This window comes from Leiobunum rupestre, chromosome 8, assembly GCF_980474605.1.
Source record: "Leiobunum rupestre chromosome 8, qqLeiRupe1.1.hap1, whole genome shotgun sequence".
Taxonomy (NCBI): Eukaryota; Metazoa; Arthropoda; class Arachnida; order Opiliones; family Sclerosomatidae; genus Leiobunum; species Leiobunum rupestre.
This window is the reverse complement of record NC_143391.1, coordinates 17913137-18017859: the sequence shown is the minus strand read 5'-3', so window position 1 is coordinate 18017859 and position 104723 is coordinate 17913137. Positions and strand designations below refer to the sequence as shown.

The 104723-nt window shown below is 39.6% G+C and overlaps 7 protein-coding genes across 32 annotated transcripts; 4 read left to right on the top strand and 3 right to left on the bottom strand.

Annotated features, from left to right (window-relative positions):
- Nucleotides 1-4773: 4773 nt before the first annotated feature.
- Nucleotides 4774-5489, bottom strand: ATPsynG (ATP synthase, subunit G). Its single transcript, XM_090155837.1, has 3 exons — nucleotides 5333-5489; nucleotides 5041-5201; nucleotides 4774-4981 (listed from the first exon to the last, which is right to left on the bottom strand). Exons 1-3 carry the CDS (start codon nucleotides 5382-5384, stop codon nucleotides 4883-4885), a joined length of 312 nt encoding a protein of 103 aa, XP_090011963.1. The 5' UTR covers nucleotides 5385-5489; the 3' UTR covers nucleotides 4774-4882.
- Nucleotides 5490-5722: 233 nt separating this feature from the next.
- Nucleotides 5723-12070, top strand: Tbc1d8-9 (TBC1 domain family member 8/9). Its single transcript, XM_090155388.1, has 18 exons — nucleotides 5723-6043; nucleotides 6131-6242; nucleotides 6304-6355; nucleotides 6427-6504; nucleotides 6573-6755; nucleotides 6823-6956; nucleotides 7021-7086; nucleotides 7146-7481; nucleotides 7546-7751; nucleotides 7810-7968; nucleotides 8037-8145; nucleotides 8208-8544; nucleotides 8606-8961; nucleotides 9027-9134; nucleotides 9209-9511; nucleotides 9581-10037; nucleotides 10621-10800; nucleotides 10869-12070. Exons 1-18 carry the CDS (start codon nucleotides 6000-6002, stop codon nucleotides 11240-11242), a joined length of 3594 nt encoding a protein of 1197 aa, XP_090011514.1. The 5' UTR covers nucleotides 5723-5999; the 3' UTR covers nucleotides 11243-12070.
- A 4494-nt stretch (nucleotides 12071-16564) lies between these two features.
- On the top strand, nucleotides 16565-49005 carry Mhc (myosin heavy chain). 25 transcript variants are annotated; one of them, XM_090155129.1, is made up of 33 exons: nucleotides 16565-16589; nucleotides 17611-17926; nucleotides 18286-18426; nucleotides 19993-20149; nucleotides 21648-21675; nucleotides 23239-23350; nucleotides 23830-23922; nucleotides 23999-24062; nucleotides 24140-24238; nucleotides 27282-27385; nucleotides 27760-28017; nucleotides 28095-28244; nucleotides 28629-28799; nucleotides 30040-30382; nucleotides 30476-30525; nucleotides 32129-32216; nucleotides 34002-34119; nucleotides 34677-34797; nucleotides 37302-37438; nucleotides 37537-37618; nucleotides 39340-39594; nucleotides 40299-40427; nucleotides 40510-40719; nucleotides 40809-41045; nucleotides 43576-43886; nucleotides 45120-45198; nucleotides 45452-45697; nucleotides 45764-45960; nucleotides 46041-46631; nucleotides 46716-47037; nucleotides 47128-47700; nucleotides 47777-47932; nucleotides 48467-49005. In XM_090155129.1, the coding sequence occupies exons 2-33, from the start codon at nucleotides 17720-17722 to the stop codon at nucleotides 48566-48568; spliced, it is 5931 nt and encodes a 1976-aa protein (XP_090011255.1). In that variant the 5' UTR covers nucleotides 16565-16589; nucleotides 17611-17719; the 3' UTR covers nucleotides 48569-49005. The 25 variants fall into 25 exon arrangements, with proteins under 25 accessions (XP_090011255.1, XP_090011257.1, XP_090011254.1 ...); XM_090155131.1 differs by lacking the exons at nucleotides 27282-27385; nucleotides 32129-32216 and adding exons at nucleotides 25609-25712; nucleotides 31334-31421 and having other exon boundaries at nucleotides 16566-16589; XM_090155128.1 differs by lacking the exon at nucleotides 27282-27385 and adding an exon at nucleotides 25609-25712 and having other exon boundaries at nucleotides 16570-16589.
- Nucleotides 49006-68223: 19218 nt separating this feature from the next.
- Nucleotides 68224-69930, top strand: LOC149932547 (histidine protein methyltransferase 1 homolog). The gene is made up of 7 exons (XM_090155141.1): nucleotides 68224-68593; nucleotides 68707-68958; nucleotides 69069-69140; nucleotides 69216-69364; nucleotides 69437-69535; nucleotides 69602-69717; nucleotides 69784-69930. Exons 1-7 carry the CDS (start codon nucleotides 68453-68455, stop codon nucleotides 69819-69821), a joined length of 867 nt encoding a protein of 288 aa, XP_090011267.1. The 5' UTR covers nucleotides 68224-68452; the 3' UTR covers nucleotides 69822-69930.
- LOC149932546 (integrin alpha-8-like) lies at nucleotides 69852-75075 on the bottom strand. Its single transcript, XM_090155138.1, has 26 exons — nucleotides 74882-75075; nucleotides 74696-74817; nucleotides 74160-74237; nucleotides 74072-74106; nucleotides 73880-74006; nucleotides 73738-73814; nucleotides 73626-73674; nucleotides 73457-73552; nucleotides 73276-73364; nucleotides 72987-73208; nucleotides 72825-72927; nucleotides 72659-72750; nucleotides 72497-72587; nucleotides 72393-72438; nucleotides 72165-72328; nucleotides 71938-72104; nucleotides 71742-71876; nucleotides 71601-71680; nucleotides 71313-71535; nucleotides 71082-71242; nucleotides 70844-71018; nucleotides 70671-70790; nucleotides 70483-70608; nucleotides 70331-70423; nucleotides 70083-70205; nucleotides 69852-70020 (listed from the first exon to the last, which is right to left on the bottom strand). Exons 1-26 carry the CDS (start codon nucleotides 75040-75042, stop codon nucleotides 69925-69927), a joined length of 3051 nt encoding a protein of 1016 aa, XP_090011264.1. The 5' UTR covers nucleotides 75043-75075; the 3' UTR covers nucleotides 69852-69924.
- Nucleotides 75076-75402: 327 nt separating this feature from the next.
- Nucleotides 75403-77310, top strand: Rcd-1 (Required for cell differentiation 1). Of its 2 annotated transcripts, none has more exons than XM_090155139.1 (7): nucleotides 75403-75733; nucleotides 75804-75922; nucleotides 76005-76125; nucleotides 76193-76280; nucleotides 76343-76449; nucleotides 76517-76809; nucleotides 76871-77310. In XM_090155139.1, exons 1-7 carry the CDS (start codon nucleotides 75710-75712, stop codon nucleotides 77040-77042), a joined length of 924 nt encoding a protein of 307 aa, XP_090011265.1. In that variant the 5' UTR covers nucleotides 75403-75709; the 3' UTR covers nucleotides 77043-77310. The 2 variants fall into 2 exon arrangements, with proteins under 2 accessions (XP_090011265.1, XP_090011266.1); XM_090155140.1 differs by having other exon boundaries at nucleotides 75410-75733; nucleotides 76517-76803; nucleotides 76871-77308.
- A 1759-nt stretch (nucleotides 77311-79069) lies between these two features.
- LOC149932544 (uncharacterized) lies at nucleotides 79070-81938 on the bottom strand. The gene is made up of 3 exons (XM_090155619.1): nucleotides 81899-81938; nucleotides 81761-81818; nucleotides 79070-81692 (listed from the first exon to the last, which is right to left on the bottom strand). Exons 1-3 carry the CDS (start codon nucleotides 81930-81932, stop codon nucleotides 79130-79132), a joined length of 2655 nt encoding a protein of 884 aa, XP_090011745.1. The 5' UTR covers nucleotides 81933-81938; the 3' UTR covers nucleotides 79070-79129.
- Nucleotides 81939-104723: the final 22785 nt, after the last annotated feature.

Genomic DNA, 104723 nt, shown 5'->3' with positions numbered 1-104723 from the left:
TTTACTTTCACCACTTGGGGTCCTGTTCAAAACCAAAAGAGGAGCAAAGCTCGACAAGTAACACCAAAAGTATAGAATATCTCGCTTATGAAATAAGTATTCATCTACCTATCTTGTTAATGTTATTCGCTTAAAAAACTTACCTACACAGTCTCCCGTTAATTTTGCAAAACACGTTTGGGAAGAAAAATAGACCACCATCTTTTTAGAATAGTTTTGGTCTGGTACGAGAAGCTTACAGAGCGGGGGGGGGGTATTCAGGACCGTATATGGGTGGGGGCGCCAGGGGATGCTCAGCACCCCCAAATGAATACTTGAGCATCCCCAACCCGACCAACCCGAAGAAAATTCAACAATAAAGCTAATTTCGGTATATTTACTAATTTCAGGAGTGGGAGTTAAAAATTACGATTTTTAGTATCAAGGCATTGGCGCCCCCCAAAACAATTTGAGCACCCCCGAGTTTTGGCGGCTGGTTACGGACCTGGGGCTATTTTACAGGAGTCTGTTCGTAGAGACGAAATAATTGCACACATTTAGGTCTAGGGTCGGATCCAAAAAAACATCTTTTGCATGGTAGAAAAGCTTTGCTAAGCAAAACCCTGTATATTAACTTCACCTTGTACACCGGAACATAGATTCCTCCCTGTTATAAAAGGGACTTTTGTAAAAGAAGCAAATAAATATTCATTCATTCAAATATTCATTCATTCACTCTTCTCCAGCTCGGCATTCCCCTGAAATTTGTTGACCACCTACGGGCCATTTACGCATTTACATCTTACCGGTATTGGTTCGGTCCCATTTCAACTTCCTGGAAGTGGGTTTCCAGTTCTTTTTGCTCTGTATTTCGAGCCACTAGATCGTGCCCTTTCCGAGTCAAATCTAGGCTTCCGGATCCAGCACCCGACCTCGATATATCGCACGTAATTCCTGGCCAATTCTTTGCCGACGACTTCGACGCGATTTCGGAGGTTCTCGATGACCTCCAATGCCTTTTGGAAATCTGCGGAAAATTTGCTTCGGACTATGTACTCGAATTTGGCAGCGATAAATGCAAAATACAGCCATTCTCAGGCGGTAATAGATCTAACGTTGAACCGCTGAGTCTCCCAGGTTCGCCGATTGGTTTCGCCTCTGAGATTGTTTACCTCAGGGTTTCATTTAGTAGTATGGTAGAAAATTATCTCGAGCCACACGAAGCCAATCTTCGATCTAAATCTGGACGTCAAGCATAAAGGTTGTCACTCGTCCAACGCCTACACAGTCACTCGGTCAATTTGGAAGGCCATCGCTTCCAAGACAGCACCGTAACCAGGATTGGATTTCAGGGTGGGCACGCAATGGAAAAAAAAAAAATAAAAGAAAAAATTGTACATACAACCATACGGTTCAGGGTGGGCACGGCCCGACCGCCTCCCCCCCCTGGTTACGGCCCTGTTCAAAGAACCTACCACCCGGAAGCTCGAGCTAACGCAATTTTCAGTTGGAAAGGCAGCGGTCGGTGGAAATTTCTTAACTGCAAAAGCGGCGATAAAGGGTGAGCTGGCTTAGTCAACCTTTGACGAACGTGAGGCTCGTAGTAAGCTGGTCTACTTGGGCCGGTTGATCCACATGAACCCGGTTCGCTCAGCAGCGAAAGTATACCGATTACCCAAAGAATATAAAGCCCCAGGAATTGAAGGTGTAGCTCCGTCTAGTGGAACTTTTGCGCCTCTCGTTTTTAAAGAGAGACCGGGTTGCGTTAACCGTTTCCAGTTACTTTGATTTGCTTTTCCGAAAGTTTCTAACGCAACCAAAACACGCGGCCAATAATATCAATCCTTCCATTCCTGGGGCTTTATATTCTTTGGATTACCGATACCTGAGAGCCATGGGCCTCTTCCGTAACTTGGTTTAAAAGTTTTTTCCCAGCCCATTGAAATTAATGTAAAGCTGGCGATAATTAAACGTTAATTAACCTACCAAATTACATAAGAAATATTTCACTGACAATTTTTCCCATTTATATGAACTTAAATGTAATATAAAATCGTCTTGAAAAATCGTTTATCGCTTTTTAACATTCAAAAATGATATTTTTATCCCGCGCCATGTAGATAATAGAACAGCTGCTCGTCTAGGTAAAGTTTACGTTGTCAACGCGCGCGTAATAGAAAGCCAATGAGATTTTAGAAAGTAGGTTGTAATTCGGAACGATATTAATACTTTTCGCGAAATTAGTCATCAGTGAATTATATATAACACTTGAAATAAGTTTCTAGGTTTATTTTAAAGCTAGTTTTATAACTTTTCATCCATTGATACATTGGTTCGTTCACAATGTATCTTTAAAGTAGACGAAAATTTTAAGGCGGTGAATCTTGCCCAGCTTTAAGCCCCATTGTTAATCCATGGCCCCATTTACCGCGTATTTTGAAACGGAAAAACCTGAGTACTATCGTTAAATCATGGCAAACGCTAATTGTAATACGAAACAAATAACGAAATACGTGGTTTTTTGGCGTTAAATGGACTTAGAACCTATTTTAGAGAATCTACGAATAGAAAAGGTCAAGCTCTTTTGATAGGCAATCGTATATTTAACGTTAAGGAAACAGTTAAAGAAGACAGCTCAGTCCAAGGGCAATGTTTACGAGAGACGTCGGTGACTAAAAAGGTCTACGATATAATTAATGTAAGTTATTTAATTTTAATTGTCATATAATTTCTATAAAATACCGCTCTCTCCCTAGATGTCTATCTAGGAATACGCATGAACTTTGAGCCCGCCAATTTCGAAAATAAAACGATAAAATATATCTTGAAAGCTTTTTTTAGGTTTATTTTACACTCAGTTAATATGGATACGTGGGGACAGGGGTGGGGAGACCCGTGGCAGAAGTATTCCGACCACCTGTTGGGGGATTGGTGGTCGTCTTCACACGGCCATCCACAAATTCTGCCTCCCAGACGCTTGGGATTACAGGAGTACGCCACTACTCCCGCTAAACAGAACGTTGTCAAAAAAGCTACCTGGTTAAAAGGGAATGCCATGGGGAACGCTTGTTGCTGCCGTCTAGGAGCAACAAACACAGCACCCCACACAAGGAGAACGCAACCTTTCAAAAGTCGTGGATTTTCTTGTGTACAATTTTCATTGGTTAGACGCTTTAGTGCCTGATGCCGCCGGAAGGGGAAAATTTGGAAATTGTCTTTCCCCCTCCCGTAAAACGTTCGGCGTAAAGGTTCGTCCAATGAATTTTGTACACAACACTGCGTTAGCGTGTTTAAAGGCTAGCTACATTCTCATTGTGTTTGTTGCTCCTAGCTGCCGTAAAGGTGAAAAATTTCCATTATTTTAACAAGCACTAAACAATGACTTGCAGGTGCTGGCTCTCGGAAATATTACTTCTTGACGATTTCCTGGGAGGATGATTTATTGAAGCATCTATTTACTTTAAATCATCGCTACATTTTACATTAGCGTCAACGGGAATTTTAGTTTATTATAAACCAAGTTACGCGCGAGATCGCCCCTAGAGGCGCTGCGCGTCAATCGGTCGAATTCTATTAGCGCGTTCCACTGGTAAGACCTCAGAGCACTCTCTGACGTCATAGATCTGCCTCCGATTTTGATATTTTTTCCAGTGGAACCAGAGAGAATTTCTCTGGTGGAACACGCGTGGAAATTTTAATCAACCTTCCTGTGAAGTTCTCCTTGTGTTTGTTGCTTCTAGGTTACATCTAGAAGCAACAAACACAGCACCCCACACAAGGAGAACGCAACCCTGTAAAAAGTCGTGCATTTTCTTGTGTACATTTTTCATTGGTTAGACGCTTCAGCGCTTGCTGCCGTCGGAAGGGGAAAATTCAGAAATTGTCTTCCCCCTTTCCGTAAAACGTTCAGCGTAAAGGCTAGTCCAATGAAATTTGTACACAACACTGCGTGTTTGAGACTAGCTGCTTTCTCCTTATGTGGGTTGCTGTGTTTGTTGCTCCTAGGTTACATTGAGAAGATGACCATAGTTGATTTTATAAAATAAGAAGTAGTCTTGCACAACTTGTTAAAATGTTGCTCTTAGTTCACAAGACCCAGCTTTATTAGGGTATTCTTTGCATTAGCGATTTGGATGTGCGCTAGAAAAAGCTATTCTCCTCCTGACTGTAGCGCGCGCTCATAGACTGTGGCCAAAGGCGTCTCCATACAAAAAACCTGTTAACACTTTCGAAACAGGGGAGAAGCCTTTGACCAGCCGTTAGAGGCGCTACTAGTAGCACTGCTGAAGCGCGGGGGAAATTTTGACCAGCGTCTGCTATCGTATACAAGTTGAGCCATTGAACACGCCAGTCTATTTAGGGAAGCGTATATATAGTCTTTGGACTGTGGCGTAAGAGAAACATTAAAACAAGAAGGGCATGTTACTTTATAAAAAGAACTGGAGATTCTTTCGCCTATGGATTAGACCAGACCCTTGCATCCAGCAGTCAACACCCCTTCGACTCTTCTGGGACAGATAGGAATATCACAAATTTATTCCACCTGCCAAATAATGTAGTGTTTAAACCCGGACAACATGGATACAGTAAATGAAACTTTTTAAAGCTGCCAATTGATAAACCCTCCTAGCTATGGGTAACATAAATCACAGATCCCCTTCCCTTCCTGTGATAGAAGAGAATAATGATCCAAAAACATGAAAAAATACAAAAACCTTAAGTGTCCTCAAACCTTAAACTATACATATAGAGAAACAAACAAACTTCCAAATATATATATTAGATGTACACTGATCACATTGGAGTCACATTTATTTTAAATAAATTTTACAGATACTAATTTGTTAACAGTTTTGATGGCATTATTTATTTAACAATATACTAAAGACTGATATTTAAACTGTTAAACTTGATAGCCAATTACGCTTCTCTTGCCAATGCACTCTCCAATAAAAAACCACATGGCAACTTCAACTCCAACCAAAGTACTTAGTGTAGCTTCCTGTATTAAAACTATCATTAATATTTTAATACCAGGACAAGATATTGCGTGTATTATACTTTGACTGTCATTTTCTTCCATGCTCCGGTTCTGGCTGAATGCATAAGTTTACCAAACCCTTGCATAATTTGGGGAATTTCAGCGGGTGTTGGGGGTGCCAATTCTACTTTGGCATATTTAATAAAAGTGGCTAGCTTTGGTCTTGCATTTTCAATGGTACCTGTTAAGTAATGAAATGAGACATTTACTTTAGGAAGAAATTACTACCAAGGCTTAAGCTTAAAAGCTTAATGCATAGAAAAGACATACAGTCTAAAGATTAAGGTAAATGAAGAACAAATTCATAATTACTGTTAATTAGTAAAGGGATTTTAGTTCCAAGGGAAGCGACAGCTTTGGCCATTTTTAAACTGTTCTAAAACGATGCTCCAAAACGTTTAAAGGTTATTTCGCTATTGGAAGGTCGAAAATGTATTCGCGAATTTCAGGGTTGCCCGACTGATAAAAATTTCGGAGTGCTTGAAACTCTCAAGAAAAATAACCAACTATAATATTTCCCCTTTTCAAACTATTGGTACTTATCCAGTTGATTTAATTTAATACTAAAACAATTTTGGTGTGTATTAAAAATTAAGAAAAATAAAACCAAAACCGTAATTAATTCCAACTGGCAGCCCTTTTAAAAATATGAACTTCAACCTTGTAAAAATAGAATATTTTATCTTTGACCACAATCTCCGAACATAGTGACCCGTCAAATCACTGTTTGCTTGCATTGTTATTTTTGATAAAATATTTGATTAACTAAGTGATTAGATATTTGTCAACTTGGTGCGTTTATTCACAAAGGCGCTATCTATAGTATTGAAATGCTCAAGGTTTGAAAACAAAGGTTGAAAGCTTTCAAATTTGGTTTTTCCCTGTCTGCTTAAGAAAGAATAAACATTTGTTGAAACTTGAATTGACGAATTTTTTGTATAATGAAAACTAAGTATTCTGTGAGACATTGACATTCACAATGTGGGTGAAACCTCAAGAGGTTCTTCTGGCCAATGCCTTGTGGTGAGTTTTATTTCTTAATTAATAAGTAACTTAAAATCTGATTGTTAAACTTGAGGTTTGAAATCCACTTTTTGTTTGATGACTTAGGATAACTGAGAGAGCAAATCCCTATTTTGTGGTGCAAAAAAGAAAAGGTCATGGCACAAAAGGCTTGTCCTCTTTGCTTGTCGGAACACTAGACACAGTTTTTGATAGCAAGGTAGCTTTGAAGGGATTGATATTGTTGTGTTCATTTTCATTATTGTTGTTGTATATTTTAGCCACCACCATTTCGAATTCTACATCAAACTCCAAATTCTGAAGTTAGCTATGGTATGGAAAAAAATGGAAATTGTTTTAATTACTTGTATTATAGACTATCTTAAGAATTTTCTTTATCCCAGTTATTGCTTGTGGAATGTTACGACCTGAGATTTTGGAGCACTGGGATTGGCTAGAACAGAATGTTCTTAGCACTCTAAGTAATTTTTTTTTTAATTGGGTGTATTGGCAATATGAACTTGATGACTTATTATTGTTTTGTAAATAGGCTCTTTCGATTGCTCCGAAGAAATCACTGCTTTTGTCTTTTGTAAAATTGAAAGCCTGCTGGCCCAAAATAGTTCTGATTTTGTTCAAGGTGCAATGGATGATGATTCGAAGGATTATAAAGTAGCAGTTGCCAAATTCAATAAAATATTTGGAATGCCAGAAGTAGAAAGACTAGTAAATTGTATGGTTTTCGATTCACTTAAGTGGTTTAATTTTGGTGTTTTTAATTTCATATTAAAAATTTTCAGATTATTCGTGCAGTTACTGGAAAAACCGTTTGCCTCGGCAGGGTTGGCTTTATTTGAGTGTGAATCATCTCTGTTTCTATTCCTACCTTTTTGGCAAAGAAATAAAAATTTTTATTCGATGGGTTGATGTTATGGTAAAAAAAAAAATACAACTTTGTGTCTGAAGATTTTAATATTGAATATAACTTTTATTCTTAGCATTTGGAAAAGAGTAACAATGTTTTGTTTCCCGAAAGCATTTGTATTTCAACGAGAGAAAAAGATGTATGAAATATATATTCTATATTTATTTTTGCATTACTAATGAATTTTATATTTTTCAGTATTATTTTGCTATGTTTTTAAAAATAAATGAAACGCTTACATTAATTCAACAATTAGCAAATTTAGCTATGAGACAATTAATTTGTGAGGAGCCTTTTGAGGCTGATAAAAACTTGGCCATCAAATCGAGCAAAAATGTTCCAAAAAAACCCTCCTATTTAAAACGTGATTTGGATGCAAGGGCTCATAGTGAAGCTTATCGAAATACTTTTCGTCTGCCGGCGGATGAAAAATTAGATGGAAGTACCGAATGCTCCCTTTGGACTCCGTACAACAAGCAACATGTCTGGGGAAAACTATATATTTCTAATAACTATGTCTGTTTTGAGTCTCGGGTAAGACGCAAATTTATTCCAAGCCATATTGCTTTTAAGGTTTCTAATTTTATTGACATTTCAGGTTAAAGAGCTGGTTTCTCTCGTTATTCCTTTGAGAGATGTATCTTTAGTAGAGAAAGTAGAGAATGCCAACAGTCTAGTTACTGAAGCGTCTATGGTTATAACTACCAAGAGTAAAGTTAATTTCTTGTTCAGCCAACTTAGTGACAGGGAATTTATATTGTGCAAAATATCTGAACTCTTGGCCAAAGTTCCAGAACTTCATAAGTACGTTCTTATCATTCACCATTTCTAACAATCTAAGAAACTTAATTTATTTTTGTAGTGAGTGGGAAAATTCACTGGAAGAAAATTTTCCACTAGTTCAACAATTTCAACCTGCCTTAATGAATCTCTTTCAAACGAATCAAATTTCTGAAGATATTGCAAGCCGCGAAATGACCAAAATTAGTCTCTGGAATATTCATTTTGCAGAATATGGAAAGTAAGAAATTCATAATTTATTAATTTTCTATGCTTTGAATCAAAGTGAGTTTACACATTTTATTCCAGGGGTATTCCTACGTACCGTACATCCAAAACCAGGGAATTAGTTCTAAAAGGAATCCCTGACAAATTGAGAGGGGAACTTTGGATGCTCTATTCGGGAGCATGCAATGAAGTAAAATACTTTCAACGCGTCAGTTTAAAAAATGTTAGTACAAAAATTTATCTTTGATCTAGATGGAAACAAAGAAAGGTTATTACGTCCACGCTGTTGCCAAAAGTTTAAGTCTTCCTTCTATAGCCGCTGATGAAATTGAACGCGATCTTCATCGTTCTTTGCCCGAACATCCTGCCTTTCAGTCTGAACTGGGAATTGGAGCTTTGAGAAGGGTTCTCAGAGCCTATGCCTTCCGTAATCCCAGTATTGGTTATTGCCAAGCCATGAACATAGTTTCATCTGTGTTACTATTATACGCCAATGAAGAAGAAGCATTTTGGCTCTTAGTTGCTCTCTGCGAAAGACTACTTCCTGATTACTACAATACTAAAGTAGTGGGAGCCTTGATTGATCAAGGTATAAGCTTTAAATGCACTTTCTTTATGTTAATTTTTACGCAACTTTTCCACAATTTCAGGCGTTCTTGAAGAACTAGCCAAGGAATACCTTCCAGATTTGTACAATAAGTTAGAAGAGCTTGGTGTCCTGACCATGATCTCTCTGTCGTGGTTTCTGACTATATTTTTGAGTGTCATGCCTTATGAATCGGCAGTCAATATTGTGGACTGCTTCTTTTATGAGGGAGCCAAAGTGGTCTTTCAAGTTGCGCTTGGGGTGCTCGAAGCGAATAGAGAAGCTCTAATGCTTTGTAAAGATGATGGGGAGGCCATGACAGTTTTGTCGTTCTATTTGGAGCACGTCTGTAATAAAGATGCTACTTTGCCACATATGATGCACACTGTTAGCAACACTCAACATCACAGCTCACCTACAGTAAGTTTTGCTCAATACCTTAGAGTTGATTTTCTTATTCAAAGATACATTTTATCCATTTTTAGAGAGTTGAGGTTGCCGACTTATTATACGATGCTTATGTCAAGTACGGTTTCATATCGTCAGCAACCATTGAAAAACTAAGATTGAAACATCGAATGAAAGTTGTACAAGTATGTTATTACGCTAAGTTTGGGGAAGAATTGTTTAGTTCAGTTATTTTATATTCATATTTACATATTTTCAGACTTTGGAAGATGTGAATATGAAAAATGTGATCCGTAGTGTTTCTTACGACCCTCTCGTGAGCAAATGTTTTGCTCCTAAAGATTTACAGGAAATGTTTATGATATTGAAAGAAGAGCAATTGAGTCTCAATTATTGGGGGAAAGTTGTTTGCAATAGTAACAATCATGATAAATATGACTTTTCCCTTCCATTCTACGAATTGTACCGGGTAGATTATGACTTATTCCGCATTTTATTTGCATTCCTTTCACCCTGGGGCCAAGGAGCTGAAAGCCACAAGATGGCGTTCAGAATATTTACGGTAAAATTTGTCTCTTTGTTTGTTACACTTACTTCCAGTACAGAATAATAATCGTAAAACCATTTCTAGTTGTTTGACTCTAACTGTGATGGTACGCTAAATTTCAAAGAATTTCTCCAAGCTATTGCATTAACAACCAGAGCTACGTTGGAAGATAAGCTCAAATTCTTCTACGTTCTGCACTTAATGAATGTACCTAAAGATGTAGTTGATAGTTTTAAAAATCATTCCGAAGATGAGACTGAAGTAGCCGCAGAAGCTGAGGAGTACTTCAGTTCATTTGACGAGGACGCTGCTCCTCCACCGCCTAAATTCTGTAATAAAGAGCTCTTAGAGCTGGTTCTCTGTCCGTTTGTCCAAGTTTCCATATTTGAATCTCTACTGGTCCAAAACACTACCTCTCAACCCTCAACTGCATTATCCAAGAGCAATGGCGGGGATTCTGATTCCTGTTCAACTCCTCCCGTTATAGTATCCCATTCTGATTGCGGAGAACTACATAGTCTTAGTAGCAGTAATAGCAATGGTAAGACTCAAAACATTTTTCACTGACGAGGAGACTACCCGAGGTGATAATCACCGATTTTGTTGAAACTAGGTGGGTATGTAGACCTTATGGTAACATGAAATTTCACCAAGGGAAAAATTGCAATGGGCATTAGTTTTGCCATGGCAACCTAAAATGTTTTTGACAACACAGTATGTATATTTTCTCATTGCAAATAACATGGGAATCTGAGCACTTCTAAGGGTCCCCCCTGTGAAACATTTAAAAAAAAATTCAAATTTCAAAACCAAAGAAAAATAGATAAAAATTGACAAATGAAATTAATTTTATGATATTTTGATGAATTTTGGTCAATTTGATCAAAATATGTAAAAATTGATCAATTGTTATTTTCAATGGGACAATATACAGACTGTGTTGTCAAAAACATTTTCGGTTGCCATGGCAAAACTAATGCCCATTGCAACTTTTCCCTTGGTGAAATTGCATGTTACCATAAGGTCTACATACCCACCTAGTTAAAACAAAATCTGTGATTATCACCTCGGGTAGTCTCCTCGTGAGTTATCCTAAATTTTGTTATTTTGCTTTTATTTTACAGAAGATAATAATAAATCTGAAGCCAAACTACCCGAGAAGGGTAATAATAAAGATGTTAAGGTTCGCAGAACCATCCCAAAGATGAACCAGGCGCAGTTTATAGCCATGTGGAAAAGCCTTTATGATGTTTTTGTGAATCAGAACGGCGAACAGGAAGCCTACCATTCAGTCGCCGCTATTGGTAAGGTTTCTTAACTCAGTTTAATTTTCTACATTTTTATATTTAATTTGGTTTTTTTATCAAAAAAGGCACAATGCTTTTGCAATTAGGTGAAATTGGGAGAAGCTATACTCCCAAGAAACTGCTTTCCAAGGAAAAAACTAAAGAGACCGATAGCATGTTATCCTTTGAATTTGTACCCACATCAGACGGAGACTGTCCCGGACCAGCTTTTGATGATGAGAGCTCTGCTCAGGGTGGAGATGAAACTCAAGAATATGATCCCAATGCGGAGTGGTTGATATCCTTTGAACAGTTTCAAGGTTGTATTTATACAGGATCAGCTTTGGTAGCATTTTTTGAAAAACAATGGAACCATATTGAAGCTATTAATGGCATGAGGAACCGGAGATTGGAACGATCTTCCAGTCTTTCTTCTAACGTTTCCACAATCACTGTTTAGTGAAAGTGGAAAATTTGAATTAGATGTACTTTCTAGTCGAGGAAATTTTGAACTTTTCATACTTATTTAGCAGAAGGCTAGTGGTTTTTTTATTTTTTTTTGAATCAAGAAGGCTAAAATGGGCAGTTTTCTCAACGCTTTTGAGCAATATTGTATTTAAGAAATACTTTAAAGTATGTGAAATTTTTATTTTTTACAGTTTTATTATATTTAATATCTATGAAGTATATATATATGGTTTGGTGGATAATATTTAATCTTCGTAATGGTTTAAGTTACTCTCTCATGTCAAATTTTGTTCCGTATTAGGTTTTGCAAATTTCTTGGCCACTTTCAAAATGTTATAAAAAAATTAATTAAACATTTTATATAACATATTTGGTATTAATTTTGCAAGATATAATTTAAAAAGAAATAATTTCCGTCTGTTTTATCTGAAGAAATTCTTAATTTAGCATCTCCCTTAAAGAATTTTCCATTTTTCAATGGTTGTACAAATTATAAAACAATGCACTTTTGAGATTCTTTTAAATTTCTAGAAATTATTTTACTGTACATATTATAGCCACTTTCCTGTATATTAACGTTCCAGTGTTAAATATAGCGTTTTAAATGGTTATCAAAGCTCTTAGATTTTTTTTGAAACTTTTGTTGTTCATTTGAATTTTCTTGGATTGTAGGTGTTCACCCTGTTATAGAAAGGGTTTAGAAAATTTAAAAAGTAATTGTTAGGGATCAAGGAACCCCTTTTTGTAAAGATATATTTGACAAAACTATACTGTTAAAATAATATAACTCTGTTTTTAAAGTATGTGTTAATAAAAAGTATTGGACTAAATAGTTTTTGCATTTTTGCAGTTTGAATTTCGCACTTATTCTTTTCTCTGCTGCTGTCATTGGGTGCAAAGAAAACCAATTTTGACAAACCTTGGAAATTTGGGTTAATGTAAGGAAAAGTAAACAAATCCAGAAAAGCTACCATTTGTGATAAAACCATAGACAAAAGATTTGCGCAATTAAACGAACTGTGGAAAGGCTGGTTCCCGAGTCATTTTAACACTGATAATGGAAATACTAAAGGTTATATTAACTTTAATTAGCTGGAAATTGTAATATTTAATAAAAGTATACCGTATTTATTAAAGAAACTTGGGGGAATAACAAAGCACGTTGCACAAAGGCGCGGTTCTAGAAAATTATTCTTAGGTGGCCCATACTTCAGGAAATAATAGGGGGGGGGGGAGGAAATCGAATTGAAGTTTATATAAATCATAAATTTTTGGGTGGGCACAGGCCCGTTGGGCCACCCCTTAGAACCGCGCCTGGCTGCACACGAGGATGTGTACCAAATTTATTTTATTTCGCGTTGGTTGAATAACCTCTGTTATTAAGTTTTAGGTATGGCGGGAGGTCAATTTCTTTTTACAGGAAATATAACTTCCAACGCGATCTTTAAGGAAGACCCCAGCAATTTTAGGGATGATCTTTTCAACAAACATCGAAAATGCCAACCACATAGGAGAGAGCGGCCTACATCAGAACCCTTTGGGGCGACAGAACTAATAGGGGTTTTATTCCCTTTAAGCATATGAAATTTTGATATGAATAACTTTGTTGGACTATCTCAACAGTGGTGTAGACAAGGGGGGGGGGGGTTTCCGGGTCCAGACCCCCCCTTGGACCTACCTTTGACTGTACTAAATTTCCACCCCCTTCTCGGCCCCCTCTTAACATTCACATACTTCGACCCCCCCTTGACGAATTTCTGGCTACGCCACTGTATCTCAACAACAATTTGGAGAAAGAAACGACCGTGGTATGTGGTTAAAGAGGAGTAGGAATTTTAGGGTTCCAGGAGATCTCGACGTAACTGGATTAATTGGTGCACCCAGTAGCGTGGCATGGGGGGTGGGGGATATTAAATTAATTATTAGGATCCCGGCCCTAACTTGACATTTGTGAAGCTTTTTTTCTTGTAACGAGTTTCCGTAACGGTGAATAGGTCAAACTTATGGGACATTTCCAAATATCACTAGCAGCCTTCTACTTGATTTCTTGTGACACTAGGGTTCTGTCAATCTTAAACCGAAAGATTTCCGAAATAGCAAGCGATAAAATCATGTTTTCGACGTTTCAACGCGAAAATTGAAACGGCCCATAGGCGAAAAGTGAAACGGCCCATAGGCCAAAATAGAAAGCGAAATTTTTTGGCACCTCGTAATAATTATTGCGCTCTTAGTCACATCCTGCAGCGAATGAAGGAAGAGAGCTACGACACACCCAACGTGAAAAAAATATTAATATTCAATCGTAAATAATATCATTCAGAACCCGCGAAATACAACATTTTTCTTCCGTTTGACGTCATACGGAAAAATAGAACGCTCGAGGAGGGAAGGAGATCAGGAGATCTATTCGAATTGTAGAGTGTCGGCTGAGGCCATCCATACTCGAGGGAAGGGGTGGTTTTTATCCGCCGCTACTTGCCTCAAACAAAGCGATCTAAATAAAACAGCGGAGAGGCGAGGTATATTGCCAGGCGGATAGAAGTCGAATATAAAATCTCGCTGGTACCAATTCCCTTCCACTAAAATAGGTGACCCATTTGGAATGCACACTTTTGTCTCGTAGAACGCTGCGTCGAGTGTTCGGGGGAGAATTAAGGTATAGAACAAACTATTTTAGGCGAAGAGCCAGTGCTAGTGGAGAGAGAGAGAGTATCGCGCAATATTCTCGAAGGAAAAGAGTCAAGCCGGATTGTCGAGAATGCGCTTGTTGGCTTCGAAACAAAGGTCGTTGGGCGCCAATCCCTTTTCCCTTTCTTCTCTCCACTTCACTGATTGCCCCATCCATCCTGTATTCTTTCAGTTTTTCAATAACGTCCCGAACGCTTCGCTCCAAATAGTCCTTTTGGACAAAAAGTTAATTAAAATCTATTGTCTACTAGTATACGCTTGGAAGGCGTTTGTTCGGGACATTTGCCATATCTAAAAGACATCAAATTAACTGTCTGTCTTGTTTTCTTTTCTCTGTGTTGGCTAGCTAGTGAGTACTGGTTAGAAAGGGTTGTAAATATTTTGGCTCTAAATTTACGTAGTAATTCGCGTCAAACTGGCAATTTCCAGGCCCGATTTTGAAAATGTCTTTCGCTTTGATAAGCGATCAACACGTTCTCGGGGTGACCTAAAGAGGTCGCTTCTTCGCTTATTATTTTCATTTTTCGTCATAGCGAAGCCGGTTTCTTTTCAGTCAGTCAAAGAAGGGCCCTGTTCGAAACGGAAAGGTTAAAATTTAACACGTAGCGAGAGAGTTTCGGGGGTAGCCGAGTTCTCCACGCCTGGCCGCTCTCCGCCGCCGCCGTCGATGCGCCACCGCCAACGTATTAATTCCTCTTATCATTCCGTTTCGTCTTAAGTAATAACTGCAACGAAGAGAGACGATTTTTATAAATAACCGACGCTACCTCCGCGCGCATTGGCGAAAAATTTCGAAAAGTCAAATCTCCTAATTGCCGACGCAACACGTTTTTATGGATGGGGAAAAGGCGGCTTCTAGAGAACGCGAAAGAACCCTCCCCCACCCTTTCTTATTTTTCTCCGAAATTGAAATATTTCGGAGAGCTGGCGCGAAACTTGTCGGTGGCCCTTTTTTATCTGGCACCCGCGAACGCCCGTCTTCCGCGGCGAAAACGCGTCCGACTTTGACTCGTTCTTCAACCCGCGTAATTCGTACCAACGAGCGAATCCTTTTACTTTCTGATCAGACGTCGAGAGAGAGGGGCCCACTTCAATTTGGGATAATCTAAATTTAAGTCATCTTTGCCGTAATAACCTTTACAGCTATCTTTCGCCACTAACTAAACTCTCTCTCTCTCTCTGCAGAGTTGAGGATGGGGGTTCTCGGGACCCCATCGTATACGTGAGCGACGCTGAGAGCGGAACTCGGCGCTTGTAATAATATATAGCTAGCCCGAGACTCGGCGGTATCTCCGAGAGAAGCGGAAGATGCGGGATTTATTTTTAGTTCTCTAGCTCTCTCCTTTTCGCTGGTCCCTTATCGTCTTAAACAGGGCTAAAAGCAAACTCACGCGACTTCTCGCGACGCAAAAACTCCCTTCTTCTAGCGTCTAAAAAGACTCTTGGTTCCACACCCCCTCCCGGACGCTACCCACCCCGGGCTGGCGCTTTTTCGCGACTGGCAAAGGCTTTTGATTTCATTCCCTCAGACCATATATTCAAATTAAAACCGAAAAGAAGACCCTTTTTCTCTTTCCAAAAGAGATAGAAAGATTCGAAGAAGTTCAAGAGATGAGACGCTCGGAAAAAAGATTTTTTCGATCCCCCTCGTTTGCCGGAAACCGCTGATGGCACAGATTACCTAAACGCTCGTTCGCTCACTTCTTTAGACTATTTTTAAAATTGTTTATGAGCGAGAGCGAATTAACGCGTCGGAATGAATTCGAAATATGTTGTTGAGAGAAAACCGCTGCCCGCGAGATCAAATATTCGAAAACACGTCAGGCCTATTCGTTAGATTTTTTTGTTCACTTTGTCATTTGGGTTGTTTCAGTAAAATTGGAACCGTACCGCTCCTCAGCCGGATAAAATACAAATGACACCATTCCGGATTAAAGAGACTGATACTTTAGTACAGCGGTGTAGTTGTTACGCAACGCTTGTGGAGTGAAGTCTCCCCTTATTTCACCCCAGGGACAAGTCCCTTTTTAGCGTGACTATAGGTAGGCCTATCCGAGAAAATCAGGTTGCGTACGTCGGATAAACGTACGAGTTTTATCTTAAATGGAATGGGAGGTCGGGTGAAGTTGTATTCCCGTTTCTTTCTCCAAAGAACGCGAAGAGATTCTTGAGCTTCCTACTTCTCCTCTCCCGCGGGGATCCTGTACAGGGAGCTTGAAGAGGAGGGGGTTGGTAGTCCCATTTTGACCCGAAAATGGCATCTCCTTTTCCCCGTTCAGCAACCGCCCCCCCCCTCCGTCTCTGTTTCGTCTTCTCGCCTTTCTTCCCCGCTGTCAAGACTTTTCGGTGTTCCTCGGACTTTAAACCTTGGAGAGTGAAAACATATCCACCGGGCGCGCGCGCTACCTCTGTCTCTGACTTTGTATGGCCTATCCGGAAAATGCGAAAAGCTTCGGGATGATTTCGTCCCTCGTCGTTTCCCCCGTTCCGTCTTCGCATCCGACCAATGAGAGCGCTCCCGAGCTTCCCTCCTCTCCAATGGTATCGCCTCTTACGTTTCGCGAATGGTAGGGAAGGCGACGTATCCGATTGCAGGGGGTTTATAAGCAAAGGGAGCCCTACTTTCTGCCTACATTGAACAGCTTTCGAACGTAAGTCAAGTCCACGCATTTCTTCCTGTCCTCTCTCTCTCTCTTCTCTGTTCTCTATCTTAAATAACCCTTTGTGTGTGTGTGCCGGAGGATCTCGCGGTGGTGTGCGTCAAGTTGTTACCGGAATTCGACGCTGCTTTACCGAGAGTGGTTTGATTGTTAACCGTAGGCACCCTTTCTTTTACCGAAAAAAAGAACAATACCGCACCGGCTTTTGGATTATCAACCGAGCTTTTCGCGTTTTCACTGGTTGGATTATCTCGCTCGCTTTATTCAAACAATATCGCGCTGGTTCGAGGATAAACGGTATCTTTAAACGATGACCTCATTCGCCGCTTTGACCTTCAAGCCCTCGCTCAAGCTTCCAAAAGGCGCTGGACGATAAGATTTAACATTTTTCCATCTCTTTCTTAATTATTTTTAACTTTTTAATTTTCCATTGATTAAATGTTTTAAATACCTTCTAATCTTAGTTGAATCGCTTAACGAACGAAACAATTCAAGTTTTCCCCGCTCTAAATCGAACTTTTTAGTGAACGCGATGAGATAGAAGCTTCAGGGGATGGAACTTTCTCGGAATGTGGGCTTATCCGCGGTACACGCGAGAATGCTGCTCGGATGCTTTTACAGGCGCTTAGCCTACTTTAGATATCCTACGGTTTCAGGCACGCCTTTTGTTAATTGAAAATAATGTAATTGGTTTTAATTAGTTTTTCTAATGTTTTATCTTAATTTAATCTATTTTTTAAACATTGTATCTAATTGATAACTTGGTATTTGTTGTTTAATGGAACTCGTGAAAGTCTCGCGATCCGTCTGGGGTATTTAAAAATATGATAAAAGTAGAGCAATCGGGAAATCCAAAAGCTGGATGGCTGCGGTCGGTCTCTTTCTATAATTAGTACGCGTTAGTAACCAATAGAGAATTTTTAAAAGACGGGATTGAAGTTGGAAAAATGCCTAGATTTTTTTTCCTTATTTTTCAATTTTATCTCTCTCTTTTTGTGGCGGTGTCGAACAGGAAAGCTCCAGGGCTGTTCCAACCTCCGCACCTCTTGCGTCGGAGAATCAGAAGGTAGAAAGGCGCGCAGAAAGGTCGACTAGTTCCCCGAAACTTCTCAAGAACAACCATGCCGAGAGTAGTGAAACAAGTGGGTGACGATCCCGATCCAACCCAGTACTTGTTCATCTCTTTGGAACAAAAGAGGAAGGATCAGACCAAGCCTTACGATGGCAAGAAGATGGTCTGGATTCCCGACGACAAAGAGGGTTTCCTCTTGGGTAACATCGTCAGCACCAAGGGTGACATGGTCACCGTCGACTTGCCCGACGGAGAGGTAATGTCTCCAAAGCCCGCTTTTAATTCGCTTAGATCCTACGACTAATAGCGCTTTCGCTCGCCAAAGTACTAGCTACCCGGCTAATAACTATACTATTCTGGCTTAAGGTTATTTAGGTACATTTCTGAATAGGCCACGAAGTTCATATTTGATACAGGCTCATATAGACTATTGTATTTACTGACGAATAGTTTGTTTTAAGTCGTTTTTATAGTATAGTAACGTAACCTCTCAGTTAGTAACGTAAATTTGAACTCTCTTTGAAATATATTAGGGGCTTTAAATGGCTTTTGGCTCGAATAACTAGTCTGTATTAGAATTAAGAACACGCGGAGACGCTCTTCTCAATTTTGCAGAGAGTAGTTAAGAAAGACCAGTTGTCTCAAGTGAACCCTCCGAAATACGAGAAATGCGAAGACATGTCGTCGCTCACTTACCTGAATGACGCCAGTGTCTTGTACAATCTTAAAGAGCGATACTATTCCAGTCTTATCTACGTAAGTCCGCCATTACCGAACGACACTAACCGTTCTTTCTCTCTCTTTTTTTCTTTCTCTCCCCTCTTATTGTTTTCCCCTCATCATTTTTTCAAAAATTTTACCACCCCCGAATTTTTTTGAAAAAAAAAAAACCGGTCACCGTTTCGGCACCTTATTGTCCAATCACAACTACACCACAAACCCCCTTCCGTCCTCTTTACGTATGGAAAACTACCCAACACAAAAACCACCCAAATCAATCGATTTCTATCGACGTCCTTACTTTGAACTCCTCTTTTGGTAAACTGGCCCAATCCTATCGTTCCTCCCTCTCGAACCGCCCCTGCTATCGACGATGCGTCCCGACAATAGAATCGTACAGTTAAGAAGGAATTGGCCACCCAAGTTAATCCTCCCAAATACGAGAAATGCGAGGATATGTCCAACTTGACTTACTTGAACGATGCCGCCGTTTTGTACAATTTGAAAGAACGTTACTACAATGAGCTTATCTACGTAAGTACGCTCCCCATCCCAAAGAACCAGACACCGTGCACTGATTGAAGATGACCTTTCGAACCACCTCTTTAACCCCCTCGACCCCGCGAGTGCTTTCAATCGTAGTCAACTCCTAATCTGAATTTAACAACGTGAGATATTCTAATCACCTTACTAATCCGCCATTATTAGCGTTTGGTTACTAACTTAACATTTTTTAAAGCAACGATTGGATTTTGGCTTCCGTTTTAAATTTTTTAAGCGAATTATATTTTGGCTTATATTATAATTTTTAAAGCGATTTAATTTTGGCTTCCACTTTAAATTTATTAAGCGAATAAATTTTGGCTTTCAATTCAAATTTTCAAACGATTAAATTTTTGGATTCAGTTTTAAATTATCATGCGATATTTTTGGCTTCATTTTAAATTTTTAATAACGCGTATTTTTACTTTTTTTTTAATTGCTTAAAATAGCTTATAATAGCTTTTTTTTAAAAAAGAAATACACTTTGATTTAACTGGCTAATGTTATAAACTTGCACACTTCAGAGCTTTTTTTTGACCCTTCAGCTTAGCTTTGTAAGTAAATCGAGTTGACAGTTCGAACCCGATTTCGATACAACCCATTAAAGAATAATATCAATAGATCAAGCTCCGAATCATCCCCGAGGACGGACAGGTGTCAAAATCGACCGTTGAATAAGTCCCCTTCATTTTTACCCGTTTAAGATTTTCTTAAAAATTATTTTTGAGTGTTTTTAAGCATGAATTTTTTCATACCTTTTTTAAATTTTGTTTTTTTCATTCTCACTGAAACGTTTTAACTTAGAAGTCATTGAAATTGTATTTAAATTTCCAACATTGGCAATTTTAGGGAATATAACAGCGGGTATTTGGTGTGGAACACCAACTCTTCCAATATTGGCCGCTTTAGATATTTCTCGCGCAAATGGTTCGATGTTACGTTCCCTTTAAACACGAACGTGACCATTATAGTGACTATAGTCAAAACGTTTCCGTAATCGTATCACGTGGCATATTTGAATCTTCTTTTAATACGTACTTTACGACGCGACCCTTTTAGACCTACTCTGGTCTCTTCTGCGTGGCCATCAACCCTTACAAGAGGTTTCCCATCTACACCGCCCGTGTCGTCAATATCTACAAGGGCAGGAGGAGGAATGAAGTCCCACCTCACATTTTCGCCATCTCTGACGGAGCTTACATGAACATGTTGCAAAGTGAGTCACTTAGTACCTACGCGACTGGATAGGCCTAAAATAGGTTTAGAAAGTCGCCGAGTAGAACTATCTGGAATATATCGCAGGCAGTCTTCGCGTCCGGCCCTTAAAGCCGGCCGTTTTCTGGAAGGAGACCAAGATGTAAATACTATATCTTCTTGGCGGCGAGTCGGTAGGCTAAACATCAACCCAACCTAACCGAGCATACTCATTCGGGAATTTTGGAAGACCCCCTAACATTTCTCACTCGCCGACTTCCATTTTGAGGACCCCCTCTCTTTTATCTCGCTAACTTACTATAGTTATTTGGCTCTTAAAGTTGAGGTGTATGAGGGAGATGAAGCCCGGGAGGTTTGAGTGAAAGATAGGAAAAGGAGGTTTGTTTCCCGGTTCGGTACGATGCCAAAACGTCTGTCTCCGGCGGTGGGCTGATTATTGTACGCCTGGCAACCTAAAAAACAAACAACTTCGCCGACGTGGTTGAAACTATTTGGTGTAGGAATGTTCTCTTCGGACGACCTTATATGGGAAGGCGCCTTGCCAACTTTTCACGTTCCTCTCTCTCTCTCCGGCTCATCTTGAGCCTCTCGGAGCACGCGCCGCCGTTCCGAAGAAGGAGGAGTCTATTTTTAGAAGGTCCTCCTTTTTCTCTCCCCCCTATTTCGTTATAGCTAAACTATTTCTCTGGCGTTTCTCCCAGAGACGATCATCCTGCATTTATTTCGTCATTCTTTCTACTACTACGACTGGCTGGTGTTATTGTAGAAAATTTATTTTTCATTTATAAACTGTAAATTGATGTTGGTACGAACATTCGTTCCCCTCCCCCCACGGAAGCCGCGCCCGAATTGAAATCCAGACCAAAAGTTAAATAAACCCGATAACAAGCCGCCTAAGACCCTATCTCAAATACCCGCAACGACACCTCGAAATATTCCAGATGTTGTTCTCTGTCGAGCCTCTCTCGTCTATAAATAAAATCATAGTTCGCCTTACGTTTTATACGCGAAACAGTTTCATTTCCCTGAGCTCCGCTTGCCCTAAAAATATACACCTATAAAGGGGTTACGATTAATATACACGTATTAGATATTTAAACTAGACCTACGAGAACTTGTTGAGTTTAACGATAATAGTTAGTGTAAAGGGAGCTGTTGGCTCGCGTGGCACAAAGGGCTTGTCACCACCCTCCTACGCGTTGTAACCCGGCCACCTGAATTAATGGTTTTAAAAGTCGCTTGACGACTTAGGCGGTGCCTTGGGTGTTAGCCTGGCTGATTATTATTATTACCTTGTGGTAATATTGAAAGTTCAGCCTTGCCTTCTAGCTGCGCTTTTGGCGTGGCCAATTTAAAGTTTACCTATTGCTTGTATTATAGATTGATATAATTCCAATATATATTAGGATTACCGCTGGAAATTTACTTAAAATAAAACCTATTAACTTATACACGTATCCTTGCACGTTAGACTTATTATTTTATATTTCATATTTCAGATCGTGAGAATCAATCTATGTTGATTACGTAAGTTTAGAGTTCAGTTTTTCTCCGTTTAATTTATATAGGGTTGCTAGTTAGGTAATTATTTAGTTGTAAATTTAAAATTGATTTATTATAAATTAATTACTTTAAAACTCAGTGACGTTTCATCGTTTGGTCTAAAACCCAATTCGCACGAGTGAATATTTTGCCAAAACGTTAAAAGTTACTAAAAATTTTAAAATAAATAATTTTTATACACATCCTTTTGATTTAGCAAAACTTAATTATAACATTAATCTAAAATACTTTTATTAATGTAAATGTTCATATTTAGTTAAAATTTATCCGCTGGGTAAATTGCGCTTACCAACAAAGTTGGACAAATTATTGGTTCGTGCGAATAAAGGACCGAATGGTCCCACATTTTACCCCATTTCTGGCATATCTGTATTTTTGTATAATTCTATTCACCTCCTTAAATAAATTTCTGGTTACGCCACTGTTAAAATTGATAAAAAAAATTACCATATCGTTTATAGTAGGTTAGATAGAAATTCGTGTCAATTCCTTTTAAGATTTCAATAAGAAAAGAGCCCCCGAACCCGGCGTCTTTGTTGTCGTAATAACGTGAACCCCGGCCGAGTGAGCCGTGACCCTTTGACATTAATCGTCTCTCTCCTTCTCCTCCTCCGCCCGACACCACTTCGACCATTCTGTTCCTGTTGAAACTGCCGCTTATTTACCGACTCTCGAGCAGAGGCGAATCTGGAGCGGGTAAAACGGAAAACACCAAGAAAGTAATTCTGTACTTTGCTCTCGTGGCTGCGGGACCCAGAAGGAAAATGTCTAGTGGCGTAAGTCATTTGGTGGAAAGATGCGCTGCTGATGCTAAAGTCGCCGCTGCGCCAGTAAAACTTAAAAAATCTCTTCTTTGTTTTCGAGCTGCTTACCTATACCAACCTCGAAGCTTTGATTCTAAATTTATTTTTAGATTTAACTCGACGCTTTTTGGGCTTGTAACTCGCCTATGAAATAGAGTACTAGCGTAGGGCTAGGATACAATTAGTTCGTACTCGTTCGAAACGATTACGACGTTAACTACGGAATGATTAGAAACAAATCCGCTATTTAACCGTTTAACAAGAACCAAAAAAAGTAGCGCGTCTCGTCTATACAGTTTTTGCGCCAAATATTTCTAGCTTTTTTACCGCCTTTCTCTGTTCGTTTTTTGTGTTGTGCCGCTTAACGTTTATTCTCTAACGTTATTTTCTAGATCTTGTCAGGCTAAATTTCGCGAAAAAAATCAAACTAAATTGTCCAAAATCAACGCGGTTATTTCCAACGCCGTAGGTACGAAAATCGCGTTCTTTTCCCGTACAAACGCGTTTCGTCCAGATTCAGCAGTCTTCGACAATCTTCCTTTTTCCAACCGCCGATGCCAATCAACCCCGGCCCCGCCCCCATGTCTCTCTCTCTTTTCCACCGTTATAACGTCCGTCCCATATTCTCACTCGTACGTAGTCTTTAGACCCGTGTCCGAAATCTCCGTCCCCCTGCCTGTCCAAATTGCGTGCAAAAGTTTAAAACTAATCGTATCAACTATAGCGGTGAGTCTGGTGCCGGTAAAACTGAGAACACGAAGAAGGTATTGGCTTACTTCGCCCAGCTCGGTGCCTCCACCAAGAAGGAAGTCCTTAAGGAAGGAGAAACCAAGAAGGTATAAAACCAAGGCCAACCCCCGCATCTCCCCCTACTTTCCATCAATCGCAAATGGAACAAAAGAAAACAGGGTTCCTTTCCTTCCTTTAATCGAGTCCCGATGGACGTAATCCTCCTTGTCATCTCGTGGTAAACAGAAATTAGCCTCGATTCCTCGCCTTCTCCCTCCGAACAAAATCGGTGAAGCAATCTTTCTCCCTCTTTCATAAATAATAATGAGCCCCGTCATTGAAGCCGTAATCATCCCAGTAGAAACCTAGGTTAACTCTTTGTTCTTGTACTTACGCGCGTGGCTGTATCTTTTCTCACTGTTTGCCTCTCAATGTAGTCAATGTTAACCATCTCAAAAACGAGGGAAACCCGTTTCAACGGCTCTCGAAGACGCGATACGAGCGTCTCGAAGAGCGAAAACGGCGGTTTCCTCGTCGTCAATTCTTATCGAACATTTCTCTAATCTCGTTTTTCCGTTGGGCGTAGGCTAACTTGGAGGATCAGGTCGTACAAACTAACCCTATTCTCGAGTCCTTCGGTAACGCAAAGACAGTGCGTAATGACAACTCTTCCCGTTTCGTAAGTATTCCTCGATTCGTACAACTTGAAAGGGTAAATTTTGGATTTCTAATCGTTCGATTTCCTTCTCGTCCAGGGTAAATTCATCCGTATTCATTTCGGCCCCATGGGAAAATTGGCTGGTGCTGATATTGAGACCTGTAAGTTTCAATATTGTCGACTAATCAGAGACTCTTAACGAGGCGTGAACTAAATCTTTTTATCTCGAATCGGGCAGATCTGTTGGAGAAAGCTCGTGTCATCTCCCAACAATCTCTGGAGCGTTCTTACCATATCTTTTACCAACTGATGTCCGGAAAGATCCCTACCATGAAGGGTAAGCTTGACTAGTCTGTTTTCACGAAGTAATTCGACGTGGCAACGTCTTATAGGGCAGGCCAATTTTCTTATTCTACGCTTTTCGCACTTTTTATTTTACTTTTTTTATTAAACCACGACAGGCCTACTCTTTCATTTGGCTCTTTTTGCTATTTTGAGCCACGCCTCGATTTTGTTTTGGAGTAAAATTTTGAGCTTTTTGCTTTAGAGTCACTCGTAGCGCAGCAGCTTACATTTTTTAGCAGCTATAGCCAAACTACATACTTTATACACAGAATTTAACTATTTAATGGCATACACGTGACCTATATTACCCCAAAACTCTCCTTTAGTTTAAAGAACGGCTCCGAAAACAACTGTAGGTAGGGGCATCGTCCTTAATTCGCGTTTGATAAACTTAAAATATAAAGTAAATTTAACCGTATACACTGTTCCCGAACGTTTTAATGTTTAATATATAAACTTCGCGAAAGCGTCAACTTAAACTCTACGACTCCGGTACTAACTCGGACTCTGACGTCGCGAAAGCAGAATCTCAGAAATCGATTCGCTCCGTCCACTTCTCCGAAAGTGATCCAATTTTTTCGATTCTTTTGGGGATCGTGATTATCCTTTCTCCTTGTGCGTTGCCTTCCGTTTTGCTTTGACCCCCTCTTTCGAATTGGACGACAATTACAGAAATGTTGCTGTTGTCCGACGACATCCACGATTACTACTACGTGTCTCAGGGTAAAACCGAGATTGCCGGTATGGATGACGCTGAAGAAATGGATTTGACCGACGTGAGTAATTAAGCTGGGCGTCTCACGAACGACGAAATCCCGCCAAAAACGAAACCCACCCTTTCCCACCAGATTTTGTAATACATTCCCGCTCGTTGTACATTTGAGCGGGTGGAGAAGACGGAAGAAAGTGACATTCTATAATGGAGTTTACTTCTAAGCCACTTCCATTTTCTCCGCCCTATTCATGATTTTATTCTTAATTCCAATAGATCTAATTTCAATTTTATTTTGCTCGTAGTAAAACCTTTCGAAAATGTAGTATCTTTTATACCCTGTTTAACACTAAAACAGAAAATGTGGGTAATTCTTGTTTCTTTCTTCAAAATACTTACGGCGTCGGGTTCCGAAATCCCATCGCGGTCAATCGCGAAACGCGTTTGACGAACCGAAACGTCATTCGGTGCCCCGCGACAAATGGAGCTTACGATGTTCTTCCTCGGGTTACTCTCCCTTTGACCTCTTGAAAGTAAACACTTATCTTGGTATTGATATTTTCTTTGGTTCTTTCTTGATCCCTTTTGGTCGTTGCCCCTCTCTGGTCATTGAACCCCCCTTTCGAATTTGACCCACGACCAATTTTTAGAAATGTTGCTGTTGTCCGACGACATCCACGATTACTACTACGTGTCTCAGGGTAAAACCGAGATTCCCGGTATGGATGACGCTGAAGAAATGGATTTGACCGACGTGAGTAAATAGAAGGCCCGACAACCCTTTTGAAAGGCCAGTGCCCCCTCAACCCTTTCGAAATACCAGTGCCCCCCACAACCCTTTCAAAAGGCCAGTGCCCCCTCAACCCTTTCGAAATGCCAGTTGCCCCACAACCCTTTCGAAATGCCAGTGCCCCCACAACCCTTTCGAAAGGCCAGTGCCCCCTCAACCCCTTCGAAAGGCCAGTGCCCCCCCACAAAACCCTTTCGAAATGCCAGTGCCCCCCACAACCCTTTCGAAATGCCAGTGCCCTCGAGACAATTCCTGCCCGATATCCCCCTGCCCGGTTTGGCAAACCCTCGTGGAAATCAAACATCGGCATTCCTGGCGCTGTTTTGAGAAGTCCTCGATTTGCAAAGTACTACTGGCGGTACGACCCCAACTCCCCTTTCTTTTCGTTCACTGCGAATAAGCGTCGCCTCGTATAGTATCGTACTTTGTACTCCCCGCGATAGTGATCCGAAGCAGTCTTTAAAAAAAACGAACCCATACCGAGCTGAACCAATCCCTATAGGAATCATTTAACCCTTAAAAGCCGAACAATACCAACCGTAAAGGGAATGACCAATACCTAATCCCCCGATATCAAAAAATGACGAGTATTACCTTCGGGAACCGAAATTTTGACCAGACACCGCATGTTCCTTAGTGTAAGATCTGTCTAGAACTCAAATATCGCCGCATTCCAGCAATTCTTCGAAACAGGAACCATCACTCTAGAATGTCAGACCCACCAACCGAGACTTTTTCGGAACTGGAATGTTGATGATCCCGCTCTTCCCCATCTTCCCGCCCCTCTAATAGCAATGCTCCTTCTCGACGGATCGGTAATTACCGACTACTACTACGTGTCCCAAGGTAAAACCGAAATCCCAATGTTAATGACGGTGAAGAGATGGAGTTGACCGGCGTGAGTCCCTTTCTACGGAACAGAAACCGCAATAGTCAAAGCACCAATAACTCTCTCTTCGTTATAATCAACCTTTCAAACTCTGGATAATACTTTAACTTCAAAGTCACCAATATATCCCAACTATCATTTCCCGTAGTTTTCTTTTAGTGGTGGTAGAGTTAGTCTTTTTGGAATAACCCTCTTCTAGTAATTCCAAGGCCGGTTATTTTAGAAACTCTCGTCGAAAGTCGTTGATATCCTCAGAGCGAAAGACGATCACGGAATCGTAACGTAATCACTTCGATCAAACCAATTACCAAGTCCCTCCAACCCTACCGTTAACCGTTTCGTAGAGTAGAATCGCAAACCACCTCAGCAGCCCTGGGTCGACATTCACCCTAATCACCAAAAGGCGAAGGTCAACTTATATTAATCTTAATACATTTATTTCTTACACAATATATCAATCTAACCAAAATGCTAATCAAGCGTTAAGCTTTCTAAGTACGCCGCTCTCTCTTTTAACCAACCATCAAATCCCGACGCTCCGATAAATTGGACTAACTTTCGATTCCCCGCGACCACCTCAATCGAACCCCAGTGAGTCCTCTGATGACATTTCCTCCTTCCTTTTTCTCGAATCCGATGATCAGAAACGCTGCTGCTCGGTAACGACATCACGAAATACCACTATGTGTCTCAGGGTAAGACCAAAATCGAAGGCTTAGATGACGGAGAAGAGATGTTGAACACAGACGTAAGTTCGATGTCTGTAAAATGACTTCGGCTTTGGAATTCTCGCTAACGCTTCGTAGACTATACTGTCCGGAACAAATTATCCGTTTTTGCGTGTACAGTTTTTGTCTTTTTCGTATAACGCTTTATGTTTTAAACGTCACGCGGATCGAACCGAACTAACAATCTAAAATCCCTATTCGCGAATCGACTAACGATGTCTCTTTTTACTAAACGTTCGTCGTTGCTTTGGTCATTTTGAAAACGGCGTAAATGATTTGTACATGATGAGAAGTACCGTTTCTGGGTGTGAAAGTGCGAAAATGTTAAAGGGTCGCGTGGTGCTCAATTTTACGTTTCTAATTGTCGTCCGAAATTCGCGTTCCTCCAAATCAGAACGCTTTCGACGTCTTGGGTTTCAACGAGGAAGACAAGAACAATTGCTACAAGATCACCGCCGCCGTCATGCACATGGGTGGAATGAAGTTCAAGCAGAGGCCCCGAGAAGAGCAGGCCGAGCCCGATGGTACCGAAGCCGGTGAGAAGATCTCTCACTTGTTGGGTCTCAACGCCGCCGACCTTTACAAGAATTTCGTTAAGCCGAGGATCAAGGTCGGTAATGAATTCGTCACCCAAGGCAGGAGCATGGTGCAAGTACGTACTCTCTATTTTTGCGTTTCTCGTCCTTTACGTTCCGTACTTAACGATGTGGCGTTTCTTCCCGAAAACAGTGTCAGTACTCTATGGGTGCTTTGGCTAAGGCCATGTTTGACAGAGTTTTCAAGTGGCTCGTCAAACGTTTGAACGTCACCCTCGACACCCAACAGAAACGTCAGCATTTCATTGGTGTACTGGATATCGCTGGTTTTGAGATTTTCGACGTGAGTCCGATTCCATTACTTAACTCACTTTTTAGCTTAACGATTGCGGGTTTATCTTAAGCGCGGCATTGCCATAGATGAAGCGCGTCTTACCTATAGCGCTGGCGAATAAACGCGTTTTAGTGGAATCTTAAAAGATCTACGTTGGAAACGTCGCTACCCTTCAGCACTTCAAGCCGTTTAAGCCTAAGAAACACTTTCCACTCTCCAATTTCCCACAGCATGTTCTATCCTCCCAATTGAGACCTATACACTTTCAAACCTAATTTATTCCGCCCGTTCCGAGGACATTTATCTTTCCAAATATATTCTTTGGACTTTGCCCAAACGCTTTCCCTCCGAATTTAAACCTTTTTTTGCCTTTGACCATTCTTTTCCGAATAGTTCAATAGTTTTGAGCAACTTTGTATTAACTTCACGAACGAGAAACTGCAACAATTCTTCAACCATCACATGTTTGTACTGGAGCAAGAGGAGTACAAACGCGAAGGTATCGATTGGGAGTTTATCGATTTCGGCCTTGATCTGCAAGCTTGTATCGAGTTGATCGAGAAGGTAGGATAACTCACTCCGCGCGCGTACATGGTCGCTAACGAGTGCCATACTAAAACAGGCCTAGATAGTGAACCGGTGCACGAGCCAAGTAATAAGCGACTAACATTCTAAGCGACAGACGGCAGGATTTTCTATTACGTTAGTGACTTACATTTTACTAACTCTAAATCGTAATACGGCTTAACATTTTGGTTTTCACTTTTTTTTCTCTACCTAATTCTTCTGCCTCTCCTTTATTTGACAAATATTTCATTGAACCGATTCCTCCTACAATATACGTACCGATCAAAAAATGAACCCGCACACACGCAATCGAACCCTCCGATCGAAACCACGACATCCCTCGTACAATATTGAACTCTTGGCCCTCAATCCATGTTGAATGACTCTTACCAATATCCGCTTGAAATCCACCCAAATATCAACGATTTTGGGCCCCTGACCCAATCCGCACAAACAATGACCGTTTCCGAATCTCTCGGCCACCCTTTTTTCAAATACCGTTTGGCCATATTAAACGAATGCGCCCCATAAAAAAAAAACAAACAAATCCAATTGTGAAACCCCCAAAAATATCCAAAATGTCGCCCATCCGTGCGACTCAAAATCGCGCTGTCTCTCTCTTCTATCCGCCTTGTACGCTATCTCGAATGGCGAAACCACGCACCAAATTCCATATTTATACCCGCCTCTGGTACCTACCGAATTTGCCGATATACAGTTCAACGGTTTCGAGCAACTGTGTATCAACTTCACCAACGAGAAGTTGCAACAATTCTTTAACCATCACATGTTCGTCTTGGAGCAAGAGGAATACAAGAAGGAAGGCATTCACTGGGAGTTTATCGATTTCGGCATGGACTTGCAGGCCTGTATCGAACTGATCGAGAAGGTAAAACAACCACTCCCCCTTACGCGAAGTACCCGAACGCGTATTTTGGAATGAAAAACGCCATTTCTCCTACTCGGACCCTCAAATCCCGCGGCATTTCTCGAACCTTTTTGGGATCAATGGGGTTATATAAAGGACAACCTACCAAAGGGAGGAATCGAATTTTGAAAATTTATAATTTTAATTACGTAGAAAATTAGGAAAGCTTGATGACTACTAACAAACCAAACATTCTAATATCATTATAGTTTTATAATGTATCCGTCGGCGGAAGGTTTATATCTACGGATCCTTTCTGATGATTTTTTTTCTTTTGCGTTTCCTTTTTCCTTTCATAAACGCGCTTAGCCTATGGGTATCCTCTCCATTCTTGAGGAAGAGAGTATGTTCCCCAAGGCTACCGACAAGACCTTCGAAGAGAAGTTGAAGAATAACCACTTGGGCAAGTCCCCCAACTTCGAGAAGCCCAAACCACCGAAGCCCAACCAGCAAGCCGCTCACTTCTCCATCCGCCATTACGCCGGTACCGTCCCTTACAATCTAACTGGATGGCTCGAGAAGAACAAGGATCCCTTGAACGATTGCGTCGTCGATCAATTCAAGCACGGATCCAACAAGTTGTTGGTAGAGATCTTTGAAGACCATCCTGGTCTCGGCACTGAAGACAAGGGAGCCGCTGGTGGCAAGGGAGGTAAGATGATCACTCTCGATACCAACGTCTACCATCGCGCTGCTATTTATATTTATTTATTAAATATTACTTTTCTATTTTTTCTAATCCCAGGTGGAAGGAAGAAGGGTTCCGGTTTCCAGACCGTATCCGGTTTGTACAAGGTAAAGACTTTGTTTTTCAATTCGCGTCGCGAAATATTTCGCTTCGACACGCGATTATAAAATATTAACTCTACTCAGCACCGTAACCAGGATTTGATTTCAGGGTGGGCACGCAATGGAAACAAATAAAAAAATAAAAAAATGTACATACAACCATACGGTCCAGGGTGGGCACGGCCCGACCGCCCCCCCCCCCCTGGTTACGGCCCTGACTCTACTATAGAATAGTAATCTTAATCTTTAGGTAATTTAAAGCAGTCGTATGCCGCGTAAACGATTACTTAAGCTTAGTTGTATTTTATATCGAGTTACGAAGCGGGCTTTGATTTTTCGCCTTTGTAGGAGCAACTACAGAAGTTAATGACGACTCTGAGAATGACCCAACCTCATTTCGTTCGTTGTATCATTCCTAACGAATCCAAAACCCCAGGTATTCCACACCCGAATTCCTTTCCTCACTTGATCCTATCTCCAAAAGACACGAAACCGCATTCCCGAACACCTAATACCCGTAGAAACCTTTAGTCGAAATACCTTTTTAATAGTCAACGACACTCGAACGAATACGAACGATAAACCAATAAAACCAAAATCGATCGTAATAGCGTATGGTTTGGCTGCGTAGTTGTTAGCCACTAGCGTCGTGATCGAAATGATTCTTGGAACGAATCGTTTCGATACTCGACTATTTGATTGTATATTCGTTAACGCTTGCGAAGGATACGGAGACACGAATTTGGTTCTGTATTAACACCAACTTTCTGTTTCTTACTACCACCTATCCTTTTCCCGTCGCACTAAAACGTAGGAGCAATTGCACAAGTTGATGGCCACTCTCCACTCCACCCAACCACATTTTGTCCGATGTATCATCCCCAACGAGAGTAAAACTCCAGGTACTACCATCCCTGTCAAACCAGCTCCGACTCTTCCATAGAATTCCATACCCATTAAATCCCAACCTCGAACATTACACTATACACACCAATAGTTGAATTTCTACTCTGTCCCTGAGAATTGACCCCACCCCTTGGCACACTCCCACCAAATCCGAGCCTCGATTAGAAAGTATCTTACAAACGAATCTTTACCCTTCTCTTCCCTTCGACGATTCAATTTGAACGGAGACAAGTATAGGGAAGCTCGGCGTCTTGAAAATATGACTAGCTTCACTGGTTTATATTATAACTCTCTTTACAATTTTCTTCCTTTGGTCCTTTTCTCTCTTGCCCGAATAAACCCGACTTCGTAGGAGCAATTGAACAAGTTGATGTTCACTCTGCACTCCACCCAACCACATTTCGTTCGATGCATCATCCCCAACGAGAGTAAAACTCCAGGTACTCCACCGTTTCGAAAAACCACCCTTGTTTTTTTTAATCTCCCGAACACCTCATTACGTACACATCAACCCGACAACGCTAGGTCAATCTCGATATCCCCGACATTCTCACGACTTCGAAGAGTCACGTCAAATTAAGCCTAAATCTTTCAAGAGCGGTTTCGGATCCGTTAGTGGTCCGACCGTCGTACGCGTCGTCGGACCGCTGTTCCAACCGTTTATTAAATCTACTCCTTTTTTTGCGTCCCACCAACTTTATAGGAGCAATTGAACAAGTTGATGACCACTCTGCATTCGACTCAACCTCATTTCATTCGTTGTATTATCCCCAACGAAACTAAGACCCCAGGTAAAGAAACACGGACCCCCTTTGGCCCCTGGCTCTCCGAGAAAACCCCTCTCTCTTTGAATCTCTCTCTAGGCACGCCCGTGCTCAAAATCCTCGTGATCACGCATCGGCACCCATTCCGGAGTCTTTCTGTGAAAGATCTTCGCTCTTACTCTCCCATGACTTGGACCCCCCGAATTTCCCCGATTGGAACGCCACTATCTCTTACCACCAATTTAGAAACGAATTAATCTTTCCACGAGTCTTTCTTAAGCACCGACCACCCGCAGACCAGAATGATACCAACCCGTACTCGGTCAAATCTCGACCCAAGTGCATATTCCTCGAGGTATTGCTGTCGGAACGACAACCCCGCGGAGAAATGCCACGTTTTTAATACCTAGCCTGTTTGCGATACTAGTTTAAGAAGTAGTCGTTCAATTTTGCACCGTTCATCGAGTAGTTTTAGAAATTGTCTAACTCGCTTGCCGTTTTCTTTTTCTCTCTTTTCTATTCCTTCGCTCTGTTTTTTTTTGTTTTGTCTCTTCCCTGTATATCATTTTTTGGTGCGCGTTTTTGCGTTATTTTTAAAATTTTTCGACGACTGACCATTTTGTCGGTCGGCCCGGCAAAATTCCACGAAGGAGCAACTGGGAAAGCTGATGACCACTTTGAAAAACACCGCTCCTCATTTCATCCGTTGCATCATTCCAAACGAAAGTAAAACGCCAGGTAATCTTAAATAGTCGTCTAAAGATTATTGGAACGTAAGAAGACGGTTTAACGAAAAACGCACCAAAAAGTTTCACTTTCTTTTGTTTTTTTTTATCTGTGACGTCACCCTAAACTTAAAAGGTTTTGTTTTGCGATTTTTTAAGTGTTTGCATCGTGCAATCGTCAACACCATACCACACCAAACCACACCAAATTCCACCTTGTTCAATTTTCTCTCTCCTTTAGAACATCGTGAGCCACACCACCACTATACCCGACACTTTTTCTCCTTAAGTTTGTTTTTTACCCTTTGACCCATACGCCAACCAACCAATTTAAATCACAACTGAGAATAGATCCTATAGATCCTAAACCGAACCCCAAATTAGTTTCTATGTCTTGATAAATTCGCATCGTGTGCCCAATAAGTTTTTTAGCTCCATTTTTGTGTTGAATTTTTGAGCCCATATCTCCAATGTTTTGATAGATTCCCAGTATACATCGTTTAATTCCTTTGTTAAAATTTACATTTTTGCATTTTGTGAATTTTTTTGTGAATATCTTTCTTCATCCCGGCAGAAATCGCGTTGGAACGAGGCACAAAATCCCATTTAATCCGCAACGATCCAAAAACAAAGCCCACGCGATGAAAATCCACCAATGCACACATTTTTCCACTGTTCAAAATGACCGTGCACTTTTCCACATCAAACCATTATTTTTTCGAAACCATAGTTACCCTATAAACACTCCAATGGTTCCAAACTTTTCAAAATAAACTGACCCAACATTTTCCGAACAATGAAAAACCAAACCATTATCTCATATTATCCATCCGAAAAAAAGCACACTTTATCCATATAAACACCAAATTTCACTCTCTTTTTTTGAGAAAATGCACAAACAATATCCAATTCCCATCCTTTTTTCTTATCATTTATTCTTTTATTTTTCTAAAAGGATGTCGTAACGCTTTCGAAAGCAAAGATTTCAGACTGAAATTGCGTTGAAAGTCGTTTACGTATTCCTCGAGATTTTTTATAAGTACTTTTATTAACTTTTTCTTTTGTAATTCGCGGCGGCGTTCTCCAGGTCTCATTGACTCTCACTTGGTCATGCACCAGCTTACTTGCAACGGTGTACTTGAGGGTATCCGTATTTGCCGTAAAGGTTTCCCCAACAGGATGCAATACCCCGACTTCAAGCAGCGGTAAGTTTCACACCCTCTTTTTTATCATCATCTATTCGCTTTTCTAAAAACAGATTTATCTTTTAAAACGAGGCGCTCCTAACATTTTTAGGCCTTAACCAAACTTTAGCTTTCGCTCTATACTACGGGTTCTTACTCTTTTTTTAATCATTTAGCCTATTAATTGAAAAACGAATCGATTTAACTTTTTGGCTTTAGCTTTAATTAATAATGTACTTGGCGACAATATTCTTAATCGCTTTGCCGTTTTTTTTTGGCGAAATAATATTTAATTGGGGGACTTTAATTAAAACTTTTGGGAATTATTAAACTTTCTCGGCTAAATACAAACTCGCTGGACGTAACAATTATTTTAAAGTTGGTTTAAATTTGAATTTATTTCGAATGGATTAACGTCTCTATATGGGTTTCGCCTCGAAAATCAGCGTGTCAAACAGGCGCTCAACGGTAGTTTATTTTCTCCCTGAACACGGACGCCATGTCTCATAGGCTGACCATTCAGATTCGAGTAGATTTTATGGCACAAATCTGAAACGTCTATAACCATTCGCGAACAGATACACTATCCTCGCTCCAACTGCCATTCCCCCGGGCTTCTGCGAAGCTAAAACCATCGCCGAAAAGGTCACCGAAGCCATTCAGTTGGACCCCAATGACTACAGATTAGGTCACACCAAGGCACGTATCTTAGGCGTCCAGCTTACCCCTTCAAGTCACCTCCAAACATTACCACCTCGAGCCGCCCCACCACCCCCCAACTACCCCCTTGACATTCTCAAGATCCCCGTTTTACCCTCAGGATACCAAAATCAAACTAGACCCAGTCTTTTTGTTTTCAAATCGCCCAGAGAAAATCTTTTCCAATCGAATCTTCCTCCCGTTAGTCGCTGAGATAACTTTTTGTCGATCATTTTGAGTATGGTAAGTCCGTAAACTGTTTTTTTTTAACCCCGTACGTTTTTTCCGAATACCCTCGAATACCCACCAATCCACGTGTTACGAAATACATTTTAATCGATCTCTCCAAAACACTGAAACAAATTCCCTCATTTTTTGCATTTGGTTTGAATCCTCCCTGAAATGGTTTATAGCGTTTGCGACGATGGAGGGATAGCTCGATAGTCCGCGTTTCAATTGTCTGATGGATATTTAGATATGGTATCCTGGCAGCCATAGACGTGAACCAAGAGGGCGTGGACGATAGAACCGCCACGGACTTAGCGATAAAGGCGGCTAACCTCGACCAAATCGAGTTTCGGTTCGGTAGATCAAAGGTACGTTCCAACTCCGCGACAGTTAGAGCTAAAATATTCGTTTGATGTCGTATACGGTGACGTTTCCTCGTGTAGATCACGCTCGATTGTCTACGTCCGATGGTACACTTTTGTCTACGTTTATTTCGGAGAAATGTCGCGAATCGCGCGGGAGACGGGAATTATTGGGGTAGCCTTTTCTTCTATATTTTTCTCCGCTTTGGTTTGCTGCCTTTTTAATCATTTTCTATTTTGCGACTTTGGTTTTCATTTTGACATAAATGATTTTCCGTACCTTCGTATTTTATATTTAATATTTTGTAACACATGATCTTGGGCGGTTGAAAATTTTTGTTTTCCACACTTTTTGTAAAATGGCGTATATAGCTACGCTATTCTGGCACCAACCTGTCTACCCAAAGGCTTTATCGAGGCCAAACCAGCCACCGAAAAGTTGATGGATGCCATCAAGTTGGATGCCGGAGATTTCCGTTTAGGAAATACGAAGGTAATAAAAGGAGGAACGATAGAACCGACAGCCTCTGATAGAATTAGGGAGCAAACCCCTCGAAGTAGATTAGAATAATGGTCGACACGTTGGGCGAGAAGCTACGACTTAGAACGGGCTTTTTAAGCTTTCGCTGGAAACGATTTTGGTGACTTTCTTAAAATACGCATGTCATTTATTTTTAATTCACTCGGAAGCATGATTAACTCGAACGGGTTTAATTTAAAGGGACGGAAAACTCGCTTCGAAAAGTCTTCGCTTAAGGCGGGCTTTCGTTAATGGGTTTGAAGGGATTTTACCGTTCCTTTAAAATAAGTATGTTTATTCCATATTGTCCGTGAAGCATGCCGCTTTCTTTTTCGTGTATCCTAGCAGTTGAAACTCGATCGAGCTTAGCGCTTTTCGAATAAAAAAAACCGCGGCGTAACGTCAGGATAGTACTCTAAATCGTAACGATCTCGGTCGAGATTGTAACGATTTAGCTGGGAGTGTGGGTAGGAGCTTCCATTCTGGCCAGAGTTTCGACTGTACCTTTGTTTGGCGTGTGTTTCTCTTCCCTCTATATAGATACGCTGTTCTCAGTCCGTCGTTGAATAGTGAGTTTTTGGGAGGTCGGGCAGCCAGTGAGAGAATCGTGGCTGCGGCTGCGCTCGACCCCAAAGACTATCGGTTTGGGGAAAATAAGGTAATTTCGAAACAGGATATATCAAAAATCTAATTGGCTATCTTTGTCTTTAATCGATTATTTCGCTACCGTTATTTTCAATTTTTATTTTTCTCTACAAATTTTGGGGTGGTTTTGATCAGAATAGGGAAAAAAATAATTTCACTCGCTGCCCAACTCTTTTTGTCAAACTTTTTGTTTTTGGCGCTTCTAAATTTTTGGCTGCTGTTTTTTACACGCTGCTTTTTAATTTTAAATCGTAGGTGACGTTATGACGCTATTATTTTGTACCCCTCTTTAGATAAACATGCATTTTGTTTTGTTTTCGTGTCTTTTTCTCTACCCCTTTGCACTACTAGTTTTTTTAGTCTTAGAAATTTTAAAGCAAAATTATATGATAAAAAGCTCAGCTGCTAACGCTCTCGCCCCAAAAGATCACGATGAAAAAGGTACGTTATTAAAGACAAAAAACCTCTATCCAAAACCACCCCTACTCTTACCAAGATGCCCTCCCAGAATTTTTATATTTTGATTTTAAAATTTTTTTAAATATTTTTCCGTAATTTTTCTTGCACCAAAACTGTGGCGCGTTTGACTTTTGAAAAACCATTTTACATTTAAACGTTAGAAATTTTCAAATTTGGTGCAAGTGAAATGAAATACTTTTATAAATACATTTCTAATTAGACGTAATGTTTTTGGGTTTCCGTTTCGTCGTTGTTTCCTATCCTTCGTTCTTTGGGTTCGATTCGAATAGATTTTCTTCCGCGCTGGTGTCTTGGGTCGTCTTGAAGAGTTGCGTGACGAGCGTTTGAGCAAGATCATCACCTGGTTGCAATCCTGGATTCGTCTTTACCAATCCAAGAAGAATTTCCAGAAGTTGAAGGAACAAAGGTAAGGGATCTTCGACATTTTTTACCTTTGAAACTAATCTAGATGGTCGTTATCGTAATCGCTAACGGCGAAATCGCATTTTTTTAATCTTTCGCTAGAGTTGCCCTCATCGTTATCCAACGCAACTTGCGCAAGTTCTTGCAGCTCCGCAACTGGATGTGGTGGAAATTGTACTCCAAGGTAAAACAAATCTCGCCGAGCTTTCAACCCCATTTCGGCTCGAGCGCTTTCGGAGTTTTCGTTTTCTTTGGACGAAGAATTAATGAATCGCTCCAATTTGGCACCGTGTCAAGAAGAAAGAGTACGAAGGGTATAGCTTTCTCGGTTCCGCGTTACTTTTCAACTCATCCGAGGAGTCATTTCGATGATGAGAAAGAAACGCTGTTCCAATTTTTATTTCGTCCTAATGCTCTTTTAATAACCTATCCGACGCGTAGAACCACTTGACACGATTTGTCACTCCGCGAATACTGAACTCTGAGTAGGCCAACTTTAAATCGCGCTTTTGTCGTCGGCCAACTCTCAGCTAGAGGCCTATTTAGGGCAGCTACCGTCATTTCGAGTCGAAAGTAACCTCGCAAAAAGTGAACTATCGTCGAGCGATCTATATTCGTCAAGGATCGCGGTTCCTCTTATCCATCTTTCGCCCCTTTTTTTAAACGCGTTTTGAAAGATAAAGAATTGGACAGAGTCGGTAGAACCTTGGGTTTTGCGCTTATTTTTATAAAGCCTGATGTAGGTTTAACGAGAGCGGAATGATGGCGGCAGACGCCCGGGTACGAGACATTTTTTCGCGTCGCGTCTTTGAAACTCATATTTTTTCGAGCCAACCATTCCGAGTGCCAGTTATAAAGGGGTTTCTCGTTTCACTTTGGAAGCGGTTCCAAATTTAAGTAGCCCGGTTCTCTTTCTCCGAAGGCAGGTAGAGAGGAGAGAGTTTCCCAAAAGGGATAGTAGATAGACGAGGGGAGGAACTGAGGTACCCGTATTGCCAAAAAGGAGATGAGAGAGAGAGAGGCCTACCTTGGAAAGCGTCTAATAGCGTGGGTGGTGAAGCTAGAAAACGTAACAAGACGACTTTTGATGATAAAGTGACGAGGGATCCCCCCCACCCTTTCCCCCTGACATCTCTGGGATGGCGAAGAGGGAGATTATTTCGGTAGGCAGGGGGACCCGGAGGAGAGGGAGCAGCTGGGGGTTCCCTTCTTCGCGATTGGTTCTAGTTACGGGGTCCGACGTCACCTTCTCTTTCGAGATTTTTATGACAACCCTAGCTCCCGGAATGATTCTCGATCACTTTGACGAATTTAGAGGCGCGAGTTCTACACGGTAGAGTGGCCTGCGTCTGCTGAGTGGCGGCCCGGCCGACCCGAGCTTCTCGAAATCGGAATATTAAGTCTCTCGCACGCTCTTCTTCTTTTCATCGTCGTCTTTCAATCTTTTATTTTTGGGAAGAAGCCGATAGTATTTTTCAAACGAATATTTTTTTTATCCGCGAGCGATTTCTTTTTTCGATATAAGAATATAGAAAGTTATTTTTGATATTTTTGTACGCGTTTTGCGAAAATCAACGACATTTTAACGACGTCGGTTTCGCTTTTGACGAGAAGTAACTTATACAAGAAGGAGAAGACGCGTTCGTGTCATTAGGAGCCACGAGAGAGAGGAATATTCCGATATCAGTTTCATAACGCGCTTTCGAATCCGAAAAAGCGAAGTTTTCGTCCGCGATCGCGTCGAGTCCGAAGTAGTTCGTCCAAAGCCTCACCATAGCTACCGAAAGCGCTCCCCGCAAAAGCAAGAAGAAGATGGCGGAAGCGGTGGCCGAATCGGCCGCTATGATGGTCAACGACATCGATTACGGAACGACTTACGAAAACGGTTCTTCCGATAATTCGCAGGTCAAGCCTTTGCTCACCATGGCCAAGGTTGAGGACGAGCTCAAGGCTCTCGAAGAGAAGGTCAAGGCGGAGCACGAGGCTTTCTTGAAGGAGGAGAAGCTCAGGAAGGAGTTGGAGGCTCAGAACCTTAAGTTGATCCAGGAGAAGAACGAGATGTTTGGCAGGCTGGAGAGCGAGAGGTCTGGATCCGGCGATCTCGAGGAGAAACTCCAAAGGGTCATCACCCAGAAAACCGATCTCGAAGGACAGCTTTCGGTAAGGCGACTTATTTTTATTTCACTCGTTTTATCGCGACGGGTAAGCCTAAGAATCTCGCTGAAAAAGTAACCCAAAATATCGATAACGAAAGTCGGATAGTTTTAACCCCGTCACTTTTCCAATTGGAATCCAAAATTAAATTCCTTTGCCGTTTTAGGAAGCCGAAGAGAGGACAGAGTTTAGTCGTTCGCTTAATTTAGTCGCGAGGGAGAGGAATGTCCGGGAAACTGTCATCTTTGTGAACAGGTGTGGTTTGCCATATGTCAGGCACGTCTCGCGACATAACGACGCAAATAGCGCGACAGTCATTCGCGAGTGCAATCGTTCTGCCAAGAATATGTTATTCCCGCAAGTACGCGCGTCTTGGAGAAAAAATACCGTGAAAAGGTCCTTTCTTCGATTAAAAATTTTCAAAAAAAGGGGAATATAATTTGGGAGCGATCCAATTCTCCTGGATCTAAAAATCGACGTGTTTGAAAAGAGGATTTTAATCCGAAGGCGCTTAAAAATAGAAATTAATTTTTATAGTTGATATCCCTTTAACTAGCTCATCTCTTAAACGAGACAGATGCCCTTCTAAGCCCAGACTATCGCTATCGTTTCGATCAAATCATTAACTCTCAATAGCGAAATTAGAATCACGATTAGCTAAAAATCATTAGCTCTTTAGTAATGGACCGTATCAACGTACTTTAAATTAGGATTTGCAAGACAGACTTTCCCACCAAGAGGATGCTGGTCAATCCTTGAACCAGAACAAAAAGAAGTTGGAAGGAGAAGTCTCTGGCCTGAAGAAGGACATTGAGGACTTGGAACTCACCATTCAAAAGGTAGGCGGTCGCCAACGCGTTTCATTCGACACGCTAGGCTATAGCGGCTTACCAAAGCGCTTTTTCAAATCTTCTTCCGTAGGCTGAGCAAGATAAGGCCACCAAAGACCACCAAATCCGCAACTTGAACGACGAGATCGCCCACCAAGATGAGCTGATCAACAAGTTGAACAAGGAGAAGAAGCATTTGCAAGAGATCGGACAAAAGACCTCCGAAGATCTCCAGGCCTCCGAGGACAAAGTTAACCACCTCAACAAAGTTAAGGCCAAGTTGGAAACCACTCTCGATGAGGTAAGGTTGACCCTAAAATTTGGAGTAGAAATATTATTAGTGTTAAGTCGTTCTAACTCGATGGAAATGGTTTTCGCTAATGCCCGCAGCTCGAGGACCAATTGGAGCGCGAGAAGAAATTGCGCGCTGACATCGAGAAGACCAAGAGGAAAGTTGAGGGTGACGCCAAATTGGCTCAAGAGGCCGTCGCTGATCTCGAGAAGAACAAGAAGGAACTCGAGCAGACCATCCAAAGGAAGGACAAGGAAGTAGCCGCTTTGGCTGCCAAGCTCGAGGATGAGCAATCTTTGGTTGCTAAGCTCCAGAAACAGATCAAGGAGTTGCAGGTCAGTCATTCTTTCCCATTTTTCGAAGTGTTCTCGGATTCTCAAGCTTAGAAAACGACCTAAGACCGGCGTGATTTGGGTACTGTTTATTCGAGGCAGATTAAATCATTCCTAACCCAATAAACCAAACCATCAGTGTAAAATTGAATAAATGCAACAGTGTTTCTCAACTTTCGGGGTAAAAAAAGGATTTGTCGAAAAGTATAGCGGTATACGAAGGGGAGTGGAAGACAATTTTAGCCCAGTCGAGTTTACTAAAGATGAAGAGAAGCCGCCGCGACTGAAATACGTTTTCGATGAGACCGGGGGATGATATCCAAGCCATTTTGGATGACGTCCTAAAACCACAGCGCACCCGAAGGCGAAGGAGTAATTGCTCCATAGAGAGAGGCGAACCAAACTAGAAAGGCTAAATTTAGACGAATCTAGGTTTTTTGGGGGGGGATGTTTGTCGACATGGAGTGCAAAAAACGTGTTTCGGAGATTATACTCGAAAGTAGGGGCGAAAAACAAAATCGCTATCTTTTGAGTCAGTAAGCCTCAAAAATTGACATTTTGGCTCCGAGCTTAAACTAAAAGGCGTCTTCGTCTGTCCTCAAGAATAATAATTTTTAGACCTTTACTTTACCGAGTGACAACTGTGGAAATTAACGCGAGCTCTCCCGCCGGAAAAAGTAGAATTCTTGGGCCTTGTCGTCACTTTGATAGAGAAGGTAGATTTTATCATTTAGAAGTGAAGCATTCGCGACTTATTTTAGGCGAACGCGTCGAAGATGTATCTAATTGCTAGGGAATTCTTTCCCCATCATTCCCGAAGTCTAATTTGTTAGTGTCTATGTCGAAAGGCACATTGTTCCGCGTCTTGGCAGAAAAGCGAGATTGGAGATCTCACTCTTAAACGATCGCAATCTGCGTCTCTGTTTTGGTTCGCCCCCGCAGTTGATTAGTTAAGTTTGCTTTCTTTGGGACGTTTTTGACTTGGCCATCGCGCTCGACTCCAAACAGCTGAAAAGAACGGTTAAAAAAAAAGAGAAGGTTTTTATAGGATCTGGGGAAATATTCGAAATAAATTCCACGAGAAAAAGCAAACAGTCTCGCAAAAAAGGTTTATCCTATCTCGAGGGAAAACTCGTAGCTACCATAAACGGAGAGGCTGGGGTTCGCCATAGCCAGAGAGAGAGAGAGAGAGAGAGAGAGAGAGAGAGAGAGAGAGATGGATCTTGACATAGATTCTCTCCGCACGCGCGCTGTGGAAAAATGAATTCCTAAAAGCGCGAGTCCTCCACCCCCGCCATCCCGGCTCGGTTTCGTGATTCACCCCGAAGCAGCTGCCTGCCTTAAGTCTATTAAAAGTATCCGAGAGGGGGGAAGGCAGTCGACTAAGTCGTCACCTTTGAGAGATGGAAGGATAAAAAAGACTCGCTTTCGCGTCGTTGGCTGCGGAGTCATCTCTTTTGGAACTTTGGCCAAGTAAAGCAAACAGTCTTCGCGCTTCGTCTCGGAGCCGCTGGTCTCTTCGACTCTGAATCTGTTGGCCGGATCAGTTCTGCCAGCCGCGAGCTCCTCTCCTCATCGCGCCGAACCCGAACGAATGATTTGACAGTCGCTCTGATTGAGATACGAATTAGCTCTACGATAGCCCTTCGCCGATAGCGGCTCTTTTCCGCTTTCATTCGCAGTCGCGTTGCATTCCTAGTTTGAAAACTCTGTGATACCTTCCGATCGAACATGTCCGCCGAAAACTTAGTGATGAACGGAGTGGATGCTCCCACCGGCGTCGAGGCCGACCTCGTCGCCGAGGTCGTGCCGTCCGTTCGCAGCGAGCTGGCTTACAAGAGGGCTTCCTTGAAGGATAGAATCAACGAGGTTTTGTCCGAGCCATCCGAAGCCTCCAAGATCCGAGAGTCGCGTTTGAAAAGCGTCGGCGACATCCCCAAAAAAAGAAACGTTTCTCCGCCGGGTTCCGGGATCATTTTGCGCAAGACCGTCGGCGAAAACCTTTTGGACAGTACTTTCTATCCGTTGCTGAAGGGCCCTTACATGTCGCCTAGCTCCAGGCTCACCGCCACTAGCAAAAAAGTCATGCGTTTGGCCCAAGAACCGGTTTTCACCTCTTGTCCCAAAACCGTGCATTTCTTATACGAAGTAGGCCTTGTTCAAAATAATTCGGCTTTGCTTTGCAACTCGCTGACGATCAAAAGCTTCGGCATGAGAAAACGGTATGGTAAAATGCTTTTTAATACTACTTCACGCGGGTAAAAATGATTGCGGAATCTTAAATGTAAGAATTTTGCCACTAGGTACGAAACTCACTAGGTTAGTAACGGGCCTCGAAATAATCTAACGACTAACGTTCGGCTAGTTCGTAGCTCGAGAAATTTTAACTTGACTTTAATACGCCAGATCGAAAGCTTCAATTAACTTAGATTCGTTTTAAAAGCTTGTGAATTTCGCGAAACGCTACGGGTTCCGTTAAGGGGTCTAGTCACTGTGACTAATAATGTTGGACTGTTGGCTAATTCCGTAACAGGGCCGCATTGAAGAGCTCGAAGAAGAACTCGAAGCCGAGAGGCAAGCCAGAGCTAAGGCTGAGAAGCAACGCGCCGATCTTGCCCGCGAAATCGAGGAGTTGAGCGAGAGGCTCGAGGAAGCTGGAGGTGCCACTTCCGCCCAGGTTGACCTCAACAAGAGGCGAGAGGCCGAGATGGCCAAGTTGAGGCGCGACTTGGAGGAATCCAACTTGCAGCACGAAGGCGTCGTCTCCAACCTCAGGAAGAAGCACAACGACTCCGTGGCTGAGCTCACCGAACAAGTCGATGTCCTCAACAAACACAAGGCTAGGTAATGTCGAAAGCCTACGATTTCTACGCAGATTTATCTACTTTTAATTGGGGTCTTTTATTTAATTCTTAATTTTCACTAATGATTAATATTATCGTGGCTAATTTTGAGATAGAACTTGGGTTTATTCTAGAACGTAGGCCTAAATTTTTTATTTAACTCTTCATCGTAACACATTTAGCGATTAATAGCTTTCTAAATTTCGCCGTAGAATATTTTTTCCGCTTTAAATTGTAACAGCAATTACAAATTTAACCAAAATTACTAAAAGTTAATATCAGAAGTAAATGAACTCCATTTACTTCCGCTAATTTCATAACTATAATGTTTCGAAGATAGACGACGCTTTCGCAGCAATTTTTTGGTTTTTCTTTATTTTTATTTTATTTTTCAAACGCGGCTCTTTTTGAACAATTTTTTTTGACTTTGGGAAAATATTTTTGTCGCTTTTTGTTGTCGGCTTAAAATTATTTTGGCAGAATATTTTTAACTCGGCGATCTCTCTTTTTCTTATCTTTTTCTTCGCCATTTGCTCACTAACTATCTCTTCACTGCCGCTTCTTCGCTTTACATTTTATCGCTCTCAGACTCGAGAAAGAGAAATCTCAACTCAAGGGCGAACTCGATGATGTTCGCGCCAGCGTGGACCACGTTAACAAAGATAAGGTAAACGGAAGCTGGCGCCCGCAAAACCCTTTTTTGCATTACAAAAGCGAGGCTTTTTCATCCCGGGAAACTGAAAACCGAATGTACTGACTCGTACGTTGGCTAATTTCCAACTACGTGAGACACGGTTGGTTCGGTTTCCCCGCTGAAGAGAGTCTCGCTTGGTTCGATGTTCTGGCGCCTGCTTTGAGCTCGACGTACGTTCCGTCTACCTCGTATCTATTCATTCACTGTTGATGCAGTGCGTCTCTTTTTGTCACGATCTTTGCGTCTATTTCATTTTTATTTTTGCTCTATCCATTTTTTTGCTCGTCATGGCGCGTCTCTATCTTTTATTTTTTGGCATGTCCTCCTTTCTCGCCCAAGGCTGTACTGACAAACCGTAAACCACCACACCATCTCTCTTAGCTTCAGGAATACAATTAGAAATGTTTTAAGGGTACAGCCAAATCTTTTCCGCAAGAATCACGTTTTTTGTTTGTCCCATTTTTCTCTCTTCCTGTCAAAACCGTAAACGTTCCTTCGAAACTTCGCAATGGTTCGCCATATTTGTTTATGAATAAACAGAGTAGACAAAGAACGGGCGACCATTGGTGCCGAAGTTGAAGACCTAAGAGCCCTTTTGGACCATGCCAACAAGAACCAGGTAATTTGTGTCCGCATGTAGAATCCAGTCTACATTATCACTGTTAATCATAATCCCTGCCCCACTCCAGAAATTACGATGTTTTATGAATATATATGTATTTTGGATGCACGTTCGTTTGATGTGTCGTTGTTTGTAGAATCTAAATCGTAATTGAGTAGTTAAAAGTTGAGGTGTTTCGGTAATGTTTACTTTGGTGTCGTAATTACTATAGTAATTCTTACGCTATTCGTTGTTCGCGCGCTCTGTACAGGCTAATGCCGAGAAACAAGCCAAGCAATTGGAAGTTCAACTCTCCGACATTCAATCCAAATTGGACGAGTCCAACAGGACCTTGGGTGACTTTGATTCCGCCAAGAAGAAGTTGGCTCAAGAGAACTCCGACATGCAAAGGCAACTCGAGGAAGCCGAATCTCAAGTTAGCCAGCTTTCCAAACTTAAGAGCAGCTTGCAAGCCCAACTCGATGATGCCAGGAGGACCGCCGATGAGGAAGCCAGGGTAATTATCTTCAACTTTGAAAGTGAGGTTTTCAGGGGATCATCGAAGTGTGTTTTTTTTTCGTAGGAGCGCGCCAGTGTTATGGGCAAATTCCGTAACGTTGAGCACGACTTGGATGGTCTCCGCGAACAACTCGAAGAGGAGCAAGAAGCTAAGGCTGACCTCCAGAGGCAGTTGAGCAAGGCCAACGGCGAAGTGCAACAATGGCGCAGCAAATACGAGAGCGAAGGTCTCGCTCGTCTTGAGGAGCTCGAGGAATCCAGGTTAGTATTCGTGACTTTAGCAATGAATTTAGTAGCGTTGGTAAAAACCACTGACCACGTGTTCGATTATTATCTTGTAGGAAGAAGTTGCAAATCAAATTGCAAGAAGCCGAGGAAGCTATTGAGCAACTCAACGCCAAGAACAGCGGTTTGGAAAAGACCAAGACCCGCTTGGCTGGTGAGCTCGAGGACATGTCCATCGAAGTCGAGCGCGCCAACGCTTTGGCCGCCACCTTGGAGAAGAAGCAACGCTCTTTCGACAAGATCATCGCCGAATGGAAACAGAAGGTCGACGACTTGGCCGCCGAGCTCGACGCTTCCCAGAAGGAATGCCGCAACTACTCTACCGAGGTCTTCAAACTCCGATCTTCTTACGAGGAGAGCCAAGAGCAATACGAAGCCGTCAAGCGCGAGAACAAGAACTTGCAAGACGAGATCAAGGACTTGGTCGACCAACTTGGCGAAGGTGGCCGAAGCGTGCACGAGCTCGAGAAGAGCCGCAAGCGCTTGGAGATGGAGAAGGAAGAACTTCAAGCCGCCCTCGAAGAAGCCGAAGCCGCTCTCGAACAAGAAGAGAACAAGGTGCTCCGCGCTCAGTTGGAGCTCTCCCAAGTACGACAAGAGATCGACAGGCGCATCCAAGAGAAGGAGGAAGAGTTCGAAAACACCAGGTTTGTGTTCTAATAACTTAATGACGAGACAACCTTTGGCGGTCATTTTTTTAACGCGACATACTTTGCTTCTTAAATTCGCAGGAAGAACCACCAACGCGCTTTGGACTCCATGCAAGCCAGCTTGGAAGCCGAAGCCAAGGGTAAGGCTGAGGCTTTGCGCTTGAAGAAGAAGTTGGAGAGCGACATCAACGAGTTGGAGATTGCTTTGGACCACGCCAACAAGGCTAACGCTGATGCCCAGAAGAACTTGAAGAAATACCAACAGAGCATGAAGGAGCTTCAACAAGCTTTGGAAGAAGAACAGAGGTCGAGGGATGAAATTCGCGAACAATACGGCATGTCTGAGAGGCGATGCAACGCTCTTCATGGCGAGCTCGAGGAGAGCAGGCAGCTTTTGGAACAAGTGAGATAAAATTAATATTTAGAGACGACAACGTAATACCCGTAATAAATACGGAAATATATTAATTCTACTCGTTTTTAATTGTGATAGGCTGACCGCGCCAGACGATCCGCCGAAACCGAACTGGCCGATCTCCACGAACAAGTCAACGAACTTTCCGCCCAAAACGTTTCCGTTTCCATGGCTAAGAGGAAATTGGAGAGCGAGATGCAAGCTTTGCAAGCCGATTTGGACGAGATGTTGAACGAGGCCAAGCAGAGCGAGGAGAAGGCCAAGAAGGCCATGGTCGACGCTGCCCGTCTGGCTGACGAGCTCCGCGCCGAGCAAGAGCACGCCCAACAACAAGAGAAGATGCGCAAGGCCATGGAGCAACAACTCAAGGACTTGCAAGTCCGTTTGGACGAGGCCGAAGCCGCCGCTCTCAAGGGAGGCAAGAAGATCATCCAGAAGTTGGAATCCAAGGTCCGCGAGTTGGAGAACGAGTTGGACAACGAACAACGCCGCCACAGCGATGCCGCCAAAAACTTGCGCAAATCCGACCGCCGCATCAAGGAATTGCAATTCCAATCTGACGAAGACCGCAAGAACCACGAGCGTATGCAAGATCTCGTTGACAAACTCCAACAGAAGATCAAGACTTACAAGAGGCAGATCGAAGAAGCAGTAAGTATAGCCGTTAATACGCTGAAAAGAGTCGAATCCCGGATACGTTAAACTTAACCAATGATTACCATTATAGGAAGAAATCGCTGCCCTGAACTTGGCCAAATTCCGCAAGGTCCAACAAGAGTTGGAAGATGCCGAGGAGAGAGCCGACATGTCCGAGAACGCGCTGGCTAAGTTGCGCGCAAGGAACCGCAGTTCCGCTTCCGCCGGAAGAGGCATGAGCCCAGGCGTAAGTACCTTCTAACTCTCGATCGTTCTTAGTTTTCTTTCGTACTGGTATTCGTGTTCTCTAAAGCGTCTTTTCTCTTTCATGTCTTCTCTTCACGTCTCTTCTTTCAACCTCTCTCTCTATCGTCTATTTCCGCTCTCTTCTATACCTCGCTGCTCGTATCGCGTTCGCTAAATAGCCAATCGCTTCCAAGCCCCGCGCTAAGGGCAAGGTCGCCGAGGAATAAACTGTTATAAGTTCTCGTTATATATAGCTTCTTATTGTAAGTTTCCAGCTTATATTCTACCCAATACGAGCTATATACTTAAAATCTCGAGACACGAACGTCCATTTTTTACTCTGTCGAAACTTTTATTTCTGTTGCGTTCTTTTTCGTAAATACAATTTCAATTGTACTTATAAAAATTGTAATTAATTTTTTGCGTTGAATAAAATGGAAAATGCTGTAAGAAGAACGATTTTTTCTGGTTCTTAATACGTCTTTTCTCTTTTTCCTTCCCTTTCCCATTTCCCTCGCTCGAACGCTTTCCGCAGCCGTCCGTCCATTTCAACAAAGCGTCGTACAATTCCTCGTACCCCACTTACCAAAGAAATTATGGTTCCCGCGACCACTTGCTGGACGAATCGGAGCTTTGAGGGGATCAAAGTCAAGACTATGGTGGCCTTTCGTGAAAGCGCGAATAGACAATCAGTCCTTCGATCGGACAAAATTCGAACGACAGCGAAATGACGAAGATATAACCAATATATTTAAAACTTTTATATAATATATACATATATTTACAAATATATACGTTGGCAAGCTTATTTTGGAGAATATTATTTAAATAGTCTTCGACGAAGAATGTACAAAATTATCCCTTCGATTATGTGTGCGTGTGTACCTCTCTTAACTGACTAATTGGTTAAAAGTGTTAGCTATTTAGGCCTAAATAAAGATTGTCAAAACTACTTTAATTGGAAGTTTACGATAAATATCGCGTGACCGACAATAACACATTCGACCCAATGTAATGGAAACCCTAATTTATCGATATTTTCACAAGAGCAATAAAAAATATTATCAAGAAAAACACATGTTTTTTAATTCTGTCAAAATTCAATAGACTTAAGAGGAAAACCTAAGGTAGTTTATTTCTCTCACGCTAAAGTTATTTTGCCCAAAACAACAGAACCCTATCGGGTAACGGGTTGAGAGGAATAAACTATAGTTTAAATAGGCTAGCTCTGCTAAGAAGACTATTTCAGTGTATGTCTCACTGCAAGTAGCCCCGCCAGCGGTAGGCACAAGTAAGCACGTGCCTACGTTACAAAATTTCGGGCCTACTTTGGGGGACTCTAAATTTTGAAATATGCCTATATGGGATTCTAATATTTGAGCCAACAACATGCAAATAGGCCTTTCTATAAAGTAACATTGGCCTTCTTGTTAAGATGTATAGGGCGCGTCACTCGTGACGTAGAAGTGACGTTTCACTATGATAGCCAATAGACGCTAGCATCTAGGAGCAACAATCACAACTAGAACGCAGCTAGCCTTTAAACGCAGTGTTGTGTACAAATTTCATTGGACGAGCCTTTACGCTGAACATTTTACGGGCGGGGAGGGAAGACAATTTCCGAATTTTCCCCTTCCGACGGCAGCAGGCACTAAAGCGTCAAACCAATGAAAAATGTACACTAGAAAATGCACGACTTTTGACGGCTTGCGTTCTCCTTGTGTGGGGTGCTGTGTTTGTTGCTCCTAGCTAGCATAGTATATATAGTATATATTAAATTTTTATTAAATAATTTCATAATAATTAAATTTTTATTAAATAATTTCATAATAATTAAATTTTTATTAAATAATTTCATAGTAATTAATTTTTTATTAAATAAGTTAATAATAATAATTTTTTAAACAATTAAATACAATAATTTTTTTAAACAATAAAATACAATAATTTTTTTAAACAATTAAATACAATAATTTTTTTAAACAATAAAATACAATAATTTTTTTAAACAATTAAATACAATAATTTTTTAAATAATTAAATACAATAATTTGTCTAGTTAAATATCAATGAAAATTACAAAGAAATTCTTGATGGGGGCATCTTAATAACGCAGTGCCTACTCGCGAAAAAAACCTGGCGGGGCTACTGCTCACTGCAGCTATTAGGCAGGACCAAAGACAAACATTTTCGTATTGACATTTAAGGGACGACCCGGACGAGGAATCACTTCGCTCCCACAGCATCAAATTCGTATACATAGACGATAAAAATATACTTCAGCTACTGAGGACAAGCTAGTAGTTTATCTCTTTTTGTTGGCAGAATATCGATAAAGTACCTTCAGAAATGAAGCGACAATTTTATTCACGATGTCACTATGGGGGGAATAACTAGCTAAGATGTCACTAAGAGGGAAATAACTAGGTTTTATGTCACTAAGGGGGAAATAACTATGTACGATGTCTCTAATGGGGAAATAGTTAGGTACTATGTCACTTAGGGGAAATAACTAGGTACGATGTCACTAAGGGGGAAATAACTAGGTACGATGTCACTAATGCTGAAATAACTAGGTACGATGTCACTAATGGGGAAATAATTAGGTACGATGTCACTAATGGGGAAATAACTAGGTATGATGTCACTAATGGGGAAATAACTAGGTACGATGTCACTAAGGGGGAAATAACTAGGTACGAAATCAATAAGGGGGAAATAACTAGGTATGAACTCACTCACGGGGAAATAACTAGGTACGATGTCACTAATGGGGAAATAACTAGGTACGATGTCACTAATGGGGAAATAACTAGGTACGATGTCACTAAGGGGGAAATAACTAGGTACGAAATCAATAAGGGGGAAATAACTAGGTACGAACTCACTCAGGAGGAAATAACTAGGTACGAACTCACTCAGGGGGAAATAACTAGGTACGATGTCACTAATGGGGAAATAACTAGGTACAATGTCACTAATGGGGAAATAACTAGGTACGAACTCACTCAGGAGGAAATAACTAGGTACGAACTCACTCAGGGGGAAATAACTAGGTATGAACTCACTCACGGGGAAATAACTAGGTACGATGTCACTAATGGGGAAATAACTAGGTACGATGTCACTAATGGGGAAATAACTAGGTACGATGTCACTAAGGGGGAAATAACTAGGTACGAAATCAATAAGGGGGAAATAACTAGGTACGATATCCCTAACGGGGAAATAACTAAATTCATTAATTTTTATAGGGTCGTTTCTGCAATGCATGCACTATAGAACTTTTGAATTCATCCACAACCTTAAGTATATTGGTCAGCTAAAGAAAGCAACCTGAAATGGTCAGATACCTTAATGATATGTCGACAGTCATATTCGATTAGAAATCCATAGGCAATAACTTGATCAGAATATCTCTTAATGCCACCTGAATTCCCATTACTCTCGCCAGTTTTAAAAAGGGGGGACTAAGTTAATATCAAGGACCAGATATTCATAATATTTTGGATTTAGAGATGTTTTTGGGAATTATAAATAGAAATAAAGTATACTTTATTGTAGGGTATGCAACAAGTGTTTCCTTTTAACCGGGTATCTTTTTTTGGCACATTAAGGCTTATTAAAACCAGAACGTTCTGTTTACAGGTGAAAAGTTTCCATTATTTCAACAAGCACTATATAAACAGTAACTTTCAGGTCCTGGCTCTCGGAACTATTAATTCTTGTCGATTTCCTTGAAGATGTTTTATTTAAGCGCCTATTGATATAGATATTTATCAGATAGAAATGTATATATTTTAAAAACCCTATGAGTCTTGAAACCGTAATACTAAATTGATAAAATATTAAATTGTAAAGGAGTACGTGTGTACGTCCAAGGTTTATATTTTAGAGAAACTTTTAAAACTCAGTTCGTAGCTAGAGCGCTATCCGTACGCCCTCTTTTAGTGGTCGTCGAAAATTAGATAGGTACGATATAAGCAGACTCTAGATTTCTGTGATGTATATCTTATATTTGGCTCAGTTGCTGTCAGTGTGAGAAATAAGGCACTATCACAGGCCAATCTCCAGTTTAAAAAATAAATACTTGGGGTGTTAGTGGCCCTGGTGACCACTTAATTAATTCAAAGTTTTTTCCCTTCAAGATTTTAGTTCATTAAAAAATACTATATTAATCCCTAAAATTGTTTGGTCTTTGCTTCTAGCACATATTGTCAAGAATAGATAATTTGACCATAAATTATGAAATCCTGATTTTGTAGGTTAAAAATGGTAAGTGGCCAGTGGCCAGTTTTTTAATTAAACATTCTAGGGTCTACTGGCCTCAGGTCCAGTTTAAAAAAAAATTCCTTACTTCTCAGCCTGGTTGCTGTTGACATTCGGGGATCGTTGTCTGCTACACTGTCGTGACCCATTTGAATAAATTCCTGCAGTTTTGCGTGTATTTTTGTGTAATAAGTATTTAACTTTGAATACGTTTTTATAAAATAATTATCATGGGTTTTTTATTTATTAAATAAAATTTTTTTATAAACATAAAAGAAAAGAAACGGTTAAGTAATTTGTAACGTTTTGCAATAGAATTTTCGTCCATTAGTTTACTTTATATATTATAAGAGAACTATCTTTAAATTTAGGCATGTATTGGAGTTCTATGAAGTTACAAAGCTAATTTTAAACGTCTAGCACGTTTAATAAGTAATTTATACATCGTTTCTATCTCATATCTTTTTATATGATTTCATTTTAAAATACATGTTACCAAACCCCCAATCAGATCGCCTCTAATTTATAAAGAATTTCAAAATTTCGGTCAGAAATTTGTAAAAGTAGTGTTTCGCGATTCTAAACACCCTCGCGCGCTTTCGGTCGGCCGCTTAATTTTAAGTTCCAGATGGATCGAAAAAAAAACCCAGCTTAATTGGCATTAATGCCTAAAAACCAGGCAAGTCGATGTAATTTTTACGTAAAAGAGTTGTTATACTACTGGAGTTCAAACTGAAGTCGTTGAAAATGAAAATTGTGAAGACATTTTTAAAAAAAAGCAAAGCGTTAGAAGATTTAGATAAGTTACACCTAAACTAAAATAAAATAAAATAAAATAAAATACACGACTTAAACCATGAAGTCGTGTATTTTATTTTATATATCTTGACCATGGTTAAAGAATTTTATTTGTATAATTATAATTGTATAAAGTTAAACCTAGGCTTAGTGGCTGAATCTGTTGTTATCCCACTCATATTTTTCTTTCAACAATGTAAATTGAGAAATCATATCTTCAATAAGTTCATTATCTAAAACTAATTTCAGCATAATTCTTAATAATAAACTATAACTTTCCTAGAATTTTCAATTATTATAACACAACTAAAACATTAAGTTTTGGTACACACGTGCGCGTGATGCCTACGAACTTAGCTGCTAGCTATTTTGCGGAGAGCGACGTTTTTAAAACCAATTTTCACCTCGTGCAATGCCCTAAATTTGTAACGATCCTCGAAGGGGGTCGGCACCGCTGAAAGGGGATAAATTAGATTCTCAAATTAAACGGCGCGAACTTTGCCTCCAATGCGAGACTTACTGTTTATGTCTTTTTATTTTTGATGTTACAGAAATAATAGTTTAAAAATTAGAAGTTTCTTTTCGTATTTTACTAGCAAACTGTAGCTTTTATTTTAAACGCTTTCTATTCGTTTATGTTAAAGCTTACGGTGATCACAAAGTGCCTAAGGCCTACGAAAATATTAGGAGACAATGAGACATTAGCGTCTACAATTCCATATAATAGGGCCTACGAAGGTCCGAAAAGTCGGTAAATGAGCCTAAGGCCTACGAAAAGGTTAAAACGGCCCTGGGTGATCATCAATCAATTTACAATGAAGAGTTGTTTGATATTGCATAAGAAATTAAATTGCGAAACACTTGTTGCCTTCCTAAATGTAATTTAAAAATTAACTCTTATTCCAAAAATGTTGGATCACAAAACTCAAACCGAAGGATATTAGATTTTTTGTTTTAAAAGTCAGGGAATTTAAAAATATGGGGATAAAGAGTCAGGGAATTTTTAGAATTTGTAAAAATTCAGCGAAAAGTCAGGGAATTCAATTTTATCTTGACACTTTTTGAAGGTTTTTTTACTCTAGATCTATGACAAATTCCACGATTACCATTTATTTCCTTGAAAGTTTGGCTAATTTTTTCAACATTGCAATAACCTAATATAAGTCCATTAAAATTTATTAACTTCTGATAAAAGTAAACTTTTTGCCTTAAAAAGTCAAGGAAAATCTCTAAATGGTCAGGGAAAACAGGGAATTCGAATCTCAAAATTTTGTGGCAATCCTGTAGATATTATCATTATTATTAGTAGGGGTTGGGTGGTTGGGCTAAACACTTTGACACGAGGTTAATTGTGTTACCCCAGAAATTTAGACCTGGAGGCTGGAAAAGAAGCGCAAGATCTGCTTCGCCGAGATGCTGGGAAGATCTCTTGTTTCCAGCCTGTGCATACCAAGATGCTCAAACCTTAAAAATCACAGACTCAAAGGACAGGAGACTTCCTCTCGTCCTCTGCGAGGCGTGCCCTGCATATAGGACTCTCACTGATGCCAATAGATGTAGATGCCTATTAAGCTGGCAATGACCCAAACCAAGGCCCGTAACCAACCTGATACCATATGTAACATAATTACTCATAAGTATGCCACTAGCTCTATTTCTTCACTAACGGTTTGTTTCACAGATATTGCGTCATCCGTACCCTACGTAATATTTGACGTCATATTTGACGTCATCGAATCTCAAATGCCGATAAGGCCGTCGTATAATTAGCTCTACGTCTGATAAACCGACGGCCATTATTTTAGTAAACAAACCAGTTTGAACAACCAATTCTTTGGAGCTAAAATGAACTACAATATAGTGTCAAGTTCTGTTAATGTAATTAATTTGCAAATTAATGAAGTTCTCGGAGACTCACGTTCTAAAATAAATTTGCATTGTCAAATAAAAGAAACAGGTTTATTGGAAAAATAGTTGAAATTCAGGTTGAGCTTTTCTGGCGCATCTACAAGGGTTGAGTCTTTGCAGATACTTTTGAGCCTAGGCCTCAGTGGCGTAAATAGCGCCCCCGCAGACCCCGCGGCGTGGGGGGGCCCCGAGAACTAGGGGGCCCCCAAACGTTTATGATTAAAATCTGTGCTATTTAAAAGGGCCGCAAGTCGTTTTTCGCGGGGGGGCCTCAGAGTTCCTAGTTACGCCACTGCTAGGCCTAACTCTTCTAAGCTTGGTATGGGTTTTAATAACGCTGGTGGAATATCCCACTTCGACGACTTGTTCCATTTTCGGGAAATTTCCCATATTGTGGGAATTTTAGGGGTCCATTTTGGCTCTGTGGGAAAAAGGTTTTTTTTTTCAAAAACGTTGAATTTGTGGGAATTTTCATGTCTGCGGGTATTTATCCTACATGTATGTTTTTTTTTAATTTGACTTTCAATAGGAAGCCCAAAATTATCTAGAGCAATGTATTTTCGTGAATATTGTGATTTTATAGATAATTTAACGGAGACGTCTCCTAATACTACAATCAATCAATGCATAGGCCTAACAACCAAAATGTTTAAAAATTGTAATTTCAATAAAATTTTATTTAAAAAATTAATTTCCCAAATATTCTGAAAATTATGGCATGTTTTCCGTTGAGTTTTCGTTGAGGGCGGGACTATATAGGGGTGTGGGAAATCGTGGGAAATTTACTATCCAGCAATGGGAATTTCGACTTTCTAACATTGGCAACACTGCACTCTTTGGGCTCCCGTAATGGAGGTGTTTATTGCCGATTTTGTTCAAAGTCGGCCGTAATGTAGACCTATATGAGATTTGCCATGGCAACCGAAAATGTTTTTGACCACTTAAAACCAAAAAATCTCCATTTAAAAAAGCATGGGATTTTCTCGGTTTTACAGGGTCCTATATAGCTACGAAAATTTAAAAATAAAATAAAATCACGAAATGGGTAATTTGGACCTTATTTAGGTAAATGTCCCCAATGTTTGGGTAAATTGGAACATTTTTGAGGTAAAATTGTAACAATGTTTGGATAAAATAAGGAAAAAATCTTATTTTTGTTTTAAGTGTTCAAAAACATTTTCGGTTGCCATGGCAAATCGAATGGATAGTGCAACGTCTCCTTTTGGGATATTTCATATCTCATATAGGTCTACATGATTACGCCCTACTTTGAACAAAATCGGCAAACAACACCTCGGGTACTCTCCTTGTCAGGTTGAAATTCGTTGCCCTGCCTTTTAAATAGATTAGTTTTAGTTATTAGTCTAAACAAAAATAACAGCCAACGTATTGAAGTTAAATGCTGATATTTAACGCATAATCCTAAATCCTTTACAATTTAATATTTTATCAATTTACTCTTATGGTTTCAAGGCTCAAATTTGAGCAAAGGGTTTTAAAATATATACATTTCCATCTGAAAAATATGTATATCAATTTACGAAAACGGGACTAAAATTGACTACAATTATTTTCAAACATTTGGTACTTTAATTTTTTAATTATTTCCAAAAAATATATCTAAATTTAGTCTCCACACCTTAAATCTGCTTTGGTAAAAGCATTTCATGCCAGTAATTAAAATTTTCAAAATGATTTATATAGAATTTTACGAGGGGTAAGACACTCTTGAAAGTATGTACCTTTAACAGTGCTAAATGCACGAACTCGGTGTACAGATTATCTGAGACTGTCTTACCCCTCGGAATTTTATGTATGGAGATTTTTTAAAAAGTTAAAAATTTAACCACTTCACTTTGATTTGAAGCAAAATCCTCAATAGTTGATTTTATAAAATGTATTTACGCTTGCCCAACTTGTTGAAATGTTGCCCTGGAGTAGTTCAGCCAATGCCTAAGAATGAGTTCATAAACTCTTTAGTGGGAGAGAAAACGGATCCACAGCTGAAACGGGGAGGCAACATTCCAACAAGATGGCCAAGATTATTTTATAAAAAGAACTATTCGATCACTTTTTCAAATAGGCCTACCCCCAGGGGTCATGGGTAAAATTAGTGGACATTCGTGGGGGGTAGCTTTCCCCCCAAAAGGGGTGATTAAATTAAATTTAACCCCCATTTAACCCCCAAAAGGGAGTGAAAGTCTAAGAAAGTGCTTGAAATACGGTTTTTGGACCGCGTCCATCTTCTGACCTTATAACCTTAACGCATTGAAGTTTAATCGAGGGGCAGGTCACTTCCTTGATTAACGACGCACCCGTCAAAAGATTAAATCCGATTTAATCGTGATTATTTTGATTTATTTCAAGGTAATCACGATTAAGTTGATTAAATCACGTTTAATCATGATTAGAATGTTTAAATCTGATTTAATCATGATTAAATCTGATTTAATCATGATTAAATGATTAAATCTGATTAAAATGATTAAATCTGTTTAAAAAAATTATCGTGATTAGTATGATTAAATAGTACTTTAGTTTTGATTTTAATGATAAATTCTCTATTCGACCGATTATATGGATTAAATCGTGGTTAAAATGATTAAATCTAATTAAAAGGATTAAATCTAATTAAAATGATTAAATCTAATTAAAATGATTAAATCTAATTAAAATGATTAAATCTAATTAAAAATGTTATATCATGATTAGAAAGATTAAATCTCGTTTAAATGATTAAATCCTGATTAAAATGATTAGATCATGATTAGAATGATTAAATCTCGTTTAAATCGTGATTAGATTTTCTAATCTTGGTTAGATTTTTTAATCTTGGTTAGATTTTTTAATCTTGATTACCCTGATTTAATCACGATTACCCTGATTTAATCATTTTACTATGATTAAGACGCACCCTAAATGGAAGTGACCTGCCCCTCGAGTTTAATGCAATGCATAGCTTATAGTTCTTACAATAAATCATATTCAGTGCTGTATTGCTGTTTTAGGGGCGGGAAGCAAGTACTTTTGGCGTTAAAATCTTAAAATTAATAGATTCACATATAAATATAATCTACTAAATATGAAATAAATGTTAGGGAATAATACACTAGCAGTTCTAAACAGCTTAAATATACAAGTGCCTTAATGCAATGCAAATGAGTCATCTTCAAAAACCGTATTCCAAGCTTTCTTAAATTTTCACCCCTTTCGAGGGAAAAATGGGGGTTAAATTACCCCCATAGACATAATATGATTACCCCCTTCGAACACTCGTAAAGTTTTGTAATAACCTAGGGCGTAGGCGTATTCAAAAATGTGATGAAAAGTGTCAAACGCGTCCGGTTCGATTTGAGAGATTCGAAAAAAAGTTCTTTAACCACTTTGAAACCAAATAGCTCACGATCCGCTCGTTATATTGCAATTCGCCAGTGAACATGACTTTTTGCACGTAAGATGGCCAATCGAGAAATCCCCCCCCCTAAATTTTTAACAAATTTTTTCGATGACCTTTAAGGGTAGGCCTTTTCGAAAAAGCGATAAAATATTTTAGAATAGTCTTAGTCGATAATTCAAAATAACGGTCAAAAACGCCGCCTTTCAGTTTAGTAAAATATTTTCGGCGGCGTAATCGTCGGCCATTTTCGTTATGGAGATACAGGCCGGAAGGGAGGCAAGGATGCCAGATTTCGATAGACCGAAAACGGCCAACTCTCTCAAATGTTTTCGTTTTCAAAACGAAAATTTTGCGGCGTAGCTATCGACTATAGAATCCTTGATTTGAGTGACGTTGTTTTTTTCAATGCTTTTCACACATACTAACTCCCGAACGGTGCGTTTTATGGTACTACATCACTAAACATGCCTTACTCTACGGGTGATTGTGTATCCAATGCTATGATTTTCAGTTCTATATCGCTACTAGTTGTGTAGATAACAAGGCTTAAAAACGCCATATTTAACCCAATTTTTAAATGTCATCACCCCTTATGGGGGGGGGGGGGAAAGCTACCCCCACGAATGTCCACCAATTTTTCCCACGACCCTTGGGGGTAGGCCTATTTGAAAATGTGATCAAACCTCGGTGTGCCCATTTGGTACCGAGTTACCGACAAGCCCATTTTCAGCTCTTGGCTCACGGACTACATCTGCGATGACAAGGTCATACAATGAAGGATAGAAATGGAATTTCAACAAACCTCTGTGGTCTAAAATATATTTTTATGTCTAATTTAGTAAAGGTTTTACTTGAAACCAACCCTAAAGCTTTAGAATTTTTGTGATTCTTCAGAAGCTCTTCATGAATTACATTTTAATTAATTACAATAGTCACAGTCACTGCATTAAAGAAAATTAATCCTTGTCAAAAAATGCTTGTCTAAAAACTATCTATATAATAAGGAGCGCTTGGTACGTTGGTCGTTCGTTGGAGCTTTTGCCTCAACACTCTGAAAAGCAACACGGCGCGGACTGCGGGTGCTATCCCTTATCACCCCTTTCTCTCGCTTGGTTTGTTTCTCTTTCGACTTATTCTAGCGATTAGGGGGTCACAAGGACGAGTGTTTTTTTATGTTTGACATGAGGAAGGAGCAAATCAGCCATTGGATACAGGGGGTTTAAAGGGGTAGGAGGGTTTGGGACGGGAGAGAAAGGAGAGTTTTTGAGTTATTTTTGCGGGGGCGGGAGTTTCTCGAAAACACCAACCGCAACGGATGTAACAACCACAGCTATTACATTTTATGAATTATAATTTAACCCATTTAATTCATTATACAGGACATTAAAGAACCAACTGGTAGATAAGGACACTTGCTATATATCGTATCCAGAAAAAAGTCAGCGCCTTAACACTTCGTCGATCCCTTACAAAAGGGAATTTAAGGAATTAGCAACTGGGAAACAATTTCGGTGGTTTTAAGCGAGAGCCTTCAGCAGCTTACCTAATATTTTAATAACCACTACTACTAACAAAAACTACAATATTAAATGCCACACGACATTTTGATTAATATATTAATCTATGTTTTAATATACCCGTATCATTTGATATACAGGACATTTATGGTTCAAATGAAATGTGAGAACTCTGAAGACTAGCCAGGAATAAACTATAAGACTTGTGTAATATTAAAGGGGCTGGAAAGTGGGGTTTTGAAATCGTCCAGTAACGTAGTATCTCCAAAAAAATCCGGACCCTGCTTTATTTTCTTTATTCCCCGCTTGAAGAATTTGGCTCTGACGGAGATGTTTTGAAAATAGTGAGGAGCGACCCGAGAGACACTAGTGAGAGGTATTCATACGTGAACTAAGACATTCGGGCGTTCGTGGACGTGGTTTTGGTTCTAGTATTTTCATATTTATTTAATTACAATGAACGAGTTTAATTCAAATAAAAAACGGAAACGTGATGATACGAAAATATCTCTTGTTGGTGAATTAGATAAATGGGAAAAGGCAAAAGAACTGTGGTTGAGTTCTAAGGTTTATCAAAATACTCCAGTGAAACCAAGGCCCATAGAAATTGGCTTCTATTGTCTATTCGTCTAGCGTTTTTTTTGCAAAATTCGATGAAACTCGCAAATAATAATTTAAAAAATTACGAACACATTACTACCAAAAGACCTTATCGCTCATATGAATTTTTCGTTAAACATTTGTTGTTTACTAAACTAAATCTCATTAAAGATTAACGAATTTTTAAAACTTCCTACGTGCTCAGCTAACCCTAACCAAGACCACGCTGGATTTCGTCATACAAAAATCCCAACACAGCGGTGCCTGTTTACGTCTTCACGAACTTGAGTAAAAGTAGTTCTACGCGCCAAATTTCGTTAATGACGTCACGGATGACGTTTTTCAAAACCCCACTTTCCAGCCCCTTTAAACATATCTAATCTTCTGATGTTTTATTTCCCTTAAAAAGCAACGCAAGTGGTCATGCAGGGGGGGGGGGGACTATGTTTTCTTCAACAAACCGTAAGTAGGTTTTCCAAGGATGATTTTATACAGCGCGAAAGCCTTATTCTCCTTGGTGTAGCCACGTGGCGCAATTTCGCTCTCATTCGCGAATTTTTCGATTTTCTTCGCTGAGTTAGCTCGCAATCAACGAATCCAGGAATTTAGGCCTAGCTTAATTTATTTATTATGGAGAAAAGAACTGGGTTAGTTTCCGAGAGTTGGACTTTGATATTTTCGATTTAACAATGTTTTGGAATAAAATTATTTGTGAATTGAATATTTTTAACAGTGGCGTAGTAATGATTTGATGGGCCCGTGGCAAATTTTTCTTTGGGGCCCCTAATACATAGCTAAAAATATGGCAAAAATTAAAACTTTAATTAAAAATTGAACTTTTATATTTTACACTGTTAAAGTAGTACGAAGTTGACGGTAGTTAAAAAAAAATAAAATTCACGACGGATACAGATCATATATAATAGTACGTAGTTAACTTTCAACAACTATTTTTTTCTAGTTAAAGTTGATATCTACAGTTCGACTAGAGTCTAGGAATAGGAGATTAGAACGAAGTTCATTTTCACATAATTATGTTTCATTATGTGAAATATTTCTTTCTAGCTTTCAAATCTGCAAATTGATCGATTAGTTTATCAGTATTTAACTGACGTGCAGTGTCTTGTTCGATTGATAACAATGCCAACCCCGATAGCCTTTCTTGCCTCATGCTACTTCTCAGATAGTTTTTAATTATTATTAGTTTAGAAAATGAGCGCTCGGCACTGGAAGATGTCACTGGTATTGTTAGAAAAAGTAGTAATGCCGTGTAGAGTTCAGGGAAACTGGCAGACAAAGAGTGGTTATCTATGATGAATAAATTGGCAAACTCTTTTACGGTTGAAACCTTTCGGATATCTTCTTTCAATGCACACCTCAAACTGAGAATTTCTGGTACAAATGAGTTAGATAAATCTTTAGGATAAGCTTTAACAAGTTTCTCAGCTTCATTCGAAAGTTCGGTATCGGTTAGATTTTTTAAACTTATCGGATTTATTACGTAAAATCTTTCCACAATCTCATTGAAACCAGTAAATCGACATTTAAGCTGATCGATGATAATATCTAAAGTTCGATAAAATATTTTAACTCTAAGATAACTTTCCGGATCCGTTAAGCGCTGATCTTCACATAATTCGTCGAAATGTTTTTTAACCCTCCTTTGTCTTTTCATTTCAAACTCTGGCCGAATGGACCAGCTCCTCGCAATAACCTTCGCCTCGGTTAACATGTCCTTAAAATTATTCCTAACACTAGCGAGTTCACCCATACACACTTTTAAGAGGTTAGCCGCCTTTATGAGATCTATTTTAATATAGATTGCAAAGCTTTCGATACAACGTTTGATGTCAAATAAAACCATTTTTCGTCCATTTCAAAGGGACCAGTCGGTCTACAATGTCCCCTTTCAACAATATATCGCTTTGTATTATCGTTTAAAATACTACCAAAGTGACCGCGGTCCGTTGGATAAGATGTTAATATTGGAATAGCAAAAAGAGAACGATTCTCTGAATTTATACTAGTTACCTCGAAACAGGTATAATCACTATTAGGTATAATCACTATTAGCTTTAGCTATGCTATTATAGTTACGTTTGGTCTGATCATTATTTGTTTCTTCCTCAGTAGTTCTAGTGCACTTATTCACTGTCGATTTACTTGTTTCTTCAAAAGGTGCAAAAAATCCACTGATATCAAAAATATATATAAAAACCATAAAGTGGACCTCTACGGCCCTTCGCTACCTTCCACTACAATAGCCTTGTAAAATGAGAAACGACTGGGGGTGTCATTCTCCCTCTTTATTCCAAAACCAATCGCCTTAGAGCTACTATACGTCATCGTTCTACGTCACGCGATGTCGGAAAATAGTTTCACGAGAATCGCGATACTAGCAGCTCTGCTGGGAACAAATATAAAAAAAACCGTCTGCACCGTCTGCTTTGGAAATACCACGGTTTACGGATTATGGGATCCCGTGCAAATACTTTATTTTCCTTTGATGCAAAGGCCCGATAAGCTACATCGTTTTCTAGGTTTGTTTTGAATTTTATTTATTTAATTTTCAATTAGGTTATAAAATCAAATTTCATCAATGTAATCATCTAATTCATTTCAATTTAGGGATATTTTTCTTTTGCATTTGAAATGCCACGGAAAAGAACAGAAGAGCAGTTGCCTTTTAAAACATTCCAGAGTCTTTTTAAGGTTCCGGATTTATCAATGATAAAAAAGTCTTCATTTTCGTAATTTTCTATTAACGCCACTAAATCTAATGGTTTTCCGTTAATATTTTCACTCATGTTTAAAAAATCAATTTGAATCTATCACTTTGGAAATTTCACAACGAAAACGTTTGAGATTTTTTGGAACTATTTAAATTTTGCCAACTAACGCATGTACCTTGTGTAAAAATGCGCGAATTTAACCCTCCGCGGCGGCGAACTACCATCCCATCCTCTTCTCCCCGAATGGGGGAAGCAGCTCTGGGGTGATTGAGGGGGTTTATCATTTTTCATGTTGTCGGTAAGGGCCTTAGAGGTCCACTTTATGGTTTTTATATATATTTTTGCTGATATTAGGTAATTTAGACGCGTTCTCCTCTTCTTCCTTTCCTTTTCTTACTTCCACTTAATTGTTTTTTGTAAGTCATGATATCATACACTATAAAGCCCCATTTTCATGCTCGCTGGTAGCGGATAAAAATCGTCAAAATTCGCTTCCGCCACTCGCAAGCGTGAAAATTAAGCTAAAATATCTGTTTGAAACAGATCGACGCGGAAAGTGAAAAAGGGTATAGCTGAAGTGGATTTTGTCGATTTTTACCTGCTACCAGCGAGCATTAAAATGGGGCTTAAGACCGAGTCCAAGGTTCGTGGACCGAGTCAACTGACAGCTAGCCGCTTAAAAGAGGATGAAAAAATTGTGAAAGTTGGGTATAGTGGGAATACGAAGTAGGTGCCAAACCTACGCGGAGGTGAGGCGGGAAAAGTTATCGCAGAAATAGCTAAATGTAAACATAAAACCTTTTTACATGATAGTTTTGATATTCGTATTAAAACCGGGTACCCGACACATACGAAAAAGTATATCACGAAACTAACCTAGTACTACTTTATAAAAAATCCTAAAGTTAAAGGACCCCAATCGTCTAAATTATGTTTTAAATCGTTTTACGAAAAGTAAGTAAAGTAAGTAGTTACTAAAATACTAAATTATATTTTGTATATTTTTTTATTTTGAAAATATGTTTCGACCAAGGCATGACGTTCCCGCCCGATGGGCCCTCTCGTGGTCCGATGCCCGCGGCATTTGCCACCCAGGCCGCCCTATTGCTACGCCACTGATTTTTAATAATGGAAGTTGAAACATTAGGTCTTGGACTCGGTAAATCTCTGCCGCTAGCCTCACATTGGATTAAGAAAATTCCACACCACACACACTCCTATATACCGTCTCCCTTAACAATTTCCCTATCATTATACCCCGACAGAATATTTATCTTTTTTTATTACATTTATTTTGTAGAAGTTTAGGATCCGATTTGTCGGTAAGCACGGAGACTTCACTTTCCTCGGCCATTTTCGCGACTAAAGAATTAGAATGCATGGATTTTGCGTAAGAACCGCGAGAGGCGCATTTATACAAAATAAATTCGGCAAATATGGTTCTGCTTTTTTTACAGAGGGAAAGGCTATGGCAGATAGCGCATGCGCAGTCGTTCTTTTTATCTATAAGATAATTTACCCCCCTGCATGGTCACTTGCGTTGCCCTTTAAACCTTCATTAAGTTCATTAGTTTCTTAAATATTTTCGGGAAGAATCTCAAAATTGTTTCTCTTGAAGATAATAATACTAAATATAATGTTAAACCTACATATATTCATAAGATTTTATAATACCTTTAACCTTTAAATAATCTTTCGTGATAACGTTTGTTTTAATTGGCGTGTTTCTGTTGTTGTTTACATTATTCGTCGTCTCGTTCGTCTCTTTCGAACGCGGGTGGTTTTTTGGTCGTCGGGAGGCGGTTGCTCGCGAGAATTTGATGTTTCATTCCCCCTTTCGGTTCTTTTCTCGATTACCCTTTAACCCCTCGTCAACAGTGATGGGCATTTGCTAAAAACTACTCTATTGTCATGAAAATCACTGGCAAATATGCCATACAAATACATAATTTTCTTGGAGTGTTGTGGGCTTCCCCGGATTTTTACTATTGTACCCCACCCAATATTTTCCTTCCACCACATTTACTGTCTTTAATTTCTTTATAACCTTTTAACGTTAGCATATGATGTAATTGTACGTTTTGGCTTCGATATTGGCCAAAGTTAAATAATTATTTCCAAGAATGTCATGTTTTTATATTTCCATTGTTTTGGTTTTCTTACATCTAAACTCGGACTCACCTCCTCTCACCGCCGTTAAATAACTTTTTAGCTGATCTCCTCTCATCGCATTTCGCTAATTAAACTAACCTCACTCACACCCCAAACACTTTGAAAAATCTTATTTCCTCTCGCTCTCCTCTCCCTTAAATTCATAGCTTGAACTCATTTCACGCTCCTCTCCATTGGGAGCTTAGAGCATCTCACCTCCTCTCAATAACTCTCACTGATCTCACGGTGAGAGGAGAGTGCCCATCACTGCTCGTCAAACTACCTCCTTTTATGGCACTCCTTTCGCAGTTGTTAATTTTCTCCCGTGCTTAACTATCTTTTTAGTTATTATTATACGATACGATATAAAATTATTCGTTAGTCTTGAGTTGTGGTTATTTTTTACTTCGCTGTATTTATATTGGCAGGGAATAAAATAAATTAACATTCAGACTTTTTGGAAAATTTTAGTAAACTCCTACAACTAAAATAGTCATCATAGCGACGTTATTCTCGCTGCTTATAATGTCTACTACAAAATACCTAATTCGTTCATTTAACGTCGATTACTTTATTACATTATTTGTTTCAGGTTTGAATCAATATTGCAAATAATAAAGCTTGTTAATCCAGTTTCCCCAACATATATAAGTTATTTTAAATTATCCTTTGAAGAGTGACTGTCGGTACCTCTATCACGCCGTGTCTATTACCCATATAGATCTTACTAGAGAAATAAGTAACGTCATAAGATTATCAATTCCCCCTAAGTTTGAAACGAATGGGATTTTATCGTTAGGCTAATGACCGACCAAACTGGCACCATGAATCCATCTGGTGGTGAAAAACTGAAACTAATGCGCAAGACTGCCCTTCAAATGCAACTGCTTGGAGCCTACTCAGATGTACCTTACAACAGAAACATTGATTGGCGTACTAACGGGGATCCACGGTGTGATTGGGGCCACTTGTGACATTCTGCGAAACGCCATTAGTCCATAACTTTAACCTTGTGTGAGAACCTGTGTCGATTGACTCTTATGTTGTACAGTTTTTTTAATTGTCATTTCATGTACATTTTGGAACGTTTACCTTTTATTTAACACGTCAAATTTGGAGCGCATGGTGTGAAGGTCTTTCAGCTATATACACCAAATTCCCTTCTACATTATTTTGACCCCCAAATCCCCGAATGCATGCTACCGGATGGAAAGAAGCACCGTGGGCCAGAGTTAGTATAGGTGGCAGGGGGGTGGGAGGATTTGCTCTTTTTCTCCGCCAGGTAGCGTAGATTCTAACATTTTTTATCCCGCGCCTGTTTAGTGCTGAATACATGCGCCTTTATGCCCAATTCAAACTTAGGGGGTCGTTTATAGTCTTATGGTTACATAATATTAATAATTATGGCCATTTGCAAAAAGTATCACCGAACTGATTTTCAGAACCATCGCGCAATCAAGGTTTTATTCGGCAGAGAGACCCCTAGTATCTAGGTATTCGCGAAGTTAAATATAGAGTAGTAGCACCCCGTAGCTTTGGCCATGGCCGCCATTTTGGTCGCAAATTTTCTATCTATAGGAAAGAGCGTGGGTGGCGTACTAGGACGTCACAGTGCCATTACGCTATACTACTTACGAGAATGATGATACGCTACTCAATTCGGTTGAAAGTTTTGGCTGGCCGTGCTTAGATGTCTCGCGGCATGGGTGAAACACAGTGTAGTGGCCCTCCGATATATATACAACCCTACGATAAAATTTTAGTGGCCCTGGGTCCAGCTCAACCCCCCCACCCCTCTCTAAGTACGGCCCTAAGTTTTGGAAAAGGAATCTAGTCCCACTCCCACCCTTCTCTCTTAGTAAGTCGGATCCATAGAGATAGATAAGAAATAGAGGGAAGATTACCGCGTTAAGGCACCTCTGTTTTTGACCGGGAAAATTCACCCCCCCCCCCCTCGCATGTATGAAAGCGTAGATGGGCAGAATTTGCAACGCCATCTATCGATTGGCAGAGTAACTAGTATTAGGCAAATGACACTGTTGATTAATGTATTTCATTTCACCGCGCTTCGATGGCGCCACGTAATCTGCCCATCTCAAGGCTTCTTACATTGGCGAAAAGGGGGTTGGCACTCGGGGTCAACTTTTGCCAGATACAATAGTGGCTGCCTCTAGTTCTTTTCTATCTCTATGGTCCGGTCCGGTTATGAAAAGCGCTTCCGTTAAGGGGGCCTGTGAAAGAGAGGCTCGTTGCGCACCTTGTGATTTTGAAGAAAAAAAAAAGAGCCTCATCCCTGTTATTCAAGGTTGGTAAAATTTGTTATTCCCATAGAGATAGAAAAGAAATAGAGGCACTATTTTATCTGGCGAAGTTGACAGCGAGTGCCGACCCCCTTATCGCCAATGTAGGAAGCCATCAGATGGGCAGATTACGTGGCGCCATCGATACCCGGTGAAATGAAATACATTATGCCTTTTTTTGAAAATCAACTGTCTTTTTTTTTTTTTTCAAAATAAGAAAGATATTTATTTGGTGCCTATGACAGCGGGGTCTTCGCACCACACACTCCAAAATTACATAAACGGACTTAGCACCAGAACAAAGAAGAGGAAAAATTAAAAAACAAAAACGAAAATAGAAAAAACTGACAACAGACGAAATCTAATGACAGCCAATTAAAAAACTAGGCAAAACAAAGGTAGGAACTTAACATTAATTGATTTTCGCCACTTTAAAAATGTCACAAAGATCGTTAATAATCGCCAGGTCTCCATGCTGAACTGATTTTTTTACACCATTTCTGTCATTTGATGAAACAAAAGAAGGATAGATGGCGTTGCAAATTCTGCCCATCTACGCTTTCATACATGCGCGAGGGGGGGGGATGAATTTTCCCGGTCAAAAACAGGGGTGCCTTAACGCGGTAATCTTCCCTCTATTTCTTTTCTATCTCTATGGTTATTCCCTGTTATTAATAAACTTTGAAAAATGTTTACGTTTGAATTCAATCTTCGATTTTCTATTTCATGGCGAAGGTTTCGAATTTAGATGAAGCTGCCTCTTTAATGTTCCACCTTTGCTTTCGCTTTGGGCTTAGACTGTTCATCCACCTTGTTTAATTGTAACACTATTATTAACAAGCATACACTATGGAATTTCGTTTCAATTTTGGAAATTCTGATCAAGATGAAACGTTTGATTGCTACAAGAACGAGAACCCTCTTAGGTTTGAGGATAATGCGTTGGAATCAAATGTGAAGCAGATTGAGTTCAAGCTAACTCATGTTGATGTAAGTATCCCATTCCTCTGAAAGACCTTGAATCAGGCGTTAAAGGCATGGTCTAAATAATGAATATTCAATTGGCTACTTTCAAATATTTTGTTATGTATTTAAATATATAGATGCTTCGAAATATGACTTTATTTGACTGTGTGAAAGTCAGTGGAATGGAAATAAAACATGTCAATGCCAAATCTGTTGAAGAGAGGCTCCAATCTGAAAAAAGCCCAATACTGAATTGCATCCTCTCAGCCCACTCCGACCTCTTACCTGGTGTTTATGAAGGAGGTTTTAAGATATGGGAATGCACCTTAGATTTACTGGGCTATTTTATAGACCAGAAAGTATTATTTCAAGGCCGCAAAGTACTTGAGGTATTGTTACTTGAAAAACCAAAAGTGAAAAATATATTCATGTGCGAATATATTATTTAGTTTTGGTAAAACTGTCATTATCCAAACCACCAATTTACCAACTTCAATAGCTTGGATGCGGCGCTGGTTTACCAGGGATATTTGCATATCTGCAAGGTGCTAACGTAACGTTTCAAGACTATGTTAGTAACTAAATAGTCGCTTTAAATGTTTTCAACTTGTGGATATTAATTTGCGGGATTAATTAATCTTTGTAGAACTCTGAGGTTTTGGACTACGTAACTATTCCCAATTTGCTTTTAAACACGAATAGTGAAAAGAAGGAACATGTGGAATCTAAGTGTTTATTTCTGAGTGGGGACTGGGCTATGGTTTCATCACTTCTCATAGAGAAACACCCCGAAAAGTATGGTGGACCTTGCAATTGTAAATCTAAGAAATAATAAACCTAGACTGCTAATTGCATCCAAATCATTAGGTTCGATATTATTTTGACATCAGAGACAATATATAGTCTTGAATCGCAAAGTAAACTCTTACTTCTGATGAAAGAAGTTCTGAAGGAGACTGGTTCAATGTATTTATGATTTTATTATTTTTTTGGCAACACTCTAAATGGTAGAACTTAATTAAATGTATTCAGATATTTGGCTGCCAAAACATTTTATTTCGGTGTGGGAGGAGGAACTAGACAATTTGAAGAACTGATTGAAAGAGATGGACAACTGGAATCCAAAGTATGCCAAACTGTGGAAACTGGTAAGTGAAAACGTCTTTCTACCTGTATGTGATTATGTTAATCTAAGCGTATCTATTCGCGCTTAGGTGTGCCAAGGGAAATACTTCAGTTGAAGTTTAAGTAGTTCTTTTGTTAGCAAAATACGTACTATCGTTATGTAAAATACTTTATTATATTTCAATAATTAAAAGATATTTAAAAATATCAAAGTTCAAAATGCAATGTAACTATATCGTATTTGGCCGTTCCGAATTGTCTAAAAGCTTATCTTCTTTTTTTAATTCTTCCAAATCCTCTTGCGTTTTACGTCTGAAAAACCCACACTGCAAAAATAATTATAATTATTGTAATATAATCAATTTTATACCTTATATGAATCGCTTACTTTGACTAGCACGATAATTATTATAATGAGTAGAATAACTCCGCCTAAAACACTGGCAATTATTATCCAGAGGGAAACTGGTTCCTGGTCTGCAAAGCCCCCCTTGCTCATGGTAGTCTTCACCTACATAAATGAAACTTATCATTATTGTAAGTCTATCATATCAAATGTATCCTTATTCCATCATAATCTAACCACGCATTATCTAAAATATGCCTTGCCAGTTTTGGTAGAGTGTTTATACTAACTTGGGCTTCAGCGATGGGACGATCAGAAAAGACTCCCCCTTGATTTTGAAATACCTTGCCATCGGTCATAAAGAAGACCACGTCTAAAAGTGGCTGTGGACAAAAACCGTTTAATTAGGGCGTTGCTCTAGCCTGACACTGTCCCAACTTACGTTATCTATTCGTCCCTGAACTAAAGTAATGTCAGCCACACCAGATATGACCACTTTGACCGTGTTCTCTGGGTCAATCGGTCCCGCCACGCAATACACAGTTTTGCATTTTGTGGTGTCGCAATTCTTTCGGAATTTAAAAAATCAACACGCTGTAAACGCTGTTATTCTTCAGTGTCCTCACTTACCAAAGTGTATTCTCTCTCTTTCGATTTTTGTTCTTCGGCTACCAAACTACTCGGGATGAGAAAGTCATCGTCCTCTTTGGGATTTTCATGCTGGTTTGAGCATCGGGCTGGACCGCTGACCTAAGGATATATCGCGTTTAACACCTGCCATTTTCAATTTACGGAAAACTCGCCTCGAAATAGGTGATGTTAACTATCTCGGGTCCGCCGTCATCGTAACTGGGTAACCTGATATCCAACAAAACCTCTTCGACGGGGGTAAATTTGGAGAAGAGCTCGTAGCTGTGCTGAAACGGAACTCGGCTCTCCGTTTCTTGATTGTATATTATGGAGGCCGGATTCGGCAGCCTGAAATTTCGAGAATATTTGTTAAAAATGGTATGAAATCCCGGTTGATAATAGGCTACCGACCCCACTAATTGTACACCGAATTTAGACTTAAACGGTACCGCTACTGCCACGAAATTGTTGTCTATAGCTACTTCGTGGCTGACAGTCGTTCCTTTTACTCGTACGACTTGGATGCCGTCGTGCTTTAGCCTGGAAGCGTCTAATTTGATTTGGATTTTAACCTACGTACGCGTTCGCAAATTGTTAAGGTTTTACCGATTTTCACTCGACTCTGAGATAATTATAATTTACGATTTCGTTGGTCTTGAGCGGGTTGCTCAAACTGCATTCCAATTGGTATTCCTCGTTCGAGGGCGCTTCCGCTTTGGGAGCGCATATTCCCGGATTGACCAACGCGAGGTCGTCGGGAATGGTGACTTCAACCGTGGGCGCGTACGCCGCCTCTCCCTTGTTACCCACGATTATTTGTAAAGTTACTTGGGTGTCCACGCCGATTATCAGTTCGTTTTTGGCTCTGAAAATGTACGGTGTCAGTATGAACGATGGAGTTTCGTATCTAGTTACGTTTACGCCACTTACTCTAGTTGGAGCACATGGGCTTTCACGTCCATATCTGATTGACAGATATTATCCGTGCCACATCCGACCGCGAATGGCACCTACGAGAAAAGAAACCCCGCTGCTCTTTTAGTCATTTTTCGTTTTATTTACTGATCCAACCTTTAATTCTACGAAGCCCAGTTCCTTCTTAGACACCACTGGGCACGTCTTGCAAAATTGGTCTTGTTTGGGAAAAACCAAACCGTACTTGGTTTCGAATTTAAGCGGGTCTTCGTAGCTGATGCCTTTCTCCAACTTGAAAGAATGAATACTTGTTTGATTATTCCACGTTTTGATCCCGTTGAAGTTGTCTTACTAAAATATAAACTTTCATATCCATGCAAGTGGCTATGTTGGCGTCCAACTGCATGTGGGTTAGAATCTTCAGGATGGGATTAATTTTACCTTCGACTCCGAAGAATCCTCTCGGGTACAGCGTGACGCTTTGGAAAGCACCGTCTACGCTGACATTTACCGAGATATCTGATCGGGAAAGGTGTCTTCGATAAAATCAGTATGTAGCTTACGCTTAGACCAACTTACTAGTTTTCGTCGGTAGGTGCTGTCCAGTATATTTCATGCAGAATTTGATGACCAAACAAGGATCAGAGGTGGAGTTGGTACGGGGTACGCAGTTGGGCGACTTCAAGTCGATGCTTCTGACGGGCGTCGTGAACGTGGCGTCGAAATAGATGATGGGCCGTGATCTGAACAGAGACGGTAATCATTCGTGGGAGCGTTTATTTAAAGCGTTAAGGAAAGTAGCTTTACTTGAGTAAAACCGCGGTGTCGTCGCCGTACGAACCGACTACTAAATCTGTCATAATACAACGAATTATATGTCATGATTAATCACTTTGAGGTATAATTCGTACCGGGATATTTATTGTCGTCAACGTCAAATCCATTCGAAAAAGAAAAGCCAAATCCAGGCCCTGTAGCTCCCACTTGACTGGCAGTTATTTTCTGAGAAGTGGGAAAACACTCCTTTTAGCGAGACATTCTTTCGTTTTAAAAGCAAAAACTAGCAACCTTACCTGAACGTAATCGCAAGTCATTCCGTTTCTCGATCCGTGGTAAATGTAAACTGCTCCCTTCCCATCCTCGTACGGCGCTCCAACGGCAAAATCTAACGAAATAAGTATTTAAACCCCGTTTCTGCTCCAGGAAAACCCTTAAAACGTATTGATGATTGGTAACTACCATCGTAACCGTCCAGGTTAAGATCCCCCAAGTCAGACATAGCCGATCCGAAGCGGGCTCCCATGACGGCGCTTCCGGTTGTGGTGCAAGTTAACCGAAGTCCCTGGTTCAAAATACCACCGTCAGAAGCCATCCAATGGCGAACCAAATTCAAAAGCTTACGTTGGGACTACCCAAATATTGATAGATTCTACCGTTGTCTCCGCCGTTGGGAGTGCTGCTGTAGAACGGAGATCCCACAACCAAGTCCGTTATTTGGTCGCCGTTGACATCAACCGCCAATACAAACGCTCCGAAGTACTCTCCAATCTGTTGAGCTTCTAGATATTGGGTTACGTTCATCGTAGTTTTTTCTTTAACCTTCCAATACTGCGTGACGTAAACCTAGTTAAACAAACAATCGTAAGAGCGAGTACTCGTAGGATTCTATTCTTTAAGGCATTTCACTGACCCTTCCCGTCAAATCTCCGTCTCTTGGGGCCCCGGCGGCAACGCATTGAGACTTGGGACCGAAAAACTGTCCGGAAGCGATGGAGTAACCTAGACGAGTACATTGATTTTTGAAAAGTTACAGAGTACTTCCGTTCCGAAGAAATTAATTCTAAGGCTTTTTTACGTGATATATACCGCACCTATATATAGAGCTTCCTTGTTTTCCAACTCTTTCGGAAGATTGGCGATTACGGGACTGGCGGCAAGATCCTTTTGTGAGAGGGTGATAAGGTTACCTGTATCATCAACGCGCGTTTATTGACTCATTATTCACGGTGATTTCTAGAAAGGGTTTTCATTATAGCTTACCCGTCCAATCGGCGAGTCCTGGCGCGCCTATAACCAACTTGTCAGCGCTCTACAAATAAAGATTTGTAAATTGTCGTTACGGGTTTGGAACTTGAACAATTTAAACTTGTACTTTGTGAAACTTGACTGAAAAGCCGGCTTGCCCGTAAGCGTAGTAATGAGTGTATAGTGGAATTTTACTTTGTTGCGCTGTTTTTAAGTGTATATACATTAAATACCCTGATTGTTTTTCTAAAAAAAGAATCCGTAAATACTTCTATCGGCCAGTGGTGTCAGTTTCTTGACCGATGCCTGCGTTAGTTCTTTGTCAATAACGTAGCAGGCTCCGTTGACCGGGTATAAAGTACTTAGAAGCATGTTTCGCCAACTCGGGGCGCATACCTACGTTTGCCAACAATATTGCGTTACCTCAAGCATATAGGAAATAAACCCCGCTTTAAGCTTACCGCGATATTGTTAGGTGAAACGTCCATACTGAAACCTATTGAAATGATACATGTACGATTAAAATCCTTCAAAAGGTCCTTAACTTACCAAGTAAATTATTGTCCTTCAAGTCCATGATAGTCGTTGTTTTCCTATTAACGGTATGGCTGGTCGTGTGGTTATTTCCTGTTAGTATTATTATTGTAATCAGTGTGTAATATAATCATCACATCCACCTCTCGATGTTATTAATAATGAAACATGTACCTTCGCAGGCTCCCGCCGATTTTTGAAGGAAGTTTCGGAAGAACAATTTTTTTTTGGATAGTTACAAAGTGGTGTTGGCCCGAGGCCTTCGACACCAACAGAAGAACAAATTAATTAGGGGCGTAATATATCACAGTGATTTACTTAATTTAATTTGTATATTTTACATCGTTTATCGCGCGAACGTCCGCTCTTTGGCGGGAAAATTACGCCCTTTAGAAAATACCTAGAGCCGGCAATTCTACGAAGGTATATGTTTCATTTTCGTAGCCAGATAGATACTTCAGTCATAAGAGAAATTATTTACTTCTGTTATTATGAAGTTTTAAATACTATTAATTCTTATTAATAATAACAATAATAGTAGAATATTTTACCCGTAGTTTCTAACACCACGTGCGTGCATCTCTGATCTTGGATGGAACACCTCATGAGCGAACCAGGAGAGATGACACCTGCCAGGTTGGGGTCATTCGCTTTAGGCGCTCCTACTAGAACTCTAACGGAAAGCGTGCGATGGTTAATTTCGCCTATTCTTAAGGTGGAACTAACGGATTGATTACATGTTCTCTTGTCCCGTATTGTGCAATCCTACCGTAAACCCGAAGTAGCTTCCCGCATCACCTTGGAATACTGTTGGAAAACTTGTGTCGATATTCGACGATTTAGTCCCTTTAGAAATTAAAATAATTAAACCCGCGATAAAGATCTCCTTCAACATCATCTTAGCACGACACAATTTCTAATGGTAGAACTTATCGAATTCAGTTACAGTTGAGGTGTTACGGTTATCTAGCGAAGATAAGATTAGTGAGGGGGATTTTATTCATTGAAATAACGTGATATTAATATTATTCCGCGGAATCTTGTGGCGAGAGGAAATCCGGGCCATTTTCTTGTAAAAATTTACGCCTCATTTCTGTTTCTTCGTGTTGCGTACATTGGACTTTTCAAAGTTTTCAGTGTGGCGAATTTTAAATTACTCGCTGTAACACGGAATGGGAGTGGCAGACAGACTACGATCTTGATATCATAACCCCTCTTTTACATTCTTATTAGCTTGTATTTCATTTTCCAAAAAATACCCTAGATGGCAGCAGCGTCTCTAAAAACAAAAGCTATTCTTGATTTTTCTCTCGGAAAGGAAGCCGTGCCTGAAGCTTTTTTTCTGTAGCACCATACACTTAGCAACTGCGAGTTACCGACGTTTTAGTTTTGACCTTGTTTAGAATAGTCAAGGCGCAAAGTATTTATTATTACAGTATTTCTACAAATTAGTTTTTAAATAATTTAATTAGGGCCTTTGTTAGGGAAATTAATATTATCAATAATCGTGTACGACTTATAAGTTATAAATCTTGTAATTCCGGAGTCTAGGCTTAGGCGGAACAATGAACGCTCTCGTCGGCCAGCAGGTAACCCAAAGTCCATTTTATTTTTGTCCGAAATGAATGAAAATGTAACGAAGCTACTTTTAATACGTAGCGTTTGATGAATATTCCTCAACACGCGTCAATGCAAGCTGTTGATAGGGAAAAAATTTACATGTGGATTATTGAATTGTCAAGTCCTGAAACTAGGGAGAATGCTCTGCAAGAGTTAAGGTTTTTATGACCTTTTTACCCTCTCAGTTAATGTACTTTTTGTAGAAATATCTAGAAACTAATTGCAGAAATTCTCATTTAGCAAAAAACGTGAAGTAGTTCCTGATTTAGCACCAATGTTATGGAACTCCTTTGGAACCATAGCTGCCCTTCTACAAGAAATAATTAATATTTATCCTGCCATTAACCCTCCTACACTCACTGTAAGCGGCTTATATAAAATTTTTATCAATACAATTGATGTAATTATCATTTTGGAATTTATTTTAGGCCAATCAGTCCAATCGTGTTTGTAATGCTTTAGCGTTATTACAATGCGTAGCTTCGCACCCGGAAACAAGATCTGCCTTCTTACAAGGTGCGCGTGTTCTGATTTACACATTTCCTTAACCCATGGTTAATTTTTTATTGATTTTTCAGCCAACATTCCCCTTTTTCTCTACCCATTCTTACACACGGTCAGCAAAACCCGACCATTTGAGTATCTCAGACTTACGAGCTTAGGAGTTATTGGTGCTTTGGTTAAGGTATTTACTTTATAATAATGAAAATTCAAAGTATTTGTAGTAAAACTAGATTAATTGTTGAATTTAGACTGACGAACAAGAAGTGATAAACTTTCTGCTTACAACGGAAATAATTCCTTTGTGCTTAAGAATTATGGAATCTGGCAGCGAGCTTTCCAAAACCGTAGCCACGTTCATTCTGCAAAAAATATTACTTGATGAGACTGGCTTGTCGTACATCTGTCAAACGTACGAGAGGTTTTCTCACGTGGCCATGATCTTGGGGAAAATGGTAATCTCTTTGGCCAAGGAGCAATCGGCGAGATTATTGAAACATGTTGTGAGATGTTATTTGAGATTGTCGGACAATCCAAGGTACCGGTAATTATACTTCAAATAAATGGGCTAAAAACGCGGATAAAAAAAATCGAGGTTTTTGCAGAGCTAGGGAAGCTTTGAGGCAATGTTTACCCGATCAGTTGAAGGACAACACTTTCATGAATTGCTTGAAAGATGACAAGTCAACTAAGCATTGGTTGAGCCAATTGCTTAAAAATTTGGAAACTGGCGTTTCTGACCCTCGTCACGCTTATCCTAGCTTGACTCAACAGTGATCTCTCTCTGATAGTATTATGTAATGGAACCTGGTGTACAAAAACGTTTCTTCGAGCATCATTTTCCGCTTTTAAAGTATAAAATGATGTACTGTATAGTTTATTCTTTAAAAATCTTTCTAAAGAAAAGAAAAAAATGTAGATTTCATACGTGTCTTAAATTTATCATTGTAAGAAAAATGGAGAGGACAAAAAAATTATATTGTAATTACCTATTTTAGAATTGTTTTTAAACATGCCAAGGAAAATTATGGAAATAAAGTAGTTTTATTTCGAGCATAAATATAAATATTTCTCATTTCGTATATTTTTACAAAGTGTACACGTTAAATTTTTATTATTGGAAATATGGGGGTTGGGAGAGAATTGAAGTGTTATTTTAAATTAAGATATCACAGAGAACTTAATAATTTATGATTCGAAACGTTTTCATTCACATAATGCAAAATTAGCAGACATTTCTTGAGAAACCCAAATTCAGTGTGCAAAAAAAATTATATGGGGTTGCCACTTGCCACAGTTACCTGCCAAACCCAGGGAATTTTAAAATTGGTCTTTTTTTGATAGACGCACAAAGCGGTGTCGACCCAAGGCCTTAGACACCAGCACACACAATAGCTGATTAATCAATGTGAGATAAGTGTAACGGCCACGCCAACGTGGGGACGGGTGGGAACACCCGTGGCGGAAGTATTCCGACCACCCGTTGGGGGATTGGTAGTCGTCCTCACACGGCCATCCACAAACTCTGCCTCTCAGACGCCTGGGAGTACGCCACTACTCCCGGCTGAAAATTGGTCTAGAAGTAAGGGAAAGATAGATTTTAAGAACTAGTTAAAACGTCAGATAATTTAATTTTGGTTTCAAATGGAAAGCCTTTAGCAATAATATTGGTAAAAAATTGCCTAATGTTAAGTTAAATGTGAAGAATTTGTGGAAATGGTCGGGGAAAACCCATAAATGTCAGGGAATTTGAATATGAAAAAATTGTGGCAACCCTGTATGTTAAAGGCAATTTTTAAAAACCTCTTCCCATATCGAAGTCGAAAGGTGGAAAGAATGGGTCTTCGAACGGCCGGGGAGGAAGGAGGGGCCCGGAATTCCAAGGAGGGAAAGGGAAGGGTGGCCCGTCCATAAATAGGTAAGATGGCCGACGCGGACGATTTGGTTGACAACCACGGTGATGGTGATGTTTTCTCTTCTTGGGTCGAGTCGGTTTTATAGTCGGCGTGGTCTCATTACCATCCTTTCTGTCCATACTCGGCTTCGTGCTGTTACTCGGAATCGTGGGCGTTGCGCTTTCGTCTGGACCGGGAAATGAAGCAGTGTGATTTTCAAGTGGTCTCGGTCGCGAGGCGTCGGTTGATAAAGTATCCTTTCCCGGGTTCGAAATTACATCGGCAGCGCCGCTGCTAGATGGAATGTTTGTGGGCAAAACAGCATCGCTAGCGGTTATTGATGGCCCACTCGCGTCAGTCGTATTTTGAATGTCTTGTCCATATGCAGTTAGCGTGGAAGCTAATTGGGAATGACCGAAAGTCTCAGTAGTTCTTTCTAGGCCAGACGTTAGTGTCTACTTGTAAAATTATCAAAGTTGAGACTTACCCATGAAAATAGCTGTCGCGATAGCGTTGTACAACTTCATCGTAACGTCACTCTTATCATTTATTTGTCATTCAGCACAAACTAATATATAGTTTTTTGGATGTTGAAAGACTGGATGACTCTTGGGTTTTCCGCTTTATCATGCTCAGTTGAGTCATCTTTCCGCGAGCTAATGCGTTGACGCAACACGTTCGAAATTGTAAGGATATGTGAATAATAACTAGATAATCACTTCTGGTATTACAGACACTCTACTGTCAAGTTCATGTACCCGTATTCGATTACGTTACTTTACCAACGTTTGTGTTTCTATTGTTTGTTAATATGTGAATTGTGTGCTAATGATTGTAGATTTAAATTTAAATGAAAAATAATGGAATTGATGCCTATACCTTTACCTTTATAATAACAATTATTGCAGATTAAAACATTAAAAACTTTATTGGTTACGCGAATACTAGATATGATACACTGTGCCATCTTTACCTTTTCTTGTCTCCTCCGTTTAAGATATCCATCAAGTCCATGGCACCGATCGGAGCTCCATTGACGTTGGGGTTTCCCGGAAGCGGCTCACCACCCTTCCCTCTTTTCACTGACATAAGTCCTAACGCCTTCAAAGTGTTTTCCACATTGGACCCCGATGATGATTGCGTACTACTTCCTAGTTCATTTCCTGATACTGGCGACAGGTTAGATCCTCCTGTTTCATCACCCGACGGGTTTTCTTGGATTGGCACCGGTCTTTCAACGTTGCTAGACCCTTGGTTATCCCCCTGGTTATTCGTTAGCCCGTTTACTACTCCTCCCGAATTCGATTGGCCTTCTCTATCATCATTGCCTGGTAGGTTTTGCATTAAAGGATTAGAACCTTCTTCAATTTGCACATTTCCCGGTTCAAGACCAGCACTGCCTGAACTTGTTCGTGCACTACCAGAGTTCTGCTGTTCAATTCGTCCTGGTTCTCCTAAAACTGCATTTGATCCTCCTTCCGAATTCGATTGACCTTCACTGTCGCCATTGCCTTTTAGGTTTTGCATTAGAGGATTAGAACCTTCTTTAATTTGCACATTTCCCGGTTCAAGACCAGCACTGCCTGAACTTGTTCGGGCACTACCAGAGTTCTGCTGTTCAATTCGTCCTGGTTCTCCTAAAACTGAATTTGATCCTCCTTCCGAATTCGATTGACCTTCACTGTCGCCATTGCCTTTTAGGTTTTGCATTAGAGGATTAGAACCTTCTTTAATTTGCACATTTCCCGGTTCAAGACCAGCACTGCCTGAACTTGTTCCGGTGCTACCAGAGTTCTGCTGTTCAGTTCGTCCTGGTTCTCCTAAAACTGAATTTGATCTTGAAACCGAACTAGAACTACCTGATTGCGGCGAATTTTCCATTCCCTTTCCTCCCTCGTTTTCTTGAGGACTGTTGCTCTCTAACAAATTATTCGATTGCTGTCTTTGGCTATCGGTTCCTTCTGAATTTTCCATACCTCTTAGCGCGGAATCTTCGACGTCGTTCGTTTGCTTGTTTCCGGATTCTTGATTATTTGCTTTACCAGCAGGTCCTAGCTTTTGAATAACCGAACTTGCACTTTCAGATTGACCTTCATTGCCGGATCCTGGTCTATTTCCGTTATTTTCATTGACTCTTACTGTTTTTGGCTCTGTTGAAATATCATTAGCCTTCTCTAAAACAGGGTCGATTGTGTTAGCTTCTTCTGTGTTTTTTACGCCAATCGTATTTGAGGTGGCGGGATCGTCAGGCATTTCTGGTTCTTTTACTTCTTCCGGTGCGTTTGGGCCAGCGGGATCCTCAGGCATTTCTGGTTCTTTTACTTCTTCCGGTGAGTTTGGGTTGGCGGGATCTTCTGGCATTTCTGGTTCTTTTACTTCTTCCGGTGAGTTTGGGCTGGCGGGATCTTCTGGCATTTCTGGTTCGTTTACTTCTTCCGGTGCGTTTGGGCCAGCGGGATCCTCAGGCATTTCTGGTTCTTTTACTTCTTCCGGTGAGTTTGGGCTGGCGGGATCTTCTGGCATTTCTGGTTCTTTTACTTCTTCCGATGAGTTTGGGCTGGCGGGATCTTCTGGCATTTCTGGTTCTTTTACTTCTTCCGGTGAGTTTGGGCTGGCGGGATCTTCTGGCATTTCTGGCTCTTTTACTTCTTCCGGTGCTTTTGGGGTCACGGGCTCCTCTGGCATGTCTGGTTCTTTAACTTCTTCCGGTGGGTTTTGGGTCACGGGTTCCTCTGGCATGTCTGGTTCTTTAACTTCTTCCGGTGGGTTTGGGGTCGCGGGTTCCTCTGGCATGTCTGGTTCTTTAACTTCTTCCGGTGGGTTTGGGGTCGCGGGTTCCTCTGTCATGTCTGGTTCTTTAATTTCTTCCGGTGGGTTTGGGGTCGCGGGTTTTTCTGGCATGTCTGGTTCTTTAACTTCTTCCGGTGGGTTTGGGGTCGCGGGTTCCTCTGGCATGTCTGGTTCTTTAACTTCTTCCGGTGGGTTTGGGGTCGCGGGTTCCTCTGGCATGTCTGGTTCTTTAACTTCTTCCGGTGGGTTTGGGCCCTCGGTCTCTTTTGGGGTCGCGGGTTCCTCTGGCATTTCTGGTTCTTTAACTTCTTCCGGTGGGTTTGGGGTCGCGGGTTCCTCTGGCATGTCTGGTTCTTTAACTTCTTCCGGTGGGTTTGGGGTCGCGGGTTCCTCTGGCATGTCTGGTTCTTTAACTTCTTCCGGTGGGTTTGGGCCCTCGGTCTCTTTTGGGGTCGCGGGTTCCTCTGGCATTTCTGGTTCTTTAACTTCTTCCGGTGGGCTTGGGCTATCGGGTTCTTTAGGACTGTTAAGATCTTCTGGCGTTTCTGGTTCTTTTACTTCTTCACCTCCTTCCGTTGATTTTCCCTCCTCAGATTCTTGTGGGGATGAGGGAGCTTCTGGATTTTCCGATCCTTTAATTTCTGGATTTCCTTCCGGTGGTTTCGTATTTTCTGTCTGGTCAGACTTTGGTACTTCTTCTTCATTAGATCCTTCGAACGAAACCGAATTTGATCGTTCTAATCTGAAAATTATTGATCATAAGTTTATTTTCTATAAAAAAGCGTCGTTCCGTCAGCTTCTGAGACTTACGATTCCTCAATCGGAGCGCAACCCACGCTAGATGTCTTTAATATCAAGTATAAAAGCGCTAAAGTGGAACAAAATAGCCAGTTAGATTTCCCAACTCTACGGATTTACAGTTGACATTTTATAAATCCCAATACTTACTGAAAGAAACGACGCAGTTTGCCATTCTCATCATGGCTGCCGAACTCAAAAGGCCAACTCAATGTTAAAAACCGTCTTTATATCTAGTGGTAACGTAATTCGAACACCTGTGTTTTTTCCAATATCTAATGACGAAGCCATCGGGATACCCCTGAGTTAATCCCACCTACAATATTTCGACTCGATCATTTGCACGTTATACGCACCTGACTAATTTTTTTTAACATGTATGCTCGAATGAATACCAAACTTGATTTTAACATAAATAGGCGAAACTATAAAGTCCAGGGGGGCTGAAAAGATGGTAGTAACGTGACTTTGTGGAGAACTGCAGCGCCATCAATCCTAAGAAATACGAACTATTATTCATTTTATTTTGCTAATGGTGGTTTAAATTTTGATCGATTCGTCTAAATTATCTATTTATTATTATTATTTAAAGCATTTTGTAATAGAAAAGTGTAAGTTAATTAGCTGTCTGCAGTATCTGAAAGGAATAATTTTTTCTTTAATGTCGCACGGGTAACTACGAACACGAGTTACCGAATAGAATTTGACTGTGATATGGTAGTCACGTGATTTTGTTTTCCCAGTTTAACAAGTTGGTTAAGACCAAATTTACTTTATAGTATCGCCTAATTTATTGGTCACACTGCGAGTTTATTCCAAGTAGCGGTATATAGCAAACAACCTGGTTATCGTTCCAAATATTTTCCGAGTTTTAGTAGCGGTACACCAATCCAGAATTTTTGCGGGTTTATCCCCAATGCGTCAATATGTTGTGAACTTGACGCATCGAAGTGTTCGCTACTACTTTGTCCTTCAGCGTTGTCTTGTCACACTACACGGTTGTAATATAAATGGTAGTGGAATAAATAAGCCTAAACCGTTTATAATTAGTAGAGTATTAGTAGTTTAGTAGCATATTTTGCATTATTTTGTAATTTTCCCGAAAGCGTTTTTGGTTAAATGTGGCGCGAGGAGGCCCGACTTAGCTTCGATGGTCGCGAATAGCTGCAATATCGCGAAATTGGCTCTAATCGCGGGATTCCGGATTTAATTGTACGTTTCCGCCGCGCTAATCATTATTGGAAACATTACGGGCTAATAATAGTTAGTCGGAGGACCGGAGCCTACGACGACCTATTTTCAAGTTAGATTCAAGACGCGCGGATTTTACCCCTTTCCTCGACTCTAATTAAACTGTAAGCTAAACCGAGTCTCAATGCTCGGTGGATTTTCCGAGGAATGCCTTTGTAGCGCTCGCTTGATTCGTTTTTTTTAATTGATTATAGTTGAAAGCTGCGTGCAGACCTATCGATCCATCCTAATCTTAATTACCTATTTAATTAAGTAGCAGCACAATGCGATATAAACAATCTGGGCTTGGTTGGGCTGTCTCTTTTATACCTAACTTGCTTTATGTTTTTATTATTACAATTACGGATCCCTTCGAAATTCGAGCCACAGAGTTAAATTGATTTCCGTTTCCGTAGATACTGGATAGATGGCGATACCGGGCCAATTTTCAAATGAAATATCGTTTTCTATTTGATACATTCTTATTATAGACGTTTTCTTATCGTTATCTTAGTCCAGTTTTCGCGTCATTCAACTTTGGGACGTACCAGGGGCGTAGGAACCGGGAGGGGCAGGGGGGGCAATGCCCCTGCCTAGAATTTTGCTGGGAGGGGCAACTAATGTTATTGCCCCCTCCAACTTTTTGGTCAGTTGAAATATTCAAAAGGCTCAAATTCTCATTTTAAAAGCATATAAAGCTTATAGAACCTCAACTGTGTTTAAATTTCAGTCTTTTCCCGCCAATTTGCATAGTAGTAAAAAGTACACATGCATTCGGAGCTACACTCCATGAAAACTTCAAAACCGTTCTCCAGACCCCTTTTCGTTTCTCTTTGCCCCCTCCAATTTCTAGAACGTTCCTACGCCCCTGGGACGTAGGAAGGTTTTGACGTGCGAAAATAAAAATTCATTATGACGCGCGCTAGTGGAAACCAAGCATAAAGCTTGTTTTCCACTGGCGCGCGCAACGACGCGTTTCTCAGCTTTGAAACGTTCAAACGTTTTTACGCGCGTAAAGAAAATAACATTATGACGCGCGCTAGTGGAAAACAAGCTTTGGCCTTGGTTTTTAGTAGCGCGCGTAACGGCGCGTCATTCAACTATGGGACGTACAAAGGCTTTGACGTGCGAAAATAAAAATTCATTATGACGCGCGCTAGTGGAAACGAAGCATTAGCCTTGGTTTTCACTAACGCACGTCATTCAACTTTTGGGACGTACAAAGGTTTTGACGTGCGAAAATAAAAATTCATTATGACGCGCGCTAGTGGAAACCAAGCATTAGCCTTGGTTTTCACTAGCGTGCGTAACGGCGCTTCATTCAATTTTGGGACGTACAAAGGTTTTGAAGCGTGTAATAGACCGATTTCAAAATTACGTTTTCGCACGTGACAGTACCTTTATATAGAGGTAGGTTATGGGCCGAATTGCGCAGTTCCGATTACCGCATATGCAATTTCGCAGTTTTCCATTAACGCATTTTTCATATGCTCAGTTTTCCACTTGCGCAGGTTTTTCATTTGCGCGGTTTTCCACTTACGCAGATATTTTCATTTGCGCAGTTTTTTCAATTCCGCGGCCTCTCACGACTTAAATATTCTATATTATTAAAATATGATATGATATATAACATGTTCTAGGCCTAGAAGAAATGTTGTTTGATATTTTTGATTTTGTAAATTGTGCGGTGCTCTAAAAAATTAAAAAAATTACTAATTGTGCCCTCTACGTACAAGCTTTGCTTTAGTAGAAGGGCATGTGTACTAAAAACAAAATGGAATTGTATAAAAAACAAGTTGGCAAGCCAAAATATACCTCTCCTCGGAAGAATGGTCCCTAGTGGTATTAATTTCTCGACACGACCCCCAAAGATATCTCCGCAATTCAGACTTATTTACGAAAAACGTATTCTCGGTTCAGACCCTGCCCGGTATAAAATTTTAATTTTAATTTAAATAATTGAGACGAAACAATCGAGTTTAATTTATTCAGAATATTATAAATTAAGTAGTTACAACAGCGAGTTGACTTACTAAAACAATGCACAATTGAATTTAACCCTTTTTACAGTACATGTTTATCAGTTGAATATAATACTAAGCAATTTTTAATGAAAGAAACATCTACAGATGGTATTTGTATTTTTCTCGCTTACGAAATACTTGCTTAACACTCATTTTATTTCAACACTCGTAGACTTCCAGTTGACGTTGTGACAGATACCGCATGAAAAAGACCAATGCCGTCCAATTTCCAATATCATATAATGACTCGCACACCCAGGAAATCATTGACTGCGTTAGAAATCGTAGATATCCAAATATCCACACCAAATATATTTACAAGAAGCAAAAACCTTACCATCAACAAAGCACAGAGAGCCACTTGACTAACCGCCAGCTCTTAAAGCAATAAATGTTAAATTATCGCCTTTGAATTAACACAACTATATATAGGTCGTTAATAATACCCGTAAATAAATAACAAAAAACTAACAAAGTGGACCACCCACAGGGTCTACCCTTTAACCCTCTTATCTCGGCTGACTGCGTTAAAACAAGATTTAACCTTTAAAATTTCATTCGTAAAAAAACAGATTAGGCCTTCATAAATTCATTCATAAAAAAAGACTTTATTACCTATTATGCTTACGATCAGTGTCTTAATTTCAGTGAACTTAAGCAGCTATCGGTGGTTCTGTGGTAGAGCGCTCGACTGCCAAGCCGAATGGCCTGGGTTCGAAACCTGGGTGGCGCATTTGCTTTTAATCAATAGAGAAACGCTAAATTAGAATTTTTTCGATGCAATAATTTCAATTTCAATTCTATTTAAATTAAACCAAAATTTCGTACTCTATTAAATACGCTTCCGATAAAGCTGAAGGTCTAATTTTCCCAAAGTCATTAAGAAGAAGTTGGAGAGAAAACGCCCATACAAACACAACAGACTCAACATCCACAACAATCATAACACAAACTCAACACCCACAACAGTCACAACACGAACTCAACATTCACGACCTACAACATAATAATAACGAAATATCCGGTGAGCGTTGACGAAAAAAGAATAACCAAACCAAACCCAACCGCAAATCAATCCGTTAACGCTCACCGTCACACGGTGGTTTTGCCAACCCTTCGAGGAAATGCGAACGCGTTCGCAGGCCTGACAGACAGACCCACAGACCCACAGACAGACACGGTGGTTGTATAACCCCTCCTAGGGGACATAGTCCCCTCGGAGAGGTAAAAATACCATGAAAGAGGTTTTTTTTCTGGCAGATTATTTTTAACATCACTTTGTTTACCATCCAACTGCGCTGCTGGTGTATATTTAATTACGAGTCGCGCTGTAAATACCAATAATTTTAAGTTTTTCTTAGTTGAAATATCGTTTGTTGAATTATTCTGTTGGGAATTTATCTTCAGTCATAAAGCAAATCATAGATTCTCAGAATTAGGGCTGAGATAAACATGTAATATCTGCAACGCTGACGGAATTATTCTGGCTAGCTCTCGCTATGAAAACGTTTTCGTTTCTTGTTAAGGAACACAGGCTTAGGCAAGACTATTTTTAACTAGTTTTAGCTTACTTTTTCGTAGGTTCAGCTTATTAAGAATTTTTCGTTTTAAAATTTAACAATCTAAGCGAATGCCTGCCACACAATATTGCTTAGTGCCTGCCACAAAAATTTCATTTTTACAAAATATTTCTATTCAAATTTTGTGGCTTCCACAAAAAATACACCTTTTCCAAAATATTGCAATTTAATTTTAGTGCCTGCCACAAAAAATACAAATAATGGCATTGCGTGTTTCTTAGGGGTCCAAAAGGTTATTTAAGTGGTAAAAGTGCTTGGTTAGGTTAGGTTAGAATAATTTTGGTTGGATTAATATCGGGTTGGACGATTCTTGATGCGTAAGACTTGGTACTGTCCTCTAGGTGGCGTTATAGACAGCCCATCACTTTTTTTAGAATAGGGTTGGGGTAGTGCTCAAGCGAAGTGAGTGTGCGGCGCCGTTAGCCGCCAATACTTAGAATACGTCAACTTGAAAGACATAGTACAGGCTATAGTGTAGGCTAGAGTCGAGTCGAGACTATAGTTCTGGCAGTGATGCCAACTCGCAAAAATGGAATTTCCCTTTATGATCCTTGAAAATTCCCCTTTTGGACTAAAATTTCCCCTTTTTTTCAAAATATTAAGAACGATCATATTTGCTTAAAATAATACTTTGAACGTTAAAAAAGATGAAAAAAAATTAATTATTGATTAATAGGAACAAATTTTCCTTTACAAATATCACAAATTATTATCACAAACTCCCTTTATCTTCAAAATTCAATAAACATACTACTTGATGTATTATAAAAATGACATGAAGACGTTAAGCCTAACTCCCCTAATTTTAGGAAGTCGAAAAATACTCACGGCGCAGCAGGCCGCGTATCGCGCTTCGAGACCGAGAGAGAGAAAATTTAGAAATAGATTAGTGAAAGCACGGAAATCATGCAGCAGACGACTATAAAAATAACAAAATACCTTAACATCTACGGTCATATTAGTTTTATGGTATTTTATAATAAGTAAATGTAATAAAAGTCCCATTCTCCGTTGCCGTTGCTTTAAATACTATCTCCCATCGAATTTTCCTAGATTTAGCCAATTTTCAGTCTAATTTCCCTTTTCACCGTTTTCGGGGGTCTAAATTTCCCTAGATGTTGGAAATTTCCCTCAAGTTAGCATCACTGAGTTCAGGAACTAGTCAGTAAACAGTTATTACACTACAATATTAACCTAAAGGCCATATATTTTCGAGCGACTGATTCAACAAATGATATTTCAACAAAGCAAAACATGAAAATTATTGGTATTTACAGCGCGACCGGACATTAAACATAGACCAGCAGTGCAGCTGGATGGTAAACAAGGTAATGTTAAAAATTATCTGCAGGAAATAACCCTTTTGTCAACCCCAGTGTTTAGAAACTGGTATGATTGGAAAGAGGGGGAAAAATACCTATCGGTTGACTACGCAAAATAACCTCTTTGAATTGTCGTTAAGGATTTATGAGTCCGTAAAAATACCTATGTCTTTTGAGGGGGGAGAAACCCCCTTTGAATAATACCAGCGGCGCGCCACTAACGTGGTTGTATAGAGGACACTCATACCTATCGAATGGCACCCTAGCCAAATTCCTATCAGGTGTAGTTGAAGCTAGGAATATGAAAACTCGGTACCCTGGAATAGAAAAGTGTATTCTCTACGGCAACGCAGCGCGAGCCAGGATCGCGGACATACGAGTTTAGCGCCACCTTTTCTACATGTTTAAAAAAAATCGTCTGCTAGTTTTCGAATATTAAAATTCATTGTCTATTCCTACTAAAAACACGGGACTAGAAATACGCGAATAGAAAAACTAGCAGACGAAAAGCCGATTAAAAGTGTAAAGGTTCTACGATAGATGGCGATACTTGTTATGTCCGTGAATTTTTTACTGCCCCGCCTAAAACGGGAGACGACCACTCCAGGTTTACTTGAATCCTCCTAGGTTGAAGAGCATTTGAGATTTCCAAGAAGCCGTTACGCGTTGGTGATTTTCCTACTTTATATTTGTAAATTCTATACTTTATACTTGGAAACCTCATACTTTATATTTGTAAATTCTATACTTTATACTTGGAAACCTCATACTTTATATTTGTAAATTCTATACTTTATATTTGTAAATTCTATACTTTATATTTGTAAATTCTATACTTTATATTTGTAAATTCTATACTTTATATTTGTAAATTCTATACTTTATATTTGTAAATTCTATACTTTATATTTGTAAATTCTATACTTTATATTTGTAAATTCTATACGTTATATTTGTAAATTCTATACTTTATATTTGTAAATTCTATACTTTATATTTGTAAATTCTATACTTTATATTTGTAAATTCTATACTTTTAATTTGTAAATTCTATACCTTTTCATTTATGGACTATTCTACGTAGGAGTAACAAAATTCTAAGAATTCTTCCGTTGATAGTGAGATTTCTCACTTCTCAAAATTTTGACAGTCCTTCTTACAGGAGGTGACGTAATCTCTTCTCACGACCTTTCTTGAGAAGAGTGAGAATCCCTCACTTGGGCCGCGTCAAAATTCTAAGAAGGAATTCTTCTCTTGAGAAGAGTTCTTCGTGAGAATTTTTATCCCCGTGAGAAGTCGCTAAAATGCGTCAAATGTAAAATGATTCTTCTAAAGATGGCGGCTTACGAAGTTACGATAATCCCACGAACGTAATAAACTAAGCCTTTGACAATAAATATTATTTTTACAGGATTTCACAACAATATATGAACGAAGGAAAGATTTTATTTATAATTTAAAAGGAAAGGTTTCATAGGAAATTTAACTAACCATTCTATATTATCTGAAATTAATTTTCGTCCACAAAAATATCATAATGTTTATTTTCTTCAGCATCAAGCAAACTTATTAGAATATTAGCTGCCATTTTTATTTGTAATTTGACCGAGTGAGAATGCTCGGAGCCATTCTCACTCTTCTCAAGAGAACTCGTGAGAAGAGATTACGTCACCTCCTGTGAGAATGACCGTCAAAATTTTGAGAAGTTAGAATTCTCACTATCAAGGGAAGAATTCTTAGAATTTTGACGTGCCCCTGGTCAAAAAAGGGGGGGGGGAAATTATAAATAAAAATAGACAGTTTACTTGATGCTGAAGAAAACCAACAGTATGATATTTTTGTGGCCGAAAATGAATTTCAGAGAAGACCGAATGTTAAGTTAATTTCCGATGAAATATTTCCTTTTAAATTATAACTAAATTGGTTTTGCCTTCAAATATTGTCGTGAAATCGTGTAATAATAATATTTATTGTCAAAAACCTCGTTTAAAACGATCGTGGCATCTAGGAGCAACAAACACAGCAACCCACACAAGGAGAACGCAACCCGTCGCAAGTCGTGCATTTTCTTGCGTACAGTTTTCATTGGTTAGACGCTTTAGCGCCTGCTGCCGTCGAAAGTGGAAAATTCCGAAATTGTCTTCCCCCTTTCCGTAAAACGTTCAGCGTAAAGGCTCGTGACGCTCGTCCAATGAAATTTGTACGCAACACTGCTTTAGCGTGTTTAAAGGCTAGCTGCGTTCTCCCTGTGTTTGTTGCTCCTAGATTCTACCTATTCACGTATTTTATCACTCAATACAGCTAAATAGGCAAGTTAGTTTTTAAGAAAGTTAAAAACTGAATACATTTTTGGGATCCTATAATTAAAACCAGAGTCTGCATTCATAATAATTTAGTCCGAGTAAATATGTTGGTTTGCTATTTCCTAAAATTTTAGTTCTTATTTTAGCCTATGTCTATAATGAAAAGTCTGTTTTACCCCCTCATTATTTGTCAGCTTTCGACGGGAGCCCTGATTTCCTTAATGTCAAAGTATTTTTGCCTTTAGTCGGCTCTTAAATTCTTAATTAGCGGTACTAATGCGTCTTATAGGGACCGGGCATCCCCTCCCTCGTTTTCCGAATGTCTCCGTCTTTAAAAGGAAATGGAAGGATAATTTAAGAAAGAGCTGGATTCCCTGCTATTTCCTCTCCTCTCTTATTATTGGATTAAGAGCTCTCTTTTTCCAAGATTAATCCCGTTGCCGCTCTTCGAGACTAATTCTAGTTCTATCTAAGTTCTCCGGGTCTTGAAGCGAAAACTATTTCCTATATATTTAGCTAGCTGCCACGTCACCCGTTGGGTCTTTGTGACACTTTTCCAAACTCTAATGGATGCGAAAATAAAATTTCCAATAAAATATTTTCCACCCACTACGATTACTTGCTTTTGATAAGTGTAACCAACAGAATTATCCCCTCAACGTTAGTATAATTTCTGCTTTTATATCGAATAGTTCACCTACGTTTCGAAAGATGGCGCAGCGCCTAAAAAACGGTAAAATAATTCTCCAAAATTTAGATTTATTTTATTTCCATCTTTTGCGGAAGTTTTAATACCCTGTGAACTTTGGTATTTATTGGGGTTATGCAGGGGGCTTTCCCGTTGCACACGGGTGATTTGTAAGTTTTTATTGTACCGAGTGAAGGTAGAAAGCATTAAGCTTCGAATATTAGTGATGTGCAAGATCTATTTTTACCCCAAATAGTTTGATCTATGACGCATTCACATATTGCCTACAGGGAAATATTCAAAAAGGGGCGAAATCCACCCGATGTACCTTCCTATTTTGAGGTAGATGGCGACACTATAAAGTTTATGAAAAATAAACTTTTTTAAAATGTTATTAATTAATTACTAAATTATAGTACTTTATCATATATGTATAATTTTTGTAATTTAAATTAACAATTAATTTTAACCGTAGTTAACACTCTTCGCCATAGATGACACTATAATACGATTTTAAACTATCCAACCAGGGAAGATAATTTTGTATTTTAAATTTCGACAAAACCGTTCTCCACTAAAACTGAAAACTTTCAACCAATCGTTGAAAATCAAAATTATGACGTCATGTTGCTATCAGAGCGCCATCTACTAACAAATAACGCCATCACCCCGTTGCTCGGATGAATTTTACCCCTTTAAAGTCGTCTTTGCCCGTTATAAATTGTAAATCGAGTATGCGATTCGTTGAATCGAATAGAACTTGAAAAAGTTAGCGAATATTCATTTTTCCCAATCAAATAGTCGAATATTACAAAAGGATGGCAGGAAATATTTGGTATTTCAAATAGTTTGCAAAACTAGTCGCATACCTGTTGGGTTTTTTTTTATTGTTGAGTTTCAATTCCGTCAATTGAGAACGCGACGGACAATGGTCCATCGTATGGTGCTGCTCAGTCAGCTGTTTATTGGCTAGATTATTGAGCCTTGTTTTGGAACAGCAAAGTAAAAATAAATCCAAAAATGCGAAGTATTTGTTATTCAAAATATTATCAGTTTACTGGCCCTGTCTTTTCATTCAGAATTATTCGATCAAACTGTCGAAATACGTTTTAAATATTCGATTTGGTATTTGTCGTGTCTAGAAAACAAAAATAGTATTTGACCTCCTCTATCGAATATTCGTTATTCATCTCCCCTCGCAGACTTTTAACGTTTCTTTTGCCCCTTCATTCGTGTATTCGCTCAAATTTGTAATACACGGGTGTTTTACAGGGGAGCATGGTCTGTTTCGTGGGGGCAAAATAGCAACCAGTATAAAGATCTGTTTCGACATCGACCAAGATTATTCCGATTGCTATCGTCATGAGTCAGTTTCTCGCAAAATTGAGCTACTTTTAAAAGTACGATGCCACAAAAAATTGCTTGGCTGGAAGGCGATTTTTTAGGCATGTTTAGGAGCGTTTCTACACGCGCCGTAAACTAGTGAAATTCGAATGTCCCTTTAATACTTTAGACTACGAAAGATGTATTAACTGTATTTCAAATATTAAATGTAAATTTGAACAAATTTCCAATCATTAATTTAATAAGCCCAAGAGGAAATTTTAAAGTTTCCAGGTTTTGGAAATAAAGTAGCGAAACGCGAACACGTTAATTTAAACTAACTTTTGGAGAAACCGAACTTTTCGAGTTACGTGGTTTTGGAAAAAGGTAGCGAAACGTGAACCCTTTAATTTAAATTAATTTTTGGACATCAAATTTTTCGAGTTATCTGGTTTTGGAAATAAGGTAGCGAAAATCGAACGAGTTAGATGGCGCCTGTATCAATTGGCACGAAATTCAAATATGACAATAATGCGTACGCGGGTTGTGGGGTCCCGTGAATTGGCCAGATATCTCACTTAAAGTTAAAATTTGTTAATGCAGCCGAAAACATAGTTCAGAAATTATCAGTACTAACTAAAAATATAAACTTAAGGAGCCAAGGTCGAAAAACTAATCAAGACTAGCTGGCGAAACCATTTTTTGGCCTTAATTAGTTTTTAGCGTAGTTCGAAGTACTCATAGCTGAAGAAGCTATTACAATTTTACGTTTCCCATTATAAAATGCCTATGTCGAGCGAGTTAAATAGAATTGGCTAAACCTCTTATACAACATCCTGGCTAGAAATCAAAAGCTCACAATTCCCAGTTTTTAAATTTACAAATACTTTTGTAAATACACTTTATTGTAAATTTTTATTCGTGACCGAAAACTACCGCTACGCCCCCTTTAGTTCGCCATTGAAACCTAGATAGGTAGCGCCTAAAGCAGACGCTATTAATTTTTCTTCATCGTTATTCGTAAATTTAACTTTATAAATAATGATACTTGCATTTTAATATATTTTTCCCCGCGTTTACTTATATTTTGATAAGTTTATTTAAGAAAAAAAAAACGTTTTTATAACTTTTTAATTTTCATAGACGCTACCTCGGAGAAGCTAGCGCCATTACACAACCTAGACTCGTTTCGGACACGAAAAAATATTTTTAAACATCTAAAAATAAAATTTTCGGAAGATTTGTTATTGTTATTTACTTAATATACTAATTTGAAATTATTTCAGATCGAATTTCGGCTGCTTTAAGAGTGTGGGTGTGTGTGGCCTGCGAACGCGTTTGCATTTTCGGGGCAAAGGGTCGAACAACCGTTTCAGCAGTTTGAAGGTTGGCAAAACCACCGTGTGACGGTAAGCGTTAACGGATAAATTTGCGATTGCGTTGATTTTTTTTTCGTTAAAGCTACGTTTGTTATAAGTGCGTATTCTCCAACTGCTTCTTATTGACTTTTGGGACTAACCGAGTGCTGAGTGTTATGGCAACCTCTCAACTTCCAATAGCAGGGTTTCCACCAACGGTTTACGGTAATCGTCTTAGTTTCAATTTGCGATAGCATCGAGCGGGATTCGAACCCGAGCCCTCCTGCATGACAGGCGAGTGTTCTACCACAGAACCACCGATACATGCTACTGTTCACAGAAAATTATAAGCTCAGCTTAAGCGGAAGCGTTTATTACAAATTAACAGAGTATTAAATTTCGGTTTTTATTAAAATAGAACGAAATTTCGTGTTCCATTTAAATTATTGCATCGAAGATATTATAATGTAGCGTCTTCTCTGTTGATTGAAAAGAATGCGCCGCCCAGGTTTTGAACCCGAGCCCTTCCACATGGCACGCGAATGTTCTACCACAGAACCACCGATACATGTAACATTTAATTGAAAATTATAAACTCAGCTTAGTGGAAGAGTTTATTAATGGTTTTTAAAGTCAACATTTTTTACGTATGAAATTTTAAAGGTCAAATCTTGTTTTAGCGCAGTCAGCAGAGATAAGAGGGTTAAAGGGTAGAACCTGTGGGTTTTTTGTTATTTATTTACGAGTTTTCTTATCGTCTTTAAAAAAGTTGTAATAATGCAAAAGCGTTTATTTAATGTGGCTCTCTGTGCATTGTTGATGGTAAGGTTTTTGCTTCTTGTTAATACATTTGGTGTGGAAATTTGGATATCTACGATTCCTAATGCTGTCGTTGATTTCCTGAGTAAGAAAAATACAAATACCCTCTGTAGATATTTCTTTCATTAAAATTTGCTTCGTATTATATTTAACTGATAAACTTGTTCTGTAAATAGGGTTAAATTCAATTGTGAATTGTTTTAGTACGTCTAACTCGCTGTTGTAACTACTTAATTTATATTATTCTGAATAAATTAAACTCGGTTGTTTGGTCTCAATTATTTAAATTAAAATTAAAATTTTATACCGGGCGGGATTGAACCGGGATTACGTTTTTAGTAAATAACTCTGAATTGCGGATATATCTTTAAGGGTCATCTCGAGAGATTAATACCACTAGGGACAATTCTTCCGAGGAGAGGTATATTTTGGCTTGCCAACTTGTTTAAATATAAGCTAGGTAAACTCCCTAGTGTTGCATAGCGCCATCTTTAGCTTAGTGCGAGTAACTATCATCATTATTTAAAATTACGCTCTAAATTTGCGTACTTTCTTTAAAGAAGTGGGTAGCAATAGAGTGCTAGCACTTGATGCGTTTTTAAAAGTTAGTGACGTCATGAAAACTCGCGTTTTTTCTCAATAGACGTTTAAAATTGGTGACGTCGCAGGGATTCAAGTTGCTGGCACTCTATTTGGGATATTTAAAAAAAAGCTGTTTAAAACGGTGGACAGTTTCTTTGGCTACTATGCGTCTTTAATTATATTCCAGAAGTCGAAATAACTACTTACGTGTGTAGGTTTGAAAATAATAAATTTGCGGTACATATTCGAGAAGCTCGCGGTTTAAAATATAGCAACGTTCTTCCGAAAATTATTTTCTAAACCTTTTCGTATTAGATTTTGTTTTTATCTTAAATAACAGAATCCGGGAATTTAAAAATAGGCCTAAAAAGTCAGGGAAATGTCAGGGAATTTTAAGAATTGTAAAAATTCGGGGAAATGTCAGGGAATTTTAAGAATTTGTAAAAATTCGGGGAAATGTCAGGGAATTTTAAGAATTTGTAAAAATTCGGGGAAATGTCAGGGAATTTTAAGAATTTGTAAATATTCAGGGAAATGTCAGGGAATTTTAAGGATTTTTAAAAATTCAGGGAAATATCAGGGAATTTTAAGAATTTGTAAAAATTCAGGGAAATATCAGGGAATTTTAATAATTTGTAAAAATTCAGGGAAATATCAGGGAATTTTAAGAATTTGTAAAAATTCAGGGAAATATCAGGGAATTTTAAGAATTTGTAAAAATTCAGGGAAATATCAGGGAATTTTAATAATTTGTAAAAATTCAGGGAAATATCAGGGAATTTTAATAATTTGTAAAAATTCAGGGAAATATCAGGGAATTTTAAGAATTTGTAAAAATTCAGAGAAATGTCAGGGAATTTTAAGAATGTGTAAAAATTCAGGGAAATGTCAGGGAATTTTAAGAATTTGTAAAAATTCAGGCAAATGTCAGGAAATTTTAAGAATTTGTAAAACGTCACGGAATTTTAAGAATTTGTAAAAATTCAGGCAAATGTCAGGAAATTTTAAGAATTTGTAAAACGTCAGGGAATTCAATTTTATCTTGACACTTTTTGAAGGTAATTTTACTCTAGATTTATGACAAATTCTATGATTATCGTTTATTTCCTTGAAAGTTTGGCTAATTTTTTCAACATTGCGATAACCATTTTACTGAAATATAAGTCCATTTAAATTTATTAACTTCTGTTAAAAGTAAAATATAAAATAAAAATTTTGTCCTTAAAAAGTTAGGGAAAATCTTTTAAAATGACCAGGGAATATTCAGTGAATTTGAATCTCAAAATTTTGTGGCAACCCTGTAATATGTAAGTATCCCCTGTTATATTCTTCCATTGCTATTTTTATAAAGATAATTTATATAGCCAAATTACAACATTATTAACCCATCAGTGCTTCTGACAACAAAGAAAAAGATGTTAGTCAATCATTCCGCGTAAGATTATTTAGTTAAGTTTTTTTTAACACAACTAACGCGAAGAGAGCAAGAACTACTTGACCGACTTGCGTTAAATTTGATATATAGGTAGAATACAATGTTCTACCCGAATTTTAATATTTGACCTCTGACCGGAGATAGTTTAACCCGAAAAGTCTATGGAAAGATTTAATTGGCGTATAACGAAAGTAAACATTGCGATTTCCATATTCGGAAGATAATTTATAACGCGTTTCTTTTAATGGCATTTGTATTTTCATCGCCATGAACTTCAATATTTGACCTTTGACCTGTAATATTTGAAGTGAAATTATAAGGATTAGCCATCGATTTGGTTTTAACTCGGGAGTTAAAGTAGACTTTCGTGTAACTTAAAAAACAATAAAGGGAAATGTTGCTACGGGCTAGCCTTTTGGGCTCCATTAAGTTAGCCCCCCCCAAGTAAGCAATTTTAAAATTAGTTAGTGCATCTTATTGCACCCATCATGCACCGTAGTGCACCACCAAAAATATTTTATGCACCATCGGGGAAAGGCGGGAAATTCAAAAATCAAAGTGGGGGCTAAGTTAACGACAGCCCCCCCATATTCGATTTTGATAATAATAACGTGCCTAATCTATTGAACCAAGAGTGCACTATCGTGCACCAACAAAATCTTTTATTGCACCATCATGAAAGGTGTGAAATTTTAATAAACATAAAATGACTGTAATATCTAATATTCGGTATTGATAAAAACCACAAGTCTAATCGAATGCACCAATGGTGCACCAGAATGCACCAGCAATGTTTTTATTGCACCGTCAAAAAAAAGAAATTTAAAAAATATTAAATTATTCATGTGGGGGGGGCTAGGTTAACGACAGCCCCCCCACTTTCAATTTACATAATAATAACGTGCCTAATCGATTACACCAACGATGCACTACCATGCACCACAGATATTTCTCACTGCACCATACCCCTTTATGAGATATAATTGAATTTGCTCTTTCCAAGCTTTTAAAAAAATTAAAATATTTGCTGGGGGGGGGGCTAAGTTAACGACAGCCCCCCCACTCTAGATATCGATACTTTTAACGTGCCTAATTGAATGCACCAACGATGCACTACCATGCACCACAGAGATTTCTCATTGCACCATACCCCTTTATGAGATATAATTGAATTTGCTCTTTCCAAGCTTTTTAAAAAAATTAAATATTTGCTGGGGGGGGGGGGCTAGGTTAACGACAGCCCCCCCACTCTCGATATCGATACTTTTAACGTGCCTAATCGAATGCACCAACGTTGCACTACCATGCACCACAGATATATTTCATCGCACCGCACTCGTTAAGGAAATATAAAGGGTATTAAAATAATAACGAAATGTTTTTTTTTTGGGGGTCTATTTTAACGACCGCCCCCTCGTATTCGAATTTGATAATTTTAACGCGCCTAATCGATTGCACCCTCAATGTAATACTATGCACCGCAGTTAGTTTTCATTGCATCGCACTCCTTTTGGAGATATGGCGTATATTCAGTATCAAGCGTTCGGGGCGCTCAATACAAAAATATTAACCTTAGGGCTAGGTTAACGACAGCCCCAACTAATAATCTTATTTCAAAAATGACTTCTCAACTGTAAGATAGTCGACATTTTTAGCAGCTTATAAAACATGCGTAAACGCGAACGTCTACGGTTTTTCCTAACGTTGGAACAGGAAAGTCGTAGATGATAGGGATTACGGTCTTATTAGCACCGGCATATAAATTCTGACCACCGGTCTTATTAGCTGCTGAAACTGTGTAATAGAAAAATGAAGATCAAGCTTAGCTTCTTAGTCGTGCACGACATCAAGTGGCTTAATCTGAAGTCAAAGTAAAGTATAGGGCCAATAATAAAGTTGCGTATTCTAGATTTACAGCGTGTTACGGATAAGAGAACCGAAACGTTTATAATTTATTCTATCGGTCCCTATGACTTTCAAATGTCAAATGACAAGCCCTGTTTCAGAGTTACGAGCTCTCAAAAATGATTCTGAAAAATATCGAAATCAACGCTAATGTGAAATCTTTATTCTTCCTTGACCCCAATGGTTTTCATAAATTTATCGGTGGTTTTTTAGCGTTAAAGTGATAAACAGATTGTCAAATATCAAAAGATCATTAAGAGATCGTTCAGGAGTATGCACCGCCGGTTTTTGAAATTAATAATTAGTCAATTTTTCCAGCTTAAATTTAGTAAATCTTTCAAGTTAATGATAAAATCAGCTGCACCCTTGTAGTGAGTGATACGCAAAAACCAAGGACACATAATGAAATTGTTATAATTTTTTAAAAAATAAAAAAAATTATTTTTATAACCACTATTCTAAATGCCCACCTTGGGCTTTTATACACAAATGACAACGCCGTAAAAATGATTGACGAACGTTTGCAAAGATAAAAATCGCATGGGTTCAAATCGGGAGGCCGGTAGAGCTCCATCGTGCAAGAACCACATTCGCTGTCTAGTCGCTAACGGAACGTCCTCCAGTAGCTCTGGTAAGGCTCGTTGAAGAAATTAATTTATCCTAGGCGGTAGGAAGTTGGGTTCCACTAAATTGTCTCCAAAAATGCCATACCAGATGTTGAAACTGAATTTCTTTAAACGCGATGCAACAACAGCTCTGTGAGGGTTGTTTTGGCTATACTGGTGGTTTTTGTGCAAATTGAGAATACAATCTCGGGAGAAATTGTCCACATCGCGTGCTAGGATGATACTTGGGAGCTGCGGATCATCCTGTGCACTGTCCACAAACCACTGGCAGAAGTTGATACAGTGAGCTAAAGCCACCCTAAGGGAGCTGTTGTTGCATCGCACCAAGAAAAATTCAGGTGGGTAGGACGAGGAGGAGCCATTCCATGACCGGCACGATCTCCCGATTTGAACCCATGCGATTTTTATCTTTGGGGACATCTCAAAGACTTTACAAAACCGAACGCATGTTTTATAAGCTGCTAAAAATGTCGACTATCTTACAATTGAGAAGTCATTTTAAAAAATAAGATCATTGGTTGGGGTTGTCGTTAACCTAGCCCTAAGGTTAATATTTTTGTATTCAGCGCCCCGAACGCTTGATACTGAATATACGCCATATCTCCAAAACGCGTGCGGTGCAATGGAAACTAACTGCGGTGCATAGTACTACATTGAGGGTGCAATCGATTAGGCGCGTTAAAATTATCAAATTCGAATACGAGGGGGCTGTCGTTAAATTAGACCCCCCCCCCCAAAAAACATTTCGTTATTATTTTAATACCCTTTATATTTCCTTAACGAGTGCGGTGCGATGAAATATATCTGTGGTGCATGGTAGTGCAACGTTGGTGCATTCGATTAGGCACGTTAAAAGTATCAATATCGAGAGTGGGGGGGCTGTCGTTAACTTAGCCCCCCCAGCAAATATTTTAATTTTTTTAAAAGCTTGGAAAGAGCAAATTCAATAATATCTCATAAAGGGGTATGGTGCAGTGAGAAATCTCTGTGGTGCATGGTAGTGCATCGTTGGTGCATTCGATTAGGCACTTTAAAAGTATCGATATCGAGAGTGGGGGGGCTGTCGTTAACTTAGCCCCCCCAGCAAATATTTTAATTTTTTTAAAAGCTTGGAAAGAGCAAATTCAATTATATCTCATAAAGGGGTATGGTGCAGTGAGAAATCTCTGTGGTGCATGGTAGTGCATCGTTGGTGCATTCGATTAGGCACGTTAAAAGTATCGATATCGAGAGTGAGGGGGCTGTCGTTAACTAAACCCCCCCAGCAAATATTTTAGTTTTTTTAAAAGCTTGGAAAGAGCAAATTCAATTATATCTCATAAAGGGGTATGGTGCAGTGAGAAATCTCTGTGGTGCATGGTAGTGCATCGTTGGTGCATTCGATTAGGCACTTTAAAAGTATCGATATCGAGAGTGGGGGGGCTGTCGTTAACTTAGCCCCCCCAGCAAATATTTTAATTTTTTTAAAAGCTTGGAAAGAGCAAATTCAATTATATCTCATAAAGGGTTATGGTGCAGTGAGAAATCTCTGTGGTGCATGGTAGTGCATCGTTGGTGCATTCGATTAGGCACGTTAAAAGTATCGATATCGAGAGTGGGGGGGCTGTCGTTAACTTAGCCCCCCCAGCAATTATTTTAATTTTTTTAAAAGCTTGGAAAGAGCAAATTCAATTATATCTCATAAAGGGGTATGGTGCAGTGAGAAATCTCTGTGGTGCATGGTAGTGCATCGTTGGTGCATTCGATTAGGCACGTTAAAAGTATCAATATCGAGAGTGGGGGGGCTGTCGTTAACTTAGCCCCCCCAGCAAATATTTTAATTTTTTTAAAAGCTTGGAAAGAGCAAATTCAATTATATCTCATAAAGGGGTATGGTGCAGTGAGAAATCTCTGTGGTGCATGGTAGTGCATCGTTGGTGCATTCGATTAGGCACTTTAAAAGTATCGATATCGAGAGTGGGGGGGCTGTCGTTAACTTAGCCCCCCCAGCAAATATTTTAATTTTTTTAAAAGCTTGGAAAGAGCAAATTCAATTATATCTCATAAAGGGGTATGGTGCAGTGAGAAATCTCTGTGGTGCATGGTAGTGCATCGTTGGTGCATTCGATTAGGCACGTTAAAAGTATCAATATCGAGAGTGGGGGGGCTGTCGTTAACTTAGCCCCCCCAGCAAATATTTTAATTTTTTTAAAAGCTTGGAAAGAGCAAATTCAATTATATCTCATAAAGGGGTATGGTGCAGTGAGAAATCTCTGTGGTGCATGGTAGTGCATCGTTGGTGCATTCGATTAGGCACTTTAAAAGTATCGATATCGAGAGTGGGGGGGCTGTCGTTAACTTAGCCCCCCCAGCAAATATTTTAATTTTTTTAAAAGCTTGGAAAGAGCAAATTCAATTATATCTCATAAAGGGGTATGGTGCAGTGAGAAATCTCTGTGGTGCATGGTAGTGCATCGTTGGTGCATTCGATTAGGCACTTTAAAAGTATCGATATCGAGAGTGGGGGGGCTGTCGTTAACTTAGCCCCCCCAGCAAATATTTTAATTTTTTTAAAAGCTTGGAAAGAGCAAATTCAATTATATCTCATAAAGGGGTATGGTGCAGTGAGAAATCTCTGTGGTGCATGGTAGTGCATCGTTGGTGCATTCGATTAGGCACGTTAAAAGTATCAATATCGAGAGTGGGGGGCTGTCGTTAACTTAGCCCCCCCAGCAAATATTTTAATTTTTTTAAAAGCTTGGAAAGAGCAAATTCAATTATATCTCATAAAGGGGTATGGTGCAGTGAGAAATCTCTGTGGTGCATGGTAGTGCATCGTTGGTGCATTCGATTAGGCACTTTAAAAGTATCGATATCGAGAGTGGGGGGGCTGTCGTTAACTTAGCCCCCCCAGCAAATATTTTAATTTTTTTAAAAGCTTGGAAAGAGCAAATTCAATTATATCTCATAAAGGGGTATGGTGCAGTGAGAAATCTCTGTGGTGCATGGTAGTGCATCGTTGGTGCATTCGATTAGGCACGTTAAAAGTATCGATATCGAGAGTGGGGGGGCTGTCGTTAACTTAGCCCCCCCAGCAAATATTTTAATTTTTTTAAAAGCTTGGAAAGAGCAAATTCAATTATATCTCATAAAGGGGTATGGTGCAGTGAGAAATCTCTGTGGTGCATGGTAGTGCATCGTTGGTGCATTCGATTAGGCACGTTAAAAGTATCGATATCGAGAGTGAGGGGGCTGTCGTTAACTAAACCCCCCCAGCAAATATTTTAGTTTTTTTAAAAGCTTGGAAAGAGCAAATTCAATTATATCTCATAAAGGGGTATGGTGCAGTGAGAAATCTCTGTGGTGCATGGTAGTGCATCGTTGGTGCATTCGATTAGGCACGTTAAAAGTATCAATATCGAGAGTGGGGGGGCTGTCGTTAACTTAGCCCCCCCAGCAAATATTTTAATTTTTTTAAAAGCTTGGAAAGAGCAAATTCAATTATATCTCATAAAGGGGTATGGTGCAGTGAGAAATATCTGTGGTGCATGGTAGTGCATCGTTGGTGCATTCGATTAGGCACGTTAAAAGTATCAATATCGAGAGTGGGGGGGCTGTCGTTAACTTAGCCCCCCCAGCAAATATTTTAATTTTTTTAAAAGCTTGGAAAGAGCAAATTCAATTATATCTCATAAAGGGGTATGGTGCAGTGAGAAATCTCTGTGGTGCATGGTAGTGCATCGTTGGTGCATTCGATTAGGCACTTTAAAAGTATCGATATCGAGAGTGGGGGGGCTGTCGTTAACTTAGCCCCCCCAGCAAATATTTTAATTTTTTTAAAAGCTTGGAAAGAGCAAATTCAATTATATCTCATAAAGGGGTATGGTGCAGTGAGAAATCTCTGTGGTGCATGGTAGTGCATCGTTGGTGCATTCGATTAGGCACGTTAAAAGTATCGATATCGAGAGTGGGGGGGCTGTCGTTAACTTAGCCCCCCCAGCAAATATTTTAATTTTTTTAAAAGCTTGGAAAGAGCAAATTCAATTATATCTCATAAAGGGGTATGGTGCAGTGAGAAATCTCTGTGGTGCATGGTAGTGCATCGTTGGTGCATTCGATTAGGCACGTTAAAAGTATCAATATCGAGAGTGGGGGGCTGTCGTTAACTTAGCCCCCCCAGCAAATATTTTAATTTTTTTAAAAGCTTGGAAAGAGCAAATTCAATTATATCTCATAAAGGGGTATGGTGCAGTGAGAAATCTCTGTGGTGCATGGTAGTGCATCGTTGGTGCATTCGATTAGGCACTTTAAAAGTATCGATATCGAGAGTGGGGGGGGGCTGTCGTTAACTTAGCCCCCCCAGCAAATATTTTAATTTTTTTAAAAGCTTGGAAAGAGCAAATTCAATTATATCTCATAAAGGGGTATGGTGCAGTGAGAAATCTCTGTGGTGCATGGTAGTGCATCGTTGGTGCATTCGATTAGGCACGTTAAAAGTATCGATATCGAGAGTGGGGGGGCTGTCGTTAACTTAGCCCCCCCAGCAAATATTTTAATTTTTTTAAAAGCTTGGAAAGAGCAAATTCAATTATATCTCATAAAGGGGTATGGTGCAGTGAGAAATCTCTGTGGTGCATGGTAGTGCATCGTTGGTGCATTCGATTAGGCACGTTAAAAGTATCGATATCGAGAGTGAGGGGGCTGTCGTTAACTAAACCCCCCCAGCAAATATTTTAGTTTTTTTAAAAGCTTGGAAAGAGCAAATTCAATTATATCTCATAAAGGGGTATGGTGCAGTGAGAAATCTCTGTGGTGCATGGTAGTGCATCGTTGGTGCATTCGATTAGGCACGTTAAAAGTATCAATATCGAGAGTGGGGGGGCTGTCGTTAACTTAGCCCCCCCAGCAAATATTTTAATTTTTTTAAAAGCTTGGAAAGAGCAAATTCAATTATATCTCATAAAGGGGTATGGTGCAGTGAGAAATCTCTGTGGTGCATGGTAGTGCATCGTTGGTGCATTCGATTAGGCACTTTAAAAGTATCGATATCGAGAGTGGGGGGGCTGTCGTTAACTTAGCCCCCCCAGCAAATATTTTAATTTTTTTAAAAGCTTGGAAAGAGCAAATTCAATTATATCTCATAAAGGGGTATGGTGCAGTGAGAAATCTCTGTGGTGCATGGTAGTGCATCGTTGGTGCATTCGATTAGGCACGTTAAAAGTATCGATATCGAGAGTGGGGGGGCTGTCGTTAACTTAGCCCCCCCAGCAAATATTTTAATTTTTTTAAAAGCTTGGAAAGAGCAAATTCAATTATATCTCATAAAGGGGTATGGTGCAGTGAGAAATCTCTGTGGTGCATGGTAGTGCATCGTTGGTGCATTCGATTAGGCACGTTAAAAGTATCGATATCGAGAGTGAGGGGGCTGTCGTTAACTTAGCCCCCCCAGCAAATATTTTAATTTTTTTAAAAGCTTGGAAAGAGCAAATTCAATTATATCTCATAAAGGGGTATGGTGCAGTGAGAAATCTCTGTGGTGCATGGTAGTGCATCGTTGGTGCATTCGATTAGGCACGTTAAAAGTATCGATATCGAGAGTGAGGGGGCTGTCGTTAACTAAACCCCTCCAGCAAATATTTTAGTTTTTTTAAAAGCTTGGAAAGAGCAAATTCAATTATATCTCATAAAGGGGTATGGTGCAGTGAGAAATCTCTGTGGTGCATGGTAGTGCATCGTTGGTGCATTCAATTAGGCACGTTAAAAGTATTGATATCGAGAGTGGGGGGGCTGTCGTTAACTTA

Excerpts from the sequence above, each read along its gene's own strand:
- ATPsynG (XM_090155837.1), bottom strand. The coding sequence starts at position 5,384 with ATGGCCAAAGCTGTCGCTTCCCTTGGAACTAAAATCCCTTTACTAATT. Across the intron at positions 5,202-5,332 it reads AATCCCTTTACTAATTAACA|GTACCATTGAAAATGCAAGA; the intron begins GTAATTATGAAT and ends ATTACTTAACAG. Across the intron at positions 4,982-5,040 it reads GGAAGAAAATGACAGTCAAA|GAAGCTACACTAAGTACTTT; the intron begins GTATAATACACG and ends GTTTTAATACAG.
- Tbc1d8-9 (XM_090155388.1), top strand. The coding sequence starts at position 6,000 with ATGTGGGTGAAACCTCAAGAGGTTCTTCTGGCCAATGCCTTGTG. Across the intron at positions 7,969-8,036 it reads CATTTTGCAGAATATGGAAA|GGGTATTCCTACGTACCGTA; the intron begins GTAAGAAATTCA and ends ATTTTATTCCAG. Across the intron at positions 9,512-9,580 it reads TGGCGTTCAGAATATTTACG|TTGTTTGACTCTAACTGTGA; the intron begins GTAAAATTTGTC and ends AACCATTTCTAG.
- Mhc (XM_090155108.1), top strand. The coding sequence starts at position 17,720 with ATGCCGAGAGTAGTGAAACAAGTGGGTGACGATCCCGATCCAACCCAG. Across the intron at positions 20,150-21,647 it reads TTACATGAACATGTTGCAAA|ATCGTGAGAATCAATCTATG; the intron begins GTGAGTCACTTA and ends TTCATATTTCAG. Across the intron at positions 34,120-34,676 it reads TACCCCGACTTCAAGCAGCG|ATACACTATCCTCGCTCCAA; the intron begins GTAAGTTTCACA and ends ATTCGCGAACAG.
- LOC149932547 (XM_090155141.1), top strand. The coding sequence starts at position 68,453 with ATGGAATTTCGTTTCAATTTTGGAAATTCTGATCAAGATGAAACGTTT. Across the intron at positions 68,594-68,706 it reads TCAAGCTAACTCATGTTGAT|ATGCTTCGAAATATGACTTT; the intron begins GTAAGTATCCCA and ends TTAAATATATAG. Across the intron at positions 69,365-69,436 it reads ATAGAGAAACACCCCGAAAA|GTTCGATATTATTTTGACAT; the intron begins GTATGGTGGACC and ends CCAAATCATTAG.
- LOC149932546 (XM_090155138.1), bottom strand. The coding sequence starts at position 75,042 with ATGATGTTGAAGGAGATCTTTATCGCGGGTTTAATTATTTTAATTTCT. Across the intron at positions 72,105-72,164 it reads GCACCTACCGACGAAAACTA|ATATCTCGGTAAATGTCAGC; the intron begins GTAAGTTGGTCT and ends TTTCCCGATCAG. Across the intron at positions 70,609-70,670 it reads AAGAGAGAGAATACACTTTG|AATTGCGACACCACAAAATG; the intron begins GTAAGTGAGGAC and ends AAATTCCGAAAG.
- Rcd-1 (XM_090155139.1), top strand. The coding sequence starts at position 75,710 with ATGAACGCTCTCGTCGGCCAGCAG. Across the intron at positions 75,734-75,803 it reads ACGCTCTCGTCGGCCAGCAG|CGTTTGATGAATATTCCTCA; the intron begins GTAACCCAAAGT and ends TTTAATACGTAG. Across the intron at positions 76,450-76,516 it reads TTATTGGTGCTTTGGTTAAG|ACTGACGAACAAGAAGTGAT; the intron begins GTATTTACTTTA and ends TGTTGAATTTAG.
- LOC149932544 (XM_090155619.1), bottom strand. The coding sequence starts at position 81,932 with ATGATGAGAATGGCAAACTGCGTCGTTTCTTTCA. Across the intron at positions 81,819-81,898 it reads AAACTGCGTCGTTTCTTTCA|CGCTTTTATACTTGATATTA; the intron begins GTAAGTATTGGG and ends GTTCCACTTTAG. Across the intron at positions 81,693-81,760 it reads TGCGCTCCGATTGAGGAATC|ATTAGAACGATCAAATTCGG; the intron begins GTAAGTCTCAGA and ends AATAATTTTCAG.